The sequence below is a fragment of the Numida meleagris genome, chromosome 20 (genome assembly GCF_002078875.1).
Source record: "Numida meleagris isolate 19003 breed g44 Domestic line chromosome 20, NumMel1.0, whole genome shotgun sequence".
Classification (NCBI taxonomy): domain Eukaryota; kingdom Metazoa; phylum Chordata; class Aves; order Galliformes; family Numididae; genus Numida; species Numida meleagris.
The window spans coordinates 6,337,772-6,480,165 of record NC_034428.1 but is presented as its reverse complement, the minus strand read 5'-3'; the positions used below and the strand labels follow the sequence as shown (position 1 = coordinate 6,480,165).

The 142,394-nt window shown below is 49.8% G+C and overlaps 1 protein-coding gene and 2 long non-coding RNA genes across 23 annotated transcripts; 2 read left to right on the top strand and 1 right to left on the bottom strand.

Annotated features, from left to right (window-relative positions):
- LOC110408568 lies at positions 35,858-92,925 on the top strand. Its single transcript, XR_002444439.1, has 5 exons — positions 35,858-37,965; positions 88,354-88,522; positions 88,716-88,781; positions 91,519-91,617; positions 91,815-92,925. It is a non-coding gene; the product is annotated as an uncharacterized LOC110408568 (long non-coding RNA).
- On the bottom strand, positions 99,000-103,490 carry LOC110408567. 4 transcript variants are annotated; one of them, XR_002444436.1, is made up of 3 exons: positions 100,328-100,442; positions 100,138-100,241; positions 99,000-99,606 (listed from the first exon to the last, which is right to left on the bottom strand). It is a non-coding gene; the product is annotated as an uncharacterized LOC110408567 (long non-coding RNA). The 4 variants fall into 4 exon arrangements; XR_002444437.1 differs by lacking the exons at positions 100,138-100,241; positions 100,328-100,442 and adding an exon at positions 103,402-103,490; XR_002444438.1 differs by lacking the exon at positions 100,138-100,241 and having other exon boundaries at positions 100,387-100,521.
- ZBTB40 (zinc finger and BTB domain containing 40) lies at positions 103,495-139,517 on the top strand. 18 transcript variants are annotated; one of them, XR_002444431.1, is made up of 19 exons: positions 103,498-103,638; positions 108,917-109,703; positions 110,358-110,491; positions 115,385-115,580; positions 116,157-116,299; positions 120,929-121,121; positions 123,736-123,872; positions 124,296-124,494; positions 125,554-125,687; positions 126,109-126,277; positions 130,777-131,184; positions 131,676-131,882; positions 132,966-133,130; positions 133,544-133,758; positions 134,336-134,498; positions 134,828-134,914; positions 135,089-135,381; positions 136,070-136,445; positions 138,367-139,517. XR_002444431.1 is itself a non-coding variant. In XM_021417409.1 (18 exons), exons 2-18 carry the CDS (start codon positions 108,995-108,997, stop codon positions 136,259-136,261), a joined length of 3,744 nt encoding a protein of 1,247 aa, XP_021273084.1. In that variant the 5' UTR covers positions 103,495-103,638; positions 108,920-108,994; the 3' UTR covers positions 136,262-139,517. The 18 variants fall into 18 exon arrangements, 12 of the variants coding, with proteins under 12 accessions (XP_021273084.1, XP_021273092.1, XP_021273089.1 ...); XR_002444429.1 differs by having other exon boundaries at positions 136,070-137,456; XR_002444430.1 differs by having other exon boundaries at positions 136,070-137,456; positions 137,543-139,517.

Sequence of the window (142,394 nt, the reverse complement as noted above, 5' to 3'; positions counted from 1 at the left end):
TTCAACTTGCTTAGTTTTGCAGTCTGAAAACGTTTCCTGTGGCACTACAGCCCCTTCTAAAGCAATCGAACCGTAATGCTGAGAGCCTCCAGGTCGATGAGTTACTTTTTGTGGAGCTCGCATAAGTAGGGCTTTGCAGATCAGAAGTTCAAAAGTGCAGATCCAAGAGACAAGCGAGAGTCTCTTGAACCATTTATTGGATTTAGGTGGGTTCCTGAGTCATTGGACTGGTGTCCTCCAGAAAACAACAGATGTCACCAAGAATGGGACTGTTGGGGGGAGCAGCGGTGGACCTCCATCTGCCTTTTGCTGGTGCTGAAGAGAATGGAAACTCCATGTGTTTGAGGGACAAGTCATGGGCACGTGGAAGGAGCCAGGACTCCTTGGAGAAGGTGAAGTAGCGAATGGAGAGGAGATTATAATGATAGATTGTGTTGTCCACGTCTGCATATTTCTTGAACTCAATAAGCAGATGGTAATCCATAATGAAGCACAATCTTGTCTCCCTACTAGGGGGAAATGCACCTCCTCAGTTATTTCTGGGAGGATTTCTGGACAGAGATCTGTGAAGGGATGGCTGGTGGGGGATAAGAAGGAGCTCGGCACTGTTTCTTGGGCTGTTAGACCCAATGTCTTTACCCATCAAAGGAGCAGCACATAGGCTTTGTGGACACATGAATGCTGGGGGCTATAGTAGGATTGCAAGAGCATTTAGCCGTAGGGTGAACAACCTGTGCAGGAGGGAGATGCTCAGTATGAAGGGAAATGCCCTAGATCAAGGCTTTCTGGGCATTAACCAGCCTGGAGACAGAAACCAAGAAACCAAGTCCCTTCCCAGTCCATGGAGAAATGTTGGCCTCTCTGGTGAGCATTCACCCCATCTCTCCCAGGGACTCATTCTTGAAGAGCTCGTGGCAATACTTGGAAAAGCTGTAGAGACGCCCATGTAAGTTCTAAAGATTGGACTTCTTTGGACGAGTGCAGTTGGGTGAGATGAATTCATCCCTGGCAGCCCATGTGAAAACTCAAAATTTGTGACCAACTAGCTGATTTGAGGCATTTTCACTGGGTGTCTCTGAAGGGGAAATTACAGCAGAAATTCAGGCTACCCACGGCCACAGAGCTGCTGTCACAGACACCAGAATTCATAAATGCAGTTGTGGGTGACTCAAGAGGTTCAAAGAACATCCAGCTGTAAATACTAACATTGATATATGGGTCATCTTCCATCCTAGAAATGCTGTATGAGGTGACAGACTTCATACTGCCCCAAAATGTTGCACGACTCAGGAAATACCTTGGTGTATGTCTGGCACTAAAGACAAGCCAAAGGGAAGATATTTAACCATCTCCCTGGATTTCTACCAAGCTGGGATGACCGCTATAGAGTCACCAGTGTGCAGGGATTCAGATCTGCTAAAAGGAGTTGAAAAAGAGTTAAAAGTTTTCATTTCTACTTTTTCACTCCCAAAGTACATTTTTGGGTAATTTCATATATTTTTTTTTCATATTACTGTTTTCTGTTGCTTGGGGAAAATTCTAGTTTTCAAGAAAACTGAAAAATACGTAGAGCTCTGATTTCCAAACACTGCCTCTCCAGAGGTGCAGGAGAGGTTGGACACTGATGCTATGTGTACAAGAACATTCAGTTTGGGGACTCCAATTTAGAAGAAAGTGCTGGAGAAAATAATTTCTCTCCTACTGTTGTCCCAGACATCTCTCAGCCCTGATCTACTCCTGCAGTTAAATCCAAACAAATGCTCTTTAATGCTGCTCAATACTTGCTGAATGTAGATCTAGGGAGATGTATACAGCTCACTGAGTCTTATCTTAGAGTTATAGGTCATAGAATATCCCAAGTTGGAAGGAACCCACAAGGGTCACTGAGCCCAACCTCTGACTTGAAGTGATAGTATGAATTAAGTAATATGCTCTCTCAGTTAGGTAGACAATAGCAACTCTTATTATCTGATCGAGCTCTGATTACACTTTTTCTTTCAGTACTGGTGGGACATCTCATAAGAGACCACAGCGTTCTCTGTGTACATCCAGTTTTTATTACACATTGAAAAATACTGTGGTGAGATACATCTTTAAGAATAGACCTCAATCCCTGTGTGTTCAGTGGATTCCCAGAGCACCATATCATCTCAGAGCTCTTATGGTCACCACTATTTCAAAACCAAGAGTGGGACTGTTCTCCCATAGGATGGTCGAGGCCTGAATTTGTGGTGACCACGCCAAGAGTGAGCGTGTCCAGCTCCATGTGCTGGCTGGGACACGCCACTAGAGGGGGACACAGCCATGTGTAACGGGACATGGCCACCAGCCACGAGCGTGGGCCTGGGAGGTACTCATGGTGGCCCAATGAGCGGGGCCTGCAAGAGCCTTTGGAGTCTCAGCCCCTCCGGACCTTGATTGCCCAAAGCGCTGGCCCACAGGAAGGCAATGAGTGAATAAAACACTGCTGATGGTGGAGCCTTGTGCTGTTGAAGCCTTGTGTTGATGGTGGAGCCAATGGTTGTGCTATGGGATGTGAGCAGACCTTCTGCTACACTCCTCCCACTCATCACTGATGTTATACTGGAGGTTGCCTGACATTTTCTAGCTCTGTAAAGCAGTCCTGCTCAGCAGGTGGAGTATACACGTGGCACAGTGGGATATGGCCTGTGGGAAGACTTAGGTTTTGTTTTTATGGTGAGGTTGGTGAGTAATTGCGTTGGGTTTTGACCTCAATGACCTCCCGAGCACTGTATTCGTTGGAAGGAACTGTATGTCTCCCTTGAGCATCGTGAAGATGATGAGGGTGGAAGATACTGTAGCTGTCTATCAGGGGCAATTCTTACTTGTGGGGGTCTGCAAGAGCTGTTCTTTAGGCAAAATCCTTACTTATCTGCCAGGAAGAGCTGGGAACCACCTACTGCCTTCAGTGGAGAAGAGGCAGCAGGACCATGTCCTGATGATACAGAGAAAGCTTAGGTTAGCAACTGATGAGAAAAGCGCTTTGTATCATATACAGTGAGCTCTGCAAACTGCTCTCTGGGAGGAGCGAGGGTAGCCTATGCTCTTCAGACCCGAGAAGAATGTGTCTGCCCTGTTTGTGGAATCCCATGTTACATTTTTTCCCCTCTCCTTGACTCCCCATAGCAATAAGCCTTCAGAGCCTGAAGTCTATTATTTTGGACCTGGGATGATCAGAAATAAATCAAATCATAGAAAAAAATCAGAAAAATCAAATCGTAGAGTTTCAAATCAGAGAAGCAATCTGAAGAGATTTCCTCTTCTACTTCCCTGGACCGTGGCAAGATCACTGATTCGGCATAAGCGTGCTGTTGACATGCCTGATGTTATAACCTACAGCTCTGCCAAGCCAGCCCTTTTCTTGGGAACTCTTATCTGTAATGGCTTCTGATGGTACTGCTGGTCTGATCTCTGATTTACACCTCTGTAAAGCCCTGAAGGTTGGGAGGCTTTTGTTTTTCACCTAAGGGTGAAAATGACTTAAAATTCAAACGTGAGTAAAAGAATTCAAGTTGGTGGCTTGCAATTCCCAGCAGATAATAAGAAGTGAAATTACTTTGCAGTGTGTTGGCTAATTTGCTGAATTTTATGGTCTTTTCTCCTACTCAAATGGTAGGCACTATATTTACCAGATTTACGGCTAAATTAAACTCTCCATAGCAGTGAAATTACCTGGGATTTCTTTGGTATATGGTTTCCTGCAATTGATAGCACAGTAAATAGCTCTTTTTTATCTCCCCAGAGAAATGTAAGGATGGGATTTCATGCTGTTCATTTTTTATGGGAGCTCAACGTGAGGGCTCCTTGGGGAGCTTTGAAAATCACAGCCCTTAATTTTTAATTTTCAGTCCTTATAAACAATGCTATTTATTTGGGTGTGCCTGCGAGCTGAGGGCCAGTCAAATATCACTTCTCCGTAGGCTCTGCCAAATGCTGAATCTCTCTGAGTTTATTACTTTAATCTGTTCCTACAGAGGTAGAGCTGAGTCTCGATGCACAGCACTGTCCTTTCCCTGTTCCTCACCATGCGTGGCCCTATTCAATGCATTTGGCTGAAGACCCAGTGCTCACACCTATAAAAAAGACTCAGATATATGACATATAAGAGTCAGAAGGATATTTTGGGGATTTTTTTTTTTTTCCTTTTTCAGCCAGGCTTGGGAACCTGTGCAGCTTGGGAACCTACAGCAACTGCAGCAGCTTGAAAGTGTCAGATTGGAGTTTAGAGCTCAGAGTAATGCCATAGGGTCTATGGCCCCTGTGTTCCCTGGAAGGATCCAAGCTCGGCAGATATTGCTCCAGGCTGATCCCCAGGATGTGGGATTAGATAGAGAAATCAGTGGGAAAGCCTCTCTCTGTCCCAGAGCAGGGGTAGGAGACAGGAGAAGCTGGGGAAGTCTCCTTGCAGTTTTGGGTCGGTGGAAATCATGTGGGCTTGGTCTTTGACTTGAGTCATCTGCACCTCCATGTCCAAAGAACAACTGCAGCTTTGGAAATGGGAACCCATGCCATGATTTTCACCTTTCTCAAGAGAAATGGCATTAAATCCCATGTTTCCCTTCAGGGGCCAGGCATCCACCCAGAAGCGTCTCAAGCAGCTCCCATTGCAATGACCTTATTGCCCTGACTCACATCTTCCTGGCCTGGCTTCGCCGCTCACTCCCTGCGCTGCGCTGCCCGCCTGTGGGCCGGGTGCTGGAGGCACCTCCCTCAGCTGTCCCTGGTGAGCTGACCCCATTACACAGCCTGGCACATCTCTGTCGCACTGCCATCCATCAGATGAGGAGCAAATCCGCCCCGTGCTGTCACTTGCCACCAGCCCAGCAGCTTTTGGTCCCTGTAGGAACTCTGTGGCTCTGGGCAAACCCAGAGGGGTTTGTACCCGGTTAAATATGATCAAGAAGTTTAGGGAAGATTACAAAATTATTGGAAAAATCAGCACCAGACCATGTCCAACGAAGGCAAAGCCAAGGGATGCAACTTGTAGTTCATCCATCCATCTGGAATGCCATGGGGACAGTTTGTAGTTCCTCCAGTTTAGAATGGGACAGGAAGACATTAATGGGGTTCCTCATCCTGCTTAGAGCTGCCTCTGGGTGATGGGTGGAACTGGGATTCATGGGGAGAGGCTGGAAACTTCCAGTGTCGGAGACTGATGGGATACCAAGATGGGAGGCTGAAGGGATGGCAGGACATAAGCACTCAGCCAGTCCTGCCCTCTGGCTGTTCTGGGGCTTTGGGTGGCTCCGACGGACTGCGAGCCTGGAGGACTCTGGCTTTCTTCCAGGAGGAAAGAGCTGGCAAATGACGGGATGGACTGTCATTAAAAAGGTGCTTTGCTGTCACCAGCAGCCCACCCATTCCTACCTGGAGGCTGCTGCGTTGGTCTGATCGGGTCCAGAAACTGTGAGAAGCTTTAAGAAATTGGGAGCCCTTGGAGCCCCGTTGGCCTCCTGGCCTCTGTGTGCAACGGTCTCAGGTGGGAGACTCCTGGGTGACCCCTTGCTGCCAGGTGAACCCTTGTTTGCGCAGTTGCCCGGCGGATGAGATGTATATATAGCTGTTGTTAAATCATAACCATGCAGCTGAGGGACTGGGCCGGTTCCAAGGACTGCTCATGCCGATCTGGCAGGGGATGGAGGCAGGTTACATATTTACACATTAGTTTAAAATGTGGATTCTTTCCCCCGGGGCCCAGAATGGCTCATAGGCAGCTGCTCCAGCCATCAGCTCAGCTCGTATTTATTTGTGTTTTTCAAACATTTAGTCAGTATTTACACAATACACGCAATATTAGTAATATCTGCAATAATTTATATGATACCAAATGGGATTCCTCATGGCCAATGGGCTGCCTGGGGACTTGGCCCCTGCTCCCTGTTAAAAGCTTGAAAAAGTACAAATTAACAAGCCGTAAAATAATGTCTTCATAAAAAGAACAGGAGAAAAAAGGCCAGATCCTGGGAGGTGCTGAGTGATCGTGACAGCTCCGAGGGCCGCCGGGGATGGAGGGTGCTCAACACCTGTGCAAATCAGAGCTCAGCTGTCCTGCGAGGAGGAGGGAGGGCTCTGCATGGATCTCCTGGCCCAGACATTGGCATCTCTCTGTGCTGGGCATGGTGGGAGACAGAGTGAGCCTATGATTGGGTGCAATGGGCAGTGGCAGCAGGGGAAGACCCTTTGCCCTCCAGACAATGACAGACTCCAAGCATTATGAATGTAGAAAGCTCCAGACTTCCCCATCTCCCGTCTCTGAGACAGAGATGCCAGCAACAATTGCCCAGTAGGGAAACCAGTGCACATCCATCACCTTCCAGTCCTCTGGGGTGCTGCCACGTGGACCAACATAACCTTATGTCATGTCCTTGTGAGACAAACCAAAATGGGAACTTACTGAGAACACCTGTTCCCAGTAGGCCAATGTTTTCCCATCTTCCTCATGAAAAGCATGAAAATCCCAAAGAATAACCTTTTTGCCCATGCGTATTTGCTGCTTGGCTGTGGCAGTGTCAAGATGATAGGAATCTGAGATGATAGCATGCAGAGCTTACGGCAAAAGCTTGGGGACGCAGGGTGGGGTCTTGCAGCATGGTGTAACTATGGGGCACATGGCCCATAGGGGCCTGGAGTGTGAGGAGGTGTGTGCTGTATTTCAAGCAGCTCTACACTGTCTCTGCGTCTGCAGCCACTTGCCATATTCAAACCAGATGCAATATCCGCTTGTCAGCAACGTAGCATGCATGGGGGGAATTCATTCATATGCTTTGGATCGATCCCAAACCAAACAAATGATGGAAAGGCGCAATTAACCCAATCTCAAAGCTAATCCACTCTGAGTGCCTCTCTGTCCTGCTCTCTGCCTGCTCCATGTGATGGTGACTTGCCCCCAGTTATCATAGAACCATAGGATCACTGAGGCTGGAAAAGACCTCTAAGATCATTCAGTCCAACTGCCTGTGTATGGGAAGAGATATCGGACACAAAAAGGGCTTTTGGTAGGTCATGGTTTGTAGGCTTTGCTTTCTCTTCAGCACTGTATCCTCCCTGCAGAAGAAGAAAACACTCCTTCTCCATGGCCCTCCTGACAGTGTAGATCTTTTGAATGAAAAATCCATTCCCATTTGTCCAGATTTCTATCTTTGTTTGGGATTATCTAAGACATTCCCTGTACATGGCCTTGAACTCTGACTCTAGGACTGACTGTCATGGGTTGTTCTGGGGGCAGCTCAGATTTATCAGCTCCCATCCTGACTCCATCTTCACCTACCACATACCTTCATCCAAGCCCCTCTGCCCACACTTGCAATGACAAATCTCCATCTTTTCCTACAGGTCGTCTTCAGCCATCTCCAGCCCATGTATCCCTGCTGTCCTATCCTTGTTAGCTCTTGCTCCCATACCCCACCCCTCACGCTGCCATTTCCCCTCTTTTCATCTCTCCCATCTGCAAAGGACCTGTTTTATAGCTGTGAGCTCTGCACTCCTTTCTCAGCTTCTTTCAATGGTGGTGCCTCCAAGGAAGGCCAGGACAGTCTCTTCATCTCCATCACAGCTGTCCCACACAGGGATGGCTTGGACTGGCTCTAGGGACATTTTCAAAAGCTCCAGTGATGTCAAAGATACTGTGGATTGGCCAATCCAACTGTAGATCAGAAAAGTGAATGACTAACTTTAAGCTTGGCCATCATGCTGTCCATTAGAGGCCTCTACTTGGGTCGAATCTGGGCTCTAGAGGGCAACAGCTTCATGAGATCTCCAGCAAGAGTTGGGTGATGGGCATTTGTATTTCATCCATACTGGAAGAGTTTTTGTGATTCTCCCTGTGCTGATGCCCCTCTGGGGGCAGGAAGGGGAGATCTACGTAGCGTAGGGATGTGGACACTCACAAAAATGCACCATTGTGTCATTTACAGCCATGCTTGTCTGCATCTGTGCCACCATATTTGGAGATCATAGAATTGCTCAGGCTGGAAAAAAGCTTAAAGATCATCAAGTCCAACCACAGCCTAACCATACTACCCTAACTCTAGCAACCCACCACTAAATCATGTCCCTGAGCACCACATCCAAACAGTTTTAAAACACATTCAGGGATGGTGACTCAACCACTTCCCTGGGGAGCCTGTTCCAGTGCTTAGCAACCCTTTCTGTAAAGAAGTTTTTCCTGATATCCAACCTAAACCTCCCCTGGCGAAACTTAAGGCCATTTCCCCTTGTTCTGTCACCTGTCACCGGCGAGAAGGGACCAGCCCCGCTCTCACTGCAATCACCTTTCAGGTATTTGAAGAGATGGATGGGTGGACCACTTGGTGGGTAGGGAATTGGATGGATTGTTGCACTCAAAGAGCTGTGGTCAATGGCTTGGTGTCTAGGTAGATACCAGTGACCAGTGGTGTCTCCCAGAGATCTGTCCTGGGCCATCTTTCTTGGTGGCATGGACAGTGGGATTGAGTGTGTCCTCAGCAAGTTTGCAGACACCAAGTAGGAGGGAAGGGATGCCATCCACAGTGGCCTGTGTGGGGAAGGGGCCAAAGGCAGCAAGGTGTTTGCAGCAAGGAAAGTGGCTCTCACATGCGCTTCCAAGTGTTCTTGGGTCAAGACCTGGCAAGTCACAAGTCTAGCTTTAAAAACTAGGTGAAATCGAAGCAAACACTCTGCATGCTCCTTAGATGCCATCTGCAAGCTGTGCATTACGAGAAAGTCTTTGCAACGCCATGGGTCAGACAGGGATAAAGAAGAAGGATGCGGCCTTTCTTCATTAATCCCCTGACTCCAGCAGCTGGATCTTGAAGGAAACAGCAAATCCTGCAAAATGTATGCTGAGAGTTGGCCAAACCACAGTGTCCTTGGAAGCCTGGTGTCTGACTGTTCTGCTGGGCATTGCTTGGCCCATCCAGACTAGGGTCTCTGCGCATAGCCATGGCTGTTATGTCCCTTCGTGCACTCAGTGAGTGATCTGATATTGGAGCTTTCTTGTGTTTAAGCTGTTGGATGGCACCATGCAGGGTTTCCATGGATGACGTTGGGATGGACTCCACTGTCCTGGGGCCTGGAATCTTTTGCTGGACCTCAGCAACTCCCATCTCCCACCTGAGTTGCAGACCACCTCCACTAAAGATCATCTTGACAGCAGGATGGGGACATGGGGCTGTCTTGTGTTGAACTCCATCTAGTGGCACATCCCGGCCTCGTTTCAGCCAGATCACCTCCACCCTGACCATTCTGCTGGACGCTGGAGCAAGCAGCTGGCCTTTCCCTTGACTGCAGGAACCCCAACACCAGCATTTTTCTCCCTGCTCCTATTGCTCCTATTGCCCATTCCCATGTTGTGTTGCTGTGCACTGCACAGTTTGGGAAGAGCGTTTTATGGCAGCGATCTCTTTATGAACGAGGTGAACAGCTGATATGGTGGATTTGCAGCAAGAGGCTTTGCTTCATCATCCAGTGGGGAGAGCCAGCTAAAAAGCAAATTGGGATTTGGCTGTTTCGATGGGACAGTCCAGCTGGCAAGTTGTGTGCATTTGTCGCTTCCAGGGGTTACAGATGTGTGCTGGACACTGTGGGAATGGGATTTTATAACAGTAATTAGTTTATTCCTGAGGTAAGCAGTATAAATAGGAGAAAAATTTGTTTCCTGTTCCAATGCAAATAAGTAACTGGCAGCCAGTTGGATAAGGGCCATTGAATATCAAAAGCCTAACAGGGAACTGTGTCAGCTCTATATCCCCTTCTGGCTTATTTGCATGCTGGTTGGTAGAGGAATGTTTCTCTTCAGGTTACTAAATTTACTAGCTTGCTGTATTTTTTTAGCTTGGGGCTGGCTATTTGAGTGGCCATTGGCCAGCTGGCTGCCTACTGTTTATTTGAATGGCTGGCGGCCAGCATTTGTCACTGGTCCTCTGAGCATCCCCAACCCAATCGATGTTATTGACCCAGGAGAATGGGCTTCTTCTCAGTTGTGCTGACCCCACGTCAGCAGCAGAGCTCTGCATCATGTCCCAGCTGGCTTCTCCTCTTCCATCCATAAGCCCCTTAGTGCTTTTGCTCTTGGAAAAAAAAATGTGGTTTTATTTCTGCCTCTCTTGCTACCTTTCAGTTCTCCCTGTAGCAGCATAAGCCACAGCTAGAAAGAGCTCCTCCTCCACAGAACGCCGGTACTCTGCTGGGCAATGCTTTCTAATAATTCTCTATCTCTGCACTGGGGATATGACATCCGCTTCCAGCTCCATTAAAAGTTATATCTGTGTTTTCCCCAGGCTTTGCAATGCCAAGAAACACTTTGCAGTGGGACAAAAAAGCAGCCTGCTCTCCTCATCCTCAGTCCATAGCCACAGACTTGTATGTTTGATGCCTTGCTCTGCTCCATCCCTACCCCTCCCTGCTAAGTGTGCCCAGCTAGGACTCATATAATGACTGTGGTTGGCAGGATCTTGTTCATGTGTGTTCGTGAGGAGCCAACATCTCTGCTTGATGCAGATCCTTAGCCCACGAGGGCAGCATCATAGATCATGTCCTTCTTGAGGACAGCAACAAAGACATTTGGAAGGAACTTTCCCCCAACCTGTGGCCAGGTCCTTCAGTACCCCGAGTCTGCCTAGAGAAACTACCCATTACTTAGAATCATAGAATTATGAAGGTTGGAAAGATCACCTAGTCCAGCTGTCAACCCATCCCCACCATGCCCACTAACCATGTCATAAAATCATTAAAGTTGGAAAAGACCACTAAGATCATCCAGCCCAACCCCAACCCATCCCCAGTGCCCAATAAATCACATCCCACGTCTCCACATTCCTTGAACACCACCAGGGATGGTGACCCCACCACTTGATCCAGTGCCTCACCACTCTTTCTGAGAAGAAATTGCTCCTCATATCCAAACTGAACTTCCCCAGCACAACTTGAGGCCATTCCCTCTCATCCTATCACTGTTACCTGTGAGAAGAGGCTGACCCCCACCTCGCCACAACCTCCTTTGCATGTAGGTGATCCAGTGTTTTCACAATGAAAGAACAACCGCAGAGTGCTTCAGAACTCTGCCAACTTTCATAGATGATGTTGGAGTTGTCCCCCAGTGTTTGGGGTTTATTTCGTAGAGAAAGTGGGAAAATGGTAAAAATGACATCCTAACGCAGATTAGGACCCAGTTCCTCCAGGCCTGGCGTCTGTGGGTGTGTGAAGTTTGATGGAAGAACAGTCTGGCATTGGGAAGTTCTTCTTCATCATCTTCTTGAACACATTCCATGGCCAAGGGCCAGCTATTCCAATGGACTTGCTTTGGAGGCTGATACGGTGTGTGAGACGTGACCTCAGCCCCCAGTCTGGACAGCAGCTCCCCAGGGACCTGGCAGGGGACAGGGTGACTGTGGTTCAACACGAGTGCTTCCCCATGTCCTACAGGCAGTGGGGTTAGGGCAGGGCACTGTGCAGACACCAGCCACTCCTACAGGCCAGGCTGAGTTCTGTGGGATCTTGAGAGGGCTCAACAGCAATCCCAATGACTTTCATGGGGAGCTTCACACACCTAGAGGAGATCTACATGTTCCTAAATGTAGCCTCCCGCTTCTTGCCTTGCACGTGCATGGCGGGACGCAGCTGCTCACACGATAGCTGATGGCACTGAAGCCATGCGGGGCGATGCCTGCGTCTCCGGGATCCCTGCAGACACAGCGGGGAATTTGCTCCGGTTACATCAGATGCCAAAACCCAGATGTCACAGGGGCATTCGGATGTGTTGTGACACCCAAGCCTGCACTCGGGAGCCCGAGCCCACATCTACAACTGCTCTGGAGGGAAATGAAGGGATGCCTTCATGCTAATGATTTAGGAGAGGTTGTTTTAGTCAGTCCTAGAAGAGCCTTTCCTTTCAGCGGTGATAAGTCCTTCAGAGCCCATGTGTATGTCTGTATCCCACCATCACCCCACAAATCTTATAGATGAGCTTGTGCCCTCCTAGCCCTCCCCTAGCACAAGAGCCATAGCATCACTCTGTTTTTCTGAGATTTCCCTGGCTGGGTGATGCTGGAGGCTCCTCCAGGGACTGGGAGGAAATTTTGCACTAGTCTGTTTGGGATGGAAGGTGGAAACCCAGCTGCAAGGTGCTTGCACAGGTGGAGAGTATTCACGGTGGTGTGGGCTGAGCTGGAGAGCTGCAGTCCCCTGAGTCCCAGGACAGAGTGGGGACAGCTGTGGCATGTTCACTCCTCGGGGAAGTCCTGCTCTGAGGAGACAGGGGACAGCTCGTGGTTGTGCCTGACGGGATGGGCTTTGCAGTCCCTTGGCCTCAGTGTCAGAGGTGGTCTGGGCTCGGCATGGGCCAGCGGCTCCTCTTTGTGTCCCGCTGCTGCTGCTGGCATTAGCTCAATGAAATGCCTTCTCCCTGCACTCCCATTGAGGAGAGCCCCCCACCCCCCCCCCGTGCTGCCTTGTGAATGGGGAGCTGCCATTTCAGCCCGGTGCTCGCAGGAGACAAGGTTTCATCTCCTCATCCTTAATTCCTCCGGCCGCTCTGCCAAATCCAGCCTCCATCCCGCCTGCTGCTGGCTGCCTCGCCGCCGCATTCACAGCCCTCCATGCAAACTCACTTGGGATTGTTTTGAATTTAAAATCCTATTAGTCTTAAATTAATTGCCTTTTCTTGCAGAGCAGCGGGTTGGAACTGGCAGTCCTGGCCTGTAATTATTAACTGGGGAAAGGCTTGCACAGAGAAAAGCCGCTTCTCTCCTGCTGGGTTGCCCTGTATAGGCACAGCTCTTCTGTCCTGCTTTCTTCTCTGGCTTTTATTAACCAGCTCATCCCCTTTTGCTGATCACCCTTTTATCTGGGAAGCTTTGAACCTTGGAATTAAATTCTCTGCAGAGCCATGACGAGGAGGGGAAGCTTTGGTTCAGTTCATTCTTGGGGAAACCGGGAAAAAGGGGGAAAGCCCTGCTGGGAACCACAGTGCTTTGGTGGGTTAGGGTTAGGGTTGGTGTTAGTGCTTCCCCAATGCTGGGTCCTTTCCCATTCTTTTAGCATTACAAGCCTTGGGGCAGGTGTAAGCAAGGTTGGGACCCTGGATGGTGGGATGCTGGCTGTCTCCGTGGTGTTGGATGGGGTGACAAGGGCACAACCTGGGGCTGTCCAAGCAGACATCCTCATCTCTTCCCCCTCAGGGAGCAGCTGGATCAGTGTCAGCAGCCCCAGGTGCCCTCCTCAGACAGACAGTGCTCCTGGGGAAGAGCCACCCAGCGAGCAGGGCAGCGGCAGCCTGACCTTGTCCAGGATTTTGGACTTCCCGACACCAAATCTCTTTTCAAGTCTGTGCATGACCGAAATTCATCTTGGCTCACGGGAGCTCAGCAAGCCCAGCCAGGGAGAAAGGGAGGGGAGGGCAGCAGCTCGGCTTGCCCAGCCTGCCGGCCAGATTAGGCAGAAACAGCTCTCGTGACGACGGCTTATGGGCAGGGTGAAACAGGAACTCCGGCTTCGCAGACAAAGTTATTTTGGTAGCTGTGCGCAAACCCCCTGGTTGGAAAATGTGACACGCTTCTTATCCCCTTGAATTTGCTCACAAAACACTAATTAAGGCATGTAATGAAGACAGCAGCATCCATTAATAAAGAATCATTATGGGGCTGGATTAGCCAGCTTATCGGAAACAGGTGGAAGTGAGCTGGGAGTCTGCTGCAGGCGGCATGTGTGTGCTGAGGCTTTCCCAGCCTCCAGGACAGCTCTGGGAGGATGGGGACAAACCAGGGCTGTGCGTGCAGGGAGCATCCCTACCCCGGGGTTCATGTTGGGACCGAGCTCTGCACCCATCCCCAAAATGCTCTGCTGTGTGGGATGCTGCTAGTGCTGCTGGAGAAGGCAGGATCTGTCCCGCCCCTGGGGAGGAGGGAGGTAGGGAATGGCTGGGGAGTAGGAAATATTCACTCTTTGCAGGAAAAATAATGTAGACCTTGGCAGCGTGGGTCTGCTCTGCCCTTGTTAGCCCCTGACACCTGCCTGGCTTCTGCCCCGCTATAAATACAGAGCTGACTCATGGTCTCTGCAGCCCCTGTGGACAGGATTTAGCTTCAAAGCGGCTCAGACTCCTTATCCGAAGGTGAGTTACAGCTATTTTGGAGCAGCTCGACTAAGGGCAGCATTGAAGAAAGGAAGCTTGCCTATCCTTGGCCTTGCGACCTTGGCTCCGGTGTCTGCACTGCTGCTCGTGTGGCTGGGGGCTGTCCTTCTGTGACTGGGGGGCATGGCAGCCAGCTGCCGGGGGGATGCCCTGCCACCCCCTCTGCCACCAGCTCCCATCGTATTGGCACAGAGAACCCACCTGCCAGCCCCAGTCCTCTGCCAACCACTCCCAGATCCCTCTCTATCCTAGCAGTTCTGGGCTCCCAGTCTACCCATATGACTTTCCCCCTATCCCCGGTTATCTGCCAATGTTCCACCAACCCAGTATCCCTCCACCGACCCCTTCCACATCCTCACCCTTACCAACCGGCCTCCATTTCCCGCAGGATTCAAACCCACCTGGGACAGTCCTGGCCATGTGGTCCAATCTCCCACCCCATGGATGGCTCCATCCAGGCTGGAGGTCAAGCAAGGCTTTGGGAATGGGGAGATGAGTCCTCATTTATGGCTTGCACGTGCCATCATCTTTCCATTGTCCTCAGTGGGTAGGCAAAACCGTTTCTGCTCTCATAAGCATCCTCCCCAGGCTGCCGCTCATGGTATCCTTCAGCCTGGACTGGTGGAGCTTCTTAAGCTTTTATGAAGCCGTGGGGGGATGTGGGGGGGCTGGGTCTGTGGTCCCCCATGGGGGTATTGGGGGGGAAGCAGAGCAGCAGGTGGCTTTTCTCGCTCAGGGCATGGTGCCCCGTGAAGAGCGGAGGAAGGTGTGAGCCAGCAGTTTGGCCTCATGGAAATGGAAACCGGAGAGGGGAGATTTATCCACGGGCATTATGTGTGGTCTCTACAGAAAGCTGGTAATTCGGAGAGGTCATGCCTTTAGCAGGAGGGATGTTTGGGCTGGTGGCTGGGGAATTATTTTGTATGTAGCGTTTCCTGTATACCTGCGAGCACAGCGTAGGAGCTGCACCCCTGGTGCTGGACCCCAGCAGAGCTTCGCTTACTCCCATGCAGGGAGATGGGGAATGTCCTGGCTTCGTCTGGAGCACCTGGGACAGAGCATGTGAACAGAGGGATGGCCCATACTGACAGACTTGGACAGGACTTTGCATTCCGTGGCGGGGCCAGACACTGCCTGGTTTTCAAGGGTGAGAGGAGGCTTTGTGCTCAGTGCTGAGCCTTCTGCTCTGGTGCCTGGATGGGGGACACCTGGGCAGGTACTTGGTTCTCAGGGGGCCACAAGTCCAAGGAACTTCACAATTTCTACCTTTGGCTTCAGATCTGTCCCTACAAGCATAATCCTAACTCATCCTGTGCACCGGGGAAAGAGCTAAGGAAAGCCAAAGGCAGGGGACAGCAGCAGCTCTGGAGGGGGCTTTTGTTCCTTGTTTTTGGACAGGGACCCTCTCCAGTGAGCAACACCCAAGACCCGCCCTACAAGGACCCACTGAAGCTCACGTGCTCACACAAGCCTTGGAGGGCTGGGGAAGGAGAGCAAAGATATTACTTGGCCTGAATTTACTGCCACATCCCAAACAAAAATCAAAATCTTTTGTTTTGGTGGATGTTTACCCTGCCAGGAAAGCCGTGGCCGGTTGGCAGAACGTTCCCGGGAACCGATTTCACGGCAGATCTCATAGCAGTGGCTATCTCCCAGCTCGGCCTCTCTGGGTATGTGTTCCCACCGGCCATGCCGTGGCAAGGACGTTCAAAGGAGCCTGTACTCCCACTGCATTCTTCTGCCCGTGCTCATTTGTGAATCTGCTTCGGCGGGGCTGTGCGGTTGGTCAGGAGGCACTGGCAGGAGAGGAGGAAATGCCTGCTGCTTTCTGACTCCAAACCATATGCACTTCTTCAGTCTGCTGCTATCTGAAAAGTTATCCCTGAATGAGAGCGGTTATCTCCGCTCAGCCCAGCTCACAGCATCCTCCCTTCTTTCTTTCTCTCTGTAAGAACTGGGCTTTGCAGTAGGACTGGTGGATCTAGTCCCACTGGTCTCCACCAGTTTGGCTATTTCCACAGTGTGAGCTACAGAAAGCCAAGACCTCTGGTTTCTTGGGGTTGGAGGGAGCTGCAGATCGTGGCAACTGTTCCCAATGCCCTGGCTGCTCGGACCCAGCCACTCCTCCATGCACCTTGCAGAGGTGTCCAGCAGAGTCCTGGCTGCTCGGCCAGGCTCCCAATTTCTAAATTCTTCTTTGCAAAGCAGAGGGCCAAGATCCTGGCTGAAATGTTCTGGGCTGGGAAGGCAAGGGGAGGGCCACGGGCAGAGCAGGAGCCCCTGTGATTTACTGCCTCGCTTTCATCTCTCCCGGTGGATTTTCCTTTCTTTCACTTGTTGTTTCCCTCCTCTCCTGTGTGTTTGTGGTTTGTGGTTTCCCCCTTGGTGTAACCTGAGTAGATTATGTGTTTATCTGTGATTAAGCGACACGTTTTTGCTGCCTAGTTTGTTTCCGAGGTTATTTGTGGAGCCGTAGCCCTGCCTGGCCCCAGGCTCACCAAGGTTCCCCCTGCACAATGTCCTGGCATGGCTATAGACATATCTGCTATAGACACCGAAGGAATTAAAGCCCAGTGATTTCTTGAGCTCTCTGAATAACCTCGGCTCCTCTTCTCAATAACCCATGGTCCAGCTCTTCTGCTAAGAAGGTCACTCTGCTGAACAAGAGACCTTGGGACCCAGGTGTGAGCCAGCAAGCTCCTGCACATTTGCACCTATTCTCCTGCCAAACATTTCCCCATCATCTTGTCCTCTGATATCCCTCACTGCAATTTATGCTGTTTCCCTGGCAAAGGATTTATTTTATTTACAGCAGCCTCCCATGGGCATATGGACTGTCCTCATATCAGCTGTGACCCCAGTGCTGGCCCCAGCTCGGGTCTCAAACCCAGTCTTAGTGGTATTTTCCAACCCTAATGATTCAGTGAGTGGGCACAGTGGTGACAGGTTGATGGCTGGACTGGATGATCTCAGTGGTCTTTTCCAACTTTAACGGTTCTATGATTCTATGAAGTATCTCTACAGCTGCCAGGCAGAGGAGGACCCTTAAACTCTCTGTGTCTCTTGGTGAGAAGTTTCACCCCATGGTTTGTGCTGTACTGCTGTAGGCAGGGCATGCAGCTGAGCAGTTTATTGGGGAGGAGGTAAGATCTTGTGCCCTGGACATGCTGCATTTGGCACCATGTCCCTTGTCTCCAAAGACGTGGTTGGGTGATGCACTGACCAACACCATACCTGTCCAAAATCACAGTCCTTTTCTCTCTGGAAACATCTACTTTTTCCATTCAGGAAGGTGAAATGAAGATGCCTTGTGCCGCTGTGACCTCAGTGAGAGGAGGGAGTGCAACCTCCGCAAGTTTGTGGGTGACACCACACTGAGGGAAGTGGTTGATATGTTGGAGGCCAGAGCTGCTATTCAGGGGAACCTCAACATGACTGAGAAATAGGAAGACAGGAAACGTGTGAGGGTCAGGACAAATGCAAGTTCTGTACCTGGGGTGGATTAGCCTTACACAATAGGACACAGGGAAGGACAAATCCGGATTCTCTGCCCAGATTTGGGCTACCATCCAAAAGAAAAGTGTCTGCAAACTGGGTTGAGTCCAGCTGAGGACTGCAGAGGTGGAACATGTTGCACCATGAGAAATTCTGATGGGGTGTAAAGAAAAATTTATTCAGCCTGAAAGTGGTTAAGCATTGGAACAGGGCCCCTCGAGGCCCCAAGAGCTCTATCCTTGGAGATTTTCAGCACTCAGCTCGAGGTCCTGGCAATGTGATCTAAATTCAAATTTTGCATTTTGGGTTGTTCAAGAGACCTCCAGAGGGCCCTTCTGACCTACATTTCTGTTCAGCTTTATAATTCATCACAGGAAATGATTTTAAAACCATCTCTTTCAAGGTTTCCTTCTTCTACACATTCTGTCTTGCAAGTCACAAGAGGTGTAGCCTACAGTCTTGCCCATAACATCTGTAATTACTCGGTGCTATTCTAAAACGTGCATTAAATGGAAAAATGGGCTGGAGCTGAGGTATTAGACAGAAGTGCCCTACAGCTTAATTCAGTTCTTGAGTTTGTCATCTGTTCCCTGAGGGATTTGGGACAAGTTTCTATGTAATACCTTCTACGTACACTGCAGGAAAATGCATTTCCAGCACCTAGCAAAATGAGGTCTCGCTGTTTTTTTGCACAGTGGGGATTGGAGAAAGTAGTGTGGGAGCATCAGGAGACACAATTCTTCCTAGTCTCTCCAGCACAGAAAGGCTGTACATATGCAGTGCTCTGCTTTGCATGGGTGACATTCTCCAGCAGCTGTGAGCATGAACAGGGGATGATGAGCAAAACTACATAGCTGTCTTGGCATACCATGGAGATTTTATAGGTCCTATAATTTCAGTGCCCTAGAACCTACAAATCCTGGCACCTCATTGGGACCCTCATGGCCACACTTCAGCAGTTGTATAGCTGGAGGTGGGAGTGAGCTGAGCCCTCCCTGGAGACCCATTCTTCATTTAGCCCTTGTATGATGAGACTTGCAAATGCTTCCAAATTCTATGAGAATCACACACCTCGTGGTGCTGTCCCCTTCCTGGGCACACGGGAATGCAGGCTCAGGGTGCAGGATCATACAGCTGAGCCTGAGCAGAGACGAAAGATTTCCATAACAAACAGCTCCAAGCTGATATTTTCAGTCATTAAAGGGATAATTAATTGCAGAGTCTGTTTATGTGCTCCTATGTCTTTGTTCTCTTCTTAATAAAAATATCGGTGATTCTTCCTCATAAGCAGCTCATAGAACACATGCAAGTGTGGGATGGGCAAAATCTCCAGGCAAAGACCAGATTGCTTCTCCTGAGACATCTGGGGGCTGCTTCCCCTGCCCCTGCAGGGCTTTTGGCCTCTCAGAGCTCATCTGGGGCTGCAGGCAGACACAGAGCTGGTCTGTGGCAATTCCCAGGCTGTGGAAAGGCTCCTGTCCTTAACCAAATTAGAGCAGAAACTGGAATCTGAGCAGAGCAAGGCTGCTCACTTAGAAGAGCTTAGTACCCCTTATCAATCCCAGGTTGTGGTACGTTCATTATGAAGCGCTGCCAGGCACGGAGCATGGGAAATGAGGAGGAGGAGGGCAACGTAAGGCTCATTTGGTATGAATCTCCCATTGGCAAAACTGCTATGTAAGCCAACTGTAGGCAGTTTGTTGGTCAGGGTGTTTGTGTTTTAGGGGCTGTCTCTTCAGGCTTGTCTTTGAGGGGATGGGCCTGGAGAAACCCAGATTTGCAAGACACTTAAAAATTAAAGTGTGGGGTGTTAACAGAGACACTTAGCATCTTATGTGAATGCATTAAAGTGAGAGTAAGAGGAGCTGGGTGAGCAATAAGGACGTGGCAGCGTTTGGTGCTTGCATCTCTACAAGTAGTAGGGGGAACGACACAAGGGTGGAGAAGGATAGAGAAAGTTACAAGGATAGCAACAGTGCATTCCCACTCCTAATAGGCTGCCTTGGCCCCTTTGCTGGCCCAGATGAGCCATACTTCTGGGTCTTGAGCGAGTGCTGTGCTCTCCAAAGTTGTGTGTGCTCCTGTCCATGGGCTCCTTAGTGATGTGAGGTGTAACAGATGGTAACTGGTGAGGCACTGGCACAGGTTGCCCAAAGAGGTGGTGGATGCCCTGTCCCTGGAGACAACCAAGGTCAGGGAATGGGGCTCTGAGCACCTGATGGAGCTGTGGGTGTCCCTGTTCATTGCAGGGGGATTGGACCGGGTGGCCTTTAAGGGTCCCTTCCAACTCAAACTATTTTATGATGCTATGAAATACCAGGCATCACACAACGCCCTCTGCCCATGTGCTCCCACACGATGTGGCGTTGCTCTGCAATGCACCCAACCTGACTCAATCTCATTTCTTGATTCACTCACAAGAGACACCCGGAATAAACAGTCTCAGCTCCGTGTTAAACTCAGCCCTGTGGTGGCTGTCAAAACCCAGCCAGAGCTGTAAAAAGCAATCATACTGTACTGAAATGGTCTTAAGTTGCTCCCAGTGAAAGGTGCAGGGCTAATTCAATTAACGGCCTAGCGCAGATAGATTTAGGAGCTGGGCTGGAGGATGAAAGAAAGCAGAGAAAGAAGGAGAGGTCCCTGCAGAGGCGGGCAATAGTGCTCCCTGGGCTTTAAGTCCGTCACCTAATTGCCCTCTGCTTTGAATCAAAGGGACAAAGGCTGCCCCTTGCCTCCTGCCCCCAGCATGGCCTTTTGCAGGGGAGAGATCCTGGGGTGCTCCTCTGTGCGTGTGAGGAGAGAACTGCTTAACTCTGCATTGCTCTGAAAGGATTTCCCCTAATCCTGACCTCTCCCGGCACTGCTCAGATGCTGCGGCTGCGAGCGCAGCGCTGGGGCTTGCTCTAATCCCACCCCACTGCTCTCCCCTCCGCAGGAGCGCTCGCCCCTTTTCAGCCTCTGTCTTTGGGACTGAAAGACTTGCAAAAGCCTTTGGAGTTCAGTCAGGAGCCACATTCCTCAGGACACAGCCGGCTCCCTGGGAGCCAGATTGCAATGGCGAGGATGGAGCTCTCCTAGAAACCCTGAGAGCAGGGACTGCAGGTCACTGAGAGAGCTGTAGGATGCCAGGAGGAGCTGTGGGCCATGAGGAGCTGCAGGTCACCATGAGGAGCTGCTGGCTGCCATGAGGAGCTGTAGGATGCCAAGAGGCTGCCCCTCAGCCTCTCCTTCTCTGGGCCGAACAAACCAGATGATTTCAGCCACTCCTGTCATGCCTTGTCCTCCAAACCCTCCACCATCTTTGTGGCACTCTTTGGACCTCCAAGAGCTGGAGAGACAGTGGGTTTTACCAAGGGCGTCTCCCTCCCACCCGCTTTCCAGATTATGGGGCACTTATCTTTTGGATTGCATATCAGTGCTGTATTCAGTGTTGGGCTTCTCGCTCCAAGAAAGACATGGAGGCCCTGGAACTCGTCCAGAGAAGGGAACAGAGCTGTGAGGGGTCTGGAGCACAGTCCTATGGGGTGCGGCTGAGGGAGCTGGGATGCGTCAGTCTGGAGAAGAGGAGCTCAGGGGAGACCTCATCACTCTCTACAACTCCAGAAAGGAAGGTTCAGGTTGGACGTTAGGAACAATTAATTCTCAGACAGGGCAGTGGTGCACTGGCACAGGCTGCCCAGGGAGGTGGTGGGGTCACCATCCTTGGAGGTGTTTAAGGACAGGGTAGATGTGGCACTGCGGGACATGGTTTAGAGTGGCCACAGGCATGGGTTGGAGGTTGGACTGGATGATCTTAGAAGTCTTTTCCAACCTTTGTAACTGTATGTTTCTGTGATTCCCTGTGCTCTCAGGCAGACCCTAGGGCTGAGCTGTGGGTAACCCAGAGGTGTCACTAGGGATGCACATCACTACGTGTGTGATGGCATAAAGGCTTTAGAAGTGCAGCAGTCAGGACTGCAGGATGTTGGGAAATGGGGTAAAGAAGATGTTTGTTCCATAGTTCCCTGGCAGCCCTTCCTGTCCTCAGTCTCTAGGGCTGGAAAGCAGAGAGGCAAATCCTTGGGAAAGCAGATGCCACAGTAGTACGGTATCTACTAGACTAAGAAGAGCCAGGTGTGACCTAGGAAGAGAATGAAATAAAAGGACCTATAAATGAAATAGTACTGAGATCCTGGTGGAAGTGGCTGATGACAGAAAGGACACATGGCATCTTCCCATATCAGAATTAGCAGTGCTGTCAGCCCCTCTGACCACAGAGAGTGCTCTTGGGGCTTTCAGACTGGTGTTAGCCACTGCACTGGGGAGCAGGGATTTGGCCATACCATGAACTGGAGCTGCTTGGCTCCATCCTCCAACCCCTGGAGGGCTGCACTTGTCGCAGCCAAGTTTGGACACCAGACCTACATGAAGATTTTTCATGTGGATGCAACAGTGTTGTTTAACTCGTGTAACTGCATCTGCCTCCAAGTCCTGCAGTGATGCCTGAAGACCTTAAGGCATGTCACTGTCCTTCCAGAAAGCCAGCACTGCCAGTCACAGGGTAGAAACTCCGGTCTACACTGCAGTGCCAGACTGCATTGCCTTCTGCAAGGTGCACAGAAGGAATAACGTGCAATAACACGACCTGGGCAGTTCTCAGTGCAGTTCTTTCAGTGCAGTTTGCTTTGCTGGTGAGCTCTGAGCAAGGGTCAATCTCTCAATATCAGCCCAACTCTAAGCATCAACTGACATCCAAATAGAGGCACTGGTCCCATTAGGAGAGGAGCAGGCTGCAACGTGAGGATTTCTCCTCATCTGAGACACTCCTCTAAGGACAGGGACAGCACAGGGACATTTCAGGAGTGCTGCAAGCTCTCAGTGATGCTGGGGAGCTGAGTCAACCCTAAATGAATCTGCAAGGGCAGTGTCAGATTGAGGTTGGTTCTAAGTTAGGGAGTCACATTTGGCATGTCCGGTGGCCAAGGGTCTCTTTGTCTCTTCTCCTCTGGGCCGTTGAAGGCTGCGGAGATCAGGTTTCCGAGGTGCTCTGGAAGTTCAATAATGGAGACCCATGTGTGAAGCTGCAGGGTAGTTTTCCTGCTGCCAGCCGTGTTTCACCCACAGACATCAGATCGGGCTCTGAAGAGATGGGGGCATTTTGGACTTGGGCCATACCAGCACATTCAGCTGCAGATGGTTACAGGAACAGATAACTGGTCCTGCAGAAATTCCAGGAAGTCTGATCACCCTGGAACATAGATCCTATTCACATCGTCTGTAACCTGAGAGCAGCTCTTCGGAGCTGGGATTAGCAAAAGTATTTGGCTTCACCTGCCCTACTCCCAGGGAGCTGGTGGGCCAGCACTAAACCCCTGCCGGTGGGGAAGGAACGTTCTGCAGAGGAAGGGCTTTCTGCAGGCTAACACTGGTCCTGGCATGGGAGAAACGTGCTTCTGGCCTGGGAGTAGTCTTAGGGAGGTGTAAACAGGGGCATTACCTGGGTGAGTAACTTGTCTGGATCAGTGAGAGGTACAAAATCTTCTCCCTTACGTTGGGTCACAGATGCACCTTGCACACCCACACTTGTCTGCAGGGTCAGACCCGTGCATGGGTGTGCTCCTGCTTTATAATCCCATTTCCTGTGAAATATCACAGCCAGAAGAGCTGTAAAAAGCAAAGTGTTGCATAGTGGGCAAGGTAGCCCAAAAGCCACCCACAATGACTGCAGGCTAGGCAGGGAGGATGCCCTGTGCACAGAAGTGGAAGAGGAGAGCACAGCTGTAAGGGGACATCCCTCCATTTCTCTGGAGTTTGTAGCATTGTTTCCTTGAGAAGAGCTGAGAAATCCCCTGGTGCCAATGAGTCAAGCTGGAAAGCTGCAAAATAAACTGATAATTTGATAGAAACTGTCACCATGGCATACTGTGTTTGGTTGCAGAGAAGTCAGATTATTGTGTGGGTTCTTCTGTCTAAATTTCTGTATCAGAGCACTAAAAGCTGGTAAATATGATACCAGTTTTTGTAAAAAAGACTAAGGAAGCTAGAGGTCAGCGAGTCTGACTTCTGCATCACGTAGATTATTAATATTACAATAAATGACTAATCAAATTGGCATGCACATTAATTTGGAAGAAGGTTAGGAAGGCTTCTTGCTGTAGAGGTGGTACCTCTCCAGTGCAGCTATCGGAAGGAAGAATCACAGAATCATAGAATCATGAAGGCTGGCAACGACCTCTAAGACCATCAAGTCCAACCATCCCCCTTCCACCAGTCGTGTCCACTGACCACATCCCTCAGTGCCACATCCACCCTGTCCTTAAACACCTCCAGGGATGGTGACCCCAACACCACCCTGGGCAGCTTCCTTCTTATGGAGAAAGCTGTTCTATTCTAATGGTGCTTAGGCTTTTCTTGGCATGTCTTTCTCAAAGCCGAATTTTGCTCATGCCTGTGGCTGGATGCAAAACCATCTCTGTGCCACCTGTGGGCTGGGTGGCAGAGTGACCCTGGAAGCTGATGGGACAGGGAAGAGGATGCTGTGGCCCTCACAGAGCTCCTGGAAGATCTCAAGCATGAAAATGCAGTGGCTGGATCCCACTGCAGGGCTGGGTGTCCCATGGTACAAAGAATGTCTGCCCTGGAGGATGGATGCACTCTGAGTGAAGGCAATGCTGCTGCCCCAGTGATTTCTTCCCTGGCAAACCCCAATGGATAGCACTGGCCTCTGTGAAACCTGAGGCCATGCCAGGTTGATAACAGTATCAGGGAGACAGCAGCAAGATCAGAATACCAGTCCCAGCCCCTGCCATACCAGGAGGCTTCCAGACACCCAAAACCAGCCATCAGTGACATGCTCAGGCTGTGTGGCTGAAAAGCAGGCACTGGAGAAGACACGCAAGCAGGCTGGGCCGTGGGGCTCACATATCCAGGGGGGGACAAGCCTCTGGATCAGTTGCCAGACAAAGGTGGGCAGGTTCGAGGGCTTTACCCTGCTCTGCTCCAGCAGACAAACTTGTAGTGCAGTTGGCCTGGGGGCAGCAGCTGCGTTAATCCTTGCCTTGCTCTTTATCTAAGGCCCTGTCCAAAAAAATGAAACAAGCCAACGCTATGTCGTGTGCACCCTCCTGAGCTTTCTGCGTCCCTGAGCTGTGCAAGGCAGAGAGCATGGCACAGAGGGAAAAGTCTAACTCTGTGGTCTCCTGTTCTGCCAGGACCTTAGTGAAGAAGCCATGCCCATCTGGCAGCGATGGAGGTGATCCCACCATGCATGGAGATAGAACACTTCCCCTCGATTCCCTGCCCCTTAGCTAAGGCAGGTGAGGCTGTTCGCCTGCTAACTTGCATTTATCCTGGGAGTTTATGCTCAGCTTGGACTCCTTCTGAGCCAAATTAAGTGCAAGGAAAATCTGTGACCACTAGAAAGCAAGATTTTAGGACACGTTGCATTAATGCAGGGGAGAAGCAGCTAGTGGGAAGACGAAATTCCTCTGTGCTATGGAGTTTTCAGTCTTTGTTTACTCCAAGAGCTGCTGCCTACAACAATCCTTGGGTAATTTCTCCAATCCCACAGTACAGCACCATTTCCCTTCGGAATAACCCCAAGGAATGTTTCGATGGTCACAGTTGTACCTGGAGCTGGAAGGGGACTGAAGGTTGGGGACGGATGTTTCATAGGGTGAGGACTGTGTACCTGGAAGCATGTGTGAAAGCACGTTGCTGTTTGATGAGGGCCTTTGCCTGCCACCACATCCATCCCAGTCTCAGAAACCTTGGAGGTGGGCAGTGAGCTGCTGTGCTGTCCGTGCAGCCACCCTCAGGCTTCCCGTGTTTGGCTGACAAGGAATTTCAGGCTGCATCAACCTGAAGTGGCAGAGGTGGGACAGCAGGAAGCCCAGACCTGGGATCCAGGAGATGGGTGATTGCAAGGCTGGACATCTGGGTTTGGAGTGGTAGGGTTCAGCTTCGTGCAGAGCTCTTCAGCCTGGCAGCATTTGCCAGAGATTGCGACAGCATGTTTCTTTAGAGATTCAGAAGTTTCAGGAGGAATTTGCTGTGGCTGGACCTGGGTGGCAGAAGGCATCTCCTTCCTGAAGCCAAGGTCTTGCACCTCTATTTAGCCAGCTTCAAAACTGTCTGTGCTTCATGGACTCAGTGTTCCTGTGGCAAGTAGCTGTTCATGAGGGGAAAGAGAACCAGGCTTGGTTGCTGGACAAGCTTTGGTTCCTGTTCACAGCAGACTCTTCTGTACTCTTCATTTGGGTGTTATTAACTGGAGGGGTGATTTAATGATGCCTCCAACTCTGAGATTAAAGGAAGATCCCAGGCTTCCCATGTCCCTCTCCAGGGGCTAGAAATCACCTTTTCCTTCATGGCCACAGGCCCAGTGCCCATAACATTGTACCTAGAAATTCCCTGTGTGCTCTTGTATCTACTATAGCACATGCAGTGCAAGGCCTCACATGCTTTCACAGATCACTCTGACCTTGAACTGTCCAGACCTCGTACCAACAGCATCCAGAGGCAAGCACAATCCTCAGTACAGCTGGATTGTGTTGGATTGTGGATCCTCAAATGCTGGTCCTGGAACCCAGAGCACTTGTAGGTGCAAATGAATAAAGTCTCCTTGCTAGTGCTGGGCAGATGCAGCCCAAACAAATGACCACAAATATTCAATTACAGTTTGAAATGCATTTGATTTGATGTGCTCTCTTGAGAATGAGCTTTCCTAGGCAAACACTCAGAAAACCCACATCATAACCTAAACTACTCCCTGAAAACAAATTTCTGAATCATTTAAGTAACCACTAATGGCGGGAGCAGGGAATTTGGCATCCGAGACAGTCTTCAAAAGCTCCCTGCTTGGGAGGCATAAGTGGGGCAAACAGCTCAATGTGCTTAATGACAGAAGGGGAACTGTGCATGAGTCTTGACTTCCGACAAATGTTTGCACACCAAGGCTTGGAGGAAACCAGAGGATAGTTCAGGAACCAAGCATGAGGGCTTGCTATTCCCATTAGCCATGCCTTGGACAATGGAGATCCCGCTGGCCATGGCACCAACTGCCTAATGACCCTTCTTGGCTTGGAGAGAGAGAAGACCTGCCTTGCTGTGTTGGCTCCTCATGTGGTCCCACTGCAGGTCTCTGGTTTCCTTCAAGGTACAGGTCCTCCTGTACTGAGCTGCTCTCCCTCCATCCCTGTCGGTCCTGTGTTTTCTCCCTTTCTAGTCCTTCCTACATGGCATGCTTGTCTGCCTGTCCATCCGAGAGGACCTCTTGTCCAGGCTTTGGCCTGTCACTTCTTTGCCTCCAATTTCCCCCAAAATTGGTGAGCCTGGGACAGTGCTGTCCTCCTTATCCCAGACCTGGTTCTCATCCATTCCTGCCCATTCTTCTCTCACCGGACGGTGAGGTCACACATGGGCTGAAGCCATTCACTTGGAATGTTTGTCCTTCTCTGGTGCGTGTCCATTTCTGTGCCAGTCCAAACAGCAGACAGGTGGTGAGAAGAAGAGCTCCTGGTCAGGCCCATGGCAGGATCCCATCCTGTGGGGGCCTCTAGCTGTGGGCTGGTCTCTGTGGGATGTGGACGCAGTTGCTGACTGTCAGTTCCCCCCAGTTCTGATGATTTCCCATGCCCTGGCACCCTGGGTCAGCTCCTTCCAGAGTGGCCATCTCAGGGACCTGCTCCTGGCCATGGCATGATGGGGCACTTCCCCTAACTGGGGCCGCTCAGCCCCCAGCCCTGCCATTGCCTTCCAGAGCCAGCTCTGCCAGTGGGGGGAGCGTGACCTTGTGACTCCCCACAAATCCTAAATTAATTAATCCCGGGGATGCTGGGGCAGAATGAACAGCCCGTTTGATTTCTCTGCAGTTTTTTCCTGGGGCTCAAAGGGATTAGTGCAGGCGGGAACAGGGAAACATAACAAGGGGCTCAGCTTTCAGCTCCCGCTCCCAGCCAGCCGACTTCTGTTCCTACCAGAGGTATTAGCAGCAGTAATCCACAATGTCTCCGAGCGCTATCTGTGTGCGGCATCCTCTTCCTCCTCCCCACCCCCATGTATGTGCTCCCAGACTCAGCTCACTCATGTGCATTCACATCCTGCCTGACAAACTCAGACTGTTGCAACCCTCCAGGACACATACCCCTCTTGCATTGTTGCACAGCCCATATGTGAACACACCACTGTGTCCTAAGGCATAAGCAATGCCACGTGGCACCCACCCAAGCTACTGTGGGACTGTGCACTTCTTCCATATCTGAGGCTGGTCCTTTCTCTCATGCTGTTCTTCCATGACTCCTTGTTGGGAACATTAGGCATGCAGGTAACTACATGCTGGAAGTGGTTCTGCAAAAATCAAGACATGATACTCAAGCTCTTTCTTAGCAGGAGTTTTGTCACAGCCTGAGCAGGTGACAACTGCAAGGGCCCATGGAGGCATCCAGGTTTTGTATCATCTCAGTGCAAAGAAGCCTTCAGTGGAAGAATGGCTGAGCTTCCACCACCTGCTTCCTCCAACACATGCATCACCACTGCTGCCTGGTGCACCTCTTAAAATCTGTGGGGTAAGCAGGAGCAGAGGGCATCTCCATAGCACAGAAGGCTTGCACATCTCTGGGAAAAACTGGGTTCACTTGGTTCCCATGACTGATGTTTTTCCCATGAGTTTGAGTCACCAGTCCAGTGCATGGGAGTAATTGAGATCCCGCTAATGGGGAGGTGAGGATGGATGCATTTAGTGGCTCGTGGGCACCGTTCATTTCCTGGTATCCAGTGCCTCTCCATCCTGCCAGGAAGATGAGAGGGCCCAGGGGGAGCAGAGCACATCCACCATTAGGATGAAGACAAGAAGCAGAATAACGTGGAGTAGACAAAATTAATAGGATTTTGTTAAAACAACAAATCACAAGGGTGTGGGAAGCGTCCCTTGACTGGGCAGGGAGGAGTAAACCCTCCAGAAGTCAGCCAAGCCCATGCTACCACTAACTCAGAACAGACACATGCAAGACCTCATCCCTGTGCCTGAAGACACAATAAGAGTTGGCTGCAGATTATTAACCAACAGCATCAGCCGTGTGCAAACACAATATCCTCTTTCCCAGGAGAAATGCAATGAGAGAGAGTTGAGATCTCCTAAAAATGAACAAGTTCTCTTCCAATGGGTGCTTTGAAATTCATGTTACACCTCCAAGGGGAAGAGATTCCTGCTGGGGAATGATGGTTTAATCCGGTGGGAAAAAGAAAGAAAAGAGTATAACAGTGTCTTTTAGCCTGAAATCGAAGCTCAGCAAACTCTGACTAGAAATGAGAAAGAGATGTTATCACCCAGGGGATTAACCACAGCAACGATCTGCTGAGGGACTGGGAGACCCTCGTCTCTCTGACCTCCAGCACAGAGGAGTCCCTCACTTCATCTCCACCCTGAGCCCAGCCTGATGTCTTTTTACAACAAGTCTCTGAATTCTAATGTCTCAGCCATGGGAAAACTGCTACGCTCTGAAACAACCTGGCTTGCCTTTACTGCTGCATCCTTACACTCCTTTCGGGTTCCTCCACTCCTGCCTGCACCTTGTGGCAATTTCCACATGAAATAATTAAAAATCCCTCCAGAAAACTCCCTCAGCCCTTACACGTGAGCTGGCCTTGAAGATAAGCTCAGGGGATGAGTGGGAGCTGCCCAGCTGGTTTCCCATGATTGCTGAGAAGACGCCGTAGTGGAGAGTCTACCAGCTTCCTAAGGGAGAAAGTCTCCTATCAGGAAAGCTGTAATGCTTTTTATTTTCCCCCCTAGGATTTTGTTTGTTTTTCTCCAATGGACAGTGGGAAAGAGCAGGACGAGGTGCAAAGTCCAGCAGTGTTTCAAACTTGGCTCCTCAGCATGCATTTCAAAGCCCTTCTTTTGAAACTGGAAATGGGAATTCTTCCCTAGTTCATCTGTTTGCAGCTGAGGGCAATGAGATGACTCACGTCCTGGAGGGGTTCTTCTCTGCCTTTTCCCCATTTTATTTCCCCCTTCATTTTCTCCAACTGCAGGAAAATCATTGAGCAGGAAAAGGAACACTACAACAGTGCGACTTTGTCACGCAGCGACTTCCCCAGCATTGCTGACATTCTGAGGCATTTTAAAGGGAAAAGGATCCAGAATGATGGAGGGAGGGCTGACACCAGTGATGAATCAAAAATAAACTTTTCAGATACCAGGATTTACATTTTTCTTCATTTTGAACCAGAATAGCTCTTCTGATTTGCTTCATGTCAACATTTGCCTCCCCAAAGGGAACATTTCTAACAGGAATGATCTCACTTTAACATTTTGGCAGGGTTTTCTTGTGTATTTTTTTCTCCTTTGAACCGCACCAACACTGGGCTGTAAAAGATGACGGGCTGGTGAGCTGTGCGGGCGCTGAAAGGGCTGTAATTGGTGCTTTATGGCTGCAAAACTCACTTGCATGGCGAACTGGTGGGGTCTCCTCCCTGTTTTTGCAAGGCCTGGGTTGTGAACAAGCTAGGAGCAGCTGGGGCTGCCTTCATCGTAGTATCACACAATTGTAGAACAGCTTAGGTTGGAGGGGACCTTAAGGATCACCCAGTTCCAGCCTCCTCCTGTGGGCTGGATGCCCCCCACCAGCTCAGGTTGCCATGAACCAGCAGGGGATCCATGTTGATTCACCTCCTTGTGTGGATGGAAACATCCCCATGCAAAACCTTCACGGGGAGAATAATGGTGAAGCATTTTACAGAAGGACTCGTTTCCCCCTTTCCCTAGCTGGGAGCGAGCCCAGGAGAGGCGGCTTGTCGAAAACGAGAGCACCCGTCTCCCCCCACCCAGCGGAGGGAGAAACAGCTGCAGTTTGCCCAGGAATTTTCATGGGTACTTAGTGCCGAAGGGCTGCTCGAAAGGGTTAAAGTGTTTTCGGTTACGCAGTGCACAACAAACAAAGGGGCTGTGGTAATCCCTCCTGCCACAGAGTGAAAAGTTCACTTGATATGCTACTTTACACTGATTCTCACAGACTCTGGGATTAAACCGGACACACTCTGACGTCCAGGTTTTCTAGCAAAGAGCTCCAGCCCAGCCTGCCACATTCACTTCATATTTGGGAGCATATTCTCTGAAAATCCTGCTGACAGATGAAGAGCAGGAAGACAGCCAGTTTCCCATGGAACAATAGCCCCATGCAAACAGCATCTCACGGGGTCCAACCTGGCCTTGCTGGGGTGGCTGCTCAGGATGTTGGCTGGAGCAGCATCTCTGGGCCAAGGCCCAGGTGCTGTCAGCCAGGATTGTCCTCCTGGTGCGCATCGCAGGGCCTTGTCGCACGGCTCCATGCCAGGTTTTGGGGCTGAGCTTTGCATGGAATTAACGAGTTACAAGCCAGGGAGCCCTGCAGAGTGGGGGGCAGAGGATGTGGGAGCCCCGCATGGGGGCAGAGGGGCAGGATGAGCTGCTTTGTGCCTTGAACACGTGAGAGAGCATTTATGCACGCCCATAGGAATAGCCCATATGTAGCAGTACATGTATGTTCCTGTAGCTGTATGTGCATATACGCAGGTTAGAGCAGGGCAGGACATTTAATTTTATGGGATGTTTGAGCTTTTGGGCAAAAAATGATAATCTAAGATTCCAGTCAGCTGCTGGGGTTGCTGTCATACAGGTGGACTGCAGCTTTCCCTTTGCTGGGAGATGCGGCCGTACCCTTTTCAAGTGTAACCGTTCTGGTTCACTCTTTTGTGTTTTTCATATGGAACACTGGAATTAGATGTTTTAAAGAAAAGAATGCAATTGGATGAAATGTTCAACATTTCCTGAAAACCACTCTTTGATGGACACTTCCAGACCATTTTTACTCTACGGATGCTGTTCAAGGAACAAAGAGGAAGGCTTTTGTCCTGTTCAGTTCTTCAGCTATTTTCCTGCCAAGGGGCACACAGGCATCAGCTCGTCCATCAGATACCGAGGCAGTGGGTGTGAGAGCAGGAGAGGATCTGCCCAGGTAAACCTGTGTCAGGGGGATGCCACACAGGGTCCCATTTTGCTGCTTAACATGAACCAAGGAGCTGTCCCCAGCAGTTTCCTGGAGCAAGAACTAAAAAGGTCTCATCTAGATGGCTGGGCAAAGGCCACAGCCTGCAAGGTTGGCGTGTACAGAAAGATTCTGTTCCAGCACCCCTTGGGATGAAAGAAAGTCAAATTCCAAATTCAGCTCACAGCAGCTATCCCTAAAAGTGACCTTTTTATGTTCTGGTGTGTGAGGCTGTCAGGTGAAAGAAATAGAATCATAGAATCATTAAGGTTGGAAAAGACCACTAAGATCATCCAGTCCAACTGTCAACCCATCACCATATGTACTGTCTTGACCCTTCTCTATGGCTTTACAACCCCAAATGGAAGTTTCTTCCTAAAATTGACCTTTTCTCCTCTTATTCTTGACCACAGAGTCTGAGGATTACACCTGGGGGCACCCAGGTCTTCTCTCTCCACAAGGGAATCATCACTGGGGACATGGTTTAGTGGGCAGTGCTGGTGGTAGGTGGATGGACTGGATGATCTTAGAGGTCTTTTCAAACCTTAATGATTCTGTGATTCTGTGATCACCCCGAGAGATGTATGCTCCTCTTGACACACATTGCAGAGAATGGGGAGAGCCTTGAGGTTTGGGTTAGAGGTGGTGGGCTGTTGCATCACCCCTCCAGAACCAGGAAAGGAGCTCATGCTGATGTGGGACATCCCTTGCCCCCCAAGAACACAGAGATGGGATGACTGAAGACACTGCCCCATAATAAGAGCACGACTGCATGTGGGCTGCTCCTGGGATTGATGGGAGCTGGGGCAGCATGGGGTGGATAGGGTTTTCTGCCTGCCAGGGCTGCCCTAGCTGCCTTTCTCTGTCCCTTGTCTGGCGGGGGGCTACTTGCTGACCACCAGCCTGCCACGTTCATACCAGGGTGTCTCTAGTTACAGGGTTAGTGAAGCAGTGAATTGTAAAACACAGCTCTTCCCTCCCCCGTCCTCCTCTTCTCTGCTCCCTTTCCTTCCCCCATGCTCTCTATTATTTGCCTCTCTTCCTAGTGTGGCCCTGCTTTCCTCCCTCTCACCAGCCCTCTTCCTCAGTCCCTGTTGTCACCAAAGGGATGGGACATGAGGGAATGATGGAGAATTGGTGAACTGGTTGGAATGAAGCAGTGAGAGAGAAGGGGGATGCAGGGGAAAGTTTCCTCCAGGAAAAAGGAAGACTGGGAAGGAATGGCCATAAAGGCAGTTTCCTCCCAGCTGGAAGCCCTCCCGAAAGGATAGGAACCCACCTTACAGCTGAGCAGTGCTGACTGCCCAGGCATTCCTGGGGTACCATCCCCAAGGCCCTGGGGTTTCGGAGAGCGCCCTTCAGCGTTGAGAGAGGCAGCTGCAGCCGGGTGTCAGGGTCAGGGCGGGTGGGAGGAAGGGGCTCTGCCCAGCTCCCAGCTGGGAGCAGTCCTGGCAGGGCCACAACAGCAGCTCTGTTGGCATCTCTTGTCTGGGAGATGCTTCGCGCCTCACCCTGCAGCCAGCTCCATCCTCCCCAGGCCCCCCGCGCAGCCACTTGTGCTACTGTGCGCTGCCAATCCCACGCCGAGCGGCCGCTGGGCCGATGCCACACACGCAGATGGGTCCCAGCCTGATCTCCCCTGCTCGGAGAGCTCCTCGCGCCCTCGCCCGGAGGCCTCGTCCCCTCCACAGGGTCGGGCTGGTGGTGAGGTGCAGCCAGCTGGGCTTTGCGCCGTCTGGGAGCGAGCGTGAGACCTGAGCTGCAGGGTGGAAGAACAGCATGGGACAAGTTTCCGCCGCGTCACATATAGGGCACCGCTGGGAAGCGTGTAGCTGAAAGAGTGGGAATCGACCCCACAAAGAAGCATCTCCAGCCCTGGCTGGGTGCCTGGGTGACAGAGCTGTAGTGCTGTGTCCTCGCGGCCTCGCAATGCTCCGGCAGCGGTGCTGAGCACCAGGGGATGTGGGAACAGCTGCCGGACAATGCGCTGCAGCTGTGTGCTTTCATGCTGGGTAATGCACCAGAACCAGGCTGCAGCGGGCTGCTGTCATGCCTGTTCCTATGGAAACCCCTTTCAAAGGAGACAGGCAGACAGACAAACACGCACCAAGTGGTGCCGGGTGCTGGGTGCACCAGGGGGTTTGATGCTTTTGCAGCCCAGGCACTGTCTGGGATGGTCGCAGCCACTGTGACCCCAGCATGGGGCTGTGAGGAGCGTGAGCCGAGCAAAGGGGCTGATTGCTGCAGGGCCTGGACCCCCTGGAATGACCACTCCCTTACACAAAACCTTGGGGCAGCAATGTAAATAAATAGGGAAATGGGCAATTGGAGGAGACAGGGTAGCTCCCCGCTCCTTGTAGATCTGGGGACTGGGGCACCATGGCAATGGGAGGAAGGATGTCTGGCCATCTAAAGCACTGCAGGCAGCCATGGGAGGAAAGTGGGAAGGGACGGGACGTGTGCTTTTCCTAGTGTGTGGCACTCTCCATCCCTGGAGGCAGAAGGATGCTCTGTGCACGAGAAACACCCTCCCCTCTCCTCTAGGTCTACCCAGGGAGCCCTAGCAGAAGAATGGCAGGGACACTAGGAATCAGGGCAGACATGCAAGTAAGCTCTGGCTTTAAATATTGCTTGGAGCCTCCTAAAATAACAAGCAGGATTTTTTGCTCTTTACTTGCAGAGAGCAAATACGACCTCTGAAATCCAGCATGGGATGAAGTGATGTAAGGCAACATCAGCCTCAGCAACCCCGGAGCACCCTCCAAGCTCAGGCTGCCTAATTTGTTTTTCAGGGTGAGGGCAGGTGTCCTCTAAATATCTAATCCACGCAGTGTGTGTGCCAGGGGGCACTTGAAGGGGCAGCGCCTTGGGATGGCCAGAAGCTGCTGAAAGTGGATGGCCTCCTCCCACTCCACCCTACGGACAGGGCAGTGCCACGGGGACACTGCAGCTGCATGGGATGGGTGGCAAAGATGCTGCGGCTTTTCTGGAGAGGGAGTGTGGAGGCACCTGCTTGGTCTGAAAGCAAACACAAGTGATGTAAGGCAGTGAGTTAATGCCATCTTGTCTGGGCTGTCAAACAGCTTCAAATGGACCTTCACTATTGCCTTCATTTCTCTGGGCAGAGGGAGAGCTGGTGGTGATGCGGTTAGAGATGTCTCCATGTGACAAGCAAGATTTGCCACAGGATCATGTGTATTCCCAATTAGAGGGCTCCATGATGGGAGCGCTCAGAAAATCATTTTGGGATGTTCTGGGACTCGGTTGTCTCTTGTCAGCCTTGCAGATGTGCTGCCAAGGTCACACATCTGTCATGAGTTTAATCGTGCCAAGATTATTGGAGATCCTCCAAGTCAACAGCACAAACGTGGGCAGAGCTCACCTATAACCTCACCCGTTTACTTTTGAGTTCAGATTTCTTTCACTGCTGAAATAGCACTCCCTGTGTGCTTTTAACTTTTTGCCCTTTGTGGTTGGGTGAGATGGAAGCAGTAAATAATATACAGGCAAATACCGATAATTTCCAAGCGTGATAAATCCAGTTAGTGCACAGTTACTGGCATTTGCCACGTGCTTCTCTCCAATTAATTGCTATCCAATTATCAACCAAGTTCAAATGTTCAGTGGCTTAGGGTGGATGGTGGGTGCGTGGAGAAGACCATAAGGAGCTCTACAGAGCACAGCCAAGAAATAATTCTAGCTCATTTGTGTAGCATGTTACTTGCTAATTTTCAGCTGCCTGTGAAGACTTTATTTAAAACTGCTTTTCCAATGTGGGTATCATCTTCTGACAAGCTGCAAAGAAGCAGGCGAGCGTGAGCGAGCCTTTCTGAAGGGAAGTGGGAAGTGGAGAAATGCAGAATACTGTCTTCAACACAGCACAGAAATTGAGGACAGCCCTTGTGAAAGCAGCCTGCAGTGGGCTGGGTAGGAAGTGCCTGCCCTGGTTGACTCATCCAACCTTGACCAAGAGCTGATCATGAATTCATGTGGGGCTGCAGACCCCGCAGAAGCACTGGGTCCTTTACATAGGGCTCCGTTTTGCTAGGGATAGGGAAACAACGTACTACTTAGCAACCAACCTCTCCAAAGGGTGGTTGAACTCAACAACCTCCCCATCCTGTCTGCAGAATACTTTCCTACAGGTGGCGTGAAGACCCGATCCAACTCTTTCCTTTAGTGGGCTGCTGTGGATAGCCAGAACATCGTGCCACTCCTCCCACCCAGCTGAGCCTTCAGCACCAGGGCTGGGAGCAGGACCCAGAGGGTGTAAGTGGGTCTCAGGGGAAGGTGAAGCATCCATCGTGACATACCGTGGCATCACAAGGGCTGCCGCATGGTGCTGCTGGCAGGGCTGCTCAGCCACCAGGAGAGCAAAGGGATGGGAAGAGAGGGATGCAAGAGGAACCCTCAGAGGGAAGTTCAGGAGATTTTGGAAAGTGCTGTGTTTTCACAGTTCAAATAGGCCTGAAGTGAACAGTGAAAGGAGGGGGCAGGGCTGGGTAGCAGCTGCCAAGAGAGTGAATGTCCTTGCTCCCTTTCCCTTAGTCTGCCTTTGTCACCTGCCCACAATTAGGCACAATTTATCACCCCAGGATCCTGCAATAAGTCACTGACTGCCTAAGACTGCCCAGCCCCTCCCCAGCAGGCAAGTCTCCTTTTTCCCATGGGCCAGCAGCTAACCCAGTGCCTACCCTTTGTGTGAGTTCAGGGTGGAGGGAATTGCTCCTTCCCCACTGCCCGAGCTCCCAAGCCAGGTGAGACCAGCTGTCCTCACTGCCCTACTGATCCGGTTTTGTGGTTCCCCAGGCAATGGAGGTAGGAGCGGGGGTTGCTTCTTATTGGGCCCTGAAAGGACTAGGCTGGGTTTTTCAGGCCTCTGTGCACCCACATGAGTCTGCCTGTTCAGGCTCCTGTGGCAGGAATCAAGCCATCCTGAGAAACAAAAGGGATGGGATTCGCTGCAGGCCTCTCACTGTACCTTGATGCCAATGGATCTGTCACATCCCATCTCTGTGCCTTGTACCCAAGGAGGTGATGGACTCTTCCAAGGGTGCACAGGGTGATGGCTGGGCCAATTCGGTGCACAAGTGAGCAGAACTCCCCCCAAATTAATGCTCTCTGTGCCACACCTCTGACACAGCCCTCATTCTTCCCAGAGCCTGCTCCTCTGCTGGCACAAAATTGCCTTTTGCCTGCAGGAAGAAGACTTGAGCTGCCTCTGTTATCACTACAAACACCATGGCAGCAGGGGAGGATGGCTGGTAGCTGTGGCAACGCGGGTAAGCAACTTGTGTTGCACGGTGCGACCAGCAGCCAACACATCCCACCAGGTAGACACTGGGGCGGTGACTCACAGGGGTGTCATAGCCAAAGGAGTTGAAGCTGGCATGTGGGAAGTGCCCACGGTGCTCGGCAAAGCCTTGCTGATTGATGGAATGGGTTCTCTTCTGCTGATTGTATTTACAGCTGCCTCCAGGGAGCATGCCCACAACTCTGGCTTTGGTGGCTTTTTGCTGCCCTGTCTCTTTCCAGCGGTCACGTGGCAGACACAGGCTGCGGTTAGTGTCCTGACCAAGAACTTGGAACGCCTTCTTCCTCCATGAGCTGTCAGGCTGCGGGTGGCCTTTGGTTTTCATGAAGCTGTATGTGCCCAATCCCAACCAATCCCATCCATCTCCCCCTAGCCGAGGTTGCTACCAGTGGCCATAACCACTATGGTGGCACTTCTGCAAATTTGGGTCCTCAGTGTGAAACACAGAAGTCCCCCAAGTGCTCCCAACAGCCACTAGTGCCTCAGGAAAAGCAAGAGAGGATACTCAGAAGAATGTATGAAGACCACTGTTAAAAGATTGTTAGCACCCTGTCCAACAAGCTTTCCTTCACCAACACAAGTTCATTAGGACTAGATGACCTTTAGAGGTCCCTTCCAAGTTCAAGGATTGTGTCTCTGCCCTTGGCTAGTGGCCTGGAGAACCCAAATGGTGCGAGTAAGGGGCTGGTCTCCACTGCATGTAGTTCAGGTAGCCAATCTCCAAATCCCATTCCTTTGCATTCATGGAGAATTAAGCTATCATTCCTGGGGTTTGATGCCACCAGTTGGAGGCCGTCATCCCTCACTTTGCCTATGACATGGCAGAGAGGAGAGCAGTCACCATTCAACCTAAGAGCCAGGACAGGGACAAAGGCCCTTCCAGAGCTGCCACACAGCCTTCACACAGCCCCCTGGGTGTCTGGTTACTGCCTGCTTTGAAACAATCCCTGCACTGATGCCCAGGGCTGGCAGGAGCAGAATGCTGTGAGATGCAGTGCCAAGTTTTGGGACCAGACTGGTGGCTGGTGAGTGCCAATGGTTCCCTCTCCCCCCTCCAGCACAACTCTATGGCACTGCGATGGGGATGGGGACTGTGATAGGGATGGGGGCTGAGATGGGGATGGAGATTGTGTTGGGACTAGAGGCCGGGATGGAGACGGAGACTGCGATGGGGCTGGAGGCCATGCTGAGGCTGGTTGCCACACTGGGGCTGGAGGCCGGGATGGGACTGAAAGCCCTGCAGGGCCTCTGCCACCTCTCCCCAGAGCCCCGCAGCTGAGGGAGGGCATGCAGCCTGGACACCTGCAAGGCAGCCGGGCCCGCCTCAGCGCGCAGCCCCTGGCTAAGGCTGCTGTCAGAGTGAGCTGCAGATTAAGAAGGAGGCTGTGTGTGGGACAGCTCTCCCGTGAGATCAGAGAGATGGCCACGTCCCGTCAGCCTGGGGAGGCTGGGCACAGGAGAGGGGCTGACGGTGCACTGGGACAAAGCCACAAGCTGGTAGTGGGGCACTCCTCCCTCCTTTGCCCCCTGCACCTCCCAGCCCGTCAGCATGGATGCTGATACTTGATTTATTACCTATTCGGGAGGAACTCTCAGACCTCCCTTCAGAGCTGGAGGCAGATCTGAGCAGCTGTGTTTGGCATGGCGGGCGCGAGCAGTTAGAGCAGGAGACGAGACGGCAGGACTCCTGAGCTCATTACTGTAACGAAGCTTGGGGAATTGGTTGTTGGTTATGGAGCTTTCCTTTTAAGGAAGCCAGACTAGATGATGGTCCCTTCTGGCCTTAAAATATATGAAGCTACAAATAACTCAGCCAATAATTAGAAATTTGAGTCTCATTCCTGTGAATATTACAGCTTGTTGGACTAGGAGCTACAAAGGCAACACCGAGCTTTCCTCATGCTTAAAGAGAAGTCATTTCCTGGTAGTGGGTCCCCTGTGCAAACCCTGAGGCTCTGATGTCATCGGCATGGGTATGGGAGCACGTGCAGGTAGACGACATCACTGTAACCTCGTGTCATGCCTGGCGTCATCCAGAGGTGACAAATAAGGATGACAAAGAAGGAAAGAGCGGCCTTTCCTGAGCTGCATGGCTCCTCCTAAAAAGCAAAAGTAAACTTGAGGAAGGAAAACACTACATCTTTGCTGTGTAGTGTCCTCGCTCGCTGGTCAGGGCACATCCCTGGGGGAGTCCTGTGTCCCTAATACATCCTGCAGTCTTCATTTGGTTGTTGCCTTTCTGCTGTTGGTGTTGGTTCTGTGCATGGACTGACGTGGTGCATAGGAGGAGGGGGAACTCTGTTCTCATCTCCAGGTCTGTGAGCACCTGATTCTAAATGGAGCTGGAGGAGAGGCTGGATGACAAGCCTTGGGAATGTCCTCCACCATCAAACTCATTCTTTGTAGGAAACATCCTTCTCCCAGAACTTCTTGCAGCCCAACTCAGTGTTGCCTGCATGCTCTCCCTTTTCCTCCTCACCTTCCACACCACGTGGCTTGGTGTCACACTTAGACTTGACCATTTTGTAACCTCCATTTTTGCACTGATCACAATTCCTTCCTTCCCTCCCTGGCTGGAGCAACAGTCCCACACTGCCAGGAAGAAGCTGCGCAACGACAGCTCTGCGGTGACCTACAGGACCAATCCCTCAGCAGCCTCTAAATTGGAAACAGCCGCGGGAGAGCAATTCCTTTGGGATCGGGGCAATGGGGCCAATCAGAGACAAACACAGAAAGGAAGGGCGGAAGAGGGGGTGGCTGTGTTACCTAGGGGATGCACTCGGCAACAAACACAGCGGTGTGATGAAACACCGTGTTGCACACACGCAAACAGCACTCCGAGGTATTTCCTCAAGCGGGACCTGAATGCTGGGACAGAGTGAAGCAGCCCAGAATTGCACAAGTGAAGGGTTGAAGTCTAGTCTGTTCTTGTTTTCCTACTTAAGTGCCATTTTTGAGATGCTTTATCCTTTGTGTTGTCTAATCTCTGCTATAAACTATCCTCAGCTACTGCTACTGCCGACACCTCGGCATGGGGAGGTTCCATTTCTTGGCTATAACATTGCTGCCCCTTATATCTCACAGTTTCTGCACATGAACATGAGATCTAGAAAATGGGTGTAAAAACGTGAGTCATGAAAGCAATCGGCTATCTTTCACTTATATCTAAAAAAGACCTGAAAAAAACCCCCACCAAACCCTTTCCTGTTTATGTCAAACAATCTTCCTGAGAAATCCTTTCTGCATTGTTTTTTGCTGACATCTGTACTGCCCCAGGTATGATTAATTCTTCTGCTCACAATAAAATGCCTCTCTTTGCCTCTGGAGCAGCCAGCGATTTCATAATTAGTTGGTAAGACACGCCACACATTCACCTTGAGGAGCAATGTGAACCTGAGCAGCTTTGCTCCTGACAGCACGAGGGAGATTTGCCCTTGGGGAGAACTTCTTGGCACCTGGAGCTTTCTGACTGAGGATGTTCCTGACAGAGTTCAGAGGCGTTGGAGAAAGTGGTTTGGGTTTCTCCAAGGGTTCCTGTCCGTGGGTGTGCAAGGCTCAGGGCTGCAGTGTGCATTCAGGAAATCGTAGAATGGTTTGAGCTGGAAGGGACCCTAAAGGTCCAACCCCCCCGCAATGAGCAGGGACAACTACAGCTCCATCAGGTGCTCAGAGCCCCATCCAGCCTGACCTTGAGTGTCTCTGGGTCAATCCAAGCTGTGGCACGGGTGACCCCTCATCTCCCACTGCGATCCCAGTTGATGAGAGGGTCCCTCTAGGAGTGGGTGATGCTTTTGCAAGGGGAGAACTCATTGTGGGGTTGGGTGCCTCCTGGGTGCACCAGCAAGATCACGTTGCCCAGCCAGGCTGGTGATGCCCCCACCATGGAGGTGTTCAAGGCCAGGCTGGATGGAGATCTGAGCAACCTGGTCTGAGGGGAGGTGTCCCTGCCTATAGCAGGGGGTTGGAACTTGACAGTCTTAACGATCCCTTCCAACCCAAACCATTCAATTCCATGAGTCTATGATTCAGGGAACAAAGCTGGTGTCAAGGTGTAGTCCTCATGAGCCTTCACTTGTCCCTGTTGATAAAAGGCCCTTGTGTGTGGAGGCCTGGCAAATATTGTCCCACCACCCCTGGGAGGGCAGCGTGTGTTCGAGACAAGTCCTATGGGGTGGTCTTATGGTGGAGGGGGGGGGAGTTAATTGGGGTTAACGTGGGGAGGCTGCAGCGCGGGGTGAGTGATTGCAGCCTGGCTGATAATTTATCGCTTTTGTGAACTGTTGAGAGCAGAGCTTGATTACCGAGCAAGCGGAAAGCTGTGAGAGATGGCTGACTGGCGCTGGGTGTAAAGCCCCTCTTATGGAGCCCAGCGCTCTTGTTAAAACTTTAGAGCTCGGCTTCTCCACGAACTGAGCGCGCTGCTGGTGTGGTGGGGAGGGTATCAGCTGCACCCCACTGCACAGGGCCCTGGGACAGTGCCAGCCCGGCCCTGGCACCTGAGCATCCTCCGAGAGCAGAAGGATACCTACATGTCTTGTGTGGCTGCAGGGCTGCGCTGGGTGCAACCTGCAGAGGGAACAAAGCACAGCCTTGGCTGGTGTCCCGCCCCGCGCCTTTATCGCAGGAGCAGATGGGCTGAGAGCTGCTGCTCTGCTCCGTTCTCTCGTTCTGTTTTTTCCCCTTCGGGTGTTTGTGTTTGTGTTTCAGGCCGTGTTTAGGCTGGAAGGCTTGGCGGTGACAAGGGAAGTAACGCACTGACACTGCTGAGCCAGAGGAGATGAAATCTAAGGTATTTGTAAGGAAGTGGACCTCTCCAGACTGCTTTATCTGGGGTTTATGTGAACTGCAATGGACAAATTAATATTTTGACTAAAGGGGGTCCTGAAGGACTGATTCTGCCTCATTGTCACAGAGCTGTGAAGACAAAACACGCAGTGTTCCCTTATTCCTCTTTAAAATCACCTCACCAGGTGGTCCCAACCCACCTCACCCACATTTCCAGGGTGAAAAATTGAGCAAAACACTCTTCATGGAATGCAAATTCCTTCTGCTCTTTTTCTCTGTATTGGAAAGAAGGGGGAGGCACAAATCCATGGCATAAATCCCTTGCAAGTCTCATACCTGGCCAACTTCTAATTAAACGTTGCTAAATTATCTTCTGCACCAGCACCCCTGTGGCCGAGGCCAATTCCAGGAGCAGCAGAGTGGAGATCATAGAATCATAGAGTCATAGAATGGTTTGAGTTGGAAGGGACCCTAAAGGTGACCTGGTCCAACCCCCTGCAATGAGCAGGGACACCCACAGCTCCATCAGTGCTCAGAGCCCCATTCCCTGACCTTGGGTGTCTGCAGGGATGGGGCATTCTATCTAAATCTCCCCTTTTAATCTGGAAACCATTTCCCTGTGATTCATCACAACTGACCCTGCTAAAGAGTCTGTCCCTTTTTCCCGATAGCCCCCCTTTAGATACCAAAAAGAGGTCTTCACACAGGGCTCAAGGCAGAGATGGGCTTTTTGCAACATAGTTCTCACCTTAATTTTGTGAACTTTCTGAATTTTTGTGCTGTCGGCTGATAAAGTCAAGTGGAAAAAATATGGGCGAAGTGATGACCCATCCCTGGCAGAAAGATGGGCAGAGGGATGACCCCTCCCTGGCATCGCAGTGTGACTCCACTTGCCAGTGGTGAAGGTGCAGCTCTGCAGGGGCTGGGGCTGATGTCGCTCTCTGAGCACCAGTCCTGCTGCCTCTGGCACATTGCCTTTTCCTCTCTGTGCCCGGCCCTACAGTCCCGCTGGGCAGTTGCTTCCTCCCTGTGCTATTTGGGGTGTTACCATGGGAGGCTCAGCAGATTCCCCAGGGCTGTGGCTCTCCAGGAAGCCAGATACCAAATCCTCGCCCCTTCCCAGACCCTCCTTGCCTCAGCATCTGTTTGGTTTGGGATAAAGCTCGGTCTGGCAGGGCAACTCCCTGTCACCACAGTGGCACGTGGCTCCCTTATCTCCCATGACAGACCATTTCCAAGAGCCCTGGGAGCTGGGCTGCGCACACTGGTCCCAGAAGGCGTATGCCCGGGGATGGGTGTGGGAGGAAGACAACAACACCAGCCGGGTTTAATCATCCAGGATGTGCCGAGGAGCTGGGTGGGATGGGATGGGGTGGCAGTGCTGGAAGCAGGGAGATAGCCCCAGGCTGGATGTGCTATGGGAATGTGTGCAGAGAGCTCCAGGGAGGGTAGATAGAATCATAGAACCATAGAATGGCTTAGTTTGGAGGGGACCTTAAAACCCATCCAGCACAACCCCTGCTGTGGGCTGGGTGCTCCCCACCAGCTCAGGTTGCCCAGGGCCCCATTCATGGCCTGGGGCACCTCCAGGGATGGGGCATCCATACTTCTCTGCACAGTAAGGGGCACCCATACTTCTCTGCACTTACTGTGCATGGTGGCTGCAGGGAAGCCTTCATATCAAATCCCAAGCAGAAGAAAGCTCCTTTGCAACTGGAGAAGCTTAGGAAGGGGCACCAAGTCTGCCCCTCAACACCTCTCCAAAGTGTGCTGTGCTCTTGAAGGCTCCCAGACATTTTGGAGAGTGACCAGCCAAGCAAGACACTGCTCACTGAGGTGAGGGCGTAGTGCTGGGGCACGAGGGAAGGTGTTGCGCTGGGACAGGCCCCATGAGCACAGTGGCTGCCGCTGTGTTGCTGTTTGGTAAACTAAGCTTAAGGTAACAACTTAGTCCTACAGCAAGCTGTGGCCTGTATACCCTCCAAGGTAGGCCTTCTGTGCAGGCCTAATGGTGGTTCCTCAAGGGCAGGTGACTTTAGTGACCGTGGGGAGAATTTGACCCCCATACACTAGGCCGTGTGCCCCAGAGATGTGTATCCATGGTTTACTTCCAGAGGAATTCATTTACAGTTCAGTATTTTCACTTTGGGTCTCTGGCTGTTGTTTAGAACCTAGATTTTAGGGCGGATTGGTAAAGACAAAACGGATGTTCATGGGGATGCTTCCCAGGCCTCAGAGCAGCACACAGGAGACAGGGCAGGCTCTCCTCCCTGTGCAGGGGGTTTGAACTTTGTGCCCATCCCCTCGATCTGCACAGTTGCCATACATCACCCTCTGCATGGGGATGGAGCTGATCCGTACTCCCAGGTGAAGCATAAGGTGCTTTGAGGTGTGGGTAGGAAGGGATGGACACGTCAAGGAGAGCTGGTGGGCATGGCTTTGATCACTGATAGTGCTGACACAAACACTCTTGTCCACCCCCAAACATGGCCATGGCAAGAAGGTGGTGGCCTTACTGTCTGCGTGGACTCCCAGACCTGCAGCATGGGAACAGCCTCCCACAGGCAACAGACTATGCAGCTCTCTCTTTTCCCAGGCTGGCAAAGAGGCAGTGGCTGCCGCCTTCTGCATTATCAGCACCGGGTGATAAAAGCAGCTTCCTGTCACTGGAGGGACTTGCCTTCATCTCTTGCATGAGTTTATGGACAATATTAGCATGAAACAGCTTTTAACCCTAGAGTTTCTGCTTGCAGAGCTCCAGCTCCGATCTGGGCATAAGGCACTGGGCCAGTGCCTGCAGGACTTGACATGCTGGTGGGGAAAACAGAGCCTGAGGTCAGCCTGGACCTTCTGGAGGAAGGCGAGAACCAACCAGCAGTCACTTGCAGGCAGGGCACAAAACCTGCCAACACCTTTGCTGACTCATCAAAATGGAAAAGTTTTCATGGAGAGGGTTCAGTTTTCGGCATTTCTGATGGGAAGCAGGCGGAGGGCCAAAGGAGACGTGTCTCAACCCTTCCAGCAGCCCACCCTGCCGAGGGCTGCGTGCCAGGGCTTCTGCTTGGCTCCATCATGGGGAACTTGGGGATTTCTGGGTGCAAATCGTGGTGAAACCAGTGTTGACATGTCCCAGTGGTCCTGGGAAGGGGTCTATTGCCTCTCTACAGCTCTCCCTGCTCCTCCTCAGCCACTAGCGTCAGGTGAGGTGATTCCTGTGGGTTAGAGGGTGAAGTGTTCGTTTCTGCTTTCTCCTGTGTAATGCCCTGCAGCATGTCTTGCTCTTTGAACAAAGTCATGGAATCACAGAATAGAATCATAGAATTGTTTGAGTTGGAAGGGACTCTTAAAGGCCATCTAATCCAACCCCCCTGCAATGAGCAGGAACACCCACAGCTCCATCAGGTGCTCCATCCATCCTGATCCTCGGTCTCCTTGGACAGGGCATTCACCACCTCTCTGGGCAACCTGTGCCAAAGCCTCGCCACCCTTATTGTAAAAAACTTCCTTATATCCAGTCTAAACCTCCCCTCTTTTAGTTGGAAACCATTTCCCTTTTTCCTATCACCTAAGTCGCTGCCTTACTTGAACAGCCCCCAGCACACATCCTGGTGGAAGCCACTTCATGTTGGAAGCACCATAGATAACTCTCTCTCACTGGTTTTTGCTTCTTTGCAGACTTCTTTCTGCTGCACCACATTTCTGAGCTTTCTGCAAGCTCTTGAGATGAGTCACCAGTCTTGTTTTGCAAATCCAAGACGTGAATTTGCTAAGACATGTAGAGGCTAGGGGCTCTGCTTGTTGGACACTGAGGTTCCTGCAAGACTTGGCTCAAGATATCCATACGGGAGCTGCTAGGAGATGTTCGTCTTTCAAAAATCTGTCACCATCTGCAATTACAGTATTCCCACTTTTAAGTTGCCTATGTCTTACATACTTCTTTTTTTTTTTGACTGTGTGTGTAGATTAGGGGCAAAAGGGAAGGGAAGGTATGGGAGGTGAAGGGGAGATTTGCTGGGCTCACACTCCGTGGCCCCCCCAAAGCCTTGAATGCTATCAATGTGAGACCGTAGCTTGTTATGGAACAGGTCATACAGACTGGGGACAGGAAAAATGTGATTACTGAGAAACCGGGCAGGAGGGCGAGAGGCAAAGGGCCACACAGCAACTCCCATCCAGGCAAGCTGGGCAGAGGGGAGACTGGGATCAGATTGAAACAGAGGCCAAGCCATCTTCCAGTCACCACACACAGAGATTTTATGACACCCTGTCCATGATACCCCCTGACGGGATATGCTGTCCCTGGTGTTTCTCACTTTTTGTTCTATTCTTCCTGCTTTCCGTGTTCTTCCTTTTCTTCTCCAGTACTGAAGCGTGCAGGTCAGAGAGAGAGATGGCTGAAATAGAATCATGGAATCAGAAAATCATTAAGGTTGGAAAAGACCTCTAAGATCATCCAGTCCAACCATCCACCTACCACCAATATTGCCCACCAACCACGTCCCTCAGTACCACATCCACCGTTTCCTTGAACACCTCCAGGGATGGTGACCCCACCACCTCCCTGGGCATCCTGTGCCAGTGCATCACCACTCTTTCTGAGAAGAAATTTTCCCTGATATCCAACTTGAATCTCTCCTGGATCAACTTGAGGCCATCAGCTCTCATCCTATTGCTGTTACCTGGGAGCAGAGGCCAATCCCCACCTCATCACAACCTCCTTTCAACCTCCTTTACAGAGGAGGCTGTAGAGATTGTCTCCAACTGTTCTGTATCCATATCTACTGCCTCCAGCGGTGACTCATGTGCCCAAATGTAGAGCTCTCCCATGGAGGTGTTTGTGTTTGTACAGTTCTTTGCATGACAATGCCTTGGTCTGGATGGCCTCCAGATGAAGCCATCCTTCAGATGTCAAAAAGTAGTCCTGCTGCTGATTATAAACCCCACCACAACCCCTGAGGAAGGCTGAATCATAGAATCTTAGAATATATACGAATCATTATGATTCAGTTGCTGCCTGCCTGCAAATAAAGGTCATATTAGCAGCATGAAGCTGTCTAGTTGAGTTGGGTTGGAGCAAAAAAGGAGAAGTAGATTGGATATAAGGAAGAAGTTTTTTAAAGTGAGGGTGGTGAGGCACTGGCACAGGTTGCTCAGAGAGGTGGTTGTGCTCCACCCCTGGAGACACCCAAGGTCAGGCTGGACAGGGCTCTGAGCACTGATGGAGTTGTGGGTGTCCCTGTGCATTGCAAGGGGGTTGGACCAGATGGTTTTTAGGATCCCTTCCAACTCAAATGATTCCATGATTCTATAGAAAAGATCATAGCAGAAAGATCTTGTCTAAATAAGCATGGAGAGATGGCCAGTACGGGAGATGACGTGATGTTGAGAGAGGTCTAAGCTGGGACACAGGGTAGTTCTGTCCTTCTTTCTCCTGCCAGGCCTTTCCCAAATGAGTGGGAGGTTGGTAGAAAAAGTCCAGTTTGGTCTGACCAACGAACAGAAGATCAGGTCATCATGTGGAACGGTGAGTAAAAATCAGAACCAAAAATCTCAGATCCTCCAAGGATAAATTTCTTCATTGTATTTCAGAAGTGTGGAGGAGATGGGGCCAAAGCAATGCTGGGAGACCAAGTAGCTCAGGGCAGTGTGTTGGTGGAAAGGAAAAGAGAGAGGCTCCTGATCCACCCGAAGTCCATGTCCTGAGCCACCTGGAGCCCTGGCCAGAAGACAAGAGGGATGAACACCATAGGGTGAAACATCAAGTGTGAAGTTGAATGGCTCCATCCCCAGACTCTCAGTTGGGAGAGGGTTGGGACTGACTGAACACAGGTGTGGAACATTGCAATATGACAGTCCTGAGCATCTCTTGCATTGCTTTCGGCCATCAATGACACCATTAAGGCATCTCCTGTTGGAACAACACACGAGATGTGCTTAGGCTTAAAGAAGAAGGGGGATGAGACAGGACAACATAGCCAAGGGAAGGTGGGCCAGTCTTCCTGAGAGATGTGCTGGTGGCTGCCTCCAGCTCTAACCCAGGACAAGGCACCAAGGGACAGAGGTCTCTCCAGAGTGACCTTCTCCAGCTCTCCATCTTCTGGCAGAAAAAAACCCAGCATCTTAGGAGCACTGGAGTCCTTTCTCAAAGAGTTAGTCAAAACTGCAACTGCCACCAGGCCTGGGAGCCCCACTGGGCTCCTTTCAGCTGCCCTACACATGCTCTGCCACCTTGCTATGGCACACTGGGATCCACAGAGCTCATGAACAAAAGATCAGGGCTCTGTTTTGGGCTGTGACCGAGAGGTTCAGATGACACTCATATGCTCTCTCTCCCATGTCTCTGTCCATGCGCGAATCAATAGGTAAAAGATGAAAGAGGGGTTGGAGTAATGAGCCTGGTGGGGGTCTGGGAGTGATACTTCCACAGTCCCAGAAAGCACGAGGCCAGTGGTACTTTGCAGTGATGGGACCAGACCTCTGCTTTCCAGCTGGGCCTTGTCCAGCTCTTCTAAGTAATGCATAAGGTACTCATAGGACAGAAATTGGAGCAGGTAAGGAAACGAAATGCAGAACATTAAGATTAAGAGAGGTAAGAACTAAAAACCTAAGTTCATTGACCCATCCCTCCTTGTCTTTTCCATCCTTCCTGAATCTTTAGTGACTCAGTGTTTTTGTGGCAATTGCTCTTTGTGCCCCTAAGAGATCTCACTCTGTTGTCATCTCTGAGGCCAGTCTGCTGCTCCACAACCCAGTTTCCCAGTCTCTGCTGGGCTAATGTCTCCTTTTATGGAAATTTTATGGCTCTAATCATGTCTTTTTCTAACATGCAACTCTCTCATTCCCCTGAGCTTAGTGTACCGTGTCCTCCCATGGGAAGATCAACCTCTCCTCCCTTAAAGAATCATAGAATCATTTGAGTTAGACCCTGGAAGGTCATCTAGTCCAACTCAAGGGCCTTATCTGCTCTTGTTCTTCCTGTTTTTGGAATGAGGACAAAGAAGCGCAACAGATCCCATCCATCACCGATGGATATCTCCAAGTAAGCTCCAGGTGCTCTGGAGATGACTGAAGCTGGGACAGGAGATGGGAGCCAATGAGAGTGGCTGTCTTAGCCACTTAGCGATGGGTTCTGTGTGGGCTGATACCCGCCTTTGTGACTGATATCTTTGGGTTAGGCACGTGGGAGCTGCAACCAGCTGGAACGGGTGCCATGATCTGGACCCACCACTCCAGAGCCCCTAGCAGGATGGGAGAGTGGTGCTCAAAGAGTTTGGATAGGGATGTCCTGGTTGGTGGCAAGATGCTCAGATCCATGAGAGCTGGTGCAGGGCCCTGGGATGGAGGTCTGCCCATGAAGCTGTCCCCACACCTAGATGGGACACAGCTTCTGAGCTCCCCCAGTGTAGACATCTGGGAGCTGGCTGGAGACCACAGCCCTGACCACCATGTCTTTTCTTTCTTGCCTTTCCGCATTAGGAGCCTCCAGCATTTGCACGTTGGAGCATTAACTCAAACACCCACATTTCTGCCTTCCCCAGCTTTCTGCAGCCTGTTTGGCACCTTCCACCACTCCCGCACCATGTGTTCGTTCATCAGCTTTCACCCCATTCCTCAGCGCCGAGCTGAAGGGGATCTGGACACCGAGCCCTGCTGGAGGCTTTATGAACTTCCTACATCATAAACCTCTCTGAGTCAGTGCCCGGCACTTCCAGAGCATTACCTTATTTCAGAGCTGCGTTGGGAGCTGCACTGAGCCTCCATGCATGGGCAGGGGGTTGCTCTGTGCCAGCAGATGCAAACCACCACTGCTCTTGTTTTGTGCATTTTTTTTTAACCTATTCTTTTTTTCCCCCTTATTTTCAGAGCTGTGGGACTATTCGTCCTTTGGAGCTCAGTGCTGGAATGCACCAAGGTGTTTTAGCAAGGCCAAGGCCAGGGCATGGGAACACAGGGCTTTGCCTCCACGCCTGCACTCCTCTGTTCCTTGCAAAGCAGAGAGGAGGGTGGAGGGCTTGCAAACACTTGCTGTGCGATAAGACAGCCCCTGGTTATCCTCACCAGCAAAACCCAGCGGAGAAGAGCTTGAAGAGGGGGTGAAAGAGGCATGGGGAGGCCCAGCGAGCGCTCGGCTGAGCTGCTGAGCACCGCTCGGTGGCACCTCCCGGAGCTGAGGTCATTCAAGATGTCAAAGAGACGTTTTTAACAGGAGGGGGTGTTCAGCTCGATGCCTGGCTCCACTCCAAAGGGAATAAAATCACCAACTCCCTGCATGCAGCTGCAGCGCCCAGCCCTGGGGCCCGCCAGCAGAGGTGTTTTGGAGGCTCAGGGCAGACCCCAAATTTGGGAGGCCTCGGGGGTCCCTAGAGGGATCTACAGTGTTGGGCACTACGGGATCACCTCCTTGGGGGGTGGCTGTTGCTGGGGGCAAAGAGCGGAGGAAAGGTACCAGGAGGGGACAGGGACAGGCAGCAGGGAGGTGGTGCTGCACCTGCAATAACAAGCTCTGGGCGCAGGGCCTGACAGAGGGACTGGGGCTGAGCTGGAGTTACAGCCCTCGGGGGAGGCCCTGGTGGCTTGGTGCCTGTGAAACACCTCCGGGCTGGCCCCCCTCCACCGAATGGGCTCCGCCAGGCCTGTGCCTTGTCCCTGGATTCCCTGGTGCCCGACAAACCCACCCAAATCACATCCTCGCAAGCACTGTCTTGTGCATACAGCTTTTCCCTGACTACCCCAAACCGATCCCCACCAGCCCACCCCAGCATGTCATTAGCTCTATTCCAGCCTCCCTGTGGGGCTTATAGCCTCCTGCTGCCCTCCCAGGCCCAAATCCAGATGCTGCTTGCTCCCATCCCAATCCAGCAGACCATTGTTCCCTCCACGGCCCTTCAAAATCGCAGGATCATGCAATTATAGAATGGTTTGTGTTGGAAGGGGCCCTAAAGACCATCTGGTCCAACTGCCCCGCAGTGAGCAGGGACACCCACAGCTCCATCAGGTGCTCAGAGCCCTGTCCAGCCTGACCTTGGGTGTCTCCAGGGATTGGGCACCACCACCTCATGGTGATGAGATGACCATGACAGGTCATCTTATGCCCACACCATTTCCAAGGAGCTGTCTTTAGCGGTGGATTTGCACCACGGTGTCTCCTGGCGCTTCCCACACGGTGCAGCTTTGACTGTTGTCAGAAAAGCTTTTAGGAGTTCTTTGTTTTACACCAGACAGGCCAGGCAGCAAAGCCCCATCTCTTCACTCACATCTGAAGGCTGAAACCACAAATCTCACATGATTTTCCCCCAGATGATGGAGTCTACATTTCTGGCAGCATCATGGCCCACCTTCAGCAGGATGAAAAGGCTCTTCCTTCTTCCTAGCCCGCACCTTGCATGTCCTTGGAGCTCCACTCTTGGGAGATGCACCGGTGCAGGATGGTGAGAACTGAGTCTGGGCTGCCTTCTGGACATGGTAGAGCTTGCGGTGCCCATCAGGTAACCTGCTCCCATGCTGAGCTAGAGGCATACCATAGTTAGATTTTTTGCATAGTTTGGCTCCCCAGACCCTTCCAGCCCATCTTGCATGTCATTTGTTTATCAGCGAAGATCCCAGCTCTGCAATGGGAGCCCTGAAATGGCCTGCTTGGAAAGCGAGGTTCACATTGCTCTGCAAAGTCCCCGTGACCCTCCTCTCCTGCATAGCTCCAGGGACTGTTTGTTGGGCATCACTGGCATTTATTCCTTCAGAGTGGTTTCCACTGACACAACTTATTGCTTCTCTTATGATTAACTGCGGGTAACCAGAGATGCAGGGAGTTAAGGGGGCTTTGGAACCAAGTCTCCTAGGGAGATTCAGGAGCCCAGTCCTCCCAAAATAAGGCCTATTTAATTAAGTAAGGACGGTAATGAAGTCCTACCCAAGCAGGTGACATGTGGCTCCAAAGAAAGCCAAGAGGCTCTAAGTTAGGAGCCAATTCTGACTGGAAGCGGGGAGATGGAGCATGGCCAATCTGCTTTCCTGTGGGTGAAGACAAGCAAGAGGGAGTGCCTGGTGAATATGAGAGCTGATACAAATACCGAAGATGAGAGCTGTACTGTCCTTTCTTGTGACAGCACGCCTTTGCCACAGGGGATGCTGGGTAGATGATGGAGTTGGGGTCTGCTCAGGCCAGGGGTACCCTGGGCATGGCACTAACCTGGGAGTGCTACTCCATCCCAGCATCTCTCTTTTCATTTTCTTTCTCTTTCCTTTTTTGTCTTTGGGCTCCTGCTCTGCCTCCCATGGCCATACTAAAGCCCCTTGAGTCTTAACACGCAGATGGGGGCTGCTGTTGCTTCTGACCCACAGCCCCATAGGCTCTAGGTCTTGGCCAGAAAGGCAGAACATAGTTTGTCTGCCTGTAACCTGGCAACTGCACTAATGCATGCATGCTCATAAAACATCTCCCCTGAACCAGTGCCAGCACCCACTGAGGACCGTATCCCCTTACACTGGAGACAGGCTGCACTCCTTGAGTTGCTGTTTTATGGTGGGCCCTTCTGAAGGGTAAATCCTGCCCTATAGTTTGTTTTTTCTCCTTTTTCCCTTCCTAACCCATCTCTTCTCAGCCAAACCATCTGTGCTGGTGCAACACAAGGTGCAGTATGCTCTGAGATGCTAGATATGGAGGGGAAGGAGCCCAATGACACCAAAAGGCACAGCAGGCTTTGCCAGTGCCTGCTCTGGCTGTGCAGACCTGAGCCCTGTCTGGCATGACCAGCATGCTTATTCTGCCCTGTTCCTGGGATTCTGAAGCTGATTTGGCTTTTCTAGAAGAGCCTAAACTAGATTAGGCAGCTAAAATCATCCACAGTCTTGCAGGGAATGGCTCATGCTTCCCATCGGGCATCTCTGCGGGCTTGGTGGTGTTGGAGGAGGGCTTGAGGGCTGTGTGGGGCAAGGCCCCCCAGGGGCACATGGGAGGAGGCATTGGGCTGTTTGAATTCGTGTCTGCGGCTCCATGGGTTTCCTGAGCCTGGAGGGCAGAGGGAGGGAGGTGAAAAGAGAGAGGTGGCTGATTTATAGCTTACCATCTTCTCTGATCTTGATTGCCCTTTGTCTTGCATGTCTCTCTTATCCAGACATGGAGATGGGAGGAGGGGATCTTTTTCAGAGATTGCTGAACTCTGGGTGTTTGCCGTTTCCTGGAGATCTTTTGATGTTCCCTTTGCTTTACAACATTTTCAATGTTCAGTTTCTCAGTCTCCTGCTGCACCTCGACTCTCGACATTGGGTCACGATCCATCACAACTTACCCAAACAATCTCCAGCAAGGCGAGACCTCCCCATGTCTGGGGCCAGCAAGGCAATGTGTCCCTGCAGGACCAGGCAGCAGTGCTCCCAGGGCACTGTTCTGCACCTTGTCCCCGTGCTGCTGTGCAGCTCTGGGCTGTGTGCATCTGTTACTCCAGTGACAACCAATGTCTTGGCATCAAGTCCTTATCCACATGGGATGGGTCATCTTCACGTAACCAGTTTACCTAGACATGAATGGACTCTGTCATGAGCAGATGTGTGGTGAAGAGCCCAGCCATCATTTGGGGCAGTTGGGGTGGCCCTCAATGTATTTTCAAATGAGCCTCTCATCCTTCAGCCCAGGTGACAAATTCCTGACACGTCCATCTCCCAGCAACCAAAAGAACACTGCTAATTGAAAGGCTGATAATGGTGATCTTCCTTTTCTTATCCACTAATGGGCTCTTGATTGGGTTTCTTATTGAAGGATGATGATCTTTTGCTTCAGTGCAAAAGAGGTGCTTCCGGCACCTCAGATGGCATCTCTTGATTTGGGACTCACTGGAGGAAGACCCGAATCTCCACCAGGCTGTGAATCGTTTGCTCAGAGGCTGTCTTCTTTCTTTCCAGCTCTGGCCATGGACATGCAATCCATAAATAAATGCCCATCAAACAGTCCTTTTCTGTAAATCCCTTCATAGCAATGTCAGTTAATAAAACTGATTTCAGGTAACCAGTGCCATTTTCCAGAAAAGACAGGGCCAAAGAACAACAGTGCCCGTAATACTACCTTTTTTGTTCTGTTTAAGTAATTAGTTTGGCTTGGACTTCATGCGCTTGGGGGTTAATTATACTAAAATTGCCCATGAACTCCCATGATGTGGGGGTATTTGTGCCATCAGAGGTGCCAGTTCCTCAGCGAGGCTCTTTATGAGTCTCAGTGTTCCCTTTTTTCCTTCAGTTCTCAGCTTAGTGGCACTGTGTGCCTTCATACCCTGTCCCCCACAAAGGTCCTACCCTTCATTGTTCAAAACGATGACCTGAGAGCGCCCGGGAGCAAAAGGCAAATAAGGTGCATTTGCTTACAGCTGCTTTAATCGCAATTTCTATTGCCAGATTCATAATTTTGCCGAGCCTTCAGTTAAGATTTTTTAAGGTTGTTGGTGCCAGCCTGTCCCTTCAATAGCCCTAAACAGCTTTTTTGGGTGAAAGAGGAGCCCACAGAGCCTATCTCGGTGCAGGCTTTGTTTGTAGCGATGTGCTTTCCAAGTGCACAGTCTGTGAAGGTGAGGTCATGCCAAAGCCGCTGGAGGTTGAGCTTTGGGGTGGAAAGAGGTGAGAACTCCTGAACTTTCACCGTGTGTTACAGTGGAAAAAAAAAAAAACAAAAAAACCCAAAACCATGCAACCAAAATATCTCATAAACCATTTTTCTTTCTATTCTTTTTTTTTTTTTCCTTTTCGGGTGAGAAACGGCCATAGGCAGCCATTCCACTTGTAACCCAGCCAAGAATAATTTGTGACAGGAAAGTTTGAGCATTTGTAAAAATAAAAATTAATTTTTTTTTTTTTTTTAAAAAGCACGTTGGAATATTTTAGCGTGAACCCAAACAAAGAGGCAGGTATTCAGAGGGCAAGAGAGCCCCGATAGCATGACACTCCACATTTCTGGCCATGTGTTGAAACAGAGATCATTTTTTCATGTGTTTGTTTTATTAATCACACTACGGCGCTCAGTGCAGCACTTGCTGATTTTGGTCCTGTTAACATTTATCTGTCCCACTGCCATTTGCTCTCTGTTTGAGCTCTACACCTGTTTCCCATGTGATGAATAAGAGCCTCACACGTAGCTGGGGCAGAAAGCTGCCCCTTGCCCATTCTGGGGCATTTTGAAGCCATTTGTCTTTCACCATCCTGTGGGAAGGGTACACTGACTGACAACGAGCTCACTGTCAAGTCCTTATCCACACTGGATGGGTCTTCTTCATGCAACCACTTCAACTGGACATGTGTAGTGGAAATGCTGAGTCACAGCCTGAAGCAGTGATGGAGCACCTGGTGGGAAGGCAGGGCCAGCCCAGGGGAGCTCAGGTGCAAGCAGTGCACCTGAGTGACTGGAAGGGGTGGAGCCAGGATCTGCTCCTTCCCAGACCTCATTTAAGGGTTAGCCGTGGAGGTGAGGGTATCTCTTGCTGGAGATCCCTGTCTACCTGAGGTCTTCTAAAGGTAAGCAGCTCTTCTTCATTTCTGCATTTGTGGCTGCTGCATTTGGGCTCGTTCTTATTTGCTGTAGCCAAAGACTTTGCCACACTGCTATTATCATCCCATTACAGCATTACAATCTAGAATTACAGGATATTTACAGTTAGAAAAGACCTCTAAGATCATCTAATCCAACCATCCACCAGTATCACCCAGTAAATTATTTTCCCAAGAATTACTCCTGTCCTTTTCTTGAATGCTTCCTGGGATGGTGCCCCCACCACCTCCCTGGGCAGCCTGTGCTGGTGCCTGATCATTCTTTCTGAGAAGAAATTCTTCCTAATACCCACCCTGACCCTCTCCTGGTGCAACTTGAGGCTGGCACCTCTCATCCTCCCAAAATGAATGGACTCTGTCATGAGTAGATGCATGGTAAACAGTCCAGCCACCACCAAATGGTAGGTTGGAGTGGCCCTTGATATCCCACTCTTCTCTCCCCACCCATCTCCAGCCCACTGGAAAACAGAGACTTTTGGACTCGAGGGCCACAGCCAACACTTTCTCAGTATCAGATACATTGTGGGACAAGGGAGGGCAGCAGAGACAGTCTGCTCTGCCTGCAGGATAACACCGGAACGCAGGGAGATGAACAGGTGGTGCCTTGGGGCTGATAAACAGGAGTGCCTCTGCACAGAGTTCAGCAGCCGAGCAATTTGCCGCAGGATGTTGCTGAGGATGAGAAGTTAGCGAGATTCCAGCCAGGGCTGGACATTTGCATGGCTAACAAGAATATCCAGAGTTATAATAGTTAATATCAACACCATGCTCGGAAGAGATATCAGATCCACGGCCTCAGGGTAAATGCCGACTGTAACAGATTACAGGGAGGCCTCGGTGGGGATGGATTAGCCGGCACCTGCCTGGCAGGGGACTTGCACCTTGCTGCATGTTAACCCCTCCAGCGGGCAGCCCGTCTCCCACCAGAGACTGCTGACTCATCAGGATGGAAATATTCCCCAGAGATCTGTCACCGTGGATGAAATCCTGATGGAAACCTGCCCGGTTTCCTGCCAGTATACCCTTGGCAGCCCGCCTGACCAGCTGGCAAGAAGAGAGGAACATGGGAGCCCGGCTCCCAGGCTGTTAAACTATCTGACTCCTGTGCAGCCTGCTGGAGGGGAACAGGGGCTCCCAGCTGGTCTGTGAGCCCTGGGACTCCAGGCTGGTGGCTTTCAAGCTAGTGAGTCCAGAAGGACTTTGCATTGCCTGGTTTCAGTGGTGCTTTCCAGCCTCCCACCGCCTGAGAGAAAAGGGGGCTGCCTTTTGCAAAGCCTGCTTCTTGGATCTCAAGTTGTACTTGCAATCTCAGATTGGCTCCAAGCAAATCTCAAATCACCAAAAAGCCATGGCAGAGCTCAGTGGTCCTCCTGTCCACTTCTTGACTCAACCCATCAGCTCTTCTATTCACATCTAATGCTCTGTTCCTCTTTCTCTGATCTCTGCCCAATTCTTGATGACCAGTTGCCTACTAGATTGCAGAAGAGCATGTCCATGAGCTCAGCAGAGCTGTGCCAGCTCTCCACCAGGCACAGTTGCGTGTGTGGCTTCTCTCCCAGACAGAGGAACAGAGATGGTTTGACTGATGTTTGGCCTTACCTCTGGCACCAGGTGAGGTGGTACGGATAGAATGGACATGCTCATAGGTATGAGCAAGTCTTAGCCTGACTCCTGAAGTCAGAGAATCATAGAACAGACTGAGTGGGAAGGGAGCCTTAAGGCCATCTGGTCCAACTCCCCTGCAATGAGCAGGGACACCCTCAGCTCCATCAGGTGCTCAGAGCACTGTTCCCTGACCTTGAGTGTCTGCAGGGATGGGGCACCACCACCTCTCTGGAGTCCTGTCTCTGCAGCCTATGGGGGGGCTGGAAATTATATTTTCTCTTATTTCAAATGCATATTCACTTTTACTACATCCTGAAACAAATCCTGTCACAGTTTTTCCTCCCCAAGGTTGGTTGCCTGTACCTATGCGATCCCACAGATACACTCTCTCTCTCAGAGCAGAGATTCAACGATGAATAAAACCACTCAGGAAATTAAAACTTTGGGCACGGGAGATGTTCCTGGACGTTTCAGTCCTGGAAGAGTACACAGTGCCATCTAGCCGTGCTGGGCCGAAATACAGAGTTCGGCGCCGGTGCCTTCCCGAGCCCAGCACCCTCTGCTCCCATGGCCATGGGGAGCCCTGCCACACCTCCCCCCCCCCCCCCCCCACCTCAGGCTTTTTTCTTCACCATCTCTTTCAGAGTGGTGGTGGCTATGTCTCCTTGTTATTCTTCCTTTTTCTGTACTGGATGGATGGGAGAAATGCAAATAATTAGAATCATAGGATCGCTAAGATTGGAAAAGACCCTCTAAGACCATCAAGTTCAACCCCAGCCTTCCCTCACCATGCCCACTGACCATGTCCCTCAGTGCCACATCTCCACAGTTCTTGAACTCCTCCAGGGACAGTGACTCCACCACCTCCCTGGACAGACTGTTCAGTGCATCCTAAGAAAAAATTGTTCCTAATATCCTACCAGAACCTCCCCTGGTGCAACTTGAAGCCGTTATCTCTTGTCCTATCGTTCTTACCTGGGAGAAGAGGCCAACCCTCACAAAGGTTGTGGTTTCAAGCATTTCCCCAAGTTGTTTCCTCTGGTCCTAGCACTCACTTCCTTCATTCTCCACCTAGCAGGTTGCAGTGCCAGCTCTGGCATCCCTGTCTGGAGAAAGATTAGAGAAACTAGGACAGCTAGAGAGCTTGGGATGGCTTCAGGCTTTGTATTGCTCTGCTGAGTTGCTTTCCTCCAGCACAGCTATGCTCACAAGCATCTACCTCAAATGTAAGAGGCTGTGTGCTCCAGTTGGGTTGGTTCAGTGCTTTCCTTTGACTGTGGGGCATTCCACCTGTGATGAAATTGTGAGTCTCCCTGCAGATGGGTGTTGGTTGTTAGTGCCCATGGAGGACAGGTCATGGCTCTTGGAAGTTGGATAAACCTGACAGCAGTTTATATTGTGTGGTTTATCATCTGTCTCTCCTTTCTTCCCCTTCTACCCTTTTTCCTTCCTCACCCAATGATGGTTTAAAGAGAAAACTGTAGCACATGAACCTTCCCATCTGGCACGGAGGGAGGCCAGATCTACCTGGACTAGGATTTCTCTATGACTTCAGTCCTCAGTCAAGCCCTGGCACAACCACCAGACTCCTGACTGCCAACTTTTCAGCTGATTCTCAGTCCTGGCCCATTCCTATTTGGTGCTTCCTGGAAGTGGGGGACACTGGGACTCCATGAGGATGGAGAGATGTCACATGGGCATGACTACCTTCGGGACATTGGGGTGTTGGGGACACCATGGGGATATGACTACTGAGGACAGCATGGAGACATGAGGATGGAGGGACAGTATGGTAGTGGTCACCTGGGTGATACTGGTGTGTTGGGGACACTGTGGGGATGGACACCTGGATGTCACTGGGGTACTGGGGGCATGGGAACAGATACCTCATGTGGGAACCCACAAACCCATGAGCACACATGGGTGCAGGTGTGTGGTGAGGTGCTACTAATGCACACAATTGCCAGTAGTTGTTTCCCTAACAACCCAAAATGCTGAGTCTTGTGAATATCTACAACTCTTGGCTCTCTTCTACATTAAAACTCCATCTCTAATCCTCCTATTGCAGAGGAAAAAGGTTGACAGACTGTTTTGAAAGCAGCTTAAACACCCTGAAAGCTGAAGGCCTATAAACCAAATTAACAAATGTAATATTTAAACAAGGCTGCAAGAGGCTTAGCCAATTTCATGCTATTTTGGAGTTTAAGTGTGCTCTGCGACCTCCTTGGCCATGGTATGGATGGGAGGTGGTGTGAGTGAAGGAAAAGCCATCATCTGTTCTGTAGCTTAATGCTATTTCTGAGGCTGCATTTCTTAAAAGAAAACCTCTGGGGCATCTTCCTAAAGGGAACTGAGGGCCAAGTGCATTCCTGGGGAGGGCAGGGAAAATGTGATTTGGGTAAATAGTGAAATGAACAGGGGGAAGGGCTGGATGGATTCTCTGGTGCTTCACAAAACAAAAAGGAAGCAAATGGAAATAAGCTGGTTCTCCAGCTTCCCTGAGGCTCTGCATTCATCTCCTGTTCTGTACCTTGGCCTGGCACCAGGGTAGGGATGCTCACTGGCTCTGAAGAGACAATGCATTCCTGTAGACCTGTATCTACAGGACTCACAGGACAGTTCAGGCTGGAGAAGACCTCAGGAAACCTTTGGTTCAATGTCTTGCTCAAAGCACCTGGGAGGTTAGATCAGCTTGCTCAGGGCTTTATGCAGTCTGGTCTTGAGAACCTGCAGGGATGGAGATTGCATAGCCTCTCTGAGCAGTGTGGTCTGCTGATGGACTCTTCAGAGGCTGAAACCATTCTGAAGTGCTACACGCATAGGCGTGCTCAATAGGACCAGAGGGAATGGCCTTAAGTTGCACCAGGGGAGGGTCAGGCTGGATATTTGGGAAAAATTCTTCTCAGAAAGAGTGGCAAGACAATGGAACAGGCTGCCCATGGGGTGGTAGAGTCACCATCCCTGGAGGTACTCAAGAAAAAGACAGATGTTGTACTGAGTGACATAGTCTAGAGCAGCCACAGGCATGGGTTGATGGTTGGACTAGATGACCTCAGTGGTATTTCCAACCTTAATGATTCTATGATCCTACTACTCAAGATGTGTATATATATATATTTGCATACACACAACAAATATACACACAGAGGCAAGCAGATGCTCGCATTCACTGTGCTCATCTTCTGTGCTAAACACTTGGATTACTTGGGCTAAGAACCGCCCTCTGCAGGAAGATCCCAGCGCTCATCCGATCCGGTCTTGAGGAGACCCCTTAGCGCCCTCAGACCAGACATTAGCATCCATTGCCTTGTCAGCACCAACACAGCCATGTATGCATGTAGCCTGGGTGGAAACTCAGTGAGGAAGAAGAGGAGGTGAAGGGCTCAGCAAGGAGAGCAGTAGTCCTTGCCCTGTGAATCACAGAATCATTACAGTTGGAAAAGACCTCTAAGATCATCCAACCTGACCCCAGCCCCCCCCCCCCCCCCATGCCACTAACCATATCCCTCAGTGCTGCATCTCCACATTCCTTGAACACCTCCAGAGGTGGGATGAAGCTTTGCACAAATACATGGAGGAGTCTGAACGAGGCCACAGCAATGCCCCAGGCTCCTCAGGAAATCCAGCCTTTCCAAGCTGACAAATCATAGAATCATAGAATGGCTTGGGTTGGAAGGCAACTCAAGGATTACCAATGACATGCCCAGTCCTGCAGGAGGAAAGGGTTAATGCCTCCTAAAACCCTGTTGTGTTGGGAATGCAATAGAAAATCTGAAAGCAGGTCAGTACCTCAGCTGCTTCTGAATTCTCATTAATTTGTGTTCCCCTCTCATTTATTAATGGGCTGACTCACACTATATTTGCTTTCCCTTTGCTGCAATTTGCAAAATTCCTTCTTATTCCCAATAGCCCTCTTGGCAGTGTTATTTCTCTCTGATTTTCCCTGGCCTTTATCATTTCCTTGCAGGTTGTGGCTGAGTTTGCATATTCTTGCTCAGTTCCCCTGGCTATTTCTTTTCAGCCTTTTCATCTTTGGGCCTCCTAAAACATCCCCTTGGGGCTGTCTCAGCACCTCTGGGAGCAGTTGGGAATGTTCTGCCACTTGCTGTGCCCACAGATTTTAATTAGGTTGCTTGGCCCTCTGTTACCTGGATATCATGGCCATTTCATATTGCCTTCACTGGGAACCCAGACAGTGTCCTGCAGGTTTGGAAGAGCTTCCAAGATGGGAAGACAATGGTGGGTGGCTGGGGCTCCATTTATGACATGTCACTCTGTGTGGGAAGAGCTGAGGGAGATCATCATCACAGGACATGGGCATGGGCTTCCAAAGAGGGAACTTCAGATCCCAGCAGCCAGCAGTTCCCATGGATTTGCTGCTCTGCCCTTCACTGCTGTCTTCTGCAAATGTACTGTGGTCAGATATTGCAGTGGACAGGTTGGTTTCTTCTATCCGCAGCTAGTCCTCATCACCTTCTCAACCTTCCAGCCTTCTCCAACCAGAAGGCTTGAAGAAATACAGTTCCCATGCCATCACACATCCTTTGCTCCCCTCTTTGGGCTTGATCCCAGCACCCACAGAGAGCACAAGCTGACTCTGTGAGTTTGCTGGGAGATCAATGTTCAGTTGTATGAGCCTAGCAAGAGGGGCCTTGTGGCTGTATGAGCCTTTTCAGGTTCTGCATGCATGTTTTCCCAGATGCCAGAGAGCGTGATATGCCTAGTGGGGGTTCACTGTTTGCTATGGCTGAGTGCTGAGGGTGCTTTTGTGGGCGGTGTCCTTCCAGGGCTTCCAGGGTGCTCCTGGTCCTTTCTTGAATTTGTCCATAAGAGGGAGGCAGTGGCTTGTGGTGTCTGCTCCCTGACGTGTGGGTGTTTTATGGTCCCAACCACAATGCCTGGGCTGCATGGTGCCATACTCCCACTGTGTAGGACCATACACGCAATATATAGGACCATACAACTGCTGCATGGGACCATACCCACCCTGCACCACGCATGTGTACTGCCAGAGCCCAGGTATGTGTGCCAAGGTGGATGGGGCTCATTCACGATGTGTCACTGTGTATGAGAAGAGCCATGGGAGCTCATCATCATGGGACATGGCTTGGTCACACACAGAGCTCAGGGCATTTGCTGGAGGAAGATGTGCAGCATAATGCCCTGGATGCCATGGCTAAATTAGAGCAGCACCATGGCTGCATGGCTTCCCTCTCCCCAGCTGCTGTCCACACAGATCGGTAGGAAATGGTCAAGAAGAGGGATGAGGAGCTTGTCTGGACAGGAGTTGTAGTGTGTTGACCCGACCCTTTTCCACATCTCTCCAGACCATCAGCCTTGCCTGATGCAAGGCACATTTTTGTCCTGGAAAACCTGAGGGATTCCGTGATATATATACCAAGATGATTATATGAAGCGGATGCCTTTTCATGCACCTGGGAAAGCAGAAAAATCCTGTAGGTGCAGAGACAGACAATTCTGCTCAGTTCATTACTCCAGGTGGTTCTTACTCAAATGCTGCCTGGGCGTCTCCAACCATGAGCGTGTCCCTGCAGGACGTTCAAGGAAAACTGATAGCAATTGGGCATTTCTGGCCTAGGCCATGGGTCATGCCATTGCTGGAGGAACACTCTGTTCTTCGGGCTGGCCTCATGCAGTCTTTTTGCCCTTTTGGCTATCAGGGATGGCACTGAGGCTTGAAGGTGGGCCAGCTCAGCAGGCAACAGGCTCCAGTCTCAATTCAGCTCAAACAAGCAATGAATTCACCCATGCAAAGTGGCCCATATCCTTCAAGGGCACAGAGTTCGCTTGCCATGGAAAGCTGTAACTTTAACAAAAGTTTTCTTTCTCTGAGCTGTGACACAATCATTGGAGTTAAATAAATCTGTCATGCACAAAGCAAACCGCACTGAAAAGCGTCCTCTCCCACTGCAGCTGGAAGAAAATGGTGCACTTTGGAAAGTGTTGAAAAATAATTTTTCATTCCCTTGTGTTCACTCTTCCCTCCTGTTGCATCCTCATTTTGCTCGCTCATTCAGGAGCCCGCACAAGGTCCTGAATTTCTAATTGGAACAAAAAAGCAGGGGGGGAATAAACCCATTCAGAGCTTCTATTCTTCGTGACCAAAAGGCGAAGGTCCCTTGCAGGTCACTTTTAAATGTGTCTGTCTAGAGGCAAAGAGATTCAAAGAGCGTTTATCATCCTTCTTATTCACCCCCTCTGTTGTCCACAGCAACCCAGAGACATTTTCCTTCTCGTTATGTGGTCATGGCTACAAAGCTGCCTCTGCTTGCCGCCACGCATCACTGACATGGCACTTTGCATACTGCTCCTGCAGTACTGGTGGTGACACACAAGGTGGAAGGAGCCCACAGTGACTTGTCTTGGATCTCATCTGGGCACTGAAATTTGGGCCGTGGTGGGAGCAGCCAGCTGGAACTCCAAAAACGGTGTTTCAGAAGGAGCTGTGAGTTCAGGTTTCAGCCATTTGGATGTGTGTGAAAGTGTCAGCATAGTCCTGTGAGATATTTCCAAGGTAAAATGTCTAATTTCAGAAGTGCTGGAGTATTTCATTAGACAGCCTTGAAACAAAACTCTTTTCCTATTTTCTTAGGGTATTTTTATTTAAGGAATGAGTCAAAGCAGAAGAACATGAGGCTAAGCAAAAACATTGGGACTCCCAAAGGAAAGGGTTCCTTTTGGGTCAAGAGGAGAAACGACTCAAGAGAAAGCTCTTTGCCCTGGGAGGTGGTGGGGTCACCGTCCCTGGAGGTGTTCAAGAACTGTGGAGATGTGGCACTGAGGGATGTGGTCACTGGGCATGGTGGGGTGTGTTGGGGTTGGACTGGATGATCTTAGAGGTCTTTTCCAACCTTAATGATTCAATGGCTCTATGATGTTTCTGATCCCTAGGCTTGGTCCCCAGCCCCAAGCACTCGGTTCACCTAAGCATGGGCTGAGCACAGGGAAGAACCTCCTGGCGTGGAGATCAGCAGAATCATGGCAAACGGGACTGGAGGGGCAGTGAGGAATAGGCAAAGAGAGAACTGTGGGAAATGGTATGGTATGAGTGGTGCAAAGGAGGACATGGTGGGAGAGGGAGAGGTAAAACACAGAAGCAAGGGTTGGAAGAAGCTGGTTTGGAGGTTTTGGTGTTCCCTCCCTGTTAGCCTGGGCACTTTTGCTGGGAAAAGGACCCCATGTGCCATCCAGGGGTCAGATCCATGAGGCTGGTTGAATTTTAGTGACGTTCAGGAAATGAGTTCTGTGCTGTGGGAAGAGCAGAGCATAAAGCCCAGCTATATGGCCTAGAGCCTGGGAAGATGGGCAGCCATGTCCCTGTTGGTCTGTTGAGACAGACAGGACCCAAGGGAGGCACAAAGGGAGTTGCTGGGTGTTCTATCCCAATGGCTCAACATCTGCAAGTCCTCATGTCCAGAATGCTGATGTGGGACTGAGTCTCTCTCTTCTTTGGGACATCTGTTGGCTGCTTGGTCATCCTCTTTGCACACCACTAGGAACAGTCTGACCTCATCTCCTGCTCCCGTGGTATCCCTTGCAGCCTCATGTCCCTTCACATACAGCGTCAGGCCACCGTTGTTCACACCAACCAACGCAGCATTACCACATCTCCTCATCCGGGTGGTGCCTTTGAGGTCCCCCATCCCTTTCCAAGCAGGTGTCTGTAAATTAATGAGGTCTAGAGATGGCTGGAGTTATAAATATCTTCTGAGACGATGAATTTTAATCAGGAGTCTCTAATGAGCACACGATGAAATCAAGAATGAGAATGATGGTCCCCAAATGAATCTTCATTAACAATTTAAATGACTGAGGTCTTAATTAAAGGGCTCAGGACTTAGCTAAGGGATTACAGATTGCCCAGGGGGAGAATTCAAAGGCTTCAGGTTCCCTTTTATTACACAAGGTAGCAAGTTTTTAAATGAGATTAAAAATAAATAAATAACAAGGCCATGCTGTTTTATCTATCTTCAACAGTCATTTAATGAACCCTGAGGCTGATATCTGAATGACGGTGATCCTAACCCAACCCAGTGACCTCTGTTAATGGCAGGGAATACCAGTGACCACTGCCTCTCTGTCCTGTTACATCCCTGTTTAGGGACGTGGGCAGTGGGCACTGTTGGAGGTAGGTAAGCGGTTGCACTGAATGACCCTAGGGGTCTTTTCCAACCTTAATGATTCTGTGATTCTATGATGCTCAGAGGTGGATGCATGAGAGAACTATGGGGCAAAGGAGGAGTTTCAGACTGTGGGGCGAAGAAGTGAACATTTGGGAAGATATGTTGGAGCTGGATTTCTTGTCTGTTTGTGCCTAGACAACAGCTTCTGAAGGGATTATTTAATGAGTAATAAGGTCTGAACTCTGAGATGTAGCATCTATGAAGGCCTGGACCTCTTTGGCCCTCCTTCCAGAAATCTCCTAGGAATGTCACGTCACTCAGAACTGTACTAGATGTTTGGAGATGAAGCTGGGCAAGTTTTCAGAGGGCTGAGAAACATAGATGCACAGAATGCTATCCCATGACCTCTGTTTCATTAGGAAACGTGGCTAAAACGGACAGATGCACTTGGAAAGTGAAGACTGAGCCCTTTCCAAAGGCCTGGCTGAGCACAGCCTGCTTCGGAGCCAAGATAAAATGCATTATAAAACCTGCAAAAGCCCATGAACTGGTGTCCTGAGTCGCACCCCAGACTCTAGGTTGGAGACATGCCATGGCTCAGGTGAGGAGTGGAACTGGCTGGGTGACTTGAATGGCCATAGCATGGGCAGTCCTTCCCTAACCCACCAGGTCTTCGTGGACATGGTGCCTTGCACGGCCACTAGAAGAATTCTGGGTCCCAAATGGCTCCATGTAGGGTGGAGGAAGGAGTGGATGCAGTAGGTGTCTTGGCAGAATGAGCAAGACAAAGCAAGTCCTTCCAGGGCATGGAGGCATGTAGGCATAGAGCTGATTTATCCTCCCCATGCTTTGTGCTCTGAGGACTCCTCTCCACTGAGCTGTGTCTCCAGACAGACGCTCGGGTTTCAGTGGAGGTGGGGGAGGCACCAGACCGTTATCTGTCCCAGACGGCAGAGATCTGGTGGGAGGTTCCCTCCCTCATCCCCTCTGCCTTTACAGCTGAGGATCTGGGGGATTTTGGACATCTCCTCTGCAACAGAACGTGTGGGAAGGGCGCACGGCAGACGCCAGTTTTGGGTCTGTGCAAGGGTAGATGCTTGCCTCCCATCCATCATTCCCTAATCAGATGCTGGGGTTGAGGTATTATCTCAGGATCAGGGCTGGTTTTGTTGTGCAAAACAGCCATGGAGATGGCAGGGGGCAGGCATAGCCCAGGGGGTGCGGCTGAGGAGCACGAATGGGGCTTGGGAAAGGATAGAGCGATGTGGTGGTTCTTCCCAGCTCCAGACATCTAATAGCACCCTAAGCTTGGGAAGTCCTTTACAAACTCAGGGAGACTGGCCTTCTCCCAGAGTCTGCAGTGTGCAGATGAGGATAAGATGCCCAGAGATTGCAAAGAGAGGTAGTGGTGCCTCATCCCTGCAGACACCCAAGGTCAGGCTGGAGGGGCTCTGAGCACCTGATGGAGCTGTGGGTTTCCCTGCTCATTGCAGGGGGTTGGGCCAGGTGGCCTTTAAGGTCCCTTCCAACTCAAACCATTCCATGACTGTGATTCTGGGATAAGCGGGGTGATGGAGGCAGAGACCTGACACTAGGCAATACAAATGGATACGCTAGTGATTTCTAAGGGAATATCCCCATTTCTTTTCCTCCTCATGTCCATCTATTCAATTCTCAGTGATCGCATGCCCTTGTGAGATCCTTGTGAGAAAGCAGTCTACGCATTCATGATTTTCAGCGTGATCTTCCTCGTGGGTGCCCTTGACGGGCAGCAGCAAATGGATGCAAACAGGCAGTGACCTCTGGGACATCCCACCAGAGAGAGTAAGGTGGGTTAGATGGGGCTTGGAAGGGGATGTGAGGATCAACCTGGATGCATCTCTATCAGGTAAAGGAGCCCCATGCACCTTATGGTGGACATGGCATCCCCTTAAAGATGCCCCATCCATTTATTTGTGACTCTGCCCCCAGTGCAGTTCCAGGTGCTGAGGGTACTTCATCCACCCCAAGTGCTGCCCACGCTGTTCCCCTTGCAGAAACCCAGCCACCCCGGTGCCCGTGCAGCCCACTGCAACCTGCTGCGACCCGGACCCCAATTCCCACAGCCCTGAGGTGTGAGGGTGACTTCACCAATGCGGGGAAGGGCAGCAGCTGTGGGGCTGGTGGGGGCTTACACCTATCACTCTGTAACTTCTGACGGAGCCTGGATTTGCTGAAATGTTCACTGGATTTTTTCCGGCCCGATGGGACCCATAAATCTGGCTGTGCAGAGGCCATTCTTGCTCCTTCCCTGCGGTGAGCGGGGCTGATATTTTTCTTGGAGGGCGAGACTGGTGCAACCCTCCTTCCAGCACCTGCTGCTACACTCAGAGCCACATTCCTGAGCGGCGGCAGGAACGGGTCCGTCTCCGCCAACAGGCTGGGCTGGGACAACCCGGTCACATCAGGTCCCCTGGAGAGCCATCCATGCGTGTCATTGACACTGCTCCCACCAATGAGGATCTACAACATCCCATTGCTTTTCTTCCATTTATCCTTCACCAGGCTCTTCCTGCTGAAAGCCAACCGGGACCTGCGGTTGATGTAGAAGTGTGACGGGAATTGCGTGCATATTGGTTGGATGGGGCCCTGGGCAGCTTGATCTGGTCAGGGCAGCCAGCCCGTGACAGGGGTTGGAACGGGATGAGCTATAAGGTCCCCTCCAACCTAAGCTAGCCTATGGTTCTATGATTCTATGAAATACTTTGTTCCCTGTCTGCCTTGAACTGGGGAGCCCAGCACTGGGCCCAGTGCTCCAGGTGTGGCCTCCCCAGGGCAGAGCAGAGGGGAGGAGAACCTCCCTTGCATTGCTGGCCAAACTGTGCAATGCACCCCAGGGTTCAGTTGGCCTTCTTGGCCAGCAGGACACACTGATGGCTCATGGTCACCCTGTTGGTCAATTGTTGGTCAACTGCTGGCCACCAGAACACTCAGGTTGTTCTCCACAGAGCTCCTCTACAGAGGATAAGTGGGAGAGCTCGAGAGAGGAAAATGAGAGCAGAAAGTGCCCCCCGTACCCGTCCAGCCTGCAGCTCAGTCAGGAGGTGGCTGGGATTTGTTCTCAGCTGTGAGCAGTGAGGGGTAGGCAGAAGCCCTGTGGCTTTCCCGGTGCCAGGCCTGGCCTCCCCTTATTGCTGTGCTTGTGCAAGGCTGTGTCCTGTGTCTGAGAGAGCGTGGTTGTGCCTGTGTGAGTGGACGTGTCATCCTCAAACTGTTGAGAGTGCACTCGATCCCACTGCTGATGTCACTGATGAAGATGTTAAAGAGCACTGGTCCCAGCAGTGATCCCAGAGGGATACTGCTCATCACCAATCTCCACCCAGACATTGAGCCATTGACCACCACTCTCTGGGTATGATCTCACAACCAGTTCTTCATCCATTGAAAAATCCACCCATCAAATCCATATCTTTCCAATTCAGAGAGAAGGATGTGGATAAGATCCCCTCTCAGCCAGGTGAGGAGAGCAGGGCTGGAGGGGACTGGAGTGCCATGTGCACCCAGACTGGCGTTTCACAGCAGCTGGAAGTGCTGCTTGCTGTTTGCTTCCTTTCTTTCACCACTTCCAGATAATCAAAAAAACCAAACCAAACCAAACCAAAACCAACCCCCAGAAATCCCACCTGAAATCTCTGAAAACAGTGAGGTTAAAAGAAAGAAAGAAAGAAAAAGATCTAGTGAACTTGGAGGGCTTTATTTTCTAAGAATCTGGGATTATCTGGGGAAGGCAGGTGGAGAAGAAGGCCTTTGCTTCTGATCCCATTGGGCTGTGGGTACTGTAAGGACAACGTGTTTCTTGGATTCAGCTGGGCACGTCCCAGGCTATGGAGAGCCAAGACTCGGATTTATTCCTGCAGTTTCATATTATCTGAATGTCCCACTGGAACGGCACCAAACCGCAGTGCTGGGAGTTTTGTAACATTATTTTCTACTGCAGTACTTGGGGCTTTCACATCCCTTATCCATCCCGAGCTTCCTGGTACAGTCAAAGGGTGAGATGGGGCGAGAGGTGATGGCCTCAAGTTGCACTAGGGGAGGTTCAGGTTGGATATTAGGAGAAATTTCTTCTTGGAAAGAATGGCTGGGCACTGGAACGGGCTGCCCAAGGAGGTGGTGCAGTCACCGTCCCTGCAGGTGTTCAAGGAACGTGGAGATGTGGCACTGAGGGACGGGGTCAGTGGGCATTGTGGGGGTGGGTTGGAGTCAGACTGGATGATCCTGCAGCCTTTCCAGGAAACCCAGCTGGGGTGTAGTAGCAAGGGGAAGCATGATGGCTGGTTGCTATCTCATGAAGGAGAGTAATGGGACCATAGAATCATTAAGATTGGAAGAAACCATTAAGACCATCCAGTCCAACCCCAACCCACCTCACCATGCCACTAACCATGTCCCCCAGTGCCACATCCCCACAGTTCTTGAATGCCTTGAGAATGTCAAGGTGTGTGCAAGGTGCAGTATCCCCATAGTGGTGCTGACAGGGAGATGGAAGAACTGGGGGTAAGAAGGAATTATTTTTGCATTTTTCAATACAATTTAATAAAGAACCTGTTCTGAAGCAGCAATTATTCTGAACAAGTGCTGTTTTCCTTGGAAATAAAGAGATTTCTTTCAAAATATCCCATTTTTATGAAATATCACTTTTCCACTGCCAAGTTTGATTGGGATTTTTTCCAGAATTTACCATTTTTTAAATTTTCCTTTTTCAATCTCAAACCCTCCCAAAAAAACTCCATCAGAGTGAACGAGAAGTGCTGCCCCAGAGCTGTGCACTTGCTGTTGCTGCAATGGTAAAGCTGATACAAGCTGAAAAACCATGAGACTCAGTTGCACTGATCTCTGCAGAGCCCCCGAGGTCCTGAGAAATCATTTTTCTTTCCATCATCTCTGAGAATTGGCTGCTCCCTGCTCTTCCCAGACTGTAATGCAGGGAGGGAGAGGACTCTCCCATACAGGTGGGCTCTGGGTAGTGCCAATGAGGTCTCTTCTAGACCCAGGTGATGCTGGTGCCATGGGGGAACGGAGCACTGAGACCACTGGAGCCATCACTGCCATCACTGGAGCATGGGTTGATGGTTGGTTTAGATATCTTATTGGTCTCCAATCTTAATGGATCCTACAATTCTACAATCACTGACCACCTTCAGGATGAAGAGCCTCCCGCATGACCCTCCCTCAGATTTGGCCTTTTGATTGCTCTGCCAAGGCACATGCATGTTGCCAATGAATGCAGTGATGAGTCACAGAGTGCTGTCCCCACAGGGTGACCCGTCTTCCCTCCCTGCTTCTTCTCCCTTCCTGCTGAGTGCAAAGAACAGAAATGACTCCGCAGCAGCTTGCAGCATTTTTGCAGGCTGACAAGTTGGGGCTGGGGGACCCCCTCCCCCCACAGCCACTGCTCTGTGTAAGTGTTTTATTGTTTGCCTGTTGAGGTGTGAATGAAGTAATGGGCTTTCTCCATCACTTCATCCGTCTCCGGCTGACAGCTTTGCTTAGACACATTGTGCTGTGCTGTATAAACCCTGTCACCTTGCCATCTCCAAACAGACAGCTTCCTCTGGGAAACTGTAATCAAGCCCTCCTGAGCACTCAGCTAGCACTGTCCGCGGCTCGTAAATCACCGCAGCTTTCCTGGAAAATCAGGAGAGAAGATAGACAGACTGACATGGCTGACTGAGCCCCGCTTCTCCTCCGTGCCCCACTCCTCCCCACGTCACCCTCAGTGGTGGTGGGGCTGCCTCGTGCTCCGTGGCCTTCATGCTCAGCAATTCAACGGACAATTCTCTGCCCTTGGTGGTGCTGAAGTCTGTCCTGGCACTAAGCTGCTGTCTCACACGGGCACAGTGAATGTGAGCTGCTGGAGGCTTTGCTTTGACGTGTCCCCAGTTCTTAGCCCCAGGCTGGATGCAGAGCTGCAGAGTGCAGGACAACAATCCCCTCTCACCCTGCTGCCACCCCTCTGCTGATGCAGCCCAGGATGCTGTTGGCCTTCTGTGCTGCCAGCATGCACTCCTGGCTCGTGTCCACAAGGACCTGCAGTCCATCTCCACAGGGCTGTTCTCCCACTCTGTACACATACTTGGGATTGCCCCAACCTGAGCACAGCACCCTGCTCTTGGCCGTGATGAACATCATTAGGGTCACGTGCACGCACTTCTCGAGCCCACCCAGGTCCCTCTGGATGGCATCCCCTCCTTCCGTTGTGTTAACTGCACCGCTCAGCTTGGTGCTATCAGCAAGCTGATGAGAGTGCTCTCGATCCCACTGTCTGTGTCATTGATGAAGGTGTTGAAGAGCACTGGTACCAAGATGGACCCCTGGGGGACACCACTGGTCACCAGCCTCCACCTGGACTTAGAGCCACTGACCACAGCCCTCTGGATGTGCTGCAGCCATCCAACCAATTCCTTATCCACCGAATGGCCCAGCTGATGACGGAGCATGAACTACTGCTGAAGCAGGAGACAAGGGCCAGGCAGGAGCTGGGGCTCTCTGTGAAACACAAGAGGGCTTTATGTCTCCTTTAGGATCCTGCAGCGGTAGGCTGATACTGAGCTGGAGCACGGTGCATTAACCTGGGATTAGGAGAAGAGTAACGATCGCCTGCCCGGCGCTGTCATCCCTCAGCATGACAGATGCTTAAAGACTTCTCCGGCACGACGCACACACCACTGCCCGCGGAGAAGCTGCTGGCAGGGGGAGGAGGGGGAGCCTGGGCCCCGAATCCCCAGCCCCGTTCAGGAAACCATCAGCATGATATGCAGCCCTAATTAGAGGGGAATAAACTTTGCGACGAATTCAAACATAAATTTGCCCTTGCTGATTTCGGGCTGCGCACATGTTCGCGGAGCAGACGGGTTCCCCCAGGACCCCGTACCGAGCTCTGCACTGTCTCTGATTTATAAGGTCCTCTTGGACATGTTAAATATAGTATTAAGTATAATAAATGTAGATCACTTTCCTAAATATTCTGTGATTTATGCCCAGGCTCCTTCCCCTGAGAGCTGGGCTCATAAATCCTCTGTGCAGAGCTGTCGCAGGGGGCACATTTCCTCGGGCGGGTTGGAGAGTTAATAAACGGGAAGGGAGCACCAAGTGTGAAAGGGAGCAGGAGAGAAACGCCGAGCTGGGAGGGTGAGAGGGGATGGGATGGAGGGAGAGAGAGAGGGACGTGCTTAGTGAGCATGGTGGGTATGGGATGTGGTTGGACTCCGTGATCTTAAAGGTCTTTAAACTAAAAGAGGGGAGGTTAAGGTTAGATGTAAGGAGGAAATTCTTTACTCAGAGGTAGTGAGGCCCTGGCACTGCTGCCCAGAGCTGTGAGTGCCCCATCCCTGGTGGTACCCAATGCCATGGATGGGACCCTGAGCTGGTGGGGGGCACCCAGCCCACGGCAGGGCTTGGAACTGGGTGGGCTTTAAGGCCCCTTGCAGCTCAACCATTATGTGATCCAACAATTTAATGGCTGTGGTTGCAGACCTTCCTCCCTTTCCTCTCTCCCATCCCACACCTGGACAGCTCTCTTTTTTCATATTAGCTGTGATCCCCTCCTTTATTTTCCTTCACCCCCTTCTGGCAAAGTCCAGACTCCTGTCCACCAGCCCATGCCTCAACCAGGCCCTCAAAGACCTTCACTGTCCTTTCCCAGTGACTCCATCCTCAATGAGAACATCACCAGCTTGTCACCACAGCCTCTCCCTCCATGGGACTGTAATTTCTGAAGCTATTATCTTTAGCTTGGTCACTGTCTGGGCCATGCCGGGCAGAGAAGGGACTGGGGGCTGAAATTGTGTCCCCTCTGAAAAAGCCTGGCTAATCGATGGGAAAGCAACACTGTGGGCTGGGAAGAGTTGCAAGTTCAGAGGAGGAACCTCTGGGCCAGAAGGGAAGCGGACCTGTTAGAACCATGGAATGGTTGGGTTGGAGGTGACGTTAAAGCCCCCCAGCACCAACCCCTGCCATGGGCTTGTTGCCCCCCACCAGATCAGGTTGCCCAGGGCCCCATCCAACCTGGCTTTGGGCACCTCCAGGGGGGAAAAGAACCTTCCAAAAGCTCTCGAAAGGGAGGAGAGGGAGAAAATATTGCAGCGGAAAAAAAAGCTGCCGATTGGCATCGCTGTGCCCTTTGGAGAAAGGCTCATTTGTGATCACAGACCGTGCTTCCTGAGGAGGACAAGAGGGTGATTTATCGGCAGGAACAAGAGATGGGTCAGGCAGGGAGAGATGCGAAACACGAATTTGGTCAGAGAAAAGATCCTGTCAGCCCTCGGCACAACAAGGGGGGCTGTTGTGGGACGCAGCGGTCCCTTTTGCTGGGATGATCACACCAGTTTGCCTTCTGGTCCGTGCAAGGATAATCTCAGCGTGTGGCTTCATAGCTCCTCAACCACAGTCAAAGCAGGAGGGCTCGAGCGGGGCACGAGGCCAACTCTTTAATGACCGTACTCTGCATTACGGATTTCCAGTAAAAATCCATCATGATTAACGCATTGCATTTGTCACAGCCTAGACTTTCATGACAAAAAACATGACTTTTTGGGTTTTCTCACAACAAGTCATGTTCTTTGTAATCTAATAAGCGCTGCTCCCCCACAGTCCTTTACAAACTCAGCTCTGTTTGGTTCCTGGGTAGTCACAGATGGGAAAATGACCAGAGCTGTGAAACGCTTTCATGCCATTTGTCAAGTTTTATTAAATGGCTTGGAATATTTTCATTACCAAACAAGGGCTTCTCAGTGGGACTGGGGACCCCACATAGGCCCTCCTCAATCTCCGGGGTTTTTTGTGTGTTTTGTGTGACTCTTCCTCCCTGCTCTGCCCCTACAAACAGGCAGCTTTAGTGAGAATCTGAGATTTCTCAGCAGCCTTAGGGGAAGCCTTGAGGAGCATTGTGTTCAGTCGTCTGAGGCATTTCAGAGGTCTATGTGCAAAACTGACAACGGACTGTGAGGTACAAAACCCCATTAAGCCATGTCTCCCCCATTGGAAAGAGAGAACAACCACATTGCGCAGGTTTGTTTCCATTGATATTTGGATACTGATGTGGATACTGAGATTCCATTGCGGGCTGTATTGGTGACAGGTGGACGGTTGGACTGGATGATCTTAGAGGTCTTTTCCAATCTTAATGATTCTGTGATTCTGTACCAGCAGGCGCATAAGAAGCTCTCAAAGATGAGGATGAGAGGAGCAGGTCACATCACTACTGTAACATATCTCTTGCCCTCCATCCCTAGCCATCTCCTCATTATGTCATGCTGTTTCATGCCATACTATGCCCATCCCATGCCATCTCGTCCCACGCCATCCCATGCAGTGCCATCCCATCCTACCCTGTCTTATCTCACCCTATCTCATCTAACATTTCTCAATGCTGCCTCCTTGTTCACGGCTTGCAATTAGATTATAGAGTCAGCACAAGGACCTTATAATGGAATCATAGAATCATAGAACAGTTTGAGTTGGAAGGGATCCTTAAAGGTCCAACCCCCCTGCAATGAACAGAGACACTCACAACTCGACCAGCTGTAGATGGAGAATGTATCCTGTGCAGCCAGAGCATCTCTTGGTTAGAATCATAACAATTTTGCAGACTGAGGAAGAATGAGAAATGCTGGCAGTTGATATAAACTATAAAGCAAAGTGCTGGACCCTAAGCACAATATATATGTGACCAGAGGGTATTTCTGATCTATGCCACAGGAAGCCCATAAACAGTCTAGCTATTTATTGCAGAAATTGCAGGGATTCTGCAAAGAATGTCAAGAATGATGAAGGCTTGGGAAGCCCTTCTGTGAAGAGGATTGGAAAGGCTTTCCTCTACCAGTGGAGATGAATGAGAGCAAAGAAGTCCGTCAACAAATGCAGCGTTTGGAGAGGAGGGATGAGACACACCAGCCTCCACCTCCCACACCAACCTTTGGGATTATAGGGTGGCCAGAGGGGCTGCTTCCATCCAGCTTTGTGATGGACACGATCCCACTGCTGGAAGCTGTAGAAAGTGGATGAATGCTCAGTGTATTCAATGACACTCATTTACCCCATAATTTTGGCAGTACCTGGAAGGCTGGGGCTCTGCCTTTTGTATGAAACTCAACATTAACCACAAAATCAATAGCCTATAACCTTGATCAAGAAATTAAGGTCTGTAACACAGCGTCCTCTAACTCTCAAGGACCAGAAGTGTGATTTGGATAACACAACATCATGCCCAGAGCCAACAGAAATGAGCATGCTGCCAGGGAGTTTGTTTGGGGGATGCTGTTTGAGCTATATGACGGGATTACCTATCTAGAAACAATGTTTTCCTCTTTGTGAGCCTCAAAGCTGTCATCATATGGAGTGTGCATTCCTTGGCATGGCAGAGATATACCCTCCAGCCTCATCTGTGAATAAGGGAGAAATATTTGGATTTTATGGAAGTCTGTGTAGGTTGGAAGATGGGACCTGGGGCCTGCAGACTGGTTTGGTTAGAAGAAACTAGTAAGGAAAGTCAGGTTGACCCCTCAGTCCAATGTATTTGTTTGTACTACAGGTGTCAATCTCTGATCACCTGTACATGAAGAGAATCCAAGCAAAACCAGGGAATGGTATTGCTCATGGTATGGTTGTGGGAGATGGACAGGGAAAGAAAGAACCAAGTACTCTGTTAGACCTTTTGGGTCACATGTTCTTGCTGAAACAGATGCTGGGAACATTGCCCAGCTGCAGAGATCATGGAGTCAAAGACCTGAGACGCTGAAAGATCTGAGGCCATGTCCAGCCTCCCTTGCTGCTGCCTGCAGTAGGGATGGATCTCCAAGGTCAGTGAATTGTGCTATACGTTGTACTCTATCCAAGCACCTTACATTTTATGACCTGCCCTCTTGCCTTGGAAGGTGGTCCCAGAAATGTGCAGTTACAGCAAGTGGTCTTTTGCCTTATTCAGTGCAGGTCCCAACACTCATTGAGTTTCTCATCAGCTCAACATTCTGGTTTGGTGCATCATGCACAGCTTCCCTGCTGCCACAGCATATCCTATTGCCATGTAAGGCTTCATTTTTTTTAACCTTTTTTCTTTTTTTAAACTCCTGTTTCATGCTCAGCGACGGCACTGAAAAACACAGTCATTTCTGTGGGACATGAGTTCTTCCATCTGGTTTGAGGAGGGTGGGTATATTCTTGGAAAGGATGCATCTGAAAGCTGTTTGAAGGGGCTGCGTGCAAGAGAAAAGAGAAATTTCCTGCACCAGGACAATGATGCCTGGGGGTGGAAATACTGCTGGAAACACAGGATCACAGTAGAGCTGGTGGAAGAGGTGTCAGGGGTCTCCAGGCCAGTATCCTACCAGCAGCAGGGCTATCTTCAACTCTCTCTAAGGGTGGCTGTGTCCTGGAAACCCCATGGACAGAGGTCCTATACCTCTATGAAGATCTGTCCCAAAGCTGCAACACCCTCCTGGGCAAGGAGAGCTTTTCCTGTGCTGATGAGGGCTGTATCCACCCCACCTACAGCTGGGGCAGACCAGAATCAAATATTTGCTCAAGTGAATGACATATCTCAGAGACAGAGATTGCTCAGGGATAGGGCAAATCCATACAGTGCCTGGGCTTGGTCAAAACTCAGAGGAGACCCTGGATCAAGATGCTGAGCACTGGCCCCTGTATATCCATGTGGAAGGCTCCCAGAGACCTCGTAGCTGCCACTTGTGTGAGCAGAGGTGATTTATGCTGACTTTTCATTTTGTTGTTGAGTAACTTGGAAATCAGCATGGTTTCATTGTGAGCCTCGCTAACGGCCCGAGGTTATCACAACAGCTATAAATCCCCCACGATTCTGGATGGGAAATCTCATTATTTCTCCTCTCTCCTCCCCTCCCTGGGCCACGAGACCTGGCAGAGCCACAGGAGAGAGGAATTGATTCAATCCAGCTCCGGCTAAAGTGATCAACCATGAATCATCATCTCCTGGAGACCCTCTCCTTTGCTGAGCCTCTGAAGCCGTGCTGGCTGCTCCATCAGTTCAGGCACTGAGGTTGGGCTGTAGCAGAGAATAAGTTGGGACATATTATACCCTAAGAAGGAGAGAGGTGGAAACCCTCGTTCTTTTGTCTGCTACAGCCATTGATTCAGCAAAGGATTCCTGTTCCCAAGGCACTAGGTTGGCACAGCCCACTCCAAGATGTCCCTCTGGGCATGGAGGTCCTGCTGTCAGGACTTGTCCCCACTGGAAGGCTGGATGATGGATAAATCCTGCACCTGTGGGGCAGTTTTCCTGTTTGTCCTCAGTTGTCATGGTTTTGGATGGGACAGAGTTAATTTTCTTCAGAGTGGTGGCATGTTTTGGATTTAGGAGAAAAACAATGGTGATAACACACTGCTGTTTTAGTTGTTGCCGAGCAGAGCTTCCACTAAGTCAAGGACTTTTTGGCTTCTTGTACTGCCCTGCCAGTGAGGAGGCTTTGGAGACGCAAGGACCTGGGAGGGAACACAGCCAGGAACTGACCCAAAATGGCCAAAGGGATACTCCATACCATATGCTGCCATACAGAACTATAAAACTGGGGGGGAGCTGGCTGGGGCGGGGGGACCTGCTCCTTTGGGACTGGTTGGGCATCACTTGGTAGGCATCAGCCCAGGGGGATCATATGGTTTACGACCTCTGCTTGCCCCTGGCAGCCCTCTGGAAAAGCCAGGGGTGTCCATGTAAATCCTCCTTAGCTGGTACAGCTTGTACTAACTGCTGCTAACTGCCCCCAACCTCTGTGCCCCACTGCTGCCACGTACCGCATGCACCAGGAGACAGTGACAGCGGAGGGCACAGCTCCAGATGAGTGTATCATGATGGCTTTATAATATATTCCAGACTCCTCTTCTCTTCTCTGCAGTGCCCTATCACTTCTCTGTCTTTTTGTTTTTCATTTGAACACAGAGCACAGATCTTCGTGCGCTATTTTTGTGAGGAGCTCCGTCACTTCATTCATATGTTCCTACTCAAGTCCTGGATGCATCAGTGGGTGCCAGTGAGTCCAAGTCATCCCACTTCTTCTGACACCACTACTGCTCCTTTTGTAACCTGAAATGGGCAGATCCGGAGTACCTGACAGCATCCCCTGTGGTCCTGAGCTGTTTGAAGAAAGCACTTGGCTTCCCATTGCTACTTTTTGCCACCACTCCCTTTTTCTCTTCCCCAGGCTTTCAACTTCTCACAAACATCAGATTTTATATAATTTTACGTATTTTCATTGTTTTTTTTCCTTCTTCTTTCTTCTTTTATAACTTTTTTTCCCTGCCATTTGCTCTGATGAAATCCCACCCTAATTCCCTTGTTACGTAATCCCTGGCACGCTTTACACTTGCTTCCATGGTCTTTGCTAAGGCTGGATATCCTTTTTTTTTTTTTTCCCCCCCCCCTAAAGGAGCCCATTCAACTCAAATACATGATGAAATCTCATCATTTAATCAAATGCTGTTGATTTTCTTTCCCACGCGGGCCTTTCTGCTTTTCCTCTTAGGATATGCAATCTTCAGATCCTCACTGATGGGCACACACGTGGCTTCCATATCAAAGTAGCGGCCTGAAATGAATTTGCCTTTAGGGCTCTTTAAATGAACTCTCCTCATTTATTTATTTTGAAGTCCCACTTTCAGACATTGAGCGGTTCTGGAGACAGCACTTCCCCAAGGGACTCTGGCTAATTGCATTGCGTTAATAGCTCACCACTGGCAGCTTCTTGAACTAAAACCTCCATCTGACTTCGGAGTAAGTGCAGAAATGACAAGATATCTATTAAAAACAAAGCCCCAAACAATTAAACAACTCATGCAGTAGTCATAACTCCATGTATTACTGTCTGGCTCGGATCAGTCACCCCTGCCTGAACTGGAAACCTAACAGCTCTTACTGTGATTGAATCATAGAAGCATAGAATTGTTAAGGTTGGAAAACACCTCTAAATTCATCCAGTCCAACCCCAGCCCACCCCCACCATGCCCATTGACCAGGTCCCTCAGTGCCACATCTCCATGGTTCTTGAACACCTCCAGGGACGGTGACCCCACCGCCTCCCTGGGCAGCCTATGCCAATGCATCACCACTCTTTCTGAGAAGAAATTTTCCCTAATATCCAACCTGAACCTTCCCTGGTGCAACTTAAAGCCATCACCTCTTGTCCTGTTGCTGTTACCTGGGAGAAGAATCCAACTCCCAGCTTGCTACACCCTCCTTTCAGGGAGTTGTGGTTATTTGTGGAAGAAATGTCCCTTTTGGCAACAGTCACTACAATCAGTTCTGAGAGACACAGATGTTTAGTTATGAATGTAAGTTATTTTGTCAGATGGGTTCTGGATTTCTTGACTCTATGGGGCCCTGGGCAGCCTGAGCTGGTCGAGAGTAACCAGCCAACAGCAGGGGCTGTATCTGGATGAGCATTAAGGTCCCTTCTGACCTAAGCCATCCTATGATTCTATGACTTATAGGTCCAAACCAAAGACACGTAAGTGAGGCTTGATCCATATATCCCCCAAATAATGTTAAATGCCAAACTCTTCAAACTTGCAAGCACAATGAGTTGCAGATCTGGGGTGCAATGTGTGCAGGAGTACCCCTTATGAAAATATCTTCTTCATTATATATCTCCTTAAAAAATCCCCTTGAAAACAGCATCTGCATCCAGCATCCATGCAGAGGTGCTCGGAGCCCCAGAGCTCCCGGCTGGGACTGCAGGCCTTGTTGCAGGCCCTGCCAGCTGCAGCCAGAGCCAGAATTCCTCAGCTGATGAAAAGCCCTAATTCAGCCGCCTGCGGCCGACTACCTGACACCTTCCCCTGCACAAAGAGGGCTTTCTGCACCCCACAGCCGGGGAAGCGGTGGGCACAGAGAGCTTTCCCTTGCCTAGAGAGGTCACAGAACCCACATCCTGCACACAGCCCGAACAAAACTCGCTTGTCTGGGGGTGCGCGACCTGGGCAGGCCTCACGGCTGAGGCTCCAGGCCTGACATCTGCAGGTTGCGTTGAGTTCCCAGGCCTTGCTCGCGTCACCAGGATGGCAAATCCCAGCCTGCAGAGGCTTTAGGATCAGCAGTGCCCATGGTTGGGCTCTGAGCTCCTTATTGAGGTCTGTGATGGGGCCTGCACCCCAAGCGCGGGTGATTGCACTGAGACGGCCACGCTGGTGGGTCAATGGGGTGTGATGATCCCAGCGCTGAAGCAGGGTCTGTGATGGATGGAGGGTAGCTCATTTAGGGAGTTATCCGCTGGGGAAGTGATGGCGAGGCTGTTAGTCTTTGTATTATCTTCTTTGCTCTTCCTGTTCCCCCAGAGAGCCAGAGTTGGAAGTGGTCCACTAAAGCTCCCCAACCCACCAGTGCATAAATGCAGACAACACTGCGTGACACAGACCCTGCAGGACATAAATTTCTCTGCTCGGAGATCCTGCACCATTTCTGCTTTTCATCCAGGGACTGTCAAACGCAACGGACATAAACCATCGAGGAGGAGAGGACCAGATCTCAGGGCTCCCTTGATGCAGCTGAGAGCCAAAACCTCTAGACTACAGCCAGGGCTTCCCATGCCTGCTCTGTGTCTGTGCCTTTGAGCCTCTCCCCAGCTCACAAGCAGTCTCCTGGGCTGATGCTCCAGTGCTGGATGATGGGAAGCTGCCTGGGCCCCTACCCAGCTTCCCTGCTACCTACAGAGGGAACCCAGCCTTGCAAATCCTCATCTTTCCCGGTTCATTGCCGGGGACTTGGACTAGATGACCTTTAAATGTCCCTTCCAACTCAAATGATTCTATGATTCTACCATTCATCCTTGCCAGTCAGGTGTCCAGCACACCTCAGACACTTCCCAAAGAGGCTCAGACCATTAAGAGACACTGGGGAGATGCTGGAAGCCTTTGCATTCCTGAATATAAGTCAGATGTGACGTAAAAGTCACAATCCAGGCAGAAACCAAACCCAAGACTGCATTTAGCAAGATGTGCAGAATCCTTTCCTGTCTCCCATAATCACCATTCTGACTTTTTTTTAGCTGTAATGAGTGCTCATGCATTAAGCACACATGGCTTAAAAAACCCCGATCTATTCATAGACTCCTACAATCATTAAGGTGGGGAAAGACCACTAAGATCATCCAGTTCAACCCCAACCCATCCCACCAGGCCCACTAACCACGTCCCTCAGTGCCACATCTCCACGGTTCTTGAACACCTCCAGTAATGGTAACTTTTCTACAAAAGGGTAAATGTGCCATATACCTATCTTAGGTTATTACTCACATTTCCAAAGAAACACTTAGGAAGGGAAGCAATAAATTGCTCTGAGTTTCTGTTCAAGGGATAAAATGCTGAAGTCCTGCTCTGGAGCTTGTAAAGCATGATCAGGATATCCCCATGTGAGCTGCAAGCAGTTCTCCATTGCAGAGGGTGCCTCTGGGGAAGAGAGCTACCAGTGCTCTTAGCGGGATCCACTTGGAGGTGGCCAGCAGACATCTCCCCACCTCCTTCCTTTCCTTCCGCATCTCAGCAATTCCTCTCTCAGCTCGTTCTCTCTTCTGCTTGGAGCTTCCCCATGGAGATGCTATAAACAGGATATGGGCTCTCTGGAAATCTGAAGCGAGCAGGAGCGGCTGAAGGTATTTAATAGTATCCCTGCAGTAAACAAGGATAAAGGGGGATCAGCTGTATGGAGCAGAGAGTCGGTATCAGATGCGGTTGCTCTGCCATGCTATTTACTGAAACAGGAAACAAATATTTTTTTGGCTTTTGCCAAAGAAAGATTTCCTTAAAAATGTGTTAATATTAGAATTGAAAACGTAGCTTTTAAACATGTTAAGTGGCCACATTTGCTGGGGTTTTATTTACTATATAAAGGTTAACATTGGTCTGTTTATCCTACGGACGAGATTTCCAGCAAATTGCAAGAAGGGTCATATAACAGTCAGCTCCCGCTTGCCTTAGCTTATTTGCCAGAGCCAAATCCCCAGAGCCTGAAAAGCTGGGGCAGAGGGAAGGGATAGTCCAAAGGACACTGAGAACTGGAGAAAAGAAATAACAGAGAAATAACAGGTTGCCCAGAGAGGCGGTGGATGCCCCATCCCTGGAGACACCCAAGGCTGGATGGGGCTCTGAGAACCTGATGGAGCTGTGGGTGTCCCTGCTCACTGCAGGGACACTGTTGTCAGCATCATGAAATCCCTACTGAATGGGGAAGTGAAATTCTTCTCTAATGAAGCAGTGCTGGTGCAATCAAGTAACACTCCTAGTTGGAAGTAATGCTTTTGACAAATTATTCGCCCTAATATAGGAAACATCAAAGGATTGAGGTACACAGGATGTTGAATGAGGTAATTTGCTGCTTTTCTGGTCTTAAGCATGATGATTTGCATAGCCTTATTAGCTGGAATCAGCACGACCTTGTGATGTCCTAGCAGAGGACAGGCACGCATGTAGTCAGAGGTCTTGGCTATCAGCGCTACTTGGGGTTCCTGAGATGTGGTCCTGGTAAGTAGTTGTTTAACACCTGGGAACACCTCAGCCACTGGTTTGCATGGTCATTTGTTGAAGTGCTTGGCACCAAAACGTGCCTTGCTGGGTCCTGGCAGCAGTTCCACACTCCACATGTTAAAAGCTGAGCATCTTTGTTGATGGTGGCAGACGGGTATCTGGAGAGGAGGGGAGGCCAAAGCAAACCTGGGCACATCCAGGCAAGGACCAGGCTTTGCATCTGCCACCAAGTGTGATCTGAGCACCTGATGGAGCGGTGGGTGCCCCTGTTCATTGCAGAGGAGTTGGACCAGATGGCCTTTAGGGTCCCTTCCCATTCAAACCATTCTATGATTTCTGGCCTCAGGAGGTAGGGAACCAACCTGTTCAGGCAGGCTGCACTATAGCGGTGAGGAGAAGACAACTTATACAGTTAGATGCCATTAGGTTAACGAGCATTTGTAGCTTCTCTGAGGGATCAATCCAATTTGCAATGAAGAGGGATAGGCTTCTGTCCTCTTTTGGAATAGCAAGTTGGGACTTCCCCCCACTACGTGCAGATGTATCTCCAGATGTCCCCAGGTGTGAGGTCTCTGCAGACCTCCCCACACATTCAGATAAATCCAGACACCAAAATTGTACAAAGAAATGGCCCCTTTGCCCTCTATTACTCTTCCCCTGGAACTTTTGAGGATGGAGACACCTGGCTTGGCAAGCCTGTGTTTTTTTCTGAATCTGGCCAGAAACTGCGTAGTGATGATGTGACCTAAGACAGAGACAGAGTCCTTCTCCTGTCCAGCTGTTGTGACTCTAATGACATGCCCCCTCTTTCTGGTCAATGCCATCTTCACTCAGTTGCTGGAAATGGTGGATTAATAAACCACAGATCAAAAAATGTCGAAGAACATGTGGGCTGGCTGCGCTGGACAGAAGATAATTTCTGGTGAAATCCACAAAACGTCTGGGATTTGTAAATGTTTTCACGATGACTTTGCTCCTCCAAACACTCCCATCTACTGACAAACTCGAGTCATGAATCACTGCGCAAAAGAAAATCTTCCAAGCCCTTGCCTTACTCCTCACCCAGATCTGCTGGACTGGCTTTGATGACACTCAGTGTCTGCTGGAATAAAAAGGCTTTAGAGTCACAGTGAAGAAGATGCTTGGCAGCCCCACAGATGCCATACATAAGTCCCTGGGCAAAGGAAGTGATGACAAACCCAAGTCACAAAATACTCTCCTGCTGATTCATGAACACAGTAGGTGGCCACAATATGTTGGTTACCAGTGCTCAGTCCCTGTGCCAGGGACGGGCACACAGAAATAGCTGATGTGGGGACAGGATATTTTGTCACTCTGTCCATAAGCCCACGTATTCCCATGGTTATCACACTTCCATCCCCTGGTCAGGCCAGGAGAAGATGGAGAAGCGATTTCCAAGCAATTCACCGAAACCCAAGGATCCAAGCATACAGCAATCCCAGCAAGTCCCTTTACATTTCCTCCTAAGTTATCTTCTCTTTCAACAGCAAATACAAGACATTCAGGTCAGGCTGGAGGGGCTCTGAGCACCTGATGGAGCTGTGGGTGTCCCTGTTCACTGCAGGGGAGCTCGACCAGATGGCCTTTAAGGATCCTTCCCAACTCAAATGGTTATTTGATTCTATGATTCTGTGAAACACTGGGAAACTCCAGCTTTCCCTGCTGTTTCCCCTTGCCAATGCTATGGCTTTGTTGAAACCCCTAAGATCCTAGGACTTAAAGATTCACCAGAAGGCCAGTCTGCTATTTCCATCTGATCAAAGCACAAGAAAAGGACAAAACACATCACCGTTTTGTAGCCTAGGATCACCAGAACCCACTCTTTCTACTGAAGAATTCGTCCTGTGTGTTACCAGCATCTTTCTTCTGCCCTAGATCCTACTGTAGGCTCCCGAAGGCTTGACAGCTTTTCAGCACTGGCAATAACTAGCCATGACATGGTAGAAGTGCTCATCATAGGATCATAAGTGTTGGAAAAGACCTCTAAGGTCATCCAGTTCAACCAACACTCTGAAAACAATGTCAGATCTTAGCAGAATGCCTTGTTCTGCATTGGACTGACACACAGACCTCTTGAAATCTTTCAGGGGAGGAAAGCTACCGAGATGTTTTGTTTTGGAAACACCTGCAGTGCAAACAGTTTCCTATTTCTGAAACCAAACTATTCATAACTTCCTGCAAACCTGGAAGCCACCGTTTCCTGCCAGCTGCTCTGGATGTGGCTACGGAGCATGGGAGGGCTGGGAGTTGTGGCTGCCTTGGGGCTGGGTGGGCAAGTGAGCCAGCAGGAAGGTGGGCAGAGCCCAGACAGATACCAGCTTGCACCTCACATGCTCTACAATGCTGCATTCTGCCAAAAAAATATCCACAATTGTGCTCTCATCCACTTCCACCCTCACTTCCGAAGGAGACACGTACCATTTAGCACACTGCAGCACAGCCAGAATGGGTAAGAAATGGGCGGTTTCATTGGAAGTCTGAGCGTGTGGCTCCCACGCCATAAGACCAGGAATGCTCTGCAAGACCTGGAATTCATGCTGTCAGGGCAATGCCACACAATCTGAACAGTAGTACCTTTACGCAGGAAGGCAATGGTGCCTACAGTTCATAGCATGGGCCGATTCTCTTCCCACAAGATCATCATCCACTGTGGAAGACATCAGGGGCATATGTGCCCTTTCTGACTATAAATGCACTCACACCTTCTTCTGCACAGATCTTCCTTCGGTCTATCTGCCAAGGGGTGTCCTCAAAGGAAGTCAGGGATGGAGAGCCAACAGGCTAGGAAGACACAAGGAAACATTTCAAAGTCAGAGGCATAGAAAAAATCTTATAATGTCTTTCACAGAATCATAGAACCATTAAGGTTGGGAAAGACCTCTCAATTCATCCAGTCCAACCCCAATCCATCCCCACCATGCCCACTAATCATGCCACACCTCCACAATTCTTGAACACCTCCAGGGATGGTGACTCCACCACTTTCCTGGGCAGCCTGTGCCAAAGTATCACCACTCCTTCTGAGAAGAAATTTCTCCTGATATCCAACCTGAACCTTCCCTGGTGCAAACTGAGGCCATTTTCTTCATCCTAGAAAATGACTGTCTAATGGCTCTTGGGTGAGCATAATCCTTTAACGGTAGATGCTTCTCGTTATCTGCAGACTCACTCATTTCCTTCTCAGGACTTCTGTGATGTTGAATCACTCGTACTCCCAGGGCTTAACCACTGATGTGGCAACGGGAAAGGTCCTCCCTTCCACCAGAACTGCAGGAGCTCAACTCATGTGCCATATCTTTCTGAAAGGTGGTGTCAGCATTAGAGATCTCATGCTAACAATACTTAGTCCTTGGTGGAAAGGAAGTTGCTTGAGTGGAATTTCCAACCAGAAGGAGGTTTCTAGAAGAGATGGTTTGGGAAATCCCAAGGAGTGTTTGTCATGTGTGGAGACAAGTCTCCCTCAAACAGGTACAGTGCAGTCTGGGGGGGAAGATGTTTATTTTCAGGGGGAGCTGCAATGAAGTTTTCATTCAGTGTTGGAATTAAATTTCACTTTATAATGGAGACTTTAAATATTTCCAGAGCCTGACCTTTTCTGGAGGCTGTTGACTAATTAATGTCTGGTCTGCTATTCTTCAAACTTTCCACATAGTTCAACTTGTTGCCAGCTGCTTTCAAACACATTTTTCAAGAAATTAAGTTGTAATTAAGTATAGTTATTAATGACTGTTTTTCCTGCTTTTCCCATTGGGTTTGCAGCCTACTTTGTTCCATGAGGCTGAAAAGATGGTCAATATTTCATGGGGGTGAGTGAAGGAATGTCTAATATGATCTCTGACATGTTGGTTTGACTCAGCTCCAACTCCGTAACACATTGCGGTGACCACCAAACTGTGCAGGAGAAACCTGGGTCAAAGTAGAGTTCCTGTGTGTGAGCTGGGGCAGGGACCTCCTTCATCCCTGGAGATCCTGTCCACTGGGGACGTTTTTGATCAGCACCGATCAAGGCCAGGTAGGACAGGACCCTGGACAGCCTGATCTGGTGGGGGACAACCAGCACACAGCATTGGGTTGGAACTGGATGGGCTTTAAGGTCCTTTCCAATCCAAGCCATCCTATGGTTCTATGATCTTTGAAATCCCCTCCAACCCAAGACATCCTATGGTTCTATGATTCTATGGTTGATGCAGATGGGATGATTCCCTGGCTGGTCTTCACCTGGCTCCCCAAGGGATGGAGAGAAGATACAGACCCTGCAGAGTGAGGGGAATCACTTGTGTACTTAAATTCAGGGCATGTTGATCTAGGACCTTTGCAAATAATGTCATCCATTTGTCCACCCTGGACAGGGTCCCTGGAGGAACTGACAGGGAAAGCCACGCGTGAAGGGAGCAGATGGAGCTGGGAGCAGCCAGGAAGGAAAGCAGCACTCCTACGCAGAGCCCAGAAAGGTTTTACACACTCTCCACTCTCCGGTGTCTCTGAGGTCACTCCTTTTGTCAGGCACATGGCAGCAAATCCCCCTCTAAGCCCCAGATCTCAGAGGCATTATAATAATAAAAGCCTGGGCTGAAGCATCTGAGCAAACACATCGGTCGAGCAAGTGTTTTTCCCCAGCCCTGGCCCAGGTTATTCTGGGACCTGGCAGCCCCGAAACATCGTGCGGCACATCATACGGCACAACGCGCTGCCAAGGGTCGGCGGGGCCGTCTGGGGCTGCCGGCAGGTGAGGCAGCCCACCCATGGAGGGCAGCCTGGGCCCCCAGCGCTGCGCTGCATCGCACCTATTTCATTTCCTGACTGGCCTTCAAGCGAGTCCTGGCAGCTCAGGGCAGCCAAGGAGGCAAGGGTGGAGGCAGAGAGATGCTGACAAGTACCACACGTGTGCACCGACATGGGTGCATGCATATGAGTATGCACAGCCCCTTGCCAGAGGGCTGGGATTTACTCAGATGTTTTTTTTCCAGGGTCGTGCCCTTCTTGTTTTGCTTTCTTCCAGTGTCCCATGTGCCATGCATTCCCAGTAGAGCTGTGGGATTGGCAGCGCTTTGGTTGTGGGATGAGCTGCATGCTCACACACCCATTCTGGTCCAGGTGCACACGCATGGCAGACTGCAGAATCATAGAATCATGGAATCATAGAATGGCTTGAGTTGGAAGGGACCCTTAAAGGTCACCTGCTCCAACCCCCCTGCAATAAGCAGGGGCACCCACAGCTCCATCATGTGCTCAGAGCCCTGTCCAGTCTGACCTTGAGTGTATCCAGGGAAGGGGCACCACCTCCTCTCTGGGCAACCCGTGCCAGTGCTTCACCACTGATAGGATGGGAAGAGACTGGAAAAGAGCCACCAATGGAGGAGCATAGAGAGAGGTGGGGCTTGGCCTTGCTCAGGCTCTATGTATCTCCCTCCTGGGCAGCCTATGGCCATTCCCAGAACTGGAGCAAGGCTGGCTTCTCAGAAAGGATGAACAACAGCCATGTTTCATCGTCTCAGCTGCTAGGAAGGACGGAGCAGAGCCAAAAATCCACGAGAAAAAAATGTTATGCAAAATTGTTCATCTGTTACTGATTGGGAGGCTGAGAGCTCAATTCAAACCACCCAATAAAACCGGCTTGGACGAGAATTTCCTGAATCCCAGATTAAGTGAATAAAGATGTTTCAGGAGTTCAGGGCCACAGTTGGGTGGTTTGCGCACAATTTGCTGTTGGTTTCACCCTTTGTTGCTTAATGAAGAACAGAAGGAGGATCTCCCATCTCATTCAACCAAGGCAAAAATTATTTCTTGTAAATTTAAATTAATTTCCTGTTGCAGGGCTGGCTCTGTTTATCCGATCTACACAGAGGCACCATCTTGGATTGCAGCTCCTTCTGCTCAGTGCAAGACGCCCTTCCCCTTGGGGACTGCATCGTTCCCAAGCCTGTGGCACTGGGTCAACATGGCTGGGTTTGTACAAGTGCAGCTCAGAGACTGAAAAACTATGGTAAGAAATACTTCGAAAGCCATTTCTGGAATAAATCCCGCAATTCTGTCCCCCTTGACTCATTGAGGGAGCTGGTTCTTCCTCTTCATACATCACTTCATCCCATCAAACACCTCACTACTACCAAACCCTAGCAGAGACTGGTGGGTATTAAAAATAGCATCACAGGATTCTGCTTTCTTCTTCCCACCAGGGCTGCAGGATGGGCTCACTGGGGACGGAGGGGACTCCCCACCCTCATGGAGAGCTGCTCAAGCAGGTGGGCTGCGCAACCCAAAGTTTCACTTATTTTAATAATCCTCTTATTCAACAAAAGGGAAAGAAGTAAAGCATATGCACTGAGGTCTTTTGGAAGCTTCCAAGCCATGGCTACATCTCTTGCTCCTGAGGACACAGAACCACAGAATCATTAAGGTTGGAAAAGACCTCTAAGATCATCTAGTCCAATTGCCAACCCACCCCCACAATGCTCACTATGTCCCTCAGTGCCACATCTCCACAGTTCTTGAACACTTCCAGGGATGGTGACTCCACCAACTCCCTGGGCAGCCCATTCCAATGCCTCACCACTCTTTCTGAGAATAATTTTTCCCTAATATCCAACCGGAACCTCCCCTTGTGCAACTTGAGGCCATCACCTCTCGTCCTATTGCTGTTATCTGGGAGCAGAGGCCAATTCCACCTCATTACAACCTCCTTTTGGGAGCTGTAGACAGCAATGAGGTCTCCATCAGTGTAGATATCTTACTCTCTCCTTCTCTCCTCATTTGTCTTCCATCTTGTTGTTATATGCTGAAGATTTTAAAAGAAAACCCCTCCAGAATATTTCCCTGTGCAAAATTTCTGGGAAAACTTACTTCTTAGGAGGAGTCCAAAGGCTCCAAGGATGAAGAAAGCTATTTGAGGCTTTGGCTCTGGAGCCATCACCACAGCACCATGAAGTGTAGCTTGTCTAGATGGTATCCCGGCAAAATAAAACATGAACTGTCAGCAGGAACGTGATGGGTATGAACACCAAGGAGAGACGTGCTTTCAGAGGGCCCCACGGGAGGATCAGCAAGAGTAATGGGATGTATGTGAGCAACAGCATATTTAGGCAGAATATCAGGAAACGTTTCCATCTCAGCTATTAGTTTTATTAGGAAAAGTCTCCCGTGGGAAACTGGAAGCTGCATCACTTGACTCACTCCAAGCTAAGCACTAGATAACATGAAGCAGAGAACAGGCGTGTATTGGCGGGGGCAGATGGCCCAGATGACCTAATGGTCTTTTCCATCACTCCGATTACAATCTCGCCTGGGTAGAGGCTCTCTGTTTGTCTCCATCTGACTCAGGGCAATGACAGGCTGGAGAATAACTTGTGAGTTTGTTCCAGTGTTGATTTCCAGTTTCTTCATCTGAGGTTGCTGGGTAAAAAAGATAGGCTGCAGTGTGACCTCAGATGGAGCGACAGTATTTCCCAGTCCTCTTGCCAGGACTGTGCTGGGGGCTGTAGTGTGGCATGGCATTCCTGGGCCCCAAAGGTCCTTGTTCAGAAATTGTTGCTTTGCTAAGGAGAGGGGGAAATACCGATACTGAAGGATAGAAAATCTAAAAGAGCTTCTCCTTGGTGCTACTGATTTCCTGCAGAGAGACACTGGAGACATCCAGAGATTCATATTACCCCTAAAGGGCACAAGCAGGTTGATAATTTCTCATCAGAAATGGTGATGCATTGGCAGAGGCTGCCCAGGGAGGTGGTGGAGTCACCATCCCTGGAGGTGTTCAGGAACCATGGAGGTGTAGCACTGAGGGATGTGGTTGGTGGGCATGGTGGGGGTGGGTCAGGGTTTAACTGGATGATCTTAGAGGTCTTTTCCAACCTTAATGATTCTGTTCTATAATGAGGGGCTCACAGGTGGCTCTGGAGCCCATCTGGTTCCTCCTGCTGACATTAAATATATTTCTATGCTCTTTATTAAGGGGCTCCATAACTCCCTATGTCTCATTTCAGAAATATCTGACTTCACATTATAGAACGGGAATGGGTCTCCTGACTGCAAACATTTTCTATCCTGGTTGGAAGTGACTGGGAAGTTGCAAGCACAAGAACTTCATGGGAAAAGTTTGTTTATAGGATTAATGACAGCACAGAGTGACTGCCTGGGATGGGATAAAATCTTATCTAAAGAAAAATACAGATGCATACTTGGTGGCATAGGAAGAAGTCAAGCTGGAGGAGTGAGGGGTATACAGGCACTGGAATACAGGAAAACAGAAACAACCACAGAACGGCCTAGGTTGGAGGGATTTAAAGCCCATCCAGTTCTAAACTCCTGCCATGGGCTGGTTGCCCCCCACCAGATCAGGCTGCCCAGAGCCCCATCCAACCTGGCTGTGAATGCCTAGTGATGCTCCAGTCAACATTTAATGGCTGGTTAGCAACAGATGTGCAGGGCACTCCTGGAATGATGGACCATGGAAAGCAGCACTTCTAGAAAGGGTGTGGGTTTCAACTGAAATTCAGAGAACAGAAATTCCCAGTGCTGCTGCAAGGCTGAATACGATCTTGATATGCACAAGCAGGAAATATCATGGAGGTGGCACAGCTCCTGTGTGTGATTTTAGTGACATCATCACCAAAATGGCACATTCAGGTCTGGCGCTTATGCCTGAGAGTGACCCTGAAAATTTGGAAAGGACTCAGGAAAGAAGTAGCAAATTATCCCAGGGCTAGAAATCATTCTTAGTGAGAGACTAATGGAACACGATCTGTTTAGTTTATCTGGTTTTTAAGAGGTGATTTAATCATGGACTGTGAGAACTGATGTGGGGGAATACTCAGAGCGCACAAGGCTCTTTAAGAGGGCAGACAAAGAAAAAGATCTGGGGTTGGGAAGCAAAGCTGGTGGTTGTTGGGTTAGAGATAAAGTGACTATTTTTAACAGTGGAAATAGCTGACCATTGGAGCAAGGAGCCCAGAGATCTCATAAAAGAAACCCCTTTATTGCACACAGCCCTGAAAAGCAGACTGGCCACTCTTCTGTGAATGAACCTGAAATGACCAGTGGTGGCAAGAGAGAGATGCTCCATCTTCAGCCCATGGTGATGTGGTGGTAAGGCCAGGCTTGATTCCCAGTCACACTGGCAAAGCCAGACAAGAACAAAGCAGTGTTTTCTCTGTGTTCCATCCTACCTGAGGCTGCAAAACTTCTGCTATACAAAGCTCCCTTTTCTGTTCATTTATGTTGATTCTTTCTTCTTTTGGCTCACTGCAGTGCTGCTGGGAGTTACTTCTGCATCTGTTTTTCAGGACAAAACTGGAAATAGACTTCCTAGAAGAAAACACAATATGAGGAAATCACAACCTTGATCTTCTCGCAATGTCTGCTCAAGGACGAGCAGAAGCTGTTGGTGTCCCTATTCATTGCAGGGGAGCTGGACCAGATGGCCTTTATGGAGCCCTTCCAGCTCAAACCATTCTATGATTCTATGGATCTCAGAGCTCTTTGTGTCAATGGGCAGCTCAGATCCACCTCCCTTTCCAAATGCACCTTGCCCAGAAGCTCCTTTTGTCCTGGAGGGTTAGCATATACACTACTGAACATACTCATTTTGGGAGATCCCCCATCTCAGAGGGATCAATATTATATAGTATCTTTGGTGGCTGCGATCATAGAAATTATGCTAGATCACATCTGGAGCAGCAGAAATGTTGGACTCAATGGTCCTTATGGGTCCCTTCCAAATCTGGATATTCTATGATTCCGTGATTCCGTGAGTCTAAGAGTCTTTTATGGGCTGCTTTCAGCCTGGAGGAGCAAGTGGGCTTGCCACTTCTCCAGGCACATTCTGCAGTGTCATAACAACATACGGTTTTTGAATTAGTGAGACCGTCACTCCTGGGATGTGGCATATATCTATCTGATACAACCATTGCTGGGTTATATCAGAAGAATTAGAACATACAAACAGTCCAGCTCTGCCCTAATGGATATGAGACCCTTCTCTATGTGCCATGAGTCTAAGAAGGTCACAGCACTATGAGGATAAAAGGCCAGAGTGGTCAGATGGAACATTGTGTCGGTACGTCTTTGTACCTTAAATGTCCTTCCTCTGATATGAGAGGGTTCAGACAAGCATCAGGGCAGGAACTCTGCATTTGACATTGATGTGACTTAAACTCTGCATTCAGTCAAGTTGGCCACCCCTCTGATCAGCTGCCCAGCAGAAGGGCTGAGACCTTCTAAATGTCTGCCCTGTGAAACTGAGAATACGTGGGGAACTAAGAGATGAAGCCTCCTTCCTATCCCAGCCCAACCCATTTCACCTATCCCTACTGTATGGGAACTGCTGAGTCACGGCCTGAACCACTGATTGAGCACCTGGAGGAAAGACCCAGTCAGCCCTGGGAGCACAGGTGGAGGCAATTCACTGTGTGAGTGGAAGGGCTGGAGCTTGGCTCCGCCTCTCTTAGGTCTCATTGAAGGGCTGACTGCCCCTGAGGAAGGATCTCTTTCTGGAGATCCCTCCTTGGTGGAAGCCTTTCCCTGTGAACCCAGAATCTTCTGATACAGGTGAGCGATCTACTTACCTTCCTTTGTAGCACCTTTTTTGTAACCTTTTTTTCCACCTCTTTTGTAATGCCTTTTCCATCGTGTTGGTCCTTCTGATTGCTACGCCTACTTAGGTAAGCAATTGCTTTCCGTGTATCTTTAACAAGCACTTTCTTCTAATGGGGTACCTGCAGTAAAGTCCGTATTAGTTGGCTGGGAAAGATGCTTTGGCATATGCTGAAGCCTCACACTATGCCTCCAATTCATGACTCAGGTGGGCCATTCTGGAGGAAGGAGCTGAAAGTTGGTGGAGGGCAAGTAAAAATTGTTTGGGTTGCCTTGTAAACTTATGCTGGGTCCCCGGGTGGGGTTCAGGTTACTTAAATTGTGGAAGATTCAGCTGATTTCAGTTTATGGTGTGGCGTGGGCTGGAGGGTGCACATGGTGGTCAGGCTGATGGGGCCTGGTGATGCAGGAATACACTGTGTTCCCTATGCACTGGGGGCTTTGGAAAGGGCTGCCCAGCAGTGGTGGAGCTCCCATCCCTGGAGGCGTCCAGGAGATGCGTGGATGTGACACCAAGGGATGTGTGCTAGTGATGGGACTTGGTAGGTCAGGTTGATGGCTGGACTTGATCTTGAAGGTCTCTTCCAACCTAGATGATCCTAGGCCTGAGGGAATAGGGAATGTCATTGTGTATTTGTTGTCCCAGGTGAAACAAACTAGGGGCATCTACTTGATGCTCTAAGAGGTAGTTTCCTATGACCTCTTTAGTCGCTGTGATATAAAAATGACTCTTTTTCCAAGAGAAAAAGCTAAAATGGAGCTCCTCCCATTTAGAACTTTTGCTGCGAAAACTTCTGTCTCCTACAGGATTTCCTAAACAAATTGAACTTTTACTGGGGATGCCTGGTTGACTCTGAACTCTGTGACACAGATAATCTTCAAGTGAGGCTTTTTTCATTATTATGAACAATTATTGTTATGGGGCTAGGCCTGATGGAGTTCAAGAAGCGTTTGGACACCGCTTTCAGACATAGGGTTTGGATTCTGGGTGGTCCTTTGTGGAGCCAGGGGTTGGACTCAGTGATCCCTTGTGGGTCCCTTCTAACTTGGGATATTCTGTGGTTCTATGCATTTGATCTTGTTCCTGGGCCCCCTTCTGGGTGTCGGTTACTTCTGAGGTTAAGTCATTTTTTGAGGTGATCTGTAATGCTTTCTCCATGTTGTGAGTGGAAGTTGCTCTCATGGACAGGATCCTCAGCCCCATTTCTGAGGTGACCAGTTAGGCGAGTGCTGAATGATGGAAAAATCCTGAAGAACTTAAAGGAGAAAACTGTATCAGGAGAAGGAAAAGGGAAACAGAAGGATGCTGTACTGGGACAAAGTTACGGCCCATCTGGCCTGTGTCCAACAGGGACAGTAGGAGATGCCTTTTTGAGTGAGACAGTCTAAACATCTCATAAATAACACTGACAGACTAGGGTCTAGCCTTCACAGTCTAGGTACGGTAGAGGGTCCACCTCTGCCAGTTCCCTCAGTATTCCATTATGGACTTCCATTTATTAACTGGTCTAATCCCTCTCTAACAGTGCTGACAGCCTCTCGTGGCAGCAAATTCCTAAAGTTTTACTCACTACATGAAGAAATCTTTCCTTTTCTCCATTTTGAAGTGATATCCTACCAGTTCCACCAAGACTCTACTTCTTGTCCATGATTTTGTGTTCACCTGATTCACCACACTGGGGATTTTGCGAATTTCAATTACATCCCTTCCGGTTTCCTCCTCTACAAGATGATGAATCCCAACCTTTTTAGTGCCTCTTACCTCTTAGTATCACAGGATCATTAAGATTGGAGAAGACTGCTAAGATCATCCAGCCGAACTCCAGCCCATCCCCACCATGTCCACTGGTCATGTGGCACTCAGGGGCATGGTGCTGTGGCCACACAGGAGCAGAGGGTGGTGGACGAGGTACCCACCAATATCACAGCTCTGTGATATCTGCATCCCATGTGGGCAGATGCAGGCCCTTGGCTCGGCAGCTCAGCTGTCTCCCTGCAGATCCTGCCCAGTGTGAGTGGGACGCTGACCTCTCCCTGCACGTTGGCTCAGGACAGCTGGACACCACGGTCTGAGTTTTGGGACCTGCTGACTCACGCGTCTGACTCACTCTAAGGCTGAATTTCCATTGCCCCACGCTACTCCCTTCTGCTAACCCTTAAATCCCACCCACCCACAGGGATCCTCTCCCTGTGGCAGGAAGAGCAACATCTTTAGTGAGAGCCAGCAGAGCAGCTGAGAAATGACAAACAAGTTCTTGGTTTGGCTGCAGCATGTACAGAACAGAGTCCTTGTGCACAGCTATTACCTGAACTTACTGCCTTCTTGCTGGGGCAAGGCATGGGAGTCCAGGAGGCCAACTCCAGCCCGTAGTGCCAGGGGAATCCAGGAGGTGGTCCAGGACAGAACTGTGTGTGACTGTCCGTGTTGCCAGCTAAGATGTTAAACAACACTGCTCCCGATACTGACCCCTGAGAAATATCACTTGTTCTTGAGCTCAATAGGAAAGGAGACATCAGAATGAGTATGTGCCAGCCCAGCACTTGTTCCCACAGCACCTGCTAGGTTTGGCCTTAGCCCTGCTCTTCTCCATGAGGTCCAGCTCAGAGATGGTTCCTCCCAGGCTCTGCTGCCTCTGCCTAGAAGGGTGATGGGGACCTGGCTGCTGTTGATTCAGGAACCCAGTCTGACATCACAGTGCATGATGTGGCTAATTTATTGCACCCTGCTATTATGTTGGGCCACTGCAATGAATGGCAATGGAGAGCTGACAGCCTTGGCTGTCTCCAAACTTGTGTGATGTAACAGATGAACATTTCTGTCCAGAGATGATACAGCACTTTTTCTCCCGATTCTGACCCAAATCACACTAAGGTCTCTAAAATTCCACAGAGAGGAAGACCCCTGATTCACAGCTCTCTTCTCAAATGGCTAGTTCAAAAAAAAATGAGTTTTCATTGCTTCTGTTAGCCTGCTGTAACTGCCTCTGCCTTTATACACGTGTTCCAGTCAGGACAGTCTTATCCACACAAACATTTGAGTAACTGTTGCTACAGAGAAGATGTCTGGACTCCTGGCTGTCCTGTCTCCTGAGGGATTACATTCGCCCTTGGGGTGCAGGGTGAGGGTAGGGTGTCCCTCTAGCTCCAGTTGGGAGCTCTGATCTTCAGGGATGGGAAGTTTGGATGTTGCGGTTGAATTTGAAACCACTTACCATGATTGAAACACTTCCTCTTTCTGGAGGTTCCCCATCCCAGGAGATTACTCACTTAATTTCCTTTTAGGACAAGGTTACCCATTTAGTTGACCACGGGAAATGCGCTGATGCAATCTTTCAGTATTTCAGAAAAGCTTTCAATGCTGATTCTTGCAGTATCTGCACCAGAGGGAGGTGGGCATGGAACACGCTCCCCTGGGCAGTGGGAATGGCCTCGAGCTGCCAGAGCTCAGGGACATGGAACCCCTTCTGAAGTGCCTAGGGGAAGAGGAGCAGGCAGCATCACCAGGCTGGTGTACCGTATACCAGGACTGCCACATGGACCCACGCTGTTGACAGAGCCAAAAATAACTCTGACATCTCTACTTAATACTATTTGGAAAAGCCTCCCTCTCCAAAATGGTTAGCTTCCCCAAAGACAGGATCAATATTTGTAAATGCCCTGCCTTCTGTGACCCGGTGATTTATACAAGAACTGGGCTGTCAGGCAGGGTTGCTGCAGCCCCAGCCGGGTCCCCATGCATTAATAGTGTCAGCCAGTGTGCACCAGGGGAGCTAGATGGGGTTCCTGTACCCAGAAGGATGTAGATCAGCTTTCCTCTTCCCAGGAGCATGCCCTCCCCATGTGAAGAGGAGTCTGGACCCTCAGCCTTAGAAATGACCCAAATTTGAGTCAGTAAGGAAAAATGCGGACAAATACTCATTGTGAACTGCGTTTTCTGGGTTGCAATCTTTCAGTCCATGCATTAGTCAGCAAACAGAGTGACTGCCGAGCCCTGATCGCGACAGCTACCATCTCCTACTAGCCAAACTGGCAGCCCCTTTGCCCCCTCTCACCACAGATGGAGTAATGCAGCACGTTTCCTTGGGTGACAAAGGTGATTGTAGTAATTCCTCTCCTTCCTCTCACACCTCCACATCCCTCCACTGCCCCCGTTCACCTGAGTGTGGGTTGTGACAGAGAGCAGACAGAGGTATTGGTCTGGGTTATATTTACCTCCACAGCTCAATCTTTATCACGAGTAACTGTGTCAGCACATGGCAGGGACAAGCAGCTGTGGCACGATGATAGAGAAATGATTACCAGCAACTCCATGCACTGATTTTCCCTGATAAAAGAGCCAGCTATGCAACACCACTTCCCAAAATGTCCTGCCAGGCTTTGGGACTGGGATATTGAAAGGATGGCATGCGGGCTGCTGGTTGGTGGGGATAGGTCCCACCTTGCTGCATGCCAGCCATTAGGACCTCTCCCACTGGGTCTTCACAGACCCCGGGGGCCAGGTCCCAGTCCGCCAGAAATGACCCTTTGGAAGTGTTTGGGGCACTACAGATGAAACCCTCCTCCGTGATGGAGGCCTGGAAGCAGGGCTACTTCCATGCAGGTGTGCAGGGCACAATTCTACTTGTGCGGCTGAGTGATGGAGAACATCAAGCCCTTCTTTCTGCAGCTCAACCCTGCTGCCTGGAAAGAAATCCACGAGCAAAACCATCGTGCTACCTCTGCACTTGGCAACAGTGGAAGTCTTTATCCTCGGCTCCTCCAGCAGAGAAAGCAAAATGTTGTGGTGGGAGCACTGGCATGCAGCAGCCTGTGTGTGCAGGGGGCTGAAAATGGGACTGGCAGGAGGCTCTGCCCTAGCAGGAACATGGTCCATGCAACAACTGGGGTGGGACGTGCGGAGGGACACGTGCCCCAGGGGGTAGTTTGGAGGGAGAGCAGCTAAGTCAGCACGCGAGCACATGGCTGGAGCCCTGCCAGCACCTGCCACCCCTGGAAATAGCTCTTAGAACTGGGTTACAGGCATGGAGTCCCCTTCCCTTGTGTTATTACGCAGCATGTGATACATGAAACATATTGGCTGCGGTCTGTCTTGGGAGAGTTGCGGCAAGGGAGGGAGGGAGATTAATAGGAAAACAAATCAGCACCTAGAAACAGAGCAAACGGACAACTGGAGGGACCCAGACCACCGAGGATGCTGGAACGCTGACAAACCAGTGCACATGTATGGAAGGCAAAACAGGCCATGTGCAGAGCTGGCCACCGGGAGTAAAGATGGGATAATGAAAGAAAAACCCTTTATTATCTAAATGGGAATATGATTTCTGGAAGAACAGACTCTTCAGGCCAGGAATGGTGTATGAAGCACTAGAACAGCTGAGAGAGGTGTTGATGGTTGCTGTCACCAGAGCATGGAGATATTGTTTTTTACCTAAGACATGGGAGAAGAAATAGATACTTGATTCAGGAGCAGGAAAGTCTGCATCAGCATGAGCCTGCTGAGGTAGTAAAGAGGAATGTGTAGGGGAGAAGCTGAGAGAAGCAGATCTAACACAAAGGAAATGTCACAAGACTAACAGTTATGAGAAATGATTGCTAACAAGCAGTAGCTGCTGGTGTTTGAGACATGCTGGCTGAGTGTTGCGTAGAAGACAGAAGGGAATACAGTGGATAGAAAAATGCATTAGTGATAGGAACTGTTCTGTGCTCAGTGCCCTCTGATAGGCAGTGAACCTACCACCTCACCATGGTGCATACACCTAGTGATCCCGGGTCATCATGAAGAAGCCTCTGTTGAGGGGCTTGGGAGATCAGCTCTGAGCCTTTAAGTATGAGTGAGTTGAGCTGGGCATGCCTTGCACCACACATGCATACAAATCTGCAGTCTTTTGGTTTATTAAAGAACCAACAAGGCTGGAAGGAGAGGCTCAAGGGATGCTACAAAGATCCCAACAGGAAGGGGTACTGGAGGTGAGACAGTAATTTGTACGGCAAGGTTGGTGAGATCACAGTCAGTGTGATAGATAGCAGCTACTCCTACAGCACATGAGGGGTGAGTTCCGGGCTACATTTTGGGTGGGGTTTGGATTAAAGGAGGCCAGGCACTAATACTGGGGGACTTAAGGGCTGACATCATGGACAGATGCCTAGGCATGCTGAGCTGGGGATGAAGTCATGCCTGGAGGGGCACCAGGCCTGAACACTGATGCCCAGATGAAGATAAGGGCTATGCTCCATCCTGAAAGGAATCTCCTGAAATTCTGACCTGTCTGAAAGAACAGGAAAAAACCTGATCACATTTAGTAACAGACCCCAGACAAGTGATCCCAGGGATAGCAACCACAGAACCTGGGAACTGGATTTTCTAGAGGTGAATCAAGTCATACACCTGATGGAGAAGCTGAAGATACACTGTGGAAGGTGTGATGTTCTTCAGGGCTTTAGGAAGTCGGTCTGGGTGCGCATAGTTGTGTCAGCAGTCCGCCTCTGAAACAAGAGAAACACAGCAGTGAAACAGCACAAATCAATTTACAGTCCCAGCTTTTTAATGTGAATGTCATCATCTCCAAAAGACCTTATCAGAGTGAGTTTTTTGGTGATTTAGCTGAAGTAACAGGGCAACTTACAGCCTTGGAGTGTGCTGGCATAGGCAAGAGGATGGAGGCAAAAGCACTGACAGAGGCTTCTCTGCTCCCCTGGGAGGAGGGAGGAGGATTGAGGTGGGAGGAAACCTGAAGTTCGGTACATGGAGAGTGCACTTTGCTCAGTACCTCCCAGTGCCTCCTCTGGGACAGCTTGGAGGAATTGTGCATGGTGTTCCGCTCCATTAGTAATTACTTTATGCCAGCACATGTAAATAATTACTCTGGCACAGCTTCTCAGCAGAGTGCTGTGTGCACTCCTCCTGAGCTGTTGTAGCACTGACCCTGGAGCACAGCCTGCTCTGCTGGCTCCCTTGGAGGCTGACAGCGATGAGATTTGTGTTTGCACACAAGTCCTTGCATGAACAGCACTCACAGTATCTGTGCAGGTGAAGCATATCTCCACGTGATCTGACCTTTTATGGTCTGCTTCCTCCCAAGAACTGATTGTGCAATGCGCTCCTCTCCCTAAAATCAGACCTTCAAGAGAAGCTTTGAGGTTAAAAGTGGAAGGGAGAAATGCTTGCAGAAAAAAAAAAAATGAAGACGTAAGAAGTCTCAATTACCTGAACTTTTCTGAGAAAGCTTTTGCCTGAGACAGTGCATTCGTGCCAAAGTTACGTACCCCTGCAAGCAGCAAGGTTTCCAGGGTAAGCCAGAGTCCTGGCAACCTGATGTGCCTCTGCATGGTATGTCAGGAAACAAATCCTTCACCCCACAGATCTGCGTCGTTCCAAATTCCAACAGTGCCCTCAAGCGCTCGAAGGAGAAGCCGCAAGCCAGGGCTTGCTGCCATCCAGACTGCACTGCAGTTGAGAGATTATGAACTGAGAGCGGAAAGATGTGGTTGCATGGCCTTGAGCTTGCTCTGCTACCAGCAAAAGGCACGGAAATCTCTGCTGTACCTGCTGTGCTGAGCCGAAATGGCTGCAGCTCTGTCTTACAGTGTCCCAGCTGTCACCAAGAGACAATCTAAGGGACCTGAGAGAGGCCAAAGCAGATTCAAGGTCTGTGCTGCCTGGAAAAGGCGCGCATATCAAAAGTTGTGACAACAGCAAGGTTTGGCTGTGCCTGCAGGCTCCCTGGTGAGGTGCCTCTGCTCCTGCACTTGTGGGAAGTACCTCACCAGGACCTACAGGACGAGAGTTAAGATGTTTCCAAGAGAAAACAGAGGCTTACTGTGATGGGAACTGAAAAATATGTATTAGGACACTGTTCTTGTCCCTGTTTTCTTGTCCTTTTTCCTCATCTGGGGAGATTATTCTTAGCCTGGAACACAACATTGGCTTAATTTGCAATGCATGGCCCCCAAACTGTTTGAGTGAAGCAGTAAAGAGGACAGAAACAGATGGGGAAGGCTGAGTTCTTCCGAGTCTGTTTTTGTCCCTGTAGCCAGAGAATCATGGGACTGCCCACTCTAACCATCCTCCTTCAGCCCTTGGGGAAAGCCAGTCTGGTTTCTCTAAAGCCGGATCCTTGCTGCTCTCATCCATCAGTTCTCATCATGCTATGGCTCTGTCGTCTCCACAAACTATCCATCACCTCCAAGGCAGGAGGCCGTAGCTGCTCTGTCAGCAGGCTGCCGTCATCCTGTCAGCCCATCTTGAATCAGATATCACCAAATGTGTATTTCAGTTCCAGAGGCTCCGGAGCTGTTTTCAGCCATCCCCTTGTCATATTTTGCTTTGAGCTGGGCAGCAATGGGCATTCAGCTTCCTCCTCTCTGTAATCTCAGTTGAAAAGCTGCTATCCCATGGCAGTTCCGTGCCACCCGCTGCCTGCTCCAGTTGTTCTCTGGAAGTACTGCAGCACAAAGCAGATACCATACAGACAGGCTCACAGACAGCAAGCCAAAAACTCATGCATCACTAGATACCTTCTTAGTGCCAGCCCTGGAAGTTCCTTCCCCATTGGTTAGATCTCAAGGTGGAAGGTGGTCAAGCATCAGAACAGGTTGCCCAGAGAAGTAGTGGAGTCCCCATCCCAGGAGGCATTTAAGAAATGCGTGGCTGTGGCACTATGGGACACGGTTTAGTGGTGGGATTTGGTAGGTCACGTTGGTGGTTCGATGGATGCTCTTGAATATCTTTTCCAGCCTACGTGATTCTGTGATTCTAATGTGATTCTATGAAACTACCAGCAAACGCATTTGTGAGAAAGCTGGAGGAGCTGGAATTGACAGCTCTAACAAAGACAACTTGTTGCATGAGACTGGCAAGGGACTGTAGTCTGAGCAGCTCCTCAAGGAGCCTTTCTCCATAATCCTACAAGAAAACAGCCAAACCTGCCTTTCTTGCATCCTCCAGAAGTGACCTTGAAACCTGCTGCAGCAATGCCATTTGTATCTTAATGGCCCCAAGAGCTGGCTGTGCCATTCACAGCTGAGGATCTCAGCCAAAGGCATTTCCCTGGCAGTGTGCAGAGGCCCCAGAACAGAACAAATCTCATCATGACATTACGAGTTCTTAATTAATACCCATTTGTTTGCAAGATGATCTGCCTGACCACATGCCAGCCCCAGAATTTCATTCGCATCCCCATGGAGAAGGCTTGACAGTAGACAGGACACACAGTCCCAAATCCCTGCCTGCCTGCTGCTCTTTACCAGCTCACACATAGCTTGGTGTCAAAGCTACACAGCTGAGGATGTTATCCCCCTGCCCTATGCATTTATCCAGAAATTAACACTTGCTCATGCAAATGAGTTGGCTCATTAGGTCTTCTTCTCAATCTGTCAATAGATGGCAGCAGATAGCCCTCTCCAGGCATCAAAACACAAACCGCAATACCTGAATTTGCACCCTCTTTTTTTTCCCCTTTCTTTCCTTTCTTTTCCCTTCTCCTTGCCCTTCCTTTCCCTTCCTTTCTCCTTTCCTTCCCTCCATCCCTTCCGTTCTCTTCTTCCTTCCTTTCTGTTCTCCCTTCCCTTCTCCCTTCCTTTTTTTTTTCATGCAAAATGTGGCCAAAACCTTTTTATTCCACCATTTCAGACAAGCCCATTCCAGAGAGCCCTGCCAGCGCTGTGCGCAGAGGACCCTGCAGCTGTCAGGTGCGCAAGCTGGCACTGTGCAACAGCTGATTAAAAGAAGATCCCCATCTGGTGTAACACTCAGGGAAGCGTCATCTGCCCTGACATCCTCCCTGGCTAGTGGGTCTCCTGTGCACTCTGGGTGTGAGCAGTGAGCAGCTGCACTTCAGCACTCCAACAGATCCACGTCCCTCCTGCACTGAGGACCCCACGCCTGTGCACGGTGCTCCAGGTGAGGTCACCCGTTACTCAGCATGGTATGTGGAATTTGTGCAGCCTTTGCTTCTGCCCTGCAAACCGAGGAGCCTGGCATTGGCAGGCGGCTCGGCCCAGCCCCAGCCCCTGGAGCAGCGCTGACAGGTAACCCAGACCCCCCCCTCTTCCTGCTTACAGGGCCATCTGGAAGCTCTCACTGAATGCACCGAGGCCTTCACTGAGCTACGGGCTGGGTCAGATTACTGATGGACAGGGAACAGAAACATGCCCAAGGCTTGGCTCTCTGGGACGAACACAGAGGAACACCACAATGCCAGTGCACATCCATAGATACAAACGGAGCTTTCATCCCCTCCGGCCTGAGCTCACCCCACCGGCCCCCTCACCCCGCCTCACCCCTCAGAGCGGGGGAGACAACTGCGCATGCGCTTCTCCGCCACCCTCTCGCCCACCCCCGACTCCTCCGTCACGTGCTGCGGGAGACGGCCCGTAGTGGCCTCAAGATGGCGGCGCGCGCAGAGCGGCCCAACACCGCCGAAGGGGGCGGGGGAGGGGACGGCTGTTGTTGAAGCTTTATTGTTCCCGCGGCTGTCGCGGGCGCGCGCCGTGTTCGCCGCGCCGCTCCCAATAAAGGTAACCATGGCGACGGCGCGGAGTGCTGTGCGCTGGTGCGGGCCTCGCCCGAACCGGACCGGGCTTCTTCTCACCTGCCGCTAGGCCGCCAGCCGGCCGTGGAGGTGTGGGAGCGAATCGGAGGTCGGTTCCAGTTTGTCCTGTGATCACCAGTTCGATAGAGCTATTGAGGCCTGGTGGCCGAGGAGGCCCTGGGGTGCATAGCATAGAACATGGCCAGCAGGGTGAGGGAGGTTCTCCGCCCCTCTGCTCTGCCCTGGGGAGGCCACATCAGGAGCACTGGGCCCAGTGCTGGGCTCCCCAGTTCAAGGCAGACAGGGAACTGCTGGGGAGAGTCCAGTGGAGGGCTACAGAGACAATCAGGGCCTGGAGCATCTCCTGTATGAGGAAAGGCTGAGAGCCCTGGGGAAGTTCAGTGTGGGGAAGAGAAGGCTGAGAGGGAATCTGAGCAACACTTAGAAACACCTGAAAGGCAGGAGGCAAGGGGATGGGGCCAGGCTCTTCTTGGTGGTGCCCAGTGACAGGATGAGGGGCAGCGGTCACAATCGTGAACCCAGAAGTTCCATTTGAACATGAGGAAAAATGTCTTTACTTTGAAGGTGGCAGAGCCCTGGAACAGGCTGCCCAGAGAGGTGGTGGAGTCTCCTCTGGAGATATTCAAACCCCACCTGGAAGCTTTGCTGTGTGACTGCTCTGGAGAATGCCCTTTAGCAGGAGTTGGACTGGGGGATCTCCTGAGGTCCCTTACAACCTTTTTGATTCTGTGAACTACATGGTGAGGGAGCAGCCCTTGGAATCAGAGCCAGAACGGAGGCCCTCTCCCAGTTGACTCCCTTGTGAAGTGCCCAATTTGCTCTTGGTTTATCTCCCTTTCCAGTAAGTTTACTAATGAGATACACCGCTTTAAGTGCTGAAAATATCTCTTTTAGTCTAGACCACAAGTTAGTGGTTATAGAAGCCTTCCAGGAGATGGAGGATGCAAACTTGCTTCCTGAGTAAATGCCATTAGGTTTCTACATCACTACATCCTCCTTCAGCTGTGTTTTAAAGCAGCTGCACTGGTTTCTTTTGAAGAGTGGTTGTGGAGTGCACAGAGATCCTTCTTCCCTACAGGGGTGTTGGGGCTGTGAAGGTGGTGATAGTGGTGGGAGTCCAGGTGCCTCTTGACTTGCTTTCAATATGTTCAGCTCAAAGCAGTTCAGATTAACAAGTCTGACACAGGTTGCCCAGAGAGGTAGTGGATGTTCCATCCCTGAAGGTACCCAAGGTCAGGCTGGACAGGGCTCTGAGCATCTGATGGAACTGTAGGTGTCCCTGTTCATTGCAGGGGGGTTGGACGAGGTGGCCTTTTAGGATCCCTTCCAGCTCAACGGTTCTATGACTGTATTATGAGTCTATGATAATTAGCGCTTTCAGTGTTGGGCATAGTGAGATAAGGATGAAGAGAGAGTGGAGTAAACTTTGGCCATTGCTTTGGATTTGTGATTGTCTTCCCCTGTATGATTTCACCCTTTTGTTAGGGCCTTTGCTTTGAAAGGCAATTGAAAACTTGCTATTAAGAACTGAAGAACACCTATTTGTTTTTCAATCTGCTATATTTCCATTTAAAGCATCAGTGCAGACTGATAGCCAAAAATGTTGCTTGTTTTTGTGACGTATATTCTGCTGCTTTTAGAGACCGCGGAGCATTGAATTTAGTCAAAGTGTTGCTTGTTTTCCTCTTATCTGTCTGCACTGATGCTCTGTACTGAAGTAGAATAGATTGAAAAACAAATTGGTATGCCCTGGCTCCCTAGACTGGATTTTATATTACCCTCGGAGAGTGCTGCCTGCTCTGGCCCTTTGGAGCCCCCCAGGGAAAGGTAATGACCTCTCAGCCTCTCTCAGCTCTTCAAAGACACAATTACTTCTGGTGGGAGAGGTGAGAAAATTGAATTGCAGTACATGATTTCCTGGCTTTCTAATAACCCTTTTTGTAAGGTCATCGTCTTTGCAACAAGAAGACAGGCGGCTGATAAACACACAAAGAGTATTTAGATTTTGATTGCAGGCTGTCAGTGTCTTTAACTCCCACACTGGCTCAGAGCTAGTAACAGAGTGTTTTCCTTTTATGATCTGTGCACCAGGCTGGGTTGGTAGCAAGGTGCTGTCAGCAGAGGGAGCACAAGGCTGTGGGTTTGTACCTTTGAAAAGTAGTGTTAGAGTATAGCTTAATTTCTTGGCAGTGAAGCATTCATTATTATTATTATTATTCAGAAATGTAAAGAAAACCTGCTGCATGTGCATCTCAAAAAAGAATCCCAGACAGGGAATACATCTTCGTGTTAGCCACTGAGGTCTTAACTAATCAATGCAGAAACTAAGTTTTGGCATTGTTTTTGCCATTATTGTGGCATACAAGTTCCTTTTGCTAAGGCTTAGGTGGCAGTAGAATTCTTGCAGTCCCTGATGATTGGACTAGATGTCCTTCAAAGGTCCTTTCCAACTCAAACAATTCTATAACAATGACCTTCTAAAGGAATGAGATTACTGTCACAGCCTTATATACAAGGGAGGGGTGTTCTTATCTGGGCATTTCTGGAGCACCCATCTCTGCTGCCATCAGCTTATCCTTTTCTTATTCTAACCTAGCCTGGAAAAAAAGATGTGATTCTTTCAAACTGTGGACTGAAATACCTAGGAGAAGGAAGAATCTTAGAATCAGAGAATGGTTTGGGTTGGAAGGGGCCCTTAAGAAGGAGCTGCATTAGACAACAGAGGGTAGTGTTTGCTGCAGACCTGTTCTGAATGTGGGAGGTTCAGAAGAAGGGGCTTCCTTGCCAAAGTGGCAGCCTTGAGAGCAGTCCCAGGTGACAGCTGCTGCTTAACTGTGACAAAAGAATGTATATCAATATATGGTTGAATGGAGCCTTAGAATCTTGGGTGTTTTTCAGGACTTGCTCAAATTCATTGACTTTGCAGTCTCACTGGACATAAGTGGGACCAAAATTCCTTAACTATCCTGGTGTTTTCCTCTGTAAGCTGGGATGTGTCACACCTTTCCTTAAAAGATTCATCATTCTTTGACAAAGCCTGCCTGGAGGGCAGCTAAGATAAGCACATCTCTCTCTCCTCTGCCCCCACTTCTGTCTCCAGTGAGCCGACATTTTTGGAAGAGGAGGGCAGTGTTTGTGTGGCTCAGGTGTCAAAGGCTGCAGCAGTCAACTTAAGGCATTTTACTGTGAGTTTGAAATTGAGAAAGAAAAAGAATACCAGCAGTGGTCTTATCTTTGAGCGTGGCTCCAAAGATGATGCAGAGAAGCAGCTTTAGGCTGAAAAAGTGACAAATGGCTTTTTCTCACCAGTGGTGCTGGCAGAGGCAGATAGCTCACACAGTGCAAGCACTCATCATTGCTGGAGTATTAGTTATCTGCTCTCAGAGAGATTCCAAGTTTAGCCCAGTTCTGCAGGCAAATCTCCCAAAAGTCATTTAGAAGACAGCTGGGAGACAAAGCTGGGCAAATTCAGGTAAGAAATGAGGCATATATTTTAACAGTCACAATGACTTGCTGTGGCAGTGGAGGGTTCTCAGCCCAAACATCAGTTCTTATCGTGAGTAGGCACCTTTCTGGAAGAGCAGCTTCAGCCAAACCCAAGATATTAAGTCCAGAAATCTAGGAGACAGTGACAGATGAGATGTCAGATTGCTGCTGGTGGTCCCTTCTGGCCTTCAGCTCAGAATAAAGGCTCGAAGAATGCTATAAGTAGCAGGCAGTTGCCTTGACGATGGTCTTGGCAATCACCCCCCTGTTTAAAAAAAAAAGAAAAAAAAAATCATTCTCTTTGGCAGGACTGGATATTTTGGACCCTATAATTAAGGAAATATAATGTATTTATACAAATATATCTGGTCTAATTACTCAGAACACATTTTCCGTAGCTCTGAATTATTATAATAAAGAAGGGAAGGTGATATTAGGCTGCCCAGAGCTTTGCTGTTTTGAGTTGTCCTGGGCAAATATGTCTTCAATATCCTTGCCAGGAACAGAGGGAGCAGACGGTGCTGCTGCTTCACAGCCGTGGAAGTGAGAGGTTTTATGCACAAGACATCTCTTCCAGGGCACTGATGTTTCCTGCTTGTCCTTTTGTAGGAAGATCCGCAGCTATTACTTCTTAACCAGCAGACCCAATTTCATTTCAGATACTGGAAGCTCTTCAACTCCAGGCAAAGAGTGGGTGGACTAAAACTGCTATTACACTCAGCCTGGCAAAAGAAATGGGGCTCTTTCTTCTCCCACGTTCGCCAGCAACTGTGCTGACATCAACTTGGTTGTCTGTGACTTACAACAGTGTGGGAGGATAACAGAACCCTTACCTTTAATGGGATTGAAGTGCAGGTGGCCAGTCCTGTGCACAGGCGAGGCTGTGCTTCAAGGTGGTGTGTGAGCATTGGCTCATTAAAGCTCATGTTCTGATGGTAGGCAGTATTATTTCTGTTCTCTGTGAGAGAGTAGATAGCTGGGTGTGAAGCTGTTAAGCAGTTGAAGGTCACGTAAACTGTGTCCATCCAGGTGCTCCTCCTTTAGCACTCATGCTGTTTTGTTTCAGCATCATTGCCAGCATTGGTGTTAGGCATCCTAGTGCATAGACAAGACAGTAACATCTTTATCTTGTCTAGCGTAGATAAAAAAAAAACTCTAGATATCCTGCTGATAAAAATTCTGCTGGCGGATGTCCTATTTATTTTCTCCCAACAGCAACACAGGAAAAAAAAAAAGGAGGAAAAGGAAAAGAGATGCTGTAGTGGACGAGGCTTGGCCTATGAACTTCTACCTCTGTGCTGTACGATCGGATCACTTAGTGCTTTGTAGGTCAAAATCAACACCCCCAATTTTCCTCTGCATTTGATAGTCTGAGCAGGTCGTCCTGCATTGGTTCCCCACCTGCCCTTTCAGAAATTGATTGCTGAATCCAGCATCAGCTCCAGTTGCTGGATGCAGACAAGGGCTGATACTGTGGTGCCTCACTGAAAAGCATTCGTCTCTGTGGTAGGAATTATGTTAGGGAGCCTCTTCTCTCCTTTCTGTAGCTCCTGGGACTCAGTATTCACTCCTAAGCTCTCTCTGAAGTATTTACGTTTGACCAATATCTAGATTATTGAGTTTTACTGGGTAAGTTGCCGAATTTGGGTAGTAAGAGCTAAGAGTGGAACCTCTTTCTTGCTACAACCACTAAACTGTGGCATAGTAAACTACTAAGAGATGTCAAATGAAATGTAATTTTTGATTTCTTTTGCTAGCAGAATCCTTCGTTTTCCTTTAGCTGGACCTTGTGAAAGCAGACTGAGGCAAGAGAAAAACCACCGGATCCAGGAGCTATGGAGCTTCCCAGCTACAGCAAGCAGCTGCTGCAGCAGCTATACACTCTCTGCAGAGAGCAGCAGTTCTGCGATTGCACCATCTTCGTTGGGACTGTTCACTTCAGAGCACACAAGGTTGTTTTAGCTGCTGCCAGCCTGCTTTTTAAATCTTTGTTGGACAGCACAGACACCATCTCCATTGATGCTTCCGTGGTGACCCCTGAGGAGTTTGCACTGTTGCTGGAGATGATGTACACTGGCAAGCTCCCAATGGGGAAACACAACTTCACCAAAGTCATCTCCGTGTCAGATAGTCTGCAGATGTTTGACGTGGCTGTTAGTTGCAAAACCCTCCTTAGAGACCTCATCAGCTGTTCAGCTCAGGATCAGGTAGAACTCTCTGGGCAGGCAGCAGACTCATCTGGAAGCAGTGGTGAAGCTGATAACCTGCCCCAATCTGAAAAACCTGCTGCTGAAGGAAAAACAGGTGTCCTGCACCCTTCTCCTGGCCCTGAAGAAGCAGAGATGGAAGCAAATAGTTCTCCTGAGCAGGAGCTGGCTGTGAATCACACCTGGCTTCCCCAGGATGTGACACTGAGCAGCTCGGGATCCCTCTGGGAGGATTCAGGCTCTTGTGCTGCCCAGCCTGCCTGTGCAGAGCGTGGTTGCTGTGTTGAAGTGGAGCCTGCTGAGTCTCTGGAGAAGAAAGGAAGAGCGAGTGGTTTAGGTGAGCCTTGACAGAATTGCCTCTTAGTGATTTACACCTGAGTTGCTTTATGGTTGTTTTTTTTTTTTTTTTTGTCATGGGGGATTTTTTTCCCTGTGTTTCAGCTTTTTAGTTTGCCTTGGGTTAGTAAAAGCACTGACACACGTACCCCTTTTCTGTAGTGACTTTCTTCCTTTGGCACAGTGTAATGCTCTCCTTTGGCCTTTGTGGTTGTTGTGCTCTTAGCGCTTTACCAGAGCTGTACTGAGCAAAACTTTTCTTATCCATCTTTGTGTAGATGAATATCTTATCTATTGCATCTCATGTATAGTGGGATCTGTGTTAATGCAGCACATGAGGTTTGTAAGTCAGTCTTTATAGCAGTAAGTGAACAGAGTTGCCTGCTAATGCTACTTTATCTTTTAAACTCATGTTCAGCATGGGAGGGAAACAGAGGCTGCACTGGATTTAAAATAAATGTTCCATTTATAACTTGTGTTAAATAAACTGTTGGTTTTTCCTCCAGGCTGTGTGATATCTTTAGAAGGGATTTGTGAGTCACAGTTTCCATGTTACAGCCAATGTGCTGGTTACAAACTGATGCTTTTCAATCACATCCCGCTTTCTGTGAATCCCTTCAATTAGCAAATAACTCATCTTGTTTCTCTCACACAGCAGCAGAGAGCAAAAGCTGTAAACTGGATTTCTTTCTTCAATATGAAAGTGTTTTCTCAGAGGCCCTTTCTGATGCCCAAGCCGTGCTGAGAAGACTAGAAGAGTGCAGAGAAATTGATGCCTCTCAAAGGGAGGTAGGTGTGTTTATTGGATAAATAATACAAGTCTTTTTTTCTCCACCCTGCTGAGGGCTAGAATAGATTGGGCCCTGTTCAGGAAATCTTTTCATGGGGAAACTGGGGCTCTGGTGCTTTGTTCTTGGAAGGGCAGATTGTGCTCACCTGAACGAAGCACCCGAGAAACATCCGTGAGACAAAGCTGCTTGTGCATGTAGGTAAGGAAGTATATATCCTGCCCCAAAGACATCTTCCCCGTGGTAGGAGGGCTCCACCACTCCTCCTGTTTGTGGCATTTGCTTTGGGAACTGTATCAACATCGAAATGACTGACACGTGAGATCCCAAAATAGATTTCCTGAGCCCGTGGTGAGGGCTTGCTGCGGAGCATCTGCTCCGCTCTGTGTTGTGCAGGCCGCTCACGAGGAGTGTTACGGGTGGTGATGGATACAGGGCATGCTGGCTTGCTGTCTCGTGGTGCTTCTGGTGGCATTCAGCTTGAAAAGCCGTCGTTGCAGATGAGTGATGCTCAGGTTATTGTTGGAAGATATTCGAGTGTAGCGCTCAGTTTACACTAAAAGGGATATTCTGGGCTCTGAACAGCAGATACCAGCCGTGGTACAAGCCTTTAAAAGCAGGGAAGTCCTGTTCCCTGGATTAGGGGGCTGAGATCTCTAGATCTTACATGCTCACTGGGTGGGAAGCCATCTGGGTTAGAATCACCAGGACCCTATAATACCAGCATAACTGTGACGCCAACACATCTTTCTGCTGAGGAAAACCGAAGCCAACATGTTTATTAGAGAAAAGATGTGTGACAGCAGGTAGGAGAATTCCCTCAAGTCAAGGAGTACAGATTTATTTTCTGATAAGCCTTTGAATGTTGATGGGTTGGAAGTCTTTGTTCCCTTAGCAGCTGGCCCCTTTGACAGTATTGAACTTATCTGGGGCTCTAGGAGGGAGATGTGGGTCCTAATTTGTGGTTGCATAGCAAGCCCAAGCCTGGCCAGGCTGACAGGCACCGGTGAGCATGTTGCTCTCAGCATGCCTCAGAAAGATGATGTTTTCGTGTGTTCATTCATCTTCCAGAAAACTGTCAGGTTTAAAGTTGTCCCGACCCTACATGTGTGCAATTGGTGCTGCAACCAGAGCAGTGCCCCAGCAAGATTGCTGAGCCCTCGCAATGCAGACAGGTGCTGCCTGTGCCAGCGTGCCCTCCTCACCCATGTGCACAATCTGCCCAGCACAGCACATGCAGCCTGGCATGTACGCTGCCTTGCTTCTGTGATGGTTAAACAGCCCTATTTTCTGTTGCTTTGCAGTTACTGTAACGTTTCTTGTTTCTCCAGCACTGCAAATGCATGGCAGATGGGGTCGGTGGGCCCGTCTATGCCATGTGCCCTGCCTGTTTTGCTCCCAAATGAGCTGTTGCCGTAGGATCCAAATGGGAAGAGTTCAGAGACAGCGTGGGTATCTGACTGCAGAACAGCACCTGGGCAATTTTTCTGTAGCTATAAATAAATGCTGAATAAATGAGAAATGGATTTTCTTTAAGCCTCGCAGAAAAATCACTTCTCAGCTGCAACAAGCATGAAAAGTGTTAGCCCCAAAGGCAGTGGGGAGAGGAGGGGAATTGCAGCCCATTCTAAGTAAGGGCTTAGGAGAAAACTCTCAGCTCAGCCCATTCTGTCGCTCTCTGAGCTCCCCGCTGGGATAAGCAGCATCTGTCGGCACCGGCACGACTCTAAGCTCTGTTTCCAGCAGAGGGTGTAGCTTCTTCCCGTAAGGGCCTGGTGTTTTCTTTGGGGAAACGCAGTTGGTGTGTTTCAAAGTCATGCTTAAAGTGCAAGTTTAGCTGAGAACAGCACAGCTCAGGATGTCTAACAGGGGCTGAAATTGTGGCGGTGGTAAAAAGTCAATGGATTTTTTTTTTCCCTCCCTCTTTTTTCTTTCTTTCTTTTTTTTTTTTTTTTTTAAATTTCCTTTTCGTATTATTTCACTGGTTATTTGCTTGAAGTCTCTTGGGTGCCTTAGTGCAAGGGAAAGCCAGTTTGGAAGACAGCGAGGTGGCTGTGGGTGCAACCATGCGATGCAAGGAGCTGCCTTTTCTTCATCCTGAGCAGTCTGATGGGGAGTGCTTGCCATGCTGCAGAGGAGAGCTCCCATCCCCTGTGCACGTCCTTCTGCTCACGACTCCTTTGTGGGTGCATTGTCTCTATCAGCAAGCAATTTTTGACAACAAAGCCTAGGCAGGCACAGCACTGGGGCTTGGAGTGTTGGTGGGGATTTTGCAAGCCTGCCTGTTAAAGCTGAGGCTGCTCTGACTCCTCAGGTTTCAGTGGGACTTTGCCTTGGATGTCGCTCTCTGTTTATTTCTGTTCCTTTGCTCATGAGCTCATCTGTCAATGGGTGTCTTGTTGCCTGCAACCCCAAAGAGTAAGGGGTCGTGCTTTGCTCCTGGGCGCTCCCCTCAGGTGCTGCTGCTTTATTTCCTACATTTTTTTTTTTCTTTTGCTGGTTTTGTCAGAATTTTTACTTTTTTCTAAGTTTGCTGCTGCTTTCTGCTCCCTGGGCTGAAAAATGCAGACGTACCCTTGTAAGCTGGTTTTCTGTTTAGGGAGATGTGATTTTTGGGGGAGTTGTTTTTTGTTCTGAAGTCTCTCTCTGTAACTCACACAAACTATTCCTATCTAATTTGGTTCTGGCCTGGATGAAACCTGCTTGGAAATGAGAACGAGTCTGAAATTGCAGTAATTTGGGGAAGCGTAGAAGAGCTTTGCTGGTGTCAAGTCTTATCTTCCTGTGCTTTCTTAGAGAAACTCAATTCAAATCATTGCACAGCTCATTTGTTCCCTCTGCTGCTGGTTTCAGATGAAGTGGGGAGTGTTGATTCTCTAGCGCAGAATAAGTGTCACTGTGCTTGTGGAGCATTTCCATTGCATATGGGCCTGTCCAATTATTGCTGTCCTTCATTTGCAGCTGCAGGAATTTCTGGATGCGGCATAAAAGTTTCCTTTTATCTTCTGCATCCTGATGAGAAGTGCTAGCTTGTGAGTGTGCTTGTTTTAATGGTGGCAAAGCTGGCTAAACCTTTCCCTTGTTCTGGTATGCTCATGTGGAAGTTTTGGCTGAGCTTTTATTATTGTGTAAAGCAGCACAAGAGGAGCCAGTGTCCTCCGCTGTCTCTTGAAAATCCCTCCTACCACTTGAGGTGCTTGTGTTGCCCTAAAGCTGTTGTTTAGGAGAGCTCACTCAATAACAGTTGGTGAAGTGGCTTTTTGCTTAGATCTCTTGCAATTGAGACGTGTCTTGTGTGGGAATAGAGGTAGAGATGGGGTTTGAAAAGCCAGAAGAGTGCTCCTCCACCTGCAGGGAAGAGGCAAGGCGGCAGCAAAAGGATGTGGTGGTGTAGGGACTGAATGTGTTGGGAAAGAAATCTCAAAAATGAGGAAGGTGATATGGAGGGGATCTATCCTGCCTCGAGGTTTCTGGGGAAATGGGAGGGTTTGGGATGAACTGGGAGGGCTTTCTCATTGTGTGTGATCATTCTGGTGCTGAGCTGGATGTGTTGTGGACACCACCAAGGATGCCTGCAGCGCGAGCCCAATTTTTCAATGGGCATTGATCCTATTTGGTGGCACAACTCAAGCTGAAGCTGTATCTTGGTGACTTGGCTGCCCTGCCCAGAGAGTCTGGAAGGTGAGTGTGTGCTGCTTTGTACTAACGTGACTATGAAGGGTTTTGCAGATATCCCACACAGTAAAAACCTAATGGATGAGGCTACAATGCATGGGAACCTTATGACTAAGTGGAAGCTGGAATTACAGATAATATCGATATTTCTCCAGCTCTTCCAGGTTCTCTGGGAATTGTTATTGCTTCAAAGTAAGTCTGAAATGCACTGTGCACTCTTTCAAAACAATACTAAAAGGCTGTTGTTCCCGCTGAGCGGTGTGTCTGAGGAAAGGTCTTCCAGAAAGAAACTATAAATAGCAGAGCCTTTTGCTTTCTCAAAACTCAGTTCCGCTAATGAAAACCATGCACCCAGGAAAGGATGTTAACTGAAGCTCTGGGTAGTAATTCTGTGCTGATTTTAATTTTAATTAAGGCTTTCTTCCTTTATAACAGAGCCCTTCATGTCCATGTCTCTGTTTGGCAGGAAAAATGCTGTTAGAGGGTAAGAGCTTGGGCTCCTGCAGCTCCCCCTCTGCGGATACTCTTTGCAATAGGTCATCGCACTGTCACGCTGCCCTAATATACGAGCATTTACACCTGCTAGGAAAAGCAAGTCCACCATCCCCCTGGTGCGGCCTCAAGCAGTTACATTCAGTCTTTTTATCATAGAAATAAAAATGACAATGACAGCAGAAAATGGCCGTTATCTCGGGAGCTGGGCTAAGCTCTCCACTTCAAAGGTACTTTTATAGCATCCCTGGAGTCTCTAATAAAGGATGCCTGCTCTGAAAGGCTGGCATCTCTCGTGGAGAGCTGGGGAGTGTGTGTCTTTAGGGGCAATATTTACAGCGTTAAAGGGCTCCAGGGAAATGGGAGCAAGAGTTCCAGCTTCTTTCTTTTCCTTTCATTTCCATCACTGTGCAGGCTTGTTTGCCTCTGATTGCCATTTGAGGTCACAGGAGTGGATTTTGGAGCTCTGAGCTTGATTGCCAGGTGTGCAGAGAGCCCACAACACAGCACTTACGTGCCTTATCTCCAAAGCTTAAGCCTAAAGCTTTTGCTGGGAGACGTGACTCCTTTGTGATTTGGGAAGGGGGATTCCTAGAGTCCCACCAAATTGCTCTCTGCTTTCTGTGCAAGTGCTCCCCTTGTTCTGCAGTGAAATCTGCTCTTTGTGTCAGCTTGCATTAGGCAGTTGACTCTGTTACTAAACCTTTCCTGTGTTTGCCTGTTTTAGGTTGTACTCACCTGTCTGGCAGAGGCAGGGGAACAGTCAGTGTTCACGAAGCTGTTGGGCAAAGTGAAGGATGCTCACACCCTGGATGCTCAGACCCTTGTGTCTATACTGAAGCTGTTTCAAGACATGAATCCCAAGCTGAGAGCGGCCTTGCTGGAGAGGGAGCAGGGCAGTGGAGAAGTCCTGCAGCAAACAGGTAGAGAACTGGGCACAGCTTTTGGCAAAGCGAGTGGGTAACCTTACAGGCAAAGCTTCAGAAGATTATTGGTGTCCCCCTGGCAGGCTGCAGTGCTCTAGCATTTGTTCAGAGCTTGTATCCTTACTCATATGTGGGAGGCTTATTGTGTGCTGGCCAAGATCCTGGAGTGTTTCTGCTCCACAGCAGCAGGGTGCGGGCAGTGCAGGGCTCTCCCCATCGCTGCCTGCAGGGTTGGATCGATGGCTGCACAGCCAGTGTGGGCCGGAGCACAGCTGAGCCTCGGGATTGAAAGCTCCTTTCTTACTCGAGTCTGACACAAAGCAGTGGCCTTGCAAACCTGGTGTTAACCTCCAGCTTGCTTTATGGCTTTGTGCTCTGTTAGATAAATGAGACGTTTTCCTTTCATAGAGTTTAAAGAGAATCGTAAAGTGGTTTTTCTCTGCTGCTTGTGCTTGGGATGAGCTTTGCTATTCACTTAGATCTTTCACAGAGTCCCACTCGCTTCAGGAGCCTGTCAGTTCCTTCAGACTGACTTGTTTCTTCTCTTGTGCTTCTGAATCCTTTGCTCCCCAGAGAGCACAGAAGAGGGAGAGATGCTGACCGCTCGTTTGCTGGGATGCAAGGAGGAGCTAATCCAGAGCGTGACACAGCTGAGCCCCATCGTAGAGTTCTTGGAGGCAGCAGAAGAGGGATTCCTGACCACTGCGGAGAAGCGGGTAACAAATCTGAGATAAGGGAAGCTCTGTGGGTGAGGGGTGTATGTGTGGGTCTGCCAGGCACCGTCTTTCCACATCGTACGGTTTGTCAAGTGATTCACTAGCCTCACCTGGTGATTTCCCTCTGCACAGCATGGACTGTTTATGTTAGCTGTCTCAGGTCCTTCCGTGCTGAACTGTGCGAATACTGAGAGCTGGACTGCAAAAGTAGCCTCAAGGCCAGGGGGAGCACTGACCAGCGTGCCAGTTTGTCCCTGAAAGCAGAAACTGGGGTAAAGGTGGTATCTAGTGTGTCTCACAGTCTCTTTTTGTGAGCCAGAAGAAGGCTCTGTAATGCAGTTTGCTTTCAGCAGAACCATTAAAACCCTGTGCTGCCTGCGCACCAGTTATACCCTTGTATACTTAGTCATCAGCTTGCCTTTAGCTGGCTCTCCGAGGCTCTCTCTTCTTTAACTCTGGGCACACAGTTGCCTGCGAGTGTAGCTCATCCACTGGCAGATTTTTTTTTTTTTGATGACTTGAGTGCAGCAGTTGGTGTGGAGGACTACTGCTTTCCCGCAAGCAATTGCATTATGTATGCTGATTTGCAGAAGCCATAAAGAAAAAAAGACAAAACAATGCAACATTGTGCACAACCTGCTTTCTTTTGTGTTTTGAGAGGAGCTGCCTATACCCTGCCTGTGCAGCTGAAACTTGCAGGTGTCCTAGCATGCTGTGCTCAGTACACAGCTTGCAGACCTCCTGTCCTAGTTTGTCACATCACTTAGTTCCCCTGACATAGGATTATAGTGAGAGGAAAGCACTGTTGTGCTCAGTGGCATGAATGATGTCTGCTTTCTGTCTGAGTGAGCCTGACCAGAGCCACAACAGGCTGGTTGAAAATCTTTGCTCTTCTTATAAGTGCCTCCTTTTTGTCTTGCTCCCTTGCACGCAATCCCTGACAAGGTTTCCAGCATGGGGCAGCCTGGAGTATGGCCACAGCTTGTGGGAGGGCCAAAGAAAGCACCAGGGATACCCAGAGGTGCTGTAATTCTGACCCTTGGGCATAGCATCTGGTCTTTAATTGCATGATCATACACTCTGGCATTCACAGGGTTTCTGCCTTGGTGAAGGGGTAGTGTTATCCAATATTTCTTTTTGTGCTTTTCGGTTGCTCTCTGCTCCCGCACTGTTTGCTGCAGAGCCACAAAACCCTGCTCTGAATACAAAATCCTTCTCTTCTTGATGGGTTCTGTTTGTGCTCTTGTTTTAGCTCACAGGTTGCTGACAAATAACAAATGTATTTGCAGGGGACCACATAGCTGTACACTTGGAGGTGAAGCCCAGGAAAGTAAGGCAGAAGTTGCCATGTGTAGACTGACCTGAGGGGCAGGGGTCCTTTGGTCCCATTTTTTATTCTTACTTTTTTAAGATCTACTTTAGATGTGCTGTTTTTTCCCCCTAGACAATTGGAAATGTACGTAATTAATTCAGAAGTTGACTTGATTAAAACAGCGGGGCTGTGGCATATCTCAGGTGTGGTACTGGGAAAACGAGCATGGAGTTATCAGTCACCTCTGACGGTTTCATCTTACTGAATAACATGAGAGCTCTGGGCTGGCAGAGGTAGGATCTAGTTCTCCAAGGTTTCGTAAAGATGGAACTTTTCTTCTTGCAGTCACTCCCTCAGCAGACACACGTTTATTCAGCAAACAAACTTGGATAAAATGAAAGAGCAGGGTAACATCTTGTGCGTGATGTCTTGAGTTGTTGTTCAGAGTGACCGATCCTCAGTACAGCCCTGATCCTGGAGCAGCACAGTAGCTGGTTAAAACACTCATCCTTTCTTTCTGCACATGAGCAAGAACATCTTGCCAGGGTTTATTAATGACGACACAAACAAGGTTTCTTGCCGTTGTGAGAGCAATCCTGCCTGGACTTACTGGGGAATGCAAAAAACTGCTTGCAAATGCAAGATGGATGTTTCTGAGTTCCTCACACAGGTGTGGTCAAAGAGTCTCAAAATCAAGGTCAGGGCCATCTGTTCTGAGCCTGCTGGAGTGCAACACAGAAACTTGTCTGGGAGCAGCAACAGGTTGCAGTTTGAACTCTTCATAAAGATTCTGTTCTTGTACCCTTCTTGTGTTCTCTGAAAAGATGACTTCAAAATGAGTGATCAAGGGTCAGCTCGGTGTGAATTAAATGGAAGAATATGCCAGCAGATTCACTATCAGAGTTTTTGCTATAAAAGGACAGATTTTTAGAAACGAGAGAAACTAATTAATGAGTTCAGCTGCTCGTAAGAGCTCAGGAGGAGCTGTTGGATTAGTTTCTTTCATGTTAAAGGTATGAGAACTGTCTGAAGTTTGTTTCCTAAACAAATGAGGAGAATTTGTACAAGAAGTTGCGGACCTGAGTGAATAAATAACTTGAAGAGTATTAGACCAAGAGGAGAACCTGCCAGGATGGTTGAAATGGCCAACGGACAAAGGAGTTTGCTTCAGAGGTCTGAAAATATCTGGATGAGAGGGGCTTGCAGCTTGTCAGGCTGCTGGACATCACAGTATTTATTGAGTCAAGTAGCAAACAATTGTTTGATCAAGTGAAAAGAGAGGATAGTGAGAGGAGATGACCCACAATCTCATGGCTGAACTGAGGGACAAATGCAGGAGAGCTCTAGCAAAGATAGAGGAATGAAAATTTCCTGGAGCTGAAGTGAAACCACAACTCTAAGGGCAAAGGGGAGGCTGGCTAATCATCCAGCAGACTGGAAGAGCTAACCCACATCTCACATGGCTGTGAGAGCAGTGGCAAGGTTGATGACTGCGCTTTTCAAGCTGGGAGTAGCCCCTACAATCGGTGACCAGGACATATGTGTAGGAAGAGGGAAGCAGTGATCCAGGCAACCAGATCTATGGCTGCACAGGAATATGCACTGGGACAGGCTGGCAGGCTTGTGTAATTGAAGCACTGCATGTAATCAAAGAAATGGAATAAAATGCAGCAAGGGTGTTCAAGTAAATTGTTTCTGCCTGACCTGGAATCTTTATTTGATGAGATAAAAATGGGGCTTTCTGCCTCAATCTAGACTTGAGCAAAGCATTTGAATTTCATGTGGGGAAATTGTTAAACCAAAGGAAATCTTGATATTAAAAAGAGGATGTAGCTTCTTGGGAGATAACTACGGGTTGTGCTGAAGGCAGGATTGACATGTTGAAGCAAGGTTACCAGCAGGTTTCTTGGTACTTGATTAATGTTATCACTAATGTTGTTGACACAAAAATATCAAAACGTGGTAGGAAGACTTGGTGATGAGCAAAGCCACGAGCTTTCCTCTACGTGGAGGAGGATCTGCAAGTGGGAGAAGGATAGCATGGCTAGAGAGCTGAGCAGTGAGAATTGAATGATGCAGCACTGCAAATGGAAGGGTGCAAATTCAGGTGTAGTAACAAGAACTAAGAGTAAAAGCTTGTCTGAAATACTGTATGCAGTCCTAGTCTTCTTCTTCAAAAAAAGATGAATTTGTATTGGAGGCAGTTGTTAAGATCAGAGGAGTGGAGAAGCTATTTTACAAGAGAAGCTGCCTTGTTTAGACAAGTGAAATGAAGACTGAGAGAGAATATGATCCTGCTTTTATAAAGAAATTGGAGAGAAGAATAGGGTAAACAGAGAGTTTAGAAGAGCTTTTTAAGCTAAAAGATAATGTTGGCAGATGAACAAGAGGGTATACACTGGCCATGAATAAATTTAAGCTGAAAATTAGAGGAATCATCTGGGGAATGAGACTGTGGACGAGCTTTCCAACCTGAGGAAAGGGAGCAAAAATATAACTTGTTTTAGGACAGATATTAATAATTTTATTAGCGGGGCCGTGGACCTACCAAATTTCTGCCCGTGTATGTGTGTATGCTTCTGTGATCCGCTCCCATTCCCCATGAAAACTGGCTGTCTTTACTGGTTATGCTGGGGAGCTGCCACTATGGCACACTTGAACTTTTTCGAGCTACAGTGATTATATCTCACACGTGAGATGTCTCATGTGGACTCGTCATAAAAATAATCATTCAATTAATAGGGTGTTTATTTAATGAGTCTCCTTCTTTTGTCTCCTTGTCTTCAAGTGACAAGCAGAAAAATGAGGGGAAGCGAGGGAAAAGAGACTGCCAATTTAGAAAGTATTTGCTGAAAATATTTAATGAAGAATTGTTTTGAACCCTGTCTTTGAGCCTTTTTGGGATTCCTTTGAAAAAATGTTTTCTGTTCGTCAGACGCTTCCGAGATCTACACTTGGTGTAGGAACCCACCAGGGTAGTTTTCAAGCTGCCAAGTCGTAGAATCATCTAGGCTGGAAAAGTCCTTCAAGTCCCACCTTCCAAATGACCTAATGAGCCTCGTCATTAAAGTATGTCCCTTGGTGCCACATCCACACATCTCTTAAATACATCCAGGGATGGGACATCTGCCACTTCCTTGGGCAGCCCCTTCCAATGCTTTATCACCTTATCCATGAAGAAATTCTTCCTGATACCCTATCTAAGCAGTGGATATGGATTTGTTGCACTGTGATACTGTCCCTATTTCTTTAGGATTATTCAGATCCAAGAATTTGAAGGCAGTGCTAACAGTTTCTTGTCTGATTGTTTGTTGCAGGTAGTTTTGAATTGCTGTGAGGGCAGCTCCCAGAGGGAAGCCATGGACAATCTGCTCAAGAAGGTGGAAGAGGAGAAAACCCTGAAAGCTGAAAGTTTGGTCAAGCTTCTCAGGGCTGTGAAACCATCGTTCCCTGGCCTCTGTCTTTTGCTAGACAAGTTGGTGGTAAAAGCAAACGTCTCTGATGTCAAAGGTATGACGGCTACATTAAATTCATATATATGAGGGGTCAGTTAAGGGAATTAGCAGGAAGTCTGGATGCTTTTTTGCACTTCACTGTGCTCTTATAATCCTAATTTCATGTCAGAATGGGGTGCCCATTTTAGGCAAACAAAACAGATCTGGGAGCACTGGTTTGAGAGGGCTGCGCTGGAAAAAACTCCAATGCATTGTAATGAAAGTTGCGTCAGGGCAGGTTCAAGTTGGATGTTAGGAGAAATTTCTTTTCAGAAAGAGTGATGAGGTATTGGAACAGGCTGCCCAGGGAGATGGTGGAGTCACCATCCCTGGAGGTGTTCAAGAACTGTGGAGATGCGGCAGTGAGGGCCATGGTCAGTGGGCATGGTGGGTGTAAGTTGAGGTTGGACTGGTCTTTTCCAACCTTAATGATTCTATTATGGTCATTGATTTGTAGTCTTCTGGGTGTCCCACATTTAGTGGCCCCATTAGACATCCTTGGAGAGCTAGTCCCCTTGTTGCTGGTGTGGAGTTGTTTTTGCTTGCCTGTGGTGGTGCCAGGACTTGGAGTCCTCATCTTTCTGCTGGTGGAACAGCTTTCCAAGTATGAGGGGGTTTAGGCACAATCCTGAGCAATTCAGATAGAGTAGCAAATTTCACCGGCTCTGAAGCCACTTAAAAATTAAAAACTAAATTAATATGCAGTGATATGTAAATTACTGTTTAATAGAAAGCAAAACTGCACTCATAATGCTGATAACTTCCTCTGTAGCAAACATTCCCGACAGGCAATTTGCTTTGTCATTTGTTAAGCACGATTGCTTTCTTGAAACACCAGACTCCCAACATGGTTAATTATCTAGTGGTAATACCCATTCCAAGGAGGAGCATTCCTTAATTACACAGAGTTGAATCTCCTCAAATTGCAGCTTGAACAAACAGAAGCACAAATATTTCTTACCGTGGAAATGAAGAGGGAGGGAATGATCTGAGCCACTAACGGCTGCCTTTGCTGTCCTGTGCCCTGGTGCTAACAGACTTGCATGGAGCTCACAGCAGAGCTGAGTGCATTTGTAGCAACTTGTCTGTGTAGTAAGATCAGAAACATTTTGATAGGAGAAGGGGAGAAATATAGAATCATAGAATCACTTGAGCTGGAAGAGACCCTTAAAGGCCACCTGGTCCAACCCCCCTGCAATGAACAGGGACACCCACAGCTCCATCAGTGCTCAGAGCCCTGTCCAGCCGTATCTGAATGTCTCCAGGGATGGGGCACCCACTGCCTCTCTTTTTATTTGTTTTCTGTGCCCTGATCCATGTGGGGTGCATGCAAGTCATACCTAAACCTTACAGAGCTAAATGAGATTCCCTTAACTTCTCCGAGGAGCAACTAATAGTCTCCAATAAGTCTTTGTCCAGCAAGTTTTTCATATTAGCTCGAAATCATCCATTGATTATTCCACAGATTGCCACTGCCCCCTTCACCACCTGGGAGAGCTTTCCCTTCTTACTTTGCACTGTATGTAATGTGGGTCCCAAGGACCGTACTGTTTATTCACCAACCTGTAGTTCCTTGTGAGTAATTGAAATTTCTGTTTGGTGCTGAACCAAAATGACTAAAAAACCTAAGCACACGAACAAAAAAAAGCCATGCACAGATGTCTTGGATGAACTACTGTTTCTTATTTTCGTTTCTCTTACAAAAGTGTAACTATGCATCTTCACCTCCAATTCTGTAACTCCAACAGTGGGGAAAAAATAACTTTCAGGTTCATCTGTTTGACAGTTCTCAGTTTTATTTATCAGCTAGTCTGGGGCCCAAGTACAATTGTAGATTATTTTGGGCGCACAGCATATTTTCCCAAGTCTTTTCATAACCCTGGGTAAAGATTGTTCCTCTTTCTTGAATTAGTTCATTGTGTTCTGCTAATGTGATGTCTACTAAGGATTGTGCTGTTATTCTGGAGTTACTATTTCTCAGATTCATCAGGTCAAATCTGGAATTGGACAGTGAGGAACGAAATTAGGCTGAAGTTGTATTTTTTTGTGCATAAGAGAGAGAAGAGGGTGTTGATGCTATTTTGCAATTGCAAGTCTGGTTTGTGTTCCCTTAACATTTTCACCAAAGACAACTCAGCCCACTCAGTTCTTGATTATGTTGGACCATATGGGTGTTTGCAAAATGTTGCTGTGTTTGATAGTTGCACGCTGCTGAGACAGTGTGGAGTGGTGGAGTGGATCTAAGACTCACTTAAAAAACCTCTTTCAGTGGAACTAAAATTAGGAGTTAATGGATTCTTCTTGCTACCAGGGCATCAGAAGAGACTGAAAAACATCTTGAGGTGTTGTCTTGACATACAAAACCACACATTTACCTGCTCTACTTAGCTCAAACAAGGGTGGAACTGAGTGTCCTGAGACTAAGTGGTTGGCAGCCCTGCCTGTGGCAAGGGGCTTGGAACTGGATGATCTTTGAGGTCCCTTCCAACCCAAGCCATTCTATGACAAAGGCTATTTTAGTGACCAAGAGAGGTCTGGCTACCTTGGTGTTTTCAAGCTGTCTCTAGCTCTTGAAGCCCTTTGGCAAGATGCTGTAGTTGAGCTGTTCTTATTCATTCACATGCATTCAGCCAAGTGGAGTTTGGAGGATTATGGAGCCCAACTGCTGAGACGATACCAAGAAAGATTAGTGGAGCACCTCACAGACACCCAGACACTGCTGCGGGGGATCTCTGCTGCACAGAGCTTAGCTCCTGCTGACAGAGAGGTAAGCAGTCTCCCGTCTGCATGTTAAAGCAGATACTGGGAGAGAGATGGCACAAGGACTTGGTTTACTAGCTGTCATGGCTTGGGTTTGGGGCAGTCCTCTAGCAGGATTCAGTTCAAAGATTCCTCCTTATTATCATCAGATAATGGGAGCAAAGCAGTTCTATGCATGAAGGTGAGGATCAGCAAGGAAGAATGGCTGATATGGGAACTGAGGAGAGACGAGGCAAGGAAATGTCCAGTGTGTTTCAGCAAAAGGTTGGGCTTTGAAGTGGTTGTTGCTTGGGTTGGATTGTGAGCCAGGTCTCCAGCAGGGCAGGAGTAAAGGACGGTTGGGGCTGGGGCAAACCGTGGCCTTGGCTAGGGCCATGCCGGGCAGATGGATGAAGTCACTCGTTAGCGCCTCACTGACGATCTTTTGAAGGCAGTGGAACAGATTGTGAAGTGCGAGACCGGCTCAGGTGGCTTCGTCTCGCTCATATCTGCGGCGCTGGAGGAGCAATCTCTGTCTGTGTCTGTGGTCTGGCAGCTGCTGCTGGCTGTGCGAGAGGCCGAGCTGCCGCTGAACGTGCTCATGGAGGAGATCCAGAAAGAACCGGGTGCAGAGCTTTTCTTCCAAGCAGGTAATGGCCTCAGTCTCCTCTGCACTTTTCCCACTGCTGGCAGAAGGTATTTTCTAACGCCTTCCTCCCCCCAGCTGCAAGTTTCACAGATCCTTTCACACTCCTTCCTTTGGTGTCTGGAAATGCTTTTTTTTTCCAGTGTGTCTCAAAACCCCATGTCGTTTTTGAAACAGTCAGTTGGTTATACGCTGGAAAAACGCTTCCATCCACAAATGCCACTACTTTGTTTTCGGCTCTGTGTATTACAAGGGCCAAAAGGTTTTGCTGCGAGCAAACCATTTGAGGGCTGGCTGCCATCGTGTGCTAAAAAGCAGCTGAAGGCCCGTCAGGCTGAAAACACGGGTTAAACTGGAGGTCTGTGTGCAGCCTCTCCCCTGTCCTCCCCAGAGCCTTGGCCTCTGGCTTTGAGTTTCCCTGCCAGCTGTGGGAATCTGTCATTGCATTTCCCTACTTGAAAACGTAACCTGTACTCCCCCCTCCTGCACAGTTGCTGAAATCTCATGAAAATTAATGGGCTTGGGGTGAATGGGAGGGAGGCTGTGCATGTGTCCGTACATGAAGCTGAGATTCACTTGCCCACGGTCAGATGTCTGTAGGGTAGCTATCTACATCTGAACTCCACTGCCTCTGTGCTCACTGCAGAGCAATCAGCACTTGTGGTGCGTGATGCTTGTGACTCCTTTTTATGTGATATCCTTGGATGAGGCATCACTCTGCAAAATGTCAAAATGGGATATCTAGAATTAGAGGAGAGAAGAAATCCTGTGTGTTGGGACAGTCATGGCTGCCTTTTGAGGTTGTTAGCATCTCATTCAGTAACATGCTTTGGAAAACCTGTACAAATGCTGAGAAGCGAGGTCTACCAGATTGCTGTGTTTTAGGCTGGATGTCTGTGAGGCAGTCAGTGTAAACAAAGTTTTTCACTGTTTCCTGCTCCATAAAGAAGGGACTCCTGCTGTTAACGGATCACCTTTAGCTAAGCAAAGCTACCTTTAGGTTCTCCTTGCATATTGCGTTTTTCATATTGGGTTTTTAAATACTTCTTATTTCCCTCTTCAGTTGCCACCAGTGAAAGCACAGCCATTGAGATCATCCTCCGGCACAGCGAGCTCATCTCAGAGGCCATTAAGCAGAGAGCGAACCTGAAGGGCTTGGCTCCAGGGGAAGCAGGACTCACAGAAGCAGTAAAAGAGGTATGAAGGGGTGATGCAGTGTGTACCCCCCCTTGGGAGCCAGCACAATTTGCATTGCAGAGAAAGCTGTGCATGAAAGACAGATTTACAAGTTAGGTAAACTCAGTGCTTTAAGGCATTGAGAAACCTCTCTTTCGATGGAGGTGGTTTTAAGTAAGCTAATGCCAAATCAGAAAGTCTGAGAATTGATTTATTGTAACTTGTTTTAGTCCAGAAATTCTTTCCGCTCATGCTCATAGATCAGTGGAAGAGCAAAGACTTGTTTGGAAAGATAATTTTTTTTTTCCTGGTTTCTCTGAGCAGGTTCCCAGCAGAAAAGATGAAACAGAAAAAGGGAAACTGCCCTTGCTCCCAGACCATCCCGACCATTGACAGCCCAAATTTTCTGTCTTGTGATGTTTTCTTCTTCTTACTTCTCTAGCTACTGAGTATTTCTGCTGAGAAGGAAAGCTCAGAGGCCTCCTTGAAAGCAGCTCTGAGTACAGCACAAGAGAAGTCTGTCCCAGCCATCAAGATCTGTCAGCTGCTGTGCCATGTCCATGAGTCTTTCCCAGACCTGCAGCCGGTGATGCAGGAGCTAGGGCACGTGGGTAAGGAATGCACAGACTTTCATCCTTCTGTGGTCGGTTCACTGTGAGTTTTGGGTAGTTTGAGTGGTAGCAGACAGCAGTATCCTGGTGCCGTAATGTGCTGACTTGCTGTATGTGCAGATACTTCACAAGCTGATTGTGAAAAGCTCACATCCGAGTGCACTTGTCTTGTGAAAGGATGACAGTGATGGTGCACTTTGTAGTCCCTGAGTTAATTGTCTCACCGTGCCTTAATTTGGTTTTGCTATATGTACATTTTCCAGAGCAAATGATCCCACAGGAGTGTCCCACAGCAGTAGGTGAGTGTTATGTACTGTAGCAGTTTGACAAAGGTATGAGTGGAGCATATGCAGATAGCAATTTCCTGAACTTCAGAAACAAATGCGTATCAGTAATGGTGTATGAGACCCTGCCCTGAGCTATGGAATTATTTCCAGCTGAGCTGAATTGTGTCTCTGCATCCATCATTTGAAGGAAGAATGCTTAACAGGATTTGGTGCTTTAATGAAAAAGATAACAGAGAGCCAGAAAGGCAACTGCAGGTTTGCATTCGCTTGAAAAGGATGCAAATGTGGCTTGCTTCTTCTGTCTTCTCACGTATGTTTTTATGTCACCACATTTCCCAGTGCATCCATGTACAGATGTTTTGGGCTGCACAGTCCGATGGGATGTACACAATGTGTTTTTTATCTAAGCACGGATGCTGATTCAGCTTAGTCCATCCCTATTTACTTGTGGTGCCAGAGCTGCTTAGCATAGGCACAGTGTGGAAATACTCACAGATTGCTGGCTAGTTAGAGTAAGCAGCTTGTTATTAGTGTCCTGCCTTTTTTTAGGGGAAGTTGGTTTGAAAATGTGGGACAGGACTATGACTGGTCTTTATGGATGAACACCAGCCTGCTGGCTTTGACACTTGCCACTGTTTCATGTTCATCAGTGACAGGCAAAGCAAATGTTCCCTGTGTGCCAGGATGGGGTAGAGATTGAGTGGCAATTCATTAGCCTACCTCTGTTCTTGAGCGAGAGGGAGAAGTTTTTAGGGTGGTAGATGGGATTGGATGCATGCATAGAAGGAATCAAGGACCAGGTTACTGCTTATAGAGCTCCCTGAGAAATGTCCTACGCTGTAGATCCAGTATTTGCACCCAGTTCAAATCTAGTTCCCCACTTAAAACTCTGAAGAGCTGCTGCCAATCCAGCTGGCTTTTTTGCCCGGTCATGGCTCTGATGAGGATTTCTGGAGAAAAGGTGATTCCTTCTTATCTGCCATTCCTTCTCTGACCCCTGCTGAAGCTCCAGTCACTTGCTTCACTTCCCTTGACCCTAACTGACTGCAGGATGTGCCAGGCCTGATGCCCTGGTGACTCTAGAAGAGGTAAGCCAACAGAAAACACACGTGTCTTTGAAGGCGCAGTCCACCTTAGCTGCTGGACACCTTGGAGTGCTTTCCAGTGAGGGACTTGGGGAGTCAGCTAAACTGCTCTGGCAGATGCCTGCTTCTCTGGCACCAATATCAAAGAGAGCAGACTGCTGTTACAGAGCGTCTTGCAGGGCTTCAAGCCAAGGAGAGGCTGAGACATAAGCAAGCAAGATACAACATCAAAAACAAAACCGCTGGAAAAATGGTATCTGCTTGGCAAAAACATGTATTTTTGTATGAATCGATCCGAGGAGAACTGCCAGTCATCAGTCCCTTTTTGGCATCCAGTGATCTTTACACTGACGTTCCATATCTTAATTTTTAGACTGATCTCCTCAGCTCTGATATCACAGCTTACCAGCCCTGTGTGTTGCAGGTGGCATTCTGGATCAGTAGCCGTGTGGCTCTTAGCATGAAATGTGAGTGATAACTGAGGGTGTCATGGTTGAGGAATGTGAGCTTCTACTTAAAACAGAGGGAATCTTACATTTCTGAAGAACGTACATGCCAGGAAGAGATGCATACAGTTTGCTTTTCCATTTGAAAGCTATTTTTTTTTTTTTTTTTACATCTCCACCACAAAAAGGAGAGGTATCTCTGATACCTAATGTAGGTGAGCTGAGCAACTTGGAAAGCAACAGGATTTCCTGTGGAGGAATCTCCATTCATCCTCGACCTCATTCAGCATCATCAAAATAACGAGTTGGTTTCTCTGATGGAGGCATGATACGAAGTCTGTTGGTTTTTCCTCACTTTTGTAGCTGGAGCTCTCTTACTGTTGGCAGCTGGTGCTTGCAAAGACAAGATTTGGCTGTTCCAGCCATTTCTTCACTAGCGAGCTGCTTTCCTGGTCTCTTTAGAGTCACGTCTTGGGAGATCTTATTTGTCCAGATATGCCTAATTTTCAACTTTCAGAAATGTGTCAAGAACTCCAGATAAAAGGGCTTTCCTTTGCATAATCTTGAGTTTGAAAAACACAGTTGGGATTTAATGTGGGCCTGGGTCAGCTCCTGGAATCAGAGAGTCTGCAAGCAAAACTCCATACTCTCCTGTAAAAGTTTTGCTCATGGACCCATGCTTGTCAGCAACCTTTTGAATGACCATCACATGCTCACTGACACAGGGTAGTTGCAAAAATGTAGGTGGAATTTTCTTCCAGCTTAAAAAAGTGGGAGGCAGAATGGCTGTATGTCAAGTTTTTTTGCTTCTGGAGTCTGGTATCTGCCATAAACTGCAGGTAGAGTAGAGCAGCCACCAGGATTACCAACTCAGCAGAAAGCTTATAAAAGAGAAAGAGAACTCATGAGGAGATGCACCATGATTAACAGCAGGGTTTTTCTTCCAGTATTGAGGTCTTTGCCACCAGAGAATGCAAAGCCACACAAAGTCCTGGACTCCACAGTCAGCAATTCCTGGCCTGAGGCATTTCTGATGTACACGGACCTACCATCCAAGAAGTGTGTGTTGTACTGGCACAAGAGTACAGGGTGTTCGTACCTACCCATTGATTTCCCATGATCTGCTTCAGCTTTCATTCAGAACTGTTCTCTGGTGGTGGTAGCATCCCCCTGCAGATACAGAGTGTTGCGCCTTGATGCATTTCACCATGAAGCTGAGCTGAGCTTGCGAGCTCTCCCTGCCTTTATAACGTAGTGTTGTGCTGTTGTGTAGGCTGAAGGCTTACCTGTACCTTTCCAGAGCCATATTCAAACACATCTGTATCCTGATTCGTTCTTGAAATACTCTGGACTGTCCATCCCTGTGATCCTAAACAACACTATTGCAGGCATATGAGCTAGAGCACCATGAATCTTTGGCAAACTTGCTTACTTCAGTCTCACTCAAGTTATGCTCCTGCTGTTGTGGCACTTCTGGACATATCCAGTTCTGTCTTCTTTAGCACGCATATCTTCATCCACATTCATCTCTTTTTGATGTTCAACATTTCAAGAGTCTTATTTGCTTAAATCAGAAAAACTGACAGTGTTGGTCATAGGGATGAAGGAAGAGACCTTAGGGGTGAGGGGTGTGTATTGCTGTCTTGACAGAGGAGGACAAAGTGGACAACAGTCTTACAGTCTGTTTTATTCCCTTGACATATTCAGGGGCTGGTGGGTCACCACTTGACATCTTAACATTTCTGAGTCGGTGTCCATTGGAATATATCAGCTGGTTTCTCATTGGTTGGAAATTCGGGCTTATATCACTGTGCTGGGAGAAAACTTCACCGAGCTCTTCCCGTAACAGGGAAGGCAGAAATGAAGTTTTGCAAATACAGGCTGAATTTCCTGTGCATTGGCAAAATAACTCTGCAGTGGTTTCCATGACCACAGAATCGCATGGTTCTCATTATAACAAAAGAGCCAAATATATCTGTTTGTATTTTGATTTCTTCCATATGTGTATTCCATGTGGGTCTTTTCTGTAGATTGAGAACCTTGTGCTTTTCGAGATGATGGCATTACAGGGACTTGGAAAAGCATTAGACTTTTAAAGAAATGAATGTAATGAGTGATTTAAAATACCCCAGGGCCCTAACCAGAAGACTTGAAAGGGTTGTAGCAAGACTGTGTGTTCTCTTTAAAAGAGTTTGTGTTTGGGAAATATTCCTGAGATTTCTTGTGATTTTAATGGCTAGATATCTGCTGTCAGTGGCTGACCTAGTGGCACAACATCATACCCAAGGCTCAGATCTTCAAACATTTAAGCACGAGCCCAAAGTCACGTGTCTGAGCTGGTGGCAGACTCTTAGAAACAACAGTTATTTCTGTTCTTGCCAGGGGAGGAGTGAGCTCTTTGAAAAATCTGGCTGTTGCTCTGTCATCTAATTGAACCCCTGGTACACACGGGTGGAATTCAAGGACCGCTCCATGCCTCGTACCGTCGATTACCACGACCACTTTTGGGCAGAGCCATGTGCCACCATTGTGATGGACAAAGTGTCCACTGAGCATCTCTTGCATGTGCCTTCTTGTTGCATAGGGATGACTTGCTGTGTAGGAGCATTCAGGAGATGGGAGTCCAGGGGTTTGGTACTCAGGCCTGGTCACCCCTCAAGCAGGAGCTGCTTTTTACACAGGGCTCTTGACTGAGGGAAGTGGAGAGGAACCTGGAATCAGGAAGTGGAAGGTGAACAGTGAATCCCAAGTGGAAGCTCTGGATAAAGAAGAGGACAAGGCAGGAAATGCTGCAATCAAGGAACCGGAGGAACCACAAGAGAAAGCATCTTCCAAGAAGAGTTTCATCTGCAAAGCCTGTGAGAAGAGCTTCCACTTCTACTGCCGCCTGAAGGTGCACATGAAACGTTGTCGGGTGGCCAGAGGAAAGCAAATGCAGTGTAAGGAATGCACTGAAGTCAAATCAACAAAGAAGGAGCTGGAGAAGCATCAGCTGGAGGTCCATGGTGCGGTGGGGATGGCCAAGAAGAAGAAGAAGCGTCTCCCTGTCACCTGTGACATCTGTGGCCGAGAGTTTGCTCATGCTTCAGGTAGAGTTGGTGATAGCAGGGGGCAAAGGGGTGTTTGTTCCTGGGCCCTGTGCTGGGGAAACGTGGACGATATAATAAAATGATAATCTGTAATCTTCTCCTCCTCCCTGCAGCTCTGTGAGTGCCACGTGTGGGAAATGCAGCTCAGCTTGTTTCTCCTGCCCCACTGAGCACAACCGCTTTCTGATTAGTTCTTCCCTAATTGGTTTTCCACATGGCTCATCAAGGAAAAGCGGGGCTACTGGTAAATTTATAAGCCTCTAAAAATAATTGAGCTGTTCCAGTTCTGTGGCTGGCTTAGCAGGACCAGCGAGAGGCGTGGAAGCTCTCTGCCCTCCCCGTGGCCGGCTCGCAGTGCCTTTGTCTATTGGGATGGGGACCTCCGTGCTGAGTGAAGCAGTGGAAGTGCTTCTGGCAGGGCTGGTGGGAGCTGGCACTGGGTTGCTGTACATTTCAGTAATGCCGCACCGGTGTCCTGCCCTTGTCACCAGGGATGCAGTATCACAAGCTGACCGAGCATTTTGACGAGAAGCCCTTCTCCTGTGAGGAGTGCGGGGCCAAGTTTGCAGCCAACTCTACGCTGAAGAACCACCTGCGGCTGCACACTGGGGACCGGCCCTTCGTGTGCAAGCACTGCCTGATGACATTCATGCAGGCCTCGGCCCTTGCCTACCACACCAAGAAAAAGCACTCTGAAGGTGAGCCTTCCCCACAGGAGACAATCCCCAGCTGGGGCATGAGGCTTGGCTCGCTCCATCCACTCCTTCCTGCCCTGCTTCTTATCTGCTTCCTTGCTGCTGGCCTCTTTCCTGGTCTGCACGTGTTTTGGGAGAGCTGGGGCAGCAGGCTGCTCTCAGATCTCCTTCACCTGCATGGTTTCAGCTGCTGACCCTTCTCAGTCCCTGCTCTGCCACTGCTCCGTTCTATCTTCTCCATGTTAGAAGCTTGCCCCCTGCTAAAGGCATCTTCCTCTTTCTCTGTCTTACTTGTTCTTCTACTGGGTAGCTCCCTTCTGTCCCTTCACGTCTAAACTCCTGCAATGTGACTGCCTCCCTCTGGACCACCTGCCTTCTCCCATCCCTCCCTCTGGCTGAATTTCCTGTGTTTCACATCAGCTCCTACACTCAGCCCCTTCCACAGGCAGGGCTTAGCCGTGCCCTTTTCAGCTCACGACTGCAGAGGATGTGTCATTGTGTTTGTAATAAATACACTCAAGCATTACAATGTTGCATGAGCGTGATGCAGTTGGGCAATTAATTTTCAATGTGAGACATGCCAACATATAATACCTCCAGACACTTGAGGTCTCTGCTAATTGAATACTCCTTGTGCAGGCATGGTTTCCTCTAGGACCTTTTCAACTTGGTGTTGAATTGATCTGACTACCCCAGGAAAGCACGTGTAGTCCACAGTCTCGCAGAATCGTAGAGTGGCTTGGGTTGGAAGGGACTTTAAAGCCTGTCTCGTGGGCTGGTTGCCCCCCAGCAGGTCAGGTTACCCAGGGCCTTGATCACATCCAGGGATGGGGCACCCACAGCTCTGGGTAGCAGTGCCAGGGCCTCAGTGCTCTCTGAGTGAAAAATTTCTCCTAAAAGCTAACCTAAATCCACGTTTTAGCTTAAAGCCTTTCCCCCTTATCCTATTACTATCAGACCACGTAAAAAGTCTGACTCCCTCCTGATTGTAAGCTCCTTTTAAGCACTCTTCCCTCTCCTGAAGTTAGGCATAGTGCAGCCAGAGCTCCTGTCGGGCACAGGCTCTCACTTTGTGTCTCCATGCAGGCAAGATGTACGCCTGCCAGTACTGCGACGCCGTGTTTGCCCAGTCCATCGAGCTCTCACGCCACGTCCGAACCCACACAGGGGACAAGCCCTACGTCTGCCGGGAGTGTGGGAAAGGCTTTCGCCAGGCCAATGGGCTCTCCATCCACCTCCGGACCTTTCACAGTGAGTGTGACCAGCTGTCTCCCTGGCTTTGGGCAGCCCAGCCTGCGAGGCACGGCTTCTGAAGGGTTGTGGCAGAGGTGCCTGTGTGGGTATTGCTAGTTCCCACAGACTGGCAGGGGGTCTCGTGGTGGGATTTTCCCTCTCAAGAAAGTTTCTTCAGTGGTTGGATGCTGTGGATAGGGTTATCCCAAAGAAAACATCAGGGGTGGCTTCCAGCAGGCTATGGGCTGCAGGGAATTTGACATGGGAAGCTTTAGGTGTATGCAAGGCCAAAACCTAAGTGTTATTTTTCGTCTGGGAAATAACAAGCACTTCTTTCCCTTCTCTTTCCCCCTTCTATGAATACTCTTCTCAATTCATTTCTTTTTTCCTTGCATTATCTCCTCCTTTTTTGTTGCATCGCTGGGGACCAGACATTGAAGATCCCTACGACTGCAGGAAGTGCCGGATGAGCTTTGCCACCCTGCAGGAACACCGCAAGCACATCCATGAAGCCCACTCCCGAGAGTACCACCCCTGCCCCAACTGCTCAAAAGTCTTCAGTGCCCCATCCCTCCTGGAGCGCCACATGGTGACTCACGTCGGAGGAAAACCCTTCAGCTGTGACATCTGCAACAAAGCTTACCAGGTGAGCTGGGGCAGCAAGGATTTAGCCTCGTGTGCTGGAGATTGCTGTTACTTGTTACTGCACGAGGACATCTCCCCTGGCCATGTGCACCAAGTGTCATCAGCAGAGGAAAAAATTGCACATAGGAGGCAGAAACTATAGGGAAAAGCCAGATCCGTGGAGACAGATGGGCCGTGATTGCAGAGGACTGTGTACTTGCCTGTCCAGACCCTCAGGAATCTGTTTCACCTCAATTTCTAGCTGCCAAGAACTATGGGAGTAAAAATACTCATACGGCGAATAGCATGCTTCAGTGGGAGTATGTGTGGGAGCAAATTCCTACAAGGAAACACAAATTTGAAAGGAGACCTGCAGTGAGTGAAATGGGGATGAGGGATTCTGCAGTGTTCAGTTCTTCAGAGGGTAATGGAGAAGCGTGGTGGTGTTCTGTGGTTAGATGTGGGGTCTGGCTGGTGTCTTGCATCTGCTGAGCACAGTCCCTCTCTTGCTGTTCCTTTCCAGGCACAGCTTCTTGCTGTCGTAATACTCCTAGAGCAACTTTTGGGTTGTAACCATGATTTGGTCCTTATCATTGCAGCAGTTGTCAGGGTTATGGTATCACAACCGGACCCACCACCCCGATGTCTTTGCAGCTCAGAATCACCGCTCCTCCAAGTTCTCCTCCTTGCAGTGCAGCTCCTGTGACAAAACCTTCTCCAGCACTGCTGCTCACCGAAAGCACGTCAAAGCAGAGCACGCAGGTAACAGCCTGTTTGTTAGCCAGCAACAACATGTGGTGACTGCTGGCAGAGATGTAGCAATAACTCTTACAGAACAAGTTTGTGCATTCTGTTTACTTGCAAATCACAGTAAATTCTTTGTATCCCATAGCAGGGGTAAGCCTCATCTCAGCAACTTGCAGCTCAGTTGCTCTTGGCTTCTCCTTCCTCTGCCTTGTCTCCAAAGGTGCTCCCTCTGTCTGTATGCAGATGTGGTGATGCTGAAGTATTAACAAAGCTCTCATCCAGAAGCACTGTCTCTTGTAGAAGACCTTTCTTGCACACTTTTCTCTTGATGATCTTGTTTGCAGATGTGAAGTTCCATGACTGTGAGATGTGCAAGGAGAAATTTCCCACGCTGGCTCTCCTGCAGGTCCATGTGAAGTGCAGGCACTCAGGTGTGTTACCTTTGCTGTTATGTTTCTTGTGGCTCAGTGTTGTCCTGCAGTGTTGTATTGTATAGAAAAGAGCTAAGTACAGATAAAGAGACATCAGCATGGGGAAACAAGGAACTGAACCCATGCAGTGAGTCCCCCATGGGTTTCAGCCCTGCACGTCTTGGTCATTTGCAGCTCCCTGTGCTCTTGGGCTGGCCCTGGCCATTGCACCGCAGGCTCAGAATAGTGCATCTTCCCCAGGGTCCCAGCCATTTTGCTGCTTGTACTGCTCAGCCTCCTTCCGCTTCCCAGGGGCCCTGCAGCAGCACGTCACCACCGAGCACTTCAAGCAGGCAGAGAGCACCTTCACCTGTGGGCTCTGCGGGGAGCTCTTCACCTCCCAGGGCGAGCTGGAGGGGCACCACAGCACTGAGCATCCCAAGCTGGTCTTCACAGAGGCCCAAGCCACTACAGCCCAGATTGTACAGGTAGCGACTGCTCTGTTTCACAGCCCTCCCCTTTTAGCCCTCTTGTTTTTACCCAAGTCCACTTTGTAGTAGCTGTCACCTCTTTCTGCACTCTTGATTAGAGGGATCCAGGACATAAACCCCTGAGCCCCAAGTGCTTTAGGGTTTGAATGATCTGTGCTAGTGCAAGGCTGGCTTGCAGGAAGGCTCAAGGAAGATGCTGCAGCACTTGCAGTCTGGGTTGCGTAGGGCAAAGACCTCAGCCCACCTGGATCCGAATCACCATCATCCATTCCTTCCCCTCCATGCTTTCATCCTCACAGACTGCAACTCCCAGTGACAAACGTAATATTTCAGCCGTCAGTGGAGATTAGCTCCTTGCATGAAGGAGCCCAGTGTGTGGGATTCCCTGGGCTGCCATTCCTCTAGTGTGTAATCATAGTATCTTTATTGTCTATGACTGCTTATGGAGCTAAATTATAGCAATTTTGTGGAGGCAAATATTTAAATGGTTCTTCTATTTTCTCTTTTGCATCACTGATATTTGGAGCTTGGAGTTTACCATTAGTCTCAAGCCTATTGTAGTTGCAGTCCTCTAGTGTGAAGCTGAATGTTACTAGAGGAGCTGGGCCAGGAGAGATGTGCGTAGCAAAGGGGCCACGAGGAAAGCAGTGCGGAAAGTGTCTGACTCAGTTCATCTTCCACCCAGGTGATTCAGACGTCAGAGCAAGGAGCAGCAGAACACGTCATCTCTTTTGATGAGGCCCAACTCACCAGCTCCCAAGTCTTTGTGACGTTGCCTGAATCCCAAGCGAGCCGAGCTGGCTCGGACCTGGTGACGGTGACCATGGAGGACTTGTTTGATGACAAAGTCACTCTAATTTGTGAAGAAACCAAGTGAGAGTGAGCGGTGGGTGCTCATATGTGGCACCTGGTGTGCACTGGACTGGTTCCAGAGCCATACTTAGTCATGGTGCTCTTCCAAGGGAGATTCGGCTTTTGGATTTTTGTTTTTGTTTTTGGGAAAGCAACCCCGGTATATGTGACCCTGACCAAAGAAATGGTGTGCAGCAAGGACGGGAGAGGTTTGTAGACATTCATAAGGCACTAACAAAGCTACTTCTGTCTCAGAGCAGCACACAGGACATTGCTTTGTGAAATGCATTCATGTACCTGCTGTAAAGCTTGCTTCTTCGGTGCTGGGAGGATGGCAACACATTCATCGCAGCACACTGGCCCCTTTAAGACTAAAATTTCATCAAGTCTTTTTTTTTTTTTTTTTTAATCTGCAGTTTCCTAAAATATAATCTGATAATTAATGGTTTGCTGAATCCATTATGAAGTGCAATTAGATAGATGCAGGGTTCCTGTGGCTCGGAGGGGACTGGTAGCATTTATCTTCCTTTCCCTAATGCCAAAAGGTTGAACTCTGCCACTGCAATATTTACATACGGAGCGGTGATCCCTGCCACAGCCCTGCCGTGAGCAGCGCCTGCTCCATCACACAGCCCGGGAGATGAACAGATTGGAGTTTTCCAGGAGGTTTTTGCGACAGCGTGATAGTTGGTCACTCCCGTTCCAGCTCGAAGAGTGGAAGTGAACAGCCCCTGCCTTGAGGCCAGGGGTTGGTGGAGCTGATGTTGTGCCTGGCACCGTTGTGGGGTTGTTTTTTGTGCAGCAGCGAGCGTGTGACCCTGCCGAAATGTTGTGTGCGTAGCAAAGTGCTCCCACCTTTGTCGCTTGTACGCGTGGTTTGTCCCCAGGGCTTTCCTGTGACTGTGCAAAGGAGGAAGTGTCACTCCCACTGAAATCAGGAATGACCAGGAGATGGTGCTCAAGGTCTTGAGTAGTGCCAACGGACAGGTGCCTCTGCTCCGCCGAGGGCCAGCACCGCAGCCCTTCGGCTCCTGCCAGGCTGGAGCTCAGCCCCAAGCCCTGCGCATCGCTACTTAAAGAAGAGCCTGGAGCTGGAGGGGCTGATACTGCTGAGGTGAAGCAGTGAGGCTGGGACCCTGCACACAGGTCAGGCTGGAGCGTGAGGCCGCTCTGGAGAGCAACGTCCCACAGTTCTTCAACCAGATCAGTTAATGAGGGAGGTGGGTTTCTACATCCCCATGCATTAATTAATGGCACTTAGGGTTAGCTTAACCTGCTTTCTGCACCGCTGTCCCGTGTGCTGCAGGTGCCCGCCCTGTGTGCTGCAGGAACATTTGGAAGCAGACGGGTGCCGCGCTGTGGCACAGCCCTCGCTTGGCCAGGCGCCGCTGGCAGCCCCCGCTGTGTCATCGTGTGCAAATCCTGTGTTCTGGGATTATCTTATTTTACTTTTTTTTATGACCTAGCCCATCTGCGATTCGGTACCGCTGCCTTGCCCAGGAACAAGGGCTGGTGGAGGCAGGAGCACCGAATATCGGTTGCGGAGAGTGGAGTGCATCCCTGGGAGAGGGGCTCGGTAACCTTTTGTTACGACGGGGCTGGCTGGCTAATGGAGAGGGCTCGGTCACCTCTCTAGCAGCACTTAATGCTTCTAATCCGCCCGCAGTCCGCTGCCTCGTTGCTGTGAGTCCCAGTGCTTCCTTACTTCCCATGTGAAAGCAGTAATTGCTTCTCTCGCTTCTCCAGCCAGTCTGTAGCACGCAGCTTCCACTTTGCCTCCCCTGCTCTGTTTGTGATTCCTCCAAGCAGGAAATGCATCCTGGTTTCTAATTGTATTCAGGAAAACCTGTGAAGTGAGCTAGCACTTATTCATTCAGCACGAGGAGGCATTGTGCAGGCATTGTGTACCACTGTCGGGTCTCTGTATTGAAGGGGAGCAGGGCTGGGGAGCACCCGTGGGTCGCGCAATATTTGTCACAATCAAGGGTAGAAGGAGTCCTGCTCTGGGTTCTCTGTGCTTCCCAGAGCCTCTTGTAAACGAGGGTGGGCTGCTTGGGATGGCCAGGTACACGTTCCTCTTAGGAGCATGAAGTAGATGCTAATAAACGTGTTGTTTTTCTTATTTTTCAGGCAGACGAGATCTAACTTGGTGCGAGAGATGGAGGCGTCCTCCAAGAGACGGAGCTTGCTCTCCCCTCCTGGCTGCAGTCAGGTGAGCAGAGCCGTGCCTCGGGATTCCAGCTGCCTGCAGAGATAATCCCTGCCCCTCTGGCAGTGCCGAACCTGCTGACAGGCGTGACCGTGCCTCTCCCTGACATGTAAATCCGCCTGTTTTTTTGCCCACGGAAGTGTGGCCATATGCCACCACTGCACGGCGTCGGTCTCCTTGGTGCATTGACCCGCTGCGCGCTGAACCCAGCATCTTTTGCTCTCTGAGCGTGCCCTGGCTGCTGTCAGTGAGCAGTCCGCTGGCACGGGGGCTTTTCCCAGCGTGGCAGTGGATGGCAGCGGATTTGGCCACGCACAGGAGTCGGTCGGGGGATCCCTGCGGCGTGCACGAGCTTCCATTTGTCAGCACGACGTTACCCTTGCAGCGAAGCCGGTTCCTGTTAGCGGTGAAATCCCGCTGCAGTTCCTTGCTCCTCTCTCCCCGGCTAACCCAGATAATCCTCTGCTATCCGCCACATCTCTGTCGGCCTGTTAAACACACACGGTGCGGGTGTCCTTGTGTGTAGCCGGGGTAGGTTGTGAGATTCTGAATTCTCCCAAGCACTGGATGCTGTCAGGGTTTTATTGGAAATCCAAACAAAGCTGGAAGGAACAGCGCTGCTGGTGGGGCCTTGGGTGATGGGTTGGGGCTTTGCGTGGTTGGCTTGGCTCAGCTTCAGCTCTAGAGGGGAGGGAGGGAGGGGGGTGTTACCATCGCCCATTTCCCTTTGGGAGCCCCCCGTGATCACCCAGGCTGGGGCACGTAGTGCAGCAAGAGCACCGCTGCATGCACCCGGCTTCTCCCTGAGCATCCTTGAAGAAAATAGATGAGGAAACAGGATTTGCTGTGCTGGACCAGCGTGCTCGGAGTCTTCTCTTTGGTCCCGTGCTCCGGAGGAGTCCATCCTTTGCTGCTCACACCAACATTTCCTGCAACAAACAGCCCCTCCTGGCGGCCCCCCCGGCCATGAGTCCTGTCCGGTTGTGTGCTTTCCTCTCCTGCAGGAGACAGCTGAGATTTGTGAGCGTTGGCTTCATTATTCAGCAATTAAAATGTTCCAGCCTCGTCACAACGCGGGAGTGCATTAATGATTTATAGCGGCGCGCTTTGATTCAACGGCGCTGGAGCAAAATTTGTGAGCAAATTCTGCTGTAACCCTAAATGGAGATCCCAAAATATTGTCCCTTGTCGGTCTGACCGTGTCCCAACCCCTCCTGTAGCTCAGAACACAACCTCAATGGTTCTGTGGTTCCATGGCATGGTCAGCGGGCATGGTGGGACGGGTTGGAGTTGGACTGGGTGATCTTAGAGCTCTTTTCCAACCCTAATGGTTGTATGGTTCCGTGATATGGTCAGTGGCATGGTGGGTTGAGTTGGGGTTGGGCTGGGTGATCTTACAGCTCTTTTCCAACCTCAGTGGTTCTATGATTTCAGCTCTGGACTGGGAGAGGATCGTAAGAGCTAAGGCCTAATGAGCGGACCTGTCCTTTTCGTCGAGGCAAAGCTCTGCTGTCCCAGGGTCATTCTGGACACAGGGAGAGCAGTGCTGCAGCAGCCCAAGGGCGGCCGGCGCCCTCGCAGGGTAATCCAAGAGCCCCAACAATCTGCCTTTGATCTCCTATTCAACGGGGAGATGTATTACCTCTTTCTTTTCAAGTGGGATCAGATGGGTTTCAGCGGTCACGCCGAGTGGCCGCGCTCTGGAGGCGGTCATGTTTCATGGGGAAGAGTGGGCTCCTCTCTTTGTCTCTTCGAGGTGGTGGGGGTCGCGTGGTACCCATCCATCAGGATCACGGAGTCACAGGGCTTGGAAGGTTCCTCAAGAGATCATCGAGCCTGACCCCCTGCTAAAGCTGGTTCCCTACAAAGCATTGTTTTCCAACCTGGTGTTCCAACCCCATAACCCCAGCCCCCCTTTCCCTATTCCCCCCCACTTGCCAGTATCCCCCTTCACCTCATTCTCCCAATTTCCCCCATTTTCTGCCTAAATCCCCAATATTCCCCCTTCTGCTCCTATTTTCCCCACTCCCTCCCTTTTCCCTTCATCAGAGCTGTGCCTGCCCCACGCCCAGGTGGGTTTGGAGATCCCCAAGGAGGAGAAGGTGGGAGATGTGGGGCACAGGCACATGGGGGGGTATGAGGACATGGGTGAGTCTGGGGGGATGTGGGGAGCAGTTTAGGGTAAAAAATGGGAGATGTGGGGCGGTGTTGGAGTGCATTTATTGCTTTATTACTGAGAGGAGATTGGAGTTCCCTGTAGCCCAAAGGTAGGGTGCTGATCCGTAACCCCACATGACCTATAACCTGATATGACTCCATAACCCCATAAACCATATGACCCCATGTCACCCATAACCCCACATAACCCTATGCCCCCCGACTCCTCATAACCCCGTAACTCTGTGACTCCTGCTCCCATGTCACCCCTGACCATGTCACGTAACTCCATCATTCCGTATGACCATATAACTGTGACCCACGACCCCATCTGACCCCAGGAACCCGTGTGACTCCATACCCATGTAACCCCATCACTTTATGACCCTGCATGACCCCCATGTGACCCTTAACCCCATGTCTTGGCCCCATGTGGCCATATAACCAGTTTTGTATGGGCTAAAGGCACCTCTTCTTAGGTATGGGTCTGCCCTGTAGCACCCCATAGCTGCCCCATGGAAGCCAGGAGGTGGACACTATGGGGCAGAGGCTATAGGGGCAGTTGTGGGGCAGCTGCAGAGTATTTCTGGGGCAAGCACGATTTGGTTATGGGGCAGCTGTGGGGCACTGTGTACCTCATAATGGCTGCTGTCACCCCGTGGGCAGCTGGGAGGTGAACTGGGTTATGGGACAGCCATAAGGGGTTATGGGGCATTTATAGGACACATGTAGGAAGGTTATAGGGGTGCTGCGGGGCAGCTGTGGGGCAGGCCCACACTTAAGAGAGGCTGATGTTCCCCCACCTGCAGCTAGTGGTGGAACTGCTGCTGACTGTGGGCTACAGGCAGTTATGGGGTTGTTATAGGGTTATTATGAGGGTGCTATAGGGTGGCTCTGGGGCAGCTATGGAGCAGACCCACAACTAAGGGAGGCTGAGATTTCCCCCTATGGAGCTGGTGGTGGGACTGCTGCTGATCATGGGACCCCATAACCCCCCTGATCCCCATATTGCCCCCAGATCCTGTACAACCACACCACGGTGCAGCTGAGGATCTGTGCCTTCCAGCCCCACTGCGGGACCCCATAGCTCCCTGTAGGATCCCCATATCCCCCCAGTACCCCATAGCCATACTGTACCAACCCCGCAGCCCCGCAACAGACCACCAAACACCCCCCCACACGTCACCTATAGCCCCCATATTTCCACCCCAAGGCCCCTGTGGCCGCACCATAGCCCCTCAAGGACCCCCCCCTAGGACCTGAAAACCTCCCCCATAGCCACCCTAGCCCCTCACAGAGACCCATAGTTCCTATAGGGCATGCAGCACATGGCAGAGGTTGGAGCTTGATGATCTTTAAGGTCCCTTCCACCCCAAACACACAGCCCTGACACAGCCCATGGCCCATCTGGTGGAAAGAACACAGCCGCGGTGGGGAACAGGGAATTTCCCAGGGCTGGGGACAAAAGGGTGGATGAGGACTGCAGACACCGGCATTGTGCGTAGGGCTGAGGCACCGGAGGAAAGTGTATCTTTAAAAAGCGGATTATCTGGTTAAACAGAGGGCAGGGGGCTGGGCCAGGAGATAATGGGGTGTCTGTGACAGCTTTATTAGGAAGTGCCTAACGTCGGAGCGATTTCATGGCGGGGCTCAGAGTGACGAGTGGCTCCAGGAGCGCTCCGGTGACGCTGTCAGATGGGCTTAGGGACAACCGGCCCCTCTCTGTGCTATGGGAGACAAAGGGAACAGCAGGGACCCACAGCCCACCGCCTGCCTCGAGTCCCTGCAAAGG

Excerpts from the sequence above, each read along its gene's own strand:
- ZBTB40 (XM_021417409.1), top strand. The coding sequence starts at position 108,995 with ATGGAGCTTCCCAGCTACAGCAAGCAGCTGCTGCAGCAGCTATACACT. Across the intron at positions 121,122-123,735 it reads AAACGTCTCTGATGTCAAAG|CCAAGTGGAGTTTGGAGGAT; the intron begins GTATGACGGCTA and ends ACATGCATTCAG. Across the intron at positions 134,915-135,088 it reads TGTGAAGTGCAGGCACTCAG|CTCCCTGTGCTCTTGGGCTG; the intron begins GTGTGTTACCTT and ends GGTCATTTGCAG.